This window comes from Wyeomyia smithii, chromosome 3 (genome assembly GCF_029784165.1).
Source record: "Wyeomyia smithii strain HCP4-BCI-WySm-NY-G18 chromosome 3, ASM2978416v1, whole genome shotgun sequence".
Taxonomy (NCBI): Eukaryota; Metazoa; Arthropoda; class Insecta; order Diptera; family Culicidae; genus Wyeomyia; species Wyeomyia smithii.
The window spans coordinates 218,420,920-218,565,098 of NC_073696.1; the positions used below are offsets into that span (position 1 = coordinate 218,420,920).

A 144,179-nucleotide genomic window follows, 5' to 3' on the forward strand; every position below is an offset into this window, starting at 1 on the left:
GAATCTGAAATATAGGGCCCAACGTTTATTTTACTTTTAAGTTTATTTTATAATGTTAGATATAGTTTTTTACCACCCAAATATTATTAAATTATCTTGAATCGAAAAAATCGATTTCTATTTGTTTACATTTGGCACCATTATCCTTTTCCACGTGCTGCTTGATTAAAGCTCAAGACAATACTGAATATATCCCTGGCTAAAGAAATATGCCAGAATTTCCAAAAACTCTTATTACAAATGAAAACACATAATGGTTTCTACCACATAAAGGTTTGGGTTTAAATGTTCTCTTTATGTGCATGTAAAGAAATGTAAATTTAAACGCGATTGTTTAACTGCATGGCAATGCTATATGTTTAAAATTATGGCACATTTGAGAGATATAGTGTGGTCATAGGCTAAGAGGCGCAGCAACGGGGGCCGGGTATCAGCTAGTTGCTTATAAAAACAAACGAAAAAGGTTACTTTTGAATTTTGAGTGCTATTTACACCGTGTCCAATATATTCTCATACATTTTTTTGTATCATTGTTATGATAAATTGGTAGCACATATGCACAAATATGTATTGGTGTAATTCTGTACCATGTTCACACAGACAGTTCGTTAAGTGTCCATTGTTTATCGACGATGAAACGATTTCGTGCCGAAGCGATAAACAGGTTTTTGGAAGGTGAGCGCCCAGGCCATATTTTCAAAAGCTTGAAAAACCTGGGAGTAAAGCGTGATTATGTCTATCGGACCATTAGAAGGTACCGAGACACTTCCTCACTGGATGACCGGAAAAGATCCGGTCGGCCACGTTCAGCTAGGACTAAGCGAGTGGTTAAGATCGTAAGAGAACGAATTCGACGAAAATCGCACCGCTCTGTACGTAAAATGGCCGCTGATCTTAATGTGTCCAAATCAACCATACACAACGTGCTGAAACAAGACCTGAGATGCCAAGCTTTCAAAAAACGTAAAGTTCACGGAGTAGCAGCAGCTTCGAAGACAAAAAGGTACGAAAGAACTACTCTCCTACTATCGCGGCGCGCCGGAAAAGAATTCATCTTTTCGGATGAAAAATTATTAATTCTGCAACAGTCTCACAATGTCCAAAATGAAAGACTGTGGGCCTACTCTTCGCAGAATATCCCGGACAGTGACAGAAACGTGCCTCGGTTCTAAAGTGCCGCTTCAGTGATGGTTTGGGAAGGTATTTGCAAGCGAGGGAAGCTACCGCTTGTTTTCATTGGGAAAGGCGTTAAAATTAACACTATTTTTTACAAAATGGAAATTTTGGAGAAAGTTGTAAAGCCAAGCGTATATAGAATGTACGGAGAAGATCATTATGTGTTTCAACAGGATGGAGCACCCTCTCACACAGTGAATCTGGTTCAGAACTAGCGTCAGGAAAATTTGACCGACTTTTTGGCCAAGAATGAATGGCCTCACAGTTCACCAGATCTGAATCCCTTGGATTACTTCGTATGGTCATACATGTTGTCGAAGATAAACGAGCACAGGATACCTACATTGGCCCGATTCAAAGCCGTAATCCTTCGTATATGGGACGAAATGCCCATGGAAGTCGTTCGTGCCGCCTGCGACGGATTTCAGAAACGTTTAAGGCTCGTCAAAAGAGTTAAAAGTGGAGTTATTCCCAAACACTTGTTGTAATTTATTAATAATATAGTACCTTTCAAATCGAACAATAATTAATAAATTCGGAACAGCTGTTGTAAAATAAATGTAGTTTCAATTTGTATGAGAATATATAAAGAATATATAAATTCACAAAACGGTGTTCATACCTGAGGATTTTATAAAAAAAATCACAGGAGGGTTGTGTGCAATGCAAAGCCACGACCGCAAGGTTGAAGTAGAATACTTTCACAAGAAAGAACCCGTCTGTTCACGTGTCAGTCATTTTTTCTAGCAAATAACCGTTGACTAATCACACAAGGATTGATCATTTTTAATATCATAGTAAGGTGCTTGTCATGATTGGGGATTGATAGTTTTTAAATTTTGATTATGTGAAAAATTGATTTTTATGCAGATAATGAAAGTTTTTCGGCTGTCGTGCTCGTGACTGAAAGAAAAGATAATTCAGTACGTTCTGAGACATGGAGGTAAAGTAAAATTTATAACTTTTATAAATTTAAAAATGTAAATTAACTCATTAGGAAATAATAATGCTTCAATCAGGGTTTTATTTCATCCTGAAAAGGACAATTTGTTGTTCAATTCGAGGGGTAAGACAATGAGTAAATTTGAGGTTTTCCGAGTTTTTCTGAGAAAACCTGAAAAATAAAGAGCAAATTTGAGTAATTCGAGGAGACGTATTATCAGTGGAAATCGTGCCTACTATGGTAGGGTGGGGCTTATTTTCAAAAATGTTCGCGGGACCTGTTTTCCCAGGCAAAAAGACCTCCTTGGGGTTCAATAAGCAACATATAAAAAATTGGTTGAATTTCATTAAGGTCTAGAGGTTGCGCAAAGGGCCTTAAGGTCAAATTTTAAACGAAAGCAATTTTATAACAAAACATATGGTAAACAGGTGATTTTGTGACCCTCTTGGGCGTAAATTTCGTCCGTTTTGCGTTAAATTCAACCGTTTTTGAGATATTCGCAATTTCAGTGTAAACTCTTGCAATCTCGAGGTATGTGATTATAAGGAAATGCACAAGGTGCCTGTATAAGTTAACATGTCATGTTCTCGAATATATTCTTGCAATAGACATCATTATTCCTCCGAAAAGAGTGCAAAAGAGAAAGAAAAAGAATAGGAAAAGCAAAAATATGGAACGGCACAAACTTGAAATTTACTAGTTTCTAAAGATTAAATACGAGCAATACACGCATCTGACTTTTCTTAGTTTCCCTTTTTCCATTCTCTTTCTTTCTCTTTTGCACTCTTTACGGAGGAATAATGATGTCTATTGCAAGAATATATTCGAGAACATGACATGTTATTGCGAATATCTCAAAAACGGTTGAATTTAACGCAAAACGGACGAAATTTAAGCCCAAAAGGGTCACAAAATCACCTGTTTACCTATATAGACATATGTTTTGTTATAAAATTGCTTTCGTTTAAAATTTGACCCTAAGGCCCTTTGCGCAACCTCTAGACCTTAATGAAATTCAACCAATTTTTTATATGTTGCTTATTGAACCCCAAGGAGGTCTTTTTGCCTGGGAAAACAGGTCCCGCGAACATTTTTGAAAATAAGCCCCACCCTACCATAGTAGGCACGACTTCCACTGATAATACGTCTCCTCGAATAACTCAAATTTGCTCTTTATTTTTCAGGTTTTCTCAGAAAAACTCGGAAAAACTCAAATTTACTCACTGTATTACTCCTCGGTATCTGCTTCGGATTCCTGCTATTAATTTTAAGTTTAAGCACGATTTACCATCAGAGAGGGTTCGGTGCTTTGAAAACCAAACTGTAAGAACAGTATCGTCCGCACAGTAACGAACGTGAATCTGGGTATACGAAAAATAAGTACTTTTAGGAGTTTACTTTTATAAAAACTCAATTTTCAGCTGAATCGAAAAAGTAGAACCTAAGTTGTCATAATTTCAAGCCCGTTGTCATTACAGAAGTTTTTGGTGTTTAATCTAGATCACCTGTGTTTTTTTTTTATTCACATTTATTTGACACGGCCCAATCACCTGTGGGTTGTAAATACAAAAACAGGTACCCCATTCTAGGGTAAAAAGACTGACTTGCACTTGTATCGTAAAAAGGAGAATTCTGTACAATTGAGACAATTTAACAGTGTTTAAACGGAATATACGACCCAAAAGTAACTTTCGCAGTAATAGAGTATGTTCATTATTCGAAGCAATATGTACGCCATCAGCAACTCGCAGTTTTTGTAAATAGTTTTATTGCTGCTCCTCTACAAAATTTAGCGAATTAGCGGTTAACGTTTCAAAAGCAAAATTTAAGCGACGCTAACAGTTCGCTAACCAGCTCAAAAATAAGCGATATCGCTAAAACGCTAACTGAGTTTTAGCGTCGCTAATTCGCTAATTAACGACGCTAATATTCAGTTAGCGATTTCGCTATTATTCAGTTAGCTGATTAGCGAACTTTGCGCGTCGCTAAAATTTTGGCATTCGTAACGCTAATCGCTAACTTTTGTGAGAAGCGGCACGCCAAAAACTTCTGTAAATCGCAATGCACTTGAGATTATGGCAACATCGGTTCCAGTTTCCGATACAGGTAATAATTGAGTTTATATAAAAATATTCCTAAAAGTATTAAATTTACATTCAAGCAGAATCACTTTTGTTGCTTCTTCTTGAAGTAGAATACTTTTCTCAGGAAGTTCGGCAACATAGGGTTGTGAAATGAAAATCTAAAACCGGAAAAGTGAAAAATATGTCCAATTTCAAATGCTAATAAATCGGTTAGTATTCTATTTCCTTCGTTCTTGCAGCAATAGATTGGAAAATCTACTAAGATTCTTCACAAATAAAGATAATTGTAATTATATTATTCAAACTATTGTATTATTGAAAATAATCAAGCCTTGTCAAAACGGAGAATTCGACCTCTGAATGGTTGTTATATGATTGCTTCCCAAGCACGGTCGACAGAATCATATACCTTGCAATTTAAAATATGCTATTTGGCCTATATAAGAGCCTGTTTCAGCCGAAGCCGCTTATATCATTATCATTATTTTCTGCTAGCGTGTTCAGCAGTAAAGTAGTTAATTTTGCTCCGTTCGCTTTATACGTTCGTTCGTAAGTTTGTGTGTTCGCTTTGGAAACCGACGCTACAGTGAACCCTGATATGGGTAAATCAAACACCAGTTCCAGTACGTGGAAACGGCTTCGGCCTGACAATACGCCTGATCCCGCGGTTAAAAAGCTTCTGGCCAACAACAGATTCGCTGTCCTGGAAAACGCCACGGATCCCGAAGTAGTGAAGAAGGAGAAAATCCCGCCTTTCTATGTGAAAGGTTTCCCGGAAGGCCTACGTGAAGCAATAGTGTTTTATATCGAAAAAGGACTGAAATGCACCATCCTCATGTGCACTAAGGGATACAACCTGATGGTTCCGTCGTTGAATCATTACAAGGCGGTGCAAGTGATACTGCAGAAACACGAGGTGGAATATTTCTCCCATGACATCGAAGCAGAAAAACCTCTCAAGGTTGTTCTCTGCGGTCTTCCTGACATGGAAGTTGACACCCTGTTGAAGAAACTGGAGGCAAAAGGACTCAAACCAATCCAGATCCATAAGATGACGCGGCACAACAAAACTCGGAAGTACCGTGATCAATTATATCTCGTAAACCTGGAGAAAAATTCAACGTACCTGGCGGACCTGCAGTCCATCCGAGCACAGTTTCACATCATCGTAGCCTGGGAGCGCTACAAACCAGTGCATCGTGACGTCACCCAATGCTCTAACTGTCTGCTGTTTGGAAACGCGACTAAAAATGGCGTACCGTTGCATCAAGTGTGGCCGAACGCACGCCCCCAATGCCTGCCAGCTGATGGAGACCGCCGATCCGGTCTGCGCCAACTGTGGGACTGCCCACAAAGCAGAAGTAGAACGTGCCCGAAACGCGCAGATTTCATCGAGATTCGTAAGTGGGTCTCCACCAACAATCAACCAGGTAACCGAAAGGTTCCCCCAAACATCACAAAGGAGTTCCCTGCCATTGGCTGCTGGCACCCCATACCTTTGTTCGCCCCGCTACCGCTGAATCCAACCACCAAACCAGTCACAGCTGCCTCTACGTATGCTGAAGCAACGGGAACTCGTCCGCAATGATTTTCTCCCAAGCTGCAACTGGCACAACTGACAACAAACCCATGCTGACCATGGAGCAAAACGTTTCACTGGTCGTGAATTGCATCAACACTTTTCGCACTTGCAAAAGTAGAGCTGAACAACTGCAGTCTGCGGTGATGATCGCTTCCAAATATGGACCGTGAAATCATTAAGATTGCTAACTGGAACGCTTGCTCCATCAGGAACAAGAATTACGAGCTTGTTGACTTCCTCAAGGTACACAAAACAGACATTGCAATCATCACGGAGACGCATCTCAAACCTGAGGTGAACATTTTTCTTCCCGATTTCCGATTTGTACGGTTGGATCGAGCATATTCTTCTGGAGGAGGTGTGGCTATTGCTCTTCGGCGTGAAATAAGCTGTCATCTGCTACCGAGTTTCCAACTCAAAGTCATCGAGGCCGTGGGATTGGAAATAACCACTGGAGTCGGTCCCATTATCATCATAGCAGCCTACTGTCCCAAGCAAGTCAACGTAAGGGACGGGTCGGCAACGAACCTAAGAAGCGACATCATCAAATTGACTCGGAGGCAGGGGGTGACCTCAACGCAAAACACCAAATCTGGGGCAACTGTCGACGCAACCAAAACGGACTGATCCTCTTTAACGTAGGCCACTACAACATCCTAGGTCCAGCCGCTCCCACCCGGTTGAGCAGATCCAGAGTACACACAACAATCGACCTGTTCATCTCCAATATGGGCGTCCAGCTAGAATCCTCAGAAAACGTCGATTAGTGTCTTCAGTCCACCGATGAGGCATTATCCCTGGCACGGGATCTACATGTACCGGCTTCTAGTCTGGTGAGTGACTCTCTGAACTCTGAACCTGAAAAACTTGAGTCGTGAATTTTTCGAACACCTGGCAGCGAACTTTAATAAGTGTCTGGAGCTCAGCTATTATCCGTCTCGCTGAAAGTTAGCTAAAGGGATCCCTATCCACAAACCCGGTAAGGACCCTACCAACGCTAAAAACTATCGTCCCATCAGCCTGTTATCGTGCATCTCGAAGTTGTTCGAAAAGTTGATCCTTAGTCGTTTACTGGAATTCGTAAACCAAAATAATATTTTCCTCCCAGAACAGTTCGGTTTTGGGCAGGGTCCCTCTACCGTTCACCAACTCACTAGAGTTACTCAGATCCTAAGGCGGAACAAGTCCGTTAGTAAAACATCTGCCATGGTATTGTTGGACAACGAAAAGGCGTTCGATAATGTCTGGCATGATGGCCTGGTGTTCAAGCTGCAGCGATTCAACTCCCCGATCTTCCTCGTAAAGATTATCAAAAATTATCTTTCGAACAGATCATTCCAGGTCTTCCTCAACAACATTACCTCTGATACGTTTAAAGTAGATGATGGGGTTCCACAGAGTAGCCTTCTTGGTTTCATCCTGTTCAACATATTTACCTCAGATGCTCCTCCCCTTCCGCGTGGTGGCATCCTGTCTATGTTTGCAGATTACACTTCCATTATCTACAAAGGTCGAGTGATTAGAGCTTTGACGTGTAGACTACAGGAGGGTCTGGATGTTTTGTCCGACTATTTCAACAGCTGGAAGATCTGCACCAGTGCAGCTAAGACCCAGGCTATTATATTCCCGCATTCAAAATCAACTCGACTTGTTCCGCCTGCCAATGTGAGAGTCCATCTCAATAACACTCCCATCGAATGGTCGAATGAGGTTGTCTCTTTTGGTCTCTCTCTGGACCAAAAGCTTCTATTTCGTTCACACGTAGAGAAAACAGTTACCAAGTACAACATACTGACCAAATCCCTCTATCCTCTCATCAATAGGAAATCCACCGTTTCCCTCACCAACAAGCTTGCCGTTCACAAGCAAATAATTTTACCGGTCATAGAGTACGCTTTGCCTGTCTGGGAGGGCTGCGCTAAAACCCACCATCTTATCTTCAGTTTGTTCAGAATAAAATATTACGTATGATCCTAAACACCCCTCCGAGGACACGAAACTCTGAGATCCATCGCCTGGCTGGTCTTCAAGTGCTGGAGGAACGGAGAACAACATCGTTGACTAGGTTCAGAGAGTCCTGCGCCAGGTCACCTCACCAGATCATTCGTGAGTTGGTACCTTAGTTTTAAGTTATTTTAAGTTAGTTATTCGTAGTTAAGCAGGTTATAAAAATTTAATTTTCAATTTAAAACAAGTCCTATAAAGGACGAACTGTAAAATTCTACACAAATAATGTAAATCTATAGAATTAAGTAACCGGTAAACCTCAAGAACAAAGACGCAGGGCCTTAAAAGGCTAAACAATTATAATGTAAACCATATGTAACCATATAAAAATATAAATAAATATACTTTGAGTTAAAAATCACAAGAAGGTTGTATGCAAAGCCACGACCACAAGGTTGAAGTAGAATACTTTTACAAGAAAGATAACCTGGCTGCTTGCGTGTCAGTCATTTTTTCTAGTAAATAAATGTTGACCGTTCATTGGCAGTATTGTTATTTCTTTTTGTCTGATATTTTGAATGAAGTTCATTGGATATTTTTAAATTTTGTGCAAATGAGACGTTGAAGTGCTGCCGAATTGTAATATGCACATTTAATACGACATCATTAAACGGGAACGGAACAAAGGCTACGGTTATGCAGAACGCGAATGCCGGCGCGATGCGATTCGCCTTACCGTGGTGAAATGTACAGCTCTTTTTAAGGCGAAGTAGAGCTATACATTTCAACAGATTTCGTCTTGCCGAATCGCATCGCGCCGTTATTTGCGTTCTGCATGACCGTAGCCAAACACTAAGCGACGCAAACACGTAATAATAGTCAGAGTATGCATGTAGATGAAGATAATTAACTTTGGATTATAGCGCAAAACGAGAAAATATTAACTCTTCAGATAATCATTTGTATTCTTCAAATTTCAGTTGTTCAATTTAGTATCCGATGAAATGTTTGTTTATTATCTGATGAAGCTCTTATTTAGGCCAAATGATGCATTCCCAATTTACTAGGTCCATAACTCTGCCGACCGTGCTTGGGAAAGCGCGTTATAACGACCAATCAGAGGTCGAATTTTGTGTTTTGACAAGGCTTAAGAGTTTTCAATAGTACAATAGTTCGAATGATAAAATTGCAATTTCATGTATTTGGTAGGAATCTTAGAAGATTTTCTAATCAATTGCTGCAAAAAACGAAGGAAATCCATCGAAAACTAACCGATTTATTAGCATTTGAAATTTTTCTCACTTTTTTCAGTTTTAGATTTTCATTTCACATCCCTATGTAGCCGAACTTCCTGAGAGAAGTATTCCAATTCAAAATTATATCTTCATTAATTCATTTGTTGTCCTTATAAGGACGATTGTTCAATTTATTATAGGATGTAGTGTTTATCTTTCATCTCTGTGTTACCTTGATAGTGAGGACTAAGGCGCACGGTCAACACAATGAGAAAGGTGTTTTCACATTGAAAACTAGACACGGCTTTACTGGAGGAAGTGTTGACAAATGCATCTACCGCTATCATACGAAAGCGCGTCGTTTCATGTGGGGAATATCAACAACGAAAAATGACGCGCGTCTAAGCATAACCCGAACTGTTTCGCCGTGCTGCTCCCATTTACCTTTACATCGGCCTCAGGGAAGTACCGGCTGCATCTGCATCTACCGCTGAGGCTGTCACTATACTGCTGTTGGTACCAAAAGCTATTAACTCTTCAAATAAGTGTGTCATTTGTTCTCAAAAGAACAATTGTTCAATTCAAAATCGGATTTACGCAATCGCATCTCTGTAATATTACCGACAATAATATTCTTCTGAACAAACTGATACAACTTTCCCATTAGGCCTCTGCCATAATAGACGCGAAAAGCGACGCGAACCGATTCGCTTAGCTGTAGGTTAATGTACAGCCATCAGTAGAGCTGTACATCAACCTACGGCCGAGCGAATCGGTTCGCGCCGCTTTTCGCGTCTACTATGGCAGAGGCCTTAGAGAAAGTTGCTGACTGATGTATTCACTTCATGCAAGCCTGCTGCTGATGCTTCCCGCTACCACACTGAAACAGCATTTTAGTGAAAGGAGTGTCGTTGCATCAGCTGACCCTGCTACTATCGATGCTGATATACCCGCTGCAACAGCTACGCTATGCATAGCCATGCCACAGTTGTGGCTGCTATACGCTGGCCCAACTGCTGAGCACCTGCAACGCTATCCGTAGCCATGCCACAGTTGTGGTCGCCATTGGTATCCGCTGTACCTGCATCTGCTGGCCCTGCTGCTATCGATGGTGAGATCCGCTGAAACTGCTACATTTATTCGCAGCCATGCCACAGTTGTGGCCGCTATCCGCTATCGATGGTACCCACTGCTCGCTCCCGCTGCTGCTAAGGGAGGACTGCTGCTGAACAGCGACGTTCAGAACTACTATGAGCGGCTTCGACTAAAACAGGCTCTTATATAGGGATGAAAATAGGAATGAATTATTTTACTTACGTGGTGGAATGATATAACTTGAAAAATATGTGTGACTTCATTCTGGTTCAGAGCGATCATTTGATAATCTCCACCTCTTTTTTCAGTTTCTAAAGTTTTTCCTCAGTTTGGTAGCACGGATGCACATAAATGATTTCTTGTGAACATTCTGTCGAGCCGGACCGATAGCACTCTCATTGAAGCAACAGAATAACATGTTTTGTGTCGTGTTGTGCAGCTTGGTTGAAGAAAATGTTCCCGTCCCCGTGTCGCATGTAAGCAGATTATTGCGTTCAGTAGACAGTAGATAGTGTATCCAGCGAATAAACACCGATGGTGCTCTAACACGCAACGGTTTTAACCCGTATCTTATTGCGGTTTGTAACATCAAGCGATTTCGTTTGCTCGCTGTTGCGTGTTGCATCATGTTGCAACTTGGCAGCTGGCAGACGACGAAATTCTGTTTATGCTGATTGATTGAATCGACTTCATATTAGCTCTGCATAGGCGTACTAACTGCTTTTGTGAATGCGTACTAACAGGGCAGTTAATTATTCAATGTCGGTTATGCTGATCGCAGCCTTTGCGCTGCCCCTACAGTGGGGGGTTTACTAAATAAAGTGAAAATTAGACAACTACAGCAGAATTTGATTGCATCCCGCACAGAATGTCTGCTTGTGTTGATGCCAGAAAATTATTAACCTTCAATTATTTTTTTATTTGCCTTCGAAAAAGCATTTTGCTGTTCAAAATCGGTTGCTAATTACAACCTTTGAGCTGCCCTAACATTGGGGGAATTAAGATACACGGACAACATGAACTGTGGAAGCTATTTCACATTCAGTAAATTAGACGGGTGCGACAAATTTAAACTGCTAGGATGCAACACAGAATACTTGCTTGCGTTGACAAAAATTATTAACTTCCAATGACTTGTTTATTTGCCTTCAAAAAGGCATTTTGATTCCCAAAATTGGATTTCCTGATGGCAATCATCATGCTGCCCCAACACGGGGGGAATAATGGCTGTTTGGCGACACACGCTGAGAAAAACCGCGCTGCTCCTGAGACGTTGTGACCAACCACAGAGCAAGTGCTGCTGCTAAGGAAGGACGACTGCTGTTGTCGCTGTCTAGAACTATTATGAGCGGCTTCGGCTGAAACAGGCTCTTATATAGGCCAAATAGCATGTTTTCAATTGCAAGGTATATGATCCTGTCGACGGTGCTTGGGAAGCAAGCATATAACGACCAATCAGAGGTCGAATTTTTCGTTTTGACAAGGCTTGACTATTTTCAATAGTACAATAGTGTGAATAAAAAAATTACAATTATCTTATTTTGGGAAGAATCTTAGAAGATTTTCCAATCTATTGCTGCAAGAACGAAGGAAATCCATCGAATACTAACCGATTTATTAGCATTTGAAATTGGACATATTTTTCACTTTTTTCGGTTTTAGATTTTCATTTCACATCCCTATGTAGCCGAACTTCCTGAGAGAAGTATTCTACTTCAAAAAAGAGTTAAAACGAAGCCGCTTATAATAGTTCTAGACAGCGACAACAGCAGTCCTTCCTAAGCAACAGCAGTAGCAGTGCAGTGGATACCAGCGATAGCGGATAGAGACTACAGCTGTGGCATAGCAATGGATAGCGCACTAGTTGCAGCGGATCTCAGCATCGATAGCAGCTGGGCCAGCTGATGCAGGAACAGCGGATACCAATGGCAGCGTATAGCGGTCACAGCTGTGGCATGACTACAGATAGCGTAGCAGTTGCAGCGGGTATGAGCATCGATAGCAGCTGATGCAGTGAGGCACTTTAGTGAAATATCTCTGTGCGATAGCGGGCACTAGTAAATGCATTCAATGAAAAGTTGACTTATTTTGACAACATGTGAGCCGTCTAGTTTTGAGTGTTAAATCAGCTTTTCACTGTTTATTTTATCACAAGGAATAGTTCATTCGCACTGTCAGTAGTAACGCAAAGATGTGATCGGCATATTATCCGATATTGTATTGAACCGAGGGGCGAGACAGCTTTAATCTGAGTTACTCTTATGCTTGGGAATAACTCTAATTTACTCAATATTACTCCGAAATTTTCAGATGATTCACATCTTCGATTACCTTGAAAACAAGTAAAATATATGAGCGGTGAGACCGAGTAACATTCATATTTATATTCGCGGTGGCAAAAAGGTTTAAGGATGGATTTTCAGAGACACGAGAGTTACTCAGATTTGCTCTTTATTTTTCAGTTTTCCTCAGAAAAACTCGGAAAACCTCAAATTTACTCATTGTCTTACCCCTCGAATTGAACAACAAATTGTCCTTTTCAGGATGAAATAAAACCCTGATTGAAGCATTAATATTTCCTAATGAGTTAATTTACATTTTTAAATTTATAAAAGTTATAAATTTTACTTTACCTCCATGTCTCAGAACGTACTGAATTATCTTTTCCTTCAGTCACGAGCACGACAGCCGAAAAACTTTCATTATCTGCATAAAAATCAATTTTTCACATAATCAAAATTTAAAAACTATCAATCCCCAATCATGACAAGCACCTTACTATGATATTAAAAATGATCAATCCTTGTGTGATTAGTCAACGGTTATTTGCTAGAAAAAATGACTGACACGTGAGCAGACGGGTTCTTTCTTGTGAAAGTATTCTACTTCAACCTTGCGGTCGTGGCTTTGCACACAACCCTCCTGTGATTTTTTTTTATAAAATCCTCAGGTATGAACACCGTTTTGTGAATTTATATATTCTTTATATATTCTCATACAAATTGAAACTACATTTATTTTACAACAGCTGTTCCGAATTTATTAATTATTGTTCGATTTGAAAGGTACTATATTATTAATAAATTACAACAAGTGTTTGGGAATTACTCCACTTTTAACTCTTTTGACGAGCCTTAAACGTTTCTGAAATCCGTCGCAGGCGGCACGAACGACTTCCATGGGCATTTCGTCCCATATACGAAGGATTACGGCTTTGAATCGGGCCAATGTAGGTATCCTGTGCTCGTTTATCTTCGACAACATGTATGACCATACGAAGTAATCCAAGGGATTCAGATCTGGTGAACTGTGAGGCCATTCATTCTTGGCCAAAAAGTCGGTCAAATTTTCCTGACGCTAGTTCTGAACCAGATTCACTGTGTGAGAGGGTGCTCCATCCTGTTGAAACACATAATGATCTTCTCCGTACATTCTATATACGCTTGGCTTTACAACTTTCTCCAAAATTTCCATTTTGTAAAAAATAGTGCTAATTTTAACGCCTTTCCCAATGAAAACAAGCGGTAGCTTCCCTCGCTTGCAAATACCTTCCCAAACCATCACTGAAGCGGCACTTTAGAACCGAGGCACGTTTCTGTCACTGTCCGGGATATTCTGCGAAGAGTAGGCCCACAGTCTTTCATTTTGGACATTGTGAGACTGTTGCAGAATTAATAATTTTTCATCCGAAAAGATGAATTCTTTTCCGGCGCGCCGCGATAGTAGGAGAGTAGTTCTTTCGTACCTTTTTGTCTTCGAAGCTGCTGATACTCCGTGAACTTTACGTTTTTTGAAAGCTTGGCATCTCAGGTCTTGTTTCAGCACGTTGTGTATGGTTGATTTGGACACATTAAGATCAGCGGCCATTTTACGTACAGAGCGGTCCGATTATCGTCGAATTCGTTCTCTTACGATCTTAACCACTCGCTTAGTCCTAGCTGAACGTGGCCGACCGGATCTTTTCCGGTCATCCAGTGAGGAAGTGTCTCGGTACCTTCTAATGGTCCGATAGACATAATCACGCTTTACTCCCAGGTTTTTCAAGCTTTTGAAAATATGGCCTGGGCGCTCACCTTCCAAAAACCTGTTTATCACTTCGGCACGAAATCGTTTCATCGTCGATAAACAATGGACACTTAACGAACTGTCAGTGTGAACATGGTACAGAATTACACCAATACATATTTGTGCATATGTGCTACCAATTTATCATAACAATGATACAAAAAAATGTATGAGAATATATTGGACACGGTGTAAATAGCACTCAAAATTCAAAAGTAACCTTTTTCGTTTGTTTTTATAAGCAACTAGCTGATACCCGGCCCCCGTTGCTGCGCCTCTTAGCCTATGACCACACTATATCTCTCAAATGTGCCATAATTTTAAACATATAGCATTGCCATGCAGTTAAACAATCATTAATCATAAATTTACATTTCTTTACATGCACATAAAGAGAACATTTAAGCCCAAACCTTTATGTGGTAGAAACCATTATGTGTTTTCATTTGTAATAAAAGTTTTCGGAAATTCTGGCATATTTCTTTAGCGAGGGATATATTCAGTATTGTTTTGAGCTTTAATCAAGCAGCACGTGGAAAAGGATAATGGTGCCAAATGTAAACAAATAGAAATCGATTTTTTCGATTCAAGATAATTTAATAATATTTGGGTGGTAAAAAACTATATCTAACATTATAAAATAAACTTAAAAGTAAAATAAACGTTGGGCCCTATATTTCAGATTCAGCTAAATCAATAGTATCCGTAAAAGTCATTAATTTGAATTTGAATGAGGTATAACTGCATAAGGCTGTTTGTTACATGGCTTACATTATTGTATGTGAGAACGATTGCAAGGGATAAATTCGAAATAAACTGCTCCTTTTTAATAATTTTTGGAATGATAGTCGATAAGATTTCGATGGATTCTCTTGTATCAATATGTTTATGTCAATAACTTCCACAAATCATCGTTGGCTGTTATCCAGAAACCGGAAATTGCCATCTTGGATTTGGCGTCAAAAACAACCAATAAACCACCGAAGTATTCGGTCATTTTCAGAAACCGGATATCGCCATTTTAGATTTGAAAAAGGCGGCTGGATTTGATTTCCGATCTCTGGGTATCATAGCGATTCCGGAATAATCTTTTTGGCTATTTTCTAGCAATTTGACGTTGCAACTCCAGATTTTAAGTTGCCACTTCGGATTGAAGAATGTCGTCAGGGATCTATTTCTGGCATATATGCATCATTTCGATTTCTGAAAACTGGAAGTCACCGTATTGGATTTAAAAATAGTATCCAGAGTTGATTGAAATTACCCAAAATGAAATTCTTTCAACTCAACTCGATATTATTGAGTACTTAAATGTAATCTGGTGTGAGCTACAAACTGGGTGAAAAGTATTGTCGCTAAAGCACTTCTTCTTCTTCAACACTTCTTCCATCTGATAGCTTATCTGATCAGAAGAGCATAGCTAAAGAATTACAAAATTCTGTTAATAGGAGATACAAATAACATAAATTGATACGATCTTGTATTTTCCCATAGGCTTTTGATAACTTAATTGAATCTGAAAGGGTTAATAAACAAATCCTGAAATGAAATTGTTCTGAAACAAGTAACAAATTTGCTGTGTTGGGCCGCTTTGATATTCTTCTTTAGTTTTTCTAGTTATCTGCCCGTAGGCGATATCACTTTCCGCGCGGTTGGTTTTGCTTCGCAAAGAGTGCTACAAAAAACAGAATTTGCATTAGACTATGGAGATTTTCGAATTCAAAAATCACAAACCTTACTATTCGCTAATCATTTAAGATGCTTCATTCACTATGAGTGTTTCAAAGCAAACCAAATTCTACCCAAAAACTTTTTGTACTAGTACATGAAAACACTGGTGATTTCATCACTGTTTCTTTCTTGATAGCGCTGGTAAGGTCATAACGAACATTCTTGATGAAAGGGATCGAAGGAAACTACCAATTTCATAATGAACGCAACCTAGAATATTTCACTCAGATAGGTAAGCCGTATTATTCCATCATAGGTTTTTTTTTACCAATTTCAACTCAACTCAAAAGCAGGTAGTTTTCGTACTCATAATTAGGTAACTTCAATTCAATTAAAAAATGGGTAAAATTTTATCCATTAATGGGTTTTGACCCTAACCGTGTATGCGGTGGCGCTGTGGCGCTTACTCCGACTCTACAGCTGAAAACGAACAGTCAAAATATGCTACACTCAACTAACTTTTTCTGTTGCTGGTGCTTTCGTTTTCGTTTGCGTGCTACACGGGACAGAAAAGAAAGTAAAGCTGGTGTTGTGCGAAAACCAAAAAAATCAGTTGTAATGCCAAAGTGTAGCTCTAGTTCAGCGATACAGCAGAATCGAATTTGACATTAGGAGGCATTCGTTTGTTTGTAAACTTTAACATTGGATCAATAATTTTCACCTTCAGCGATAGTAAGTTATATTCAGACGCGAATTAAAATTAATTTGACGCAAAATCTTTCAATTGCAGTAGGTCTCGAGTGGTGATTTGCTAGCAGTATCGCCGATACAACGGATATAATTCTAGCGATACGGTTTACGATGGATGTGGTGAAAATGCGTGCCAACGTTACTGTTACAAGGATTGACGAGAGATTCGTCGCTCACGAGTGGACAACAATAGTTATGGAACGGTTAAGAACAAACTTCATTCTCCCGCAAATACGGAACTCTGGCTATTTCTGTAACATGAGCAGTAGTACAGAGAAAATGCTGCAATTTCAACAACACATTTTAAAATTCATTATTCGTACATTTGTGTTTCGCTTTTCTCCTCACGCTAGCTAATAGGTATGTTTGTAAAGCATTTTATACTAAATAGAATATTTATATAGCAACATTCAGTTGAAAGTTCCTCTTACAATAAAATTAATTGGCGCAAATAACATTCAAAATCGCTTCAAGATAAGAAGAAAAGCAAACATTTAACGAATCAAAACTGATTAGATTAATGTCATTAATGAAATAGTATAGTTGACTCTTAAGTTATGAATAAAATCGATTTAAAACTATGCACTCTTAATTAGATGATGGTAACAAATCGCGTTGAGCAGTGGTGCACAACTGGGAGTCCGCGGCCGACAAACAAGGGATAGGAAGGTTAAGCTTCAGGGACGTAAATGAAACTCAGCTGTGGTGCCAACGGTTTTTTTATTAGTGTCCGTCGTTTTTTTTTTTTTTTTGAACTTTAAACAGTGGCCGCATCCCCAGCTCTGACAGCCTTGTTCTTCCTCTTTTCCTTCGCAAATCCGCTTCCTTGTTGGGTGCCGTTAGTTGGAGGGGCACTAACAGCGCTAGTCACTGCTGATCTGCTACTAGCGGCTAAAGTCACTTTAGTAAGATCAACTGCTACAGGTGGCTCAACAAGTTTGCGGGCTACACACTTGTTCCTCCCATTTTGGCTTCGGCTTCTTCCTCAAACCAACGCAAGTTCAAAGGCATTGTGTCGTATTTTTTGCGCTTTTTTAACTTAAGCATGATACGCAAACTCGGAAACTCTACTCGGTTTTCTTAAACATTGAAACTGGGCATTTCCTTGCTCAAACATTTTCTGGTGGTAACAAGTTGTACTGCTTAAAATCATGGCTCAGCATATCCTCAATTGGTTTCACGGCATAGTTATTAGCGCCGTCCTTCAGCAGCCGGAGTGCCGCTCAGCTGCCATGGTACGCGGGTAATACGACATTGGCGGCACATCCTGGGCATTTGTTTGTCGCGTTCGCTACAACCACGATTGTGTGTGCTGCCACAGCGATGAAACCGATGAAAAGTATGCTCCAATATCGATCTTCATTATATCACCTCCAATTAAGCCTATTTTTGACAAACACTGAAGTCACTAGTTGCGCAAACGACAACGACGATAATGATCAAAACAAAACAAATTGACAGTTTTTTAAGCTAACGACTGTCGATATTTTCTAGAGCCACACACAAGCGCTACGGTTGGTAGAGATCAGTACTACCATCTACCAACGCCACTGACGGTCGGTGTGAACAAAGGAGATAAACAAAGTCGAAACATTAAAATGATTGTTTTTCAATATTTTACTATGAAATATACCTACAAAAAGTACATTTTCGTGAACCACAAATTGAAAGCTTTCGATTGATGTATATATCATCGTTGTACGATTCATTTGAAGAAAAATCATGTCTCAAGATGGCTTGACTCAGTTTTTTTAAAAATTTTCGGAAACCACTTAACCACAAATTACCACAAATTGGATTTCGAACTCACAAATTAATCACTAAATATTGGTGATAAAAGAATTAAAAAAAAATATCTTGTCAAGCCATCTTGATATATGCAACTTTTCCGGTAATTATAACGTGAAAATTATTTTGAGTGTACCATTCGAGTAGTTCATTTTGTACCAACTTGTTTGTAAGATTTCTTCCTGAGTGTTTCGTATGTCTTATGTATGTGATACCACCCTCTGAATAAAATCACTGTTTGAGTTGTTTTTTAAGGCAGTGTACCTGCGCAGCCCCGTATTTGTCTCGTTCCTACTCGAAAAATGCTGCATTAATTTTGTAAACAACTTCTTGACAGTTCCTTATGGGATTATCTTTGGGGCCGGGAAAAAGAAAATTCATTTGGTTCATTATTTGTCGAGCAGTTGGACAGGACGAGGTACGGAGTACTTTGGAGCAACGTGTACCAGAAAAAACGTCAGTGTTACGTATGTCTTATGTATGTGGTATAACCCAGGGAATTAGTGTGGCTATCAAACTGCTTAAATTTCCCATCTACCTCATTGATTCTGGTACCAGCGATTCGAATAAATATGTTTATAAATGGAAAAACCAAGACTTAACGTTTGTTTTCAGTACAATGTGCGTTTTCAATGAATATCTTATATTGTGTGTGAGCATTTTTAATGAAATTTCGATTCCATGATAAATTTATGATTGGTGGGCAAATTTTTTTTGCACCTGAGCAGTCCTGCATTTGTCTCGTTCCCACTCGAAAAATGCTGCATTGATTTTGTAAAGAACTTTTCGACAGTTCCTTATGGGATTATCTTTGCGCGAACACTCTGACAAAAATCTTCAAAAATTGTGGAAAACTGCAAACTGCGAATCGATAAAAATCTGCATTTTGCAGGGAAATTTACACATTTGGTATCCCTGGATTTATGTATGTGGTTCCCATAACTGTGAGCTCCTTCACATTTTTCTATATATACAGTGTTCTCTGCATGATTCTTTTTCCAGTGTAAAATTTGCTCGATTACTTCGATTATTTCACGCATTTCACGTTTATTTTCAACTGGCAGCTCTGTATTGAATCGATTATTGGGCGAAAAAGAGAAAAATGCAAGCAGTTAAAAAGAGAAATAACATTACGCGCGGGCTTTTGTTTATTGTTGTTCTATCGATTTGAAGTCTACCAAACCGACAAAACGAAACTTGACAGCTAAGGAAAACGGTAACGAACGATCGTGTTCTTGTGGTATATTGATGCCATCGTTTAACGTGAATTTTCTTGTGCAAATCCCTGCAACAAATGGGTTTTGAGAATTATTTCATTATAATAAAATAAAGAAAAATTGCACAACAGCAATGAGTCGACGTAAACGGGAAAGTTCTCCGGAAGCGCCGTCGAAAAAGCGTCGAAGCCGGATTCGTGAGAATAGTCCCAGTGATAACGAAGAAGTAAATCTACGTTGCTCATATGCAATTTAAGTGGAAAATACTTAGCTGCTTCTTTATTTTAGGTATCACCGAGCTTGGAAAATGTCTCGTCGGTGGCTTCGCAGATGTGTTCGGATATTGAGCGTGCTATTATTTTCGACATCAAGCAGAACATCCGGAGCGGTAAGATTTTAATGATGCAGTTGAAAAACTTCATGTGCCATCGGAATATGATAATCGATTTTAACAAAAGAGCGAACTTGTTAGTCGGTAATAACGGTAGTGGTAAAAGTGCTATCTTGGCTGCATTAGCCGTTGGACTCGGGTGCAGCGCAAACGCTACAAACCGAAGCAGCAGTATAAAACGTAAATAAATCTGATTCAGCATAGTATCAAACAGTTTTTTAATTCTATTATTTTACAGAACTGATCAAGCATGGTGAAACGCAGGCCACTATTGAAATTCATTTGGAGAACGATAGTTTCGATGCATATGAAAGAGACGTCTATGGTAACAAAATAATTGTTGTACGTACTATTAATGCTTCCGGAGCAACAAACTATAAATTGAAAAGCGAGAATGGTACTATCATTTCAACGAGCCGGAGTGAGTTGCATAAGCTGATCCTGTATCTAAACATTCAAGTTGATAATCCGGTATGCGTGCTTAATCAAGATTTGGCTCGATCTTTTCTCAAAGATTCTGATGAAAAGAAGCAGTACAGCCTTTTTCTGAAAGCTACGCAAATCGATGCCATCACCAGTAAACTTAATGGTTGCACACCACAGCTTGAAAATGCGAAACACAATTTGGAATGCAATGAGAAAAGTTTGCGATATTTGGAACGAGAAATTCAAGATATGACAGAAAAGTATACCAACCTTCAATCAGTGGAGAAATTGAAAAACAATATTAAAGAAGCGCAGCTCAAGATGGGTTGGCGAATTGTGGTGGATAAAAATGCTGAATTTTCTCAGCTCGAGGAACAATTGCGCGTCAAGCTGGACACTATGAAGGACCACTTGAACTCGATTCAGAACCGAGAAGCTATCGAACAACAGATAGATCGTACGATCCAACGCTTTCGAAACGACATCGACGGTAAGAAGGTTGGTTTTGGTGAGGTACAAGAGAAATACAATCAAGCCCGGAAAGTTGGTCACCAACTGCAGGAACAGCTTGCCGACAAGAAACGCCAGCTTGCAAAGGCTACAGATCGGCTGCAGCGACAGGCTAACGATATTCGTGGCTTAGAGGCGGATTTGAAGCAGCGCAGTGAATCGTAAGATTTTTGTTCGGTCATTCTAGATGTGTGATGTTTGATACCTCTCTTTTTTCCTAGTGGCTACAATCGGGTTATCGAAGAGAAAAGACGTAATGAGGAAATGATAGAACAACTGGGTGGAAAAAGAGACGATCTGCAGGTCATGATCGAAAACACAAAACGCGATGTAGACTCTCTCCATAACACTCTTGGTCAGATAACGGAGGCAAAGGAAGAATTACTGCACAGACGTGTGGCTAAGCAGCATGAAAAATGTGAGTATAATTTGGGCTTTTGTAATGTAAAAAGGCACAATAAAATTGTTTCTTATATCACAGCTCGTACCGAATCACAGCTGCAGCAATTCGATTCAACATCGCGCGATAGTCTGTCGGTTTATGGGAATAACATGCCTGCTCTCGCAGCTAGAATTCGACAGCTGCACGAGCAACGGCGGTTCTCAGAATTGCCCCGTGGCCCACTAGGTCAATACATTAAGGTCAAGGACAAGAAGTGGACTGCTATGATCGAAGTGTTGATTGGGCCCGGAATATTGACCGCTTTCTACGTTAACTCGGATGCCGACCGTAACGCTCTGAATCAGCTCATCCAGCGTGAGTTTCCCGATTTACGAGGGCGAACCATTATCACGGGACGCTTTCACAAGCAAGTCTACGATATTCGCGCCGGACGAGTTGCTGAAATTCCCAACGCCCACGCACTGATGAATTTGATCAGTGTGAACGATCCCATCGTAATGAATTGCTTGATTGATCAGGTTAAAATTGAAACAATTCTTGCTGTGGTTGATCAGGAATTAGCAATGCATCATACCAGCCAGCAGGAAAATGTGCCAACAAATTTACAGAAAATTGTGGTAATGGAGCCGTTTGCAGAGTTTTACCCGATGCCAAATTATCGAAGCTACGGTTTAAAAAAACGACCAGCACGATATCTTCAGGTAATTTAATTATAGTAACACTTATTATATGTTGTGCTTTAATTTAGTTGACATTTTGAAATAGGTCAACATGACTGAATTGAAAAGGCAAACCGAACGACAGATGCAGCAAATAAACGAAGAATTGATAGCATTGAATCATCAAATTGATGAGGAAACTCAGAGGCAAAATGAAAAACAGAGGGCTTTGAAGGAAAAGCAACTGCTACTATCAAAGCAGCAACGTGAGCTGGCCAATGTGGAGGCCAAAATAAACGATCTGAAAGTGATCGAATACCCGGCAGAGTCTGAGGACATCACTCTTCAAACCGAACTGGATGAACTGAAACTTGCTCAAGTCAAGCTGAATGAAACGATCAGTAAAATTAAAGAGGATCTTGATGCTTGTTTACAGGAAATAGCTGCCCAAGAGCGCAACATTCAGGAAAAGAGAGACCTCTTGAAGCAGATCGAGGGTGAGGTTCAGAAAATTCAGGACAATATTGATGCTGAGCAACAGAAGAGGCACGATATGCAGGCTAATTCCAAGACGAAACAGCAGCAGCTAGATAGACTTCGTCATGAAGTTAAAAATTTACAGGCCACACGAACCGAAATGAAACAATCGCTTGAAGCGGCAACCCAAGACGCCCAAACACGTGGTGACCAAATTGAGGTAACCGAAACACAAGATCAGCTGAAAAGAACAATTTCTTCAATGGAGAAGCGAATCCAGTAAGTAAATGAAGTTTATTGCAGTACAAAAATGTTGTTCGATTTCTACTTTTAGACACATCAATTCCAAAAATGACAATATTGTCGATGTTAAGGCCATCCTTGACAATAAGCTTATGAAACAGGACACTTCCTTGCGGTACACGGACTCATTGAAGAAGGTGATCAGAGCACTGCAGAATTCCCGCTCGGCTCGCTACGCGTATCTGCATAAGCTAAAATCACACATGTCGCTTCGAGTGAAGCATAAATTTAACGTATGTTTGCTTAAAGTTATTTAAGTTGCACACTCACAAAGGTTTTTATTCTTTAAGACTGTCATGCAGCTACGTGGATTTGTTGGAGAAATAGCAATGGATGTTAAAAACTACACGCTAACCTTATCGGTTGTCCCACGCGACAGGAACGTTTCGAATGCGGTTTCGAATACCAAATCACTCTCCGGTGGCGAGAGGTCCTATTCCACTGTTGCCTTTCTAATCGCGCTGTGGTCCTGCGTAGACACGCCATTCTATTTTCTAGATGAGTATGACGTTTTTACCGATCAGGTTAATAGACACATGATGACAATGTTGCTACTGAACGAGACCAAGAAGAAGGCAGACCGGCAGTTCTGCTTTCTCACGCCACAAGATATGAGTAATATACAAGCTACGGATGATCTCACCATCCACCGGTGAGTGAAGTTAGATTATAACGCTGGCAAAGTAATTATTTTCTGCTTTTTTACAGGATGGCTGATCCGGAGCGATGCTAGGAACGTTTGAAATGACCAGGGTATTAAGATCGTTAAGATACTTGTTACGACGCATTCGACTGTTATAAAAACATTGTTTTTCCTTCTTGTTGACAAATTTGGCGCTGTCTTTTTATAAGTTAATAAAAACTCATTTTCCTTTGTATTAACTATCGAATCATCACCGAACACTTATTTCATTTCCGAAAATTATGATAGCATGAAGCTCTTGTATGCGATAATACGTTCTAAAGCACATTTTTGTTATATTCTACATATTCCTAAACAAGTTAAAAATCTGTCTGAGGATGAAACATGTACCTATACTGAATGCAAAAGTTCTTCTTGTTCAAAAATATTTTGTTCACAATAACCTCAACTAATTCATATTCAGGGTGGCGAAAAAGTTTTCAAAATCAAATTCCCTGATTTTCCCTGAAGTTTAACAATAATTTCCCTGATATTTTTCAGCATTCGGCACAAAAAAGTACAACGTGGATCAACGCAAATCTAAAATCTCAGTGAATAAAGTATTCAATTGGATATGAAACCGATCAGTAGATGGCCCGAATTAGCGTTTTGTTTTGTGCTGAAAAAACAGTTTTTGCGCTAAAGAGTTGTTTGAAAAAACGCGTTTTGGTTTTAAAAATTTTTCCTGAATATTTTTCAGTTTTCCCCTATATTCCCTGAACTCTTCCAGCTGGTCTCGAGGTACGATGCTGGCCTAACAAGCCAGTCGTCGTGGGTTCGGGTCACGGCTCGGGAGAGACTGTTAGTGTCAGTAGGATCGTAGCGCTAGCCCCGCAATTGTCCTGTACACTTAACAGTTGGCTGCGAAGTCTGTGTATAATAAACAGAAGGTCGAGTTCCGATACGGAATGTAGCACCAAGGCTTTGCTTTGCTATATTCCCTGATCGGAAAATGAATTCCCTGACATTCCGATTTTCCAGGTTTTTGATACCCTGCATATTCAATGCATTTTGACAGATCTCAAGGACTAGAACATCTCTGAAGGTTTTAGCTTTATAGCGAATTTCTTTATTCCACCAGCTCACCTCGTTTTGATCTGGAAGCGCACTAACTACTGTCAAAACCCTTCTTTATTCGCTTGATATTGACCCAGTTTTGACCTGGCGTGCTGCCCGAAGCGCACTGTAAAATTTGTCAGCTTCAACCCACCACCGCACGTGCTAAGTTCGTAAACTTTTATCTAAACTGTTATCTGGCATCTCTTTCTTACTTGTGTCCTAAATGGCGATGACGTTTCATTATTCCTCGGCAGTTTTGCCCGCACACAGTGGAATAAAGAAAATCACTATTAGGCATTGCTTTGCCTTTATGCTTAGAATTTGCTCAAAACGGATGCCTTGAAGAAAAACGTGCTTTTAAAAAACAGTATAACTTGTGCATCTTAAGACTTCTTTTGCTTCCGATAGCGTTTTTGTAAGAGAAGAATTATCTTAACTGCTAATTAGTTTTAATAAAATGCAAACCTAACTTTGAGTTTAAATCCAATTTTATGAACCTAAATTGATTTGTTTTATAAGGGAAAAAGAATAACAAACTTACATGTTTGTTTTTATAATCTGTTTTTACCGGTTAAGTCTACCCCGTTATGTAATTTCGGTTGCATGGTAAATTTTCTGTAATTCTGTCGCAAAGATATTCTTTTTTTTAAATCAAGACTAAAATGGCATGTACAAGCAACAATGCGCCTGCAATTATACTCTAAATTCGTTCACTACCTTGAGGTTGTGAAGTAACCAAGAAGATTGCTACAACAACACTGGAACTGACACGCGAGAAATAGTCAGTTCCAAAATTTACCTTGTCTTATGTTGGTTCCGTCAATCGACATAAGTCTATTATTCCATTAACCACCAAAAAAATAACACTTCCAAACGACTTACCTTAACATTATTTTTCTCCGGCATGAAAATTCGGAATTGGAAAAATGCTTGGGATAGATTATTTTATAAAAAGCTTCTCGTTTAGTTTCTTCTCTAAATTTCATTACTTTTTTTCATTCTAAACGTGTGTTTGATACATGGTTTGAGTTATTGTAGATTTTTCTGTTTTCAATTTGCATATAATTTATAATTACAATAAGTGTTGTCAAACTAAACCCAATAGTACACTTACCTTTTTACTTAAGATATTTTTTCTCTCTCTTTTTTTTACTGGTAAGTCTGCAGATTATACATATATATATATATTTAGCATTTCACACTATTTCCTAATATGTATATATAGGTATATACTTTCTCGGTTCATCGCAGTTTACGAGTGCGAATTGGTTTTGCGTCGGTAGCTTGTTAAATTTGTTTAAAGTTTACATTTTTACTTCTCTGCTTCCTGTCACTAATTATATTACGCATGCGTGTATGTACCATAAATACAGAATGTTAATAAATTGCAATCATTGATTAGATTTAGATTTAGGCGCTGATTTTGGTAGATGTAGAATTAATCCGCTCTGATGTTTGCTTATCCGCTGTACCGTACTGTTGCGTACCACTCAACCTCGTAGATATGCCGCTTTGATGATCTGTGACGGCTTGTTAGGCTCTCGATTCACTCGGCGCCAGGTACCAATGTTGGCATCGAATGACGCGATTTTTTGCGTAATTTTCAATTCGTTCACTGAGAGATAGAAAAAGAAAACTTGCTCTAGCTAGTAGCAGATAAGTTGTACGAATTTAACCATAAAACTAGAAACTAAACTGATTAACCTCTGCATTCGTCATCCTGCAGACTTCATTTTTAGAATACCACGATTTATAACGACTATCAATTTATTGACTTATTGGCGCACCGTGTTGGAATTGAGGGATTTGCTATTTGCCAATGACTGGGAGACAAGCACCTTAGGTAGATTTTAGCTCAAAAATTATGTTTCTTACATCAGGTAACCAAGCAAGCAATTGGTTGATAATTTTTAGAGCCGCTAAGAGCCGGTCTGAAAAATAAATTTTCCGGGGACACATGTTAAACACTTTGTTAGATGTAAATATGCAATTTTATTATTTTTTCAGTTTGGCTATGGCTTTTCAGTGATTTCCCAGGCAAACGATTCCTCTTTAATTTCTGTGCAACTCATACTATAAATTAACTGGAGAGCACAAGTAAATGCTATGGTTAAAAGTTTCATTGAGGACAGCGCAATATCTGTTCACGTGCAGTTTTGTGGGCTTCAGATTTAATTTTTTTTTTTTGGCTGCCTTATTTGATTAATTCTACGAATATTTGTAAATGCAGTATGAATAAAACTAGAAACTCATGCATGAGTATTTCTGAACAACGAAGTTTTAGTTGAGGTGAAAACGAGGATTAGCCTGAATTCAGTTTAAAAATTCATAACGGGACTAACGATGAGTTAAGCTAAATAAGCCTCCATATATTTGGATTTTTTTCAAGAAGCTTATCGTGTTAGAAAACGATGCGAAACTTATGCAACGTATTGCAACAGGTGTAAAAAGAAGTAAATCGTATTGTGTCCTGGCTTGACTTGTGATCTGTTGCATATTACCACAATAAAACGATCGATAAGCAATCGGTTAGTACGTAGCGGTGTTAGCAATAGTAACTAGATACTAGCGCAAAACTGTTAACATAAAGCAGAAGATTCAGTTCATTAGTGATTAATACTTAGACTTTTTTTTTTGTTTCTCAATCAAACAACGAAAACAGCAAATTTTTCGTCAATGCCTCTGAAACAAGCTCACATTTAAACAGTGGGTAAATTATCCAAACTATGTTTTGCTTGCTGATTGTGGCTTATAGTTTAATATTCTGCGGACACATACACTTGGTGCAGGCACTTCGCGTTTTTTGTTTGGTTTGTTATTTAATTAAGTTGAATTGCGTTTCTTGTTTTACTTTTTTTCTTCCATTTGCTGTATGTATTTGAGCGTACTTGAACTTGCTTCCCCTCGGCTGGCTGTACACACTATCTGGCTCCTTAACAAGTACTCAGTCTCTTGACCATCCTCGCATGCCGGAGGGATGACCAAAACTCAATGCAAAAACTGGTGGTTTTGCTGTTTACCTGATTCCTTAACGCCTGTATTCTATATTTACATTTCCTGCACAATTGTTTCACACCACAATTAACCGCACTGCTGAATGTTACTATGATTTTCACCGCTTGATTCCACCTCGATTTCTTTTCAAAAGTTCTCTAGCACTGCTTTCTCGCTCTCTCTGTTATTGTTCCGCATAGGAAGAACACACTTCCGTTGTAACAACTATCTTAGACTTTGCTTCTTAATTGTAACATGTTTTAAATATAGTACTTGCAATAGTTCATTAGTTATCTTACATGCCTAAAATTGGTTGACTTAATCGCTCGCGCTCGTTCTCATCGTAATATTCGCTCTACACTTTTCATTCTTTAAGCGACTTGCCCCTACGCGTACATTACGATCCACAAGAGTATTGACTTCTTGGGTCCACTCATATCTATACTGTTGCAGTAGCTCATATCACACGTATACACACGTTACATCCATACAACTCGATTTGAATTTTAGGAAACGATTGCTGCTTCCTTAACTTCGGGATCGCCATCCTTGGTGCTGGTGTTGGCCTCGTTTCAGTGTCCCTTGGTTGCTTCCTTAGCTGCCATAATCAGCGGTGTCAGGCTTGCCAGTGGCCGGGCAAGTTTCAGGAATGGGTGCTGCAAGATAGATTGTTTATTGGTTCTAACTTTTAAGAGCAGAATTGTAATCATATTACCCGCAGCAGCTCGAAAGCAGTGGCGCGCTGATCGACGTCCACTTCTAGGCACTGGTCGAGGAAATCCTGGAACACCGGGCTGAGTCGCTCTTTTTCCTTGATTTCCGGTTTACCGTGGGTGGCAATAAGATAAAGTGCCCGAAGTGGGTTTTCATTCAGGTAGGGCGGCTCACCTTCGATCATCTCGATTGCCATGATCCCGAGTGACCAGAGATCGACCTGTTGGTTAGTGTTGAGAAAAACGAAAGCAGGGAATTTAAATAAAATCATAAAAACATCGTGATATTGATCTCACCTTGGGTCCGTACTGCTTCCGTGTGACCACCTCCGGTGCCATCCAATACGGAGTGCCCACCATCGTCGTTCGCTTCGACTGCTCCGGGGAAATTTGCGCACAGAAGCCGAAATCGGTGAGCTTCACGCTGCCATCCAAACCGAGCAGAATGTTATCACTTTTGATGTCTCGATGGATCACCTGATTGCTGTGCAAGAACTCGAGTGCCTGCAGTACCTCGCGGCACACCGCCGCTATTTGACCCTCGTCCATGCAAGTCTCTGTCACAACGTCCGTCAGCGAGCCTCCCGGTAGATACTCCATCACTACCCACAGTTCTTCGGACACGAGATAGCTGTCCAAATAGTTGACCACGTTCGGATGTTTGTTCTCTCGCATCACCAGTATCTCGTTGATGATCAGCTCCTTCTTGGGCTGCTGGCTGAGGTTCATTTGCTTTATGGCTACCTCCATACCAGTTGAGCTTTCGATGGCCGTATACACGGTTCCCGATGCACCTTGACCGATCTTTTCCATCTTGTTATACTTCCGCTTCGGATCCCCCACGCTGACAATAGTTCGCAGTTTCTCCAGAATTTCCTCGTCGGACATTTTCTTCTTCTTAAGGTTAGCGCGTTGCTGTGTGCTGGGCTCATTGTTCGCCGTAGGTGTCGTGGTGGTCACTCCAACCCCTCCTCCTGCTGGCGGCACTGCCGTCGTGCTGGTCGTCGTTGTGCCTGTTGGTGTCGCTGTTGGTGAGGATGGATGACATGTTGTAGATGTAGTAGTTGGGGTTGTTGTCGTAGTTGCTGTTATCGTTGGAGTCGATATGGTAGTCGGAGAGACCGTTGTCGTGGCCGTTTCCGTTATTAGTGAGTCGGTTCTATTGCTAGTTGTTGTTACTACTGTTAGTATTGTATTATCTTCGTTACCTTGCTGTGGCTGATTGTTGGCGTTATTTAGATTGCAGGCGGAGACCGGCGTTTGGGCCTGTGCTGCCGTCGTCGAGTTCGTGTTCACCGTCGATGTGAGAATCGTCGTCGAGTTCTTGTTCTTGTCGTACGTGGGACTGCGGACGCCGGTCGTCGCGTTACTGCTGAGATGCGGAGGTATTGGCGGTGAGATCGGCGTCGGTTCATCGATAGGCCTCGTGTACTAAGATTGAGAGAAAGATAATGTTATCAATTCGATTTAAAAGTAATGGTTGTTTAATCTCTTTTAGAACATGTTCGAGTTTCGTCTTGTGCTAGCCTTCTCGTTGTTTAAGAGAAACATAAAAATTACGCCGTAGTTTTTATGAACATGAGATATAAAACAAAAAATAAAAAGCTAGAAATTATTCGATGAAAGACGCACTAAAATATGTCATAGCTTTTCGGTAACGACAATTTTTGTAAACAGAAAATTGTTGATAAATTGCATAGCAACCATCCGCAATTTTTTCACGAAAATAGTAAAGCCCAATCGTCGTGTGTTCCATGACTCGCACACTATTTACATTACCTATCTCAACAACTTTACACTGTTAATTTCAGTCTTCTCACAAAATTAGTTACGAATAACGTATTGAAGGGATCTCAAAATCTACACAGAACACTTGCGCTCTCTTTGCGTACAAACTTCATACGTACCAGCAGCAGTAACGATAACCGGTCGATCAAACTGGACACATGGCGGTGCAGGGCATTAGTGACGGTAAATATTTCCTGAAACATTAGTCCGATTTCGCAAAACAAATAACCTGAGCTAGAAACACACCTCTAACATCTTCAAATGCCTATTCAATACTAACCATCGCAGTACGAAGCGAAAGGGTCACCCGAATTCCTCCTAAGGGAATTAAGAACCTCCAACAAATCTTTAGTTGTTTTGGTTTTTCTCTTTCCACAGCACCTTTTTCGTAACCTTTAGAAGGTGCCCATGTGCAAATGACAAAGGGCAAGGCCGTGGGAAGAGTGAAGGAAATTACAGAAAAGTGCAGCAACAACAAAAAAAAGTTCTCAGTGTCTACGGTTGTTATTAATACATTTCGAAGCCAAGGCAAAACAAATCAGGTAAAGAATGTTACAAAATTTCTTACAAGAAACGGAAGTGCGTGCATTGTGGGCAACAGGAACCCCCGACCGGGGCAGACCCTTGCGAGCGCGGCAGGGACAAAACCAGAATAGAAGTGGGAACCGAAACGATTAGAGAAGAAAATCGTGGAATGAAAGAATGCTCTCTCGCCACTGTGACTGTGCCGGTATGCATGTCCATTACGTGCCAGTTACGGAGTTTCATTTTTGGGTGAGTTCTACTTTCTGTACAAAGAAACAAAGCTACGAAATGCACGAATTGCATTATCTGAACTAACCAAATAATCTGTGGTATTTTTTTTATGGAAAATCTACTTAACATTTTCAAAAAACATGTCATAGGAAGCTCAGACTTCTCAGATAACATCTATCTAAGTAAGTATTTTACATCACCCTGAACGTTCACCCAATTGCAGGCTGGCAGAGTACTGCTTAGAATCAATTAGTTAAACAATAAAGATATAAAATGGCTAGGAAGCAAACAAACAAATCTCTATTTCCGAACGATGACCCCAGACTGGCTGTAAAACTGTTCGATTTATGCTAGTTTTCGACATTCCGCTCAATTAGCAGCCACCGGGGTTCAAGCAGCCGGAGAGGTAAAAGAACCGACGGGAAAAAGGTCGCCTGAAAGATTTTATTTTTTCATAGTCCGTTTTGTAGAATTTCATGGACAATTGCAATCGATTGTGAACTTCAAACGATGACTGACCGATGATGATGAGTATGCGAAGATAGGGGGGAACGGAAATAACGGACTCTCGATACTCACGATTGACTTGGTCCTCTCGGGTCGGCTGGCGATCGGCGGCGGGATGCCATTGCCACTGATGCTACCACCGCTGCTGAGGGCTCCGAGTTCGTCGCTGTCGTGGTCGCCGGTCGAGTTGTGGTGCGACGACAGTGGCCCTAAGCTGTAGGCCTGCGAGTGGGAACTGGAGAGGTGTACCTGATTGACGCCACCGGGGCCGTGCGATTCCGAGTCCGTCGGTGTGCTGCTCGGGCTACTGCTGCTGACTCGGCTCAGCGAGGAACCTATGGACGATGCTAGAGTTGAGCATTAATATTGCACTTGCTGTGTGTCGTTTTGAGTGTTAAAATAGAAATAAACAACAATTGATAGACGTCATGGCACTGCAAGCCACTGTTATATGGTAAATTGACAATAAGGCTATAAAGATAAAGAAGTAATTCAAATCTGCAGTTGCATGAAAAAAATATTGATTAAGCCTATTTTATTTATCCTCAATTTTAAAATGTCAGCTCTTGTGAAGATCAAAGTGAATCGACGCGGTTTTTTTCCTGATCAAATCAGGGAGAAACTAAAAAATAATGCCTCTGAAAGCTTCTGAAGCCTTCCTCAAAAGATCTTGAAGTGGCCATCAGGAGAACTTTCCACAACAGGAGCCAAGGATACTGAATGTTCAACGAATTTTTCTAACTATTTCCAAGTCGAGTGATACTAGACAGATGAATATGATCGGTAAAGGATACAAAAAAAGGATTGAATGAAAAGGATCTGGATCGCATTACAACTGGTAGGAGCGTTCTTTTTTAGTTTAGTATTTCACTTAGTTTATTGTTTGAATTCCTGCAGATCTGTATCGCGTAGTTTGTAGAACTTATTAATACCGACATTCAGATAGGTAAATAACAAATTGAACAAATTTTTCCTAAAATACCGGGTACCGCAAATCAAGCTAACTTGACCAAAATCATCAGTTTAGTATTCGGCTTTGCTTTTACATATATTCAGGGCCAGGCAACAGATTCAGATTCATCGTACGGTTCGAGACATCCGCGCGCGAAATTCGCGACCGCATTACCTGCCACGGCCTGATATTATTTTACCTAATCTTACTCAAACAAAAATCGATTTTTATCGCGCAATAGGCTTCTTTTTTTTAATTTTTATTTCGGGTAATATCATTCACTAAAAGTGACCAGAGCTGTGCCCTTTCGTATTAATACAATTCCTATACTGTGATATTTATTATTACAAAAGTTCACATCAATGGACAACGTAATCCTAATTCCCTAACAAAAAAAAAAAAAAATCCTGTGATACTCGTAGAGGTGCAGTGGTCCCAGCGGTCTCTGAACCAAACGAGTATCATCATCCCTTTCTTTTCCAAGTAGTATCGCATTTTGGGCGTGGCCGGTGTCGTTATTAGTCAGTGGTAAAAGTGTTGTGAACCAGTGAAAATTGCACAATGAGAATGTAATGCTAGTCCCAAGCACCATTCGTCTGGTTCATTTTGTAATTTTGTTGATTCGACCAATCACGGAGTGCAACTATGGGCAGTAGGCAGGCTATGCCAAGCTAACTTTAAAATGTCAGCTCTTGTAAATCAAGCCAGCTTTGCTAAATTTTTTATTGCTATAGTAATTATTTGTTGTGCTGTATGCGACCTCAAACGCAATCGCACTGTCGTTAGAAAATTATGAATAATTTTCAATTTTAAATAATAAAATATTTAAATTATAATATTAAAATTAAATTAAAATTAAAACTAAATCACTAACTATAAAATCTTTAGCTGCTTGATTGAATTGAACCGGATTTCCATTACATTATTAATAAATGCGGTTTTGAAAAATTTCACAATGATAAAAGAAAAATGTTCCATGACTGTAACATTAACTAAGAAAGTTACAACAAACTTGAGAAATAAGACGTAATAATCGAGAAACGTAAAATTGTAAGGTAATTTAAATTCCTGTGAATCTCTGAAGACTTTGCGCACTTCCGAGTTGACTGAGGGTACCACAATTCACAGTAACGGTTAGTAAGTTTCATAGTTGTTTTTTTTCGATAATAAGTCATTTTATGAGATCAATTGTTGGTGTTGACTGATTTAAAAGACATCCCAAAATGTAACTGGTGAATAAAATTTAAAAGATATATCCCAAAATGTAACTGGTGAATCTATATCAGAAAAAATAGTGACTTCGGCAAAGTAATAGGCAATAAAACTGCGACTCTAAAAATATATACACTACAGAGAAAATCTGTGAAAAATTTTACAAATTGTCACAAAATATTAAATATCTCAAAACTATTTGGAAATTTTTTTTTTTATTTGACCCAAAATGGTTTGTTTGATTTATGTCATGTCTTCAGCAAAGTTGTAGATAGTACTTATTTGTTTTGAAAAAATATACACCGTAAGAAAAAAAACGGTACGTAAGTGTCCACGCTTGTCCTCGGAAGGGGAGAGGAGGGGGAGGGGGGAGGTAATGATAATGTCCACATGGACATAAAAAAGGCAAAGCAAAGCCTTGGTGCTATATTCCGATTTGGAACTCGACCTTCTGTTTATTATACACAGACTTCGCAGTCGACTGTTAAGTGTACAGGACAATTGCGGAGCTAGCGCTACGATCCTACTGACACAAACAGTCGACGACTGCCTTGTTAGGCCAGCATCGTACCTCGAGACCAGCTGGGAGGGTTGGACACCTTTTTTTCAAAAATAGGGAAACTACCAAAAAATATACCTAGGCTTATCATAGAAACTCTTCAGATTTTCTGGTTTTTAGAGTCGTTATTCGCTATATTTGATTTAAATTTGAGATCAATTCGAGATCATTTTATTTGTGCCCTCTTCTTTTTTTGGGAAAGATTCTCAAGAATTTCGTCTTTTTAGGCTAATTTAAAATTATTTTTCATAAACATTGTTCAACTCTTTGAAGCACTTCCAATTAGGCTGTGAGCTAAGTTTGGATTAAGTTTTGTCACTAATCTCATCCGTTTTTGGAACCACTTTTAGCTGGATTTGGAACTAATTCCTGCTTTGGTCCTTTTTTATTTAAGCGGTTATCCTTTTTGTTCGAGAAAAAAGAGCAAAGTTTGGAATTTTTTGAAGCGTGTAGCACTTTTTTTATTGCATAAAAATAGTAACTTTCTGAAAGTTCAGTTAATCAACAAAAAAAAATAACTCGTTTGTTAATAAGAAATATCGATTATTTGTGGAGTAATGGCCGCTTCCCCGAAACGTTGTTTTTTTGCAGAGGTTTGCGGTGTTTACGATAGATACCCAGCAGATCAACTAAAATCGAAAAACTTATATTATTGCATTAGTTTAGAAGTGTGCCGGGTATCTGAACGATATTTTGTATTAGTATTTTGTTAAGTGCAAACGGGATTTTTTTCCCGAAGAAATTTTGAGCACTAAAAATTGCATAGAACTTTTTTTCCGACAAAGTTAAACTTCGTGTTTTAAAAAACGATCGTTCAACGACCGGGGAATTTAATAACGAACATTAAAAAAAAAGATGAAGAAAATCGGTTAAGTAGTTTTATCGCAATCGTCATCAGTCAATCAGTCATTTTTTTTTTTTTGATAAACACCATTCTGAGATAAACGCGTATAAAGTTTCAAGTTTAGCTTATGCGGCCGTGAAGAGGCGCGCTTCAAATCGCTCTATCTTTCTCCCTATTGCTCAGATCTTTATTAAAATTTGTGAAAATGTTCTCAAGAAGTTGTACTTCAAGATAATGCAATAAAAAATTTTCGTTTTTTTTAATTTAAAAAGGGATATAACCCCTTTAAAGCATCCTTCAACCATCAGGCTGAGTTTAAATAATTCTCTTTTTGACCTATTCCCCTAATTAGCATTTTACCTACTTTAATAATTTGAACCAAATTTGAGATCATTTTCATTTTTGGTTTCAACAGAAATATTTTTTTTTTGGGCTAAATTTGGAGCTTTGTTTTTGTTTAGAAAAGGTTTGAATGGTTTCACGTAAAGGTTTTTGGTTTCACGTAAAGTTATATTTATAATTATTTTGTGTCGACATCTCCTGGATTTTAAGTAAGCTTTTCAACATAAACGTTTGTATGGTTTCTTCCTACTTTAAACGTTTCAAAGTTTTTTGAGGTAAATTTGGGATAAATTTTTGATAGTAGATTTTGGCCATTTCCTGATGCTTGATATTTTGGGTTTTCTTGTTTTCCTGTGAACTTGTTGAACTTTCCGCCATACTAGACTTACCGTTAATTTTTTTTTGTTTTTGATTTTTTTTATTATTTATTTTATTTTTTGTTTTGCTAGAAGTCATTTTAAAAAAGATTTTGGAGTCTATTGTGTTGATTTTCTTCGCGTTTAGAAGTGTTCTCAATCATTCAAAGCATAACTTGTGATTATATTTCTTTTCGTTTCTTCTAGACTATAAAGGCGTTTCAAGTATCTGGATTTCCTTGCTGGTTTGACAAGAAGTTTTTATTTCTTTTGAATCAACCAACCCGAGATCAACATTTCAGCACTTTAATCAAAAAAAAAAAATTATCAAAAATTTTTAGCATCACTGGAAATTATTTTAGTTTTTAGTCTCTTGCAACTTTGAAATCATTTACAGTTAAAATTTTTTCTTCTTTTTTCTGATTTTTTTTATATGTTTCTGAGCCTTTCAAAACATTGATGGGATTCTTTCCTTTTACGGCTTTTCTGGTCTGGAGGGTTTTAAGCTGAATCAGAATTTATTTTCGTTATTCAACACGTTTTGCCTTTCTCCTAGAAAGGTATAGCAATCACTGAAAAAACCAAAGGTATAAAAGTGGTCCCAATGGCCGAATGGCATATACCACTCGACCCCTTTCGACGAACTGAGCATTTTCTGTATGTATGTATGTGTGTGTGTATGTGCAACTTTTTTTCTCACTCACTTTTCTCAGAGATGGCTGGACCGATTTTCATAGAATTAATTGCAAATGAAAGGTCTAGTTGCACCATAGATTGCTATTGAATTTCATTGTAATCGGATTTTTAGTTTAGAGGTTATGTATCAAAATGTAAAAATCACGAAATATCTCCAGAACCCTTAACTTTTAAATTTATGATTGAACATATAGTTCAAAAGTTATGTAAAGAAAAGTTATCCTGAGATTGTTTAAACTCACTCATTTTTCTCAGAGATGGCTGAACCGATTTTCACAAAATTAGTGTCAAATGAAAGGTCTAGTTGCCCCATAGGTTGCTATTGAATTTCATTGCAATCTGATTGTAACTTTGTCCGTTGTTCTTAAAAATGTGAAATCACATAATGAAAGTAAAAATATTGACTTTCTCCTAACGATCACTGGCTAATTAAAAGGTAGAAAAGCGATCCAAATGGCCGAATGTTATATACTAATCGACTCAGTTCGACGAATCAAGCATTTTCTGCATATTTGCATGTATCAGTGTATATGTTTGTGTGTGGGTGTGTACGTGTGTATGTGCACCTTTTTTTCGCACTCACTTTTCTCAGAGATGGTCTGACCGATTCTTTCTATCTTGGTGTCAAATTAAGGGTCTATTTGCCACTTAGGTTGCTATTGAATTTCATTGTAATCAAACTTCTAGTTTTGGCGCTGCGTCAGAATGTGAAAAACGCTCTTATATCTCAGAAGCTATGAACATAGTTGAATCAAAATTAATGGGCTTTTAAACCCTTAAACAATGAGTTTCATAATGTTTAAACATGTGGTTTGAAAGTTATAGAAAGAAACGTAACCCGCAGGCTGTTTAAAACTATAGCTACGATCAAAATATGTGGCCTCAACATCATTTAAATTTGATATTGTACTATTTCAATGTTTGCGGCCTTGCTCGGGATTGAAGTTGAAATTAAAAGTCATTTCTATCATTTCACTTTTTACCTTTCTTCTAGAAAGATATAGCAATCACTGCAAAAACTAAAGCTATAAAAGTGCTCAAAAGGGCCGAATGTCGTATATCATTCGACTCAGTTCGACGAGCTGAGCATTTTCTGCATGTGTGTGTGTATGTGTATGTGTGTGTGTAACGCTCTTCCAATCTCACTCGATTTTCTCAGAGATGGCTGAACCTATTTAAATGAAATTAATTGCAATTGAAAGGTCTAGTTGCCCTATAAGACCCTATTGAATTTTATTGTAATCTGATTTCTAGTTTAGAGGTTATGTATCAAAATGTAAAAATCACGAAACATCAATATCTCAGAAACTACACAACCGATTTGAACAAAATTGGTTTCAAATGAACGGGCGACCTAAAAAACCTTTAACTTTCGAATTTTATGAAGATTGAACTTGTGGTTCATAAGTTATGGAAAGAAACGTGTTTTGGAGACTATTTCATCTCACTCATGTTTCTCAGAGATGGCTGGACCGATTCTCATAAAATCAGTGTCATATGGAAGGTCTTGTTGCCCCATAAGACACTAATTTTTTTTTTGCATACGGGTTATTACTCTGCCTGTTATGTTTAAAAATGTGAAATCCAGCTATGAAAAGAAACATATTCCGAAGACTACTTGGACTCACTAACTTTTCTCAGAGATGGTTGACCCGATTTCCACAGAATTAGTATCAAATGAAAGGTCTAGCGTCTCCCAGCTGGTCTTGAGTACGATGCTGGCCTAACAAGCCAGCCGTCGTAGGTTCGAGTCTCGTCTCGGGAGAGACTGTTAGTGTCAGTAGGATCGTAGCGCTAGCCCCGCAATTGTCCTGTACACTTAACAGTTGGCTGTGAAGTCTGTGTATAATAAACAGAAGGTCGAGTTCCGATACGGAATGTAGCACCAAGGCTTTGCTTTTGCTTTGAAAGGTCTAGCTGCCTCATAACACCCTATTGAATTTTGTTGTAATCGGACTGTAACTTCGTCTCTAATGTATCGAAATGTGAAAATCACGAAACTTCATTATCTTAGAAACTACACAACCGATTTGAAAAATATTGATTCCAGATGAACGGGCTAGTTAAGGGTTAACTGATGAATTATGAATTATGAAGACTAGTCAACACTATACCTGCTTTGATCAATATGGCCTCAACATGATTTAAATGTGGTATCGTACTATCTGAACGTTCCCGGTATCGCTCGTGATTAAATTGTTCGAAATTAAGAGTCATTTCTTTTATTTCGCTATTTCTTAAGCACTAACATTACGTCAAATTTCATATTTTATACTTTAATAACAACATCAATATTTCAAAACTCAAACAGTGAATATACCTTTATTGGATTTAAGCATTCATGTAAATCTATTTTTACAAATAATAAGTTTGAATGAGAAAGGCTGAGTCTGACCGCTAGGTGGATTAATTTGGGTTTTTATGTTCATTTAGGCCGTTACAAATTTTATTTTCATTTTATGTCACCCCCCCCCCCCCCCTTCAAAAAAAAAAAGCTCGAACCTTTTTGTTGATTTCATTGGTTTTCTGACAGCATAAATGCTTAATTTAGCAACAAACAAGTCATGTGACAGCGAGAGTGTCGTCGAAAGGCAAGCGAAATAAACTCTTATAATAATAAAGTGTTATTTTTCAACATTTATTTGAGTGCAAGTTACAAACGTCATAACTTGCACACAAACTTTGATCAAAGATATTTCTTTTTTTCGTCTCGGTGTTATTTATTTTTTGCCACCCCCTTTGCTAACTTACTAAACCTTACTAAACAAACCACAGAGACAAACGTTTTTCTTTTTTTTTTGTAAAAAATGACCACGTGGGCAAAAAAGGAGGAGGCGCTTGAAGGTGTGTTTTTTAGTGTCCACGAGGAGGGAGGGAAGGATTTTTCTGTCCATGTGGAATGTGGACGGACGCTAACTCGATGTTCCGTGTTTTGAGCTGACAAATCAAACTCTGGGATAATCCCCTGCACCAAGCGCTATTCATCCAATTTCTTAATATATTTACTATTAAAATCATATTGCTTCATAGAAATTTGATTATTCACGTAAATGTTGAAATTGAAAAAAATCTTTGAAAGTTAACTTTTAAGTAATAATTCATCTTACATTTCTCCATCTAGAAATTTTCATCAAAAGTTTGGGAATAATGTCAAATTGTAATAAAAAGTAATTCTTAAATCAAATTCAAAATAACTTGAAAACGGATGCATTTACGAAGTTAGTTATTATAAGCTTTGAAATATGAAATGGCTTTTTTAATTGTTTCAAATAATTGGAACATACAAGTTTCTTAAAAAAAACAACTTTTTTTTTGTAAATTAAAATTTCGTATTCATTAAGAACTTTTTTTTGGGGAAAAATGTTTTCATTATGTAGGTATATTTTTTATAACGCATCATCAGTTCTTGAATCCGAAAATTTTTCATCTATTTATGATATATACTCAATTTGCTTAGCCAAACACGTGTGCAAAGTTTCATTCAAATCAAAAATGATCGATTAAATTTTTGCGAATATCCAAATCATTTGGCATGGAAACGCTCAATAACCTTATTTGACAGTTTTATCTAATAAAAACCGAATACTTATTGGCTGGAAAGATTGAGAAATGAGGTGAATTATTTTATTTTCTGATCCGCCCAAATGATCTATGGTTTACTGTTTATCATTTTGGTTGCCCGAGTCTCTCACATTTCTTTGTTATTTTAGCTCTACAGGTGCCAACAAATAACAGCCGCAAGGGTAGTTTACTTTTTGTTGAAAACTGTGCACTGGACTGAAAAGGTGGTTGATTGCAAAAACAAAAAAATATAAATACCGTAAAAAGAAACCATTTTAGGGAGCACGGGCCAATAAACGCCATTAATTTAAAATCATCAAACTAACTAACTAACGGATGACAACTAAAAATTTGGATTTATCTTAGGCACTCTTATTCCTCAACAAACACAATCAGAGAAAAATGAATGCTGCTGCTAGTATTTTTTGTTTAGTTATCTATGCCCAGTTCTGGTCAATATGGTGTCGAAACAAAGAACATTTTGCAAGCGCATTGTACAGTTCGTTATGCACTCATCCACTTTTTTTTGACAGCTGTAGAAAAAAATCCCAAAATTTTAATTGTCACTCGTTATACAAAATTATTAGCCGAAGTTTATCCATTGCATACAAATTTAATCTATGCAAACGGACTTTTTCAAATACATCGAAAGGAATAAAATATTAGTTTTTAATATTAAAAGAATAAATGTTTATTCTGATCAATTCATTATATTTTTTTGGAATTTATTTATTCATGCAATTGATTTATATTTGCACTTTCCAATCCCCACTAAAAATTATCATACTAACTGATTTCATATAGCAACGTGATTCAAATCTTAGAAACAGCGCAAATTGAGGCGTTCTCGAATGTTTAGAATATATTATTTGAAGCAGTCGTAGATGCACAATAAAAATGCATAATGTTCCGCCGTCTATATTTCTAATGTTCGAGCCTCTAGTTTAAATATCGATTCACACATAAACATGCAGTCTCAAAAGCGAGATCAGCCCCCATTCAGCTATAATCCTTTCATTTGTCAATCTGAGACTGGGAAAAAGAGGGCTGGGTATTGAGACTTCGGTGTGTCATTGTTTCCTCATGCATCGACTTTGGAGGGCAGGTCTTATGATATGTGTGAACAGGCCGTGAAGCATGAAGCCGCCAGACAGGCAATCCAGACTCCGGCGCTGCTGTCAGTGGCGGTGGTGCTCAATCATGCATTATCTGTCCGGAAATATAATGCTTGACGCGCTTCAGAGTCTACACGTTTTCAAATGTTGACCTTTGCGTTATTTTATTGCTTCATTGTTGCCGGTATTTATTGGATGAGCCTTAACCGATCTCGTACAGTTATTAGGCTTTATTTACTATCCGCGCCCGAATATGTTGCACCCCGAGTGAATCAGAGTGTGCAGAAGGGCTTTGGATGTAGATTTATCGCTGCTACTTTCCCTCTTAGTAAGTTCAGTTAGCAGAGTGTCAGGAAATTAAGATAGAATAAACATTTTTGAGCTATTGTGGTTCGTCATGTAAATGTCGTCATCTTATTGTAACGTTGAACTTATACAGTGGTGGCCGTTTACCCAGAGATTTTAATCAGGTAATTGTAGTGGTATCAGATTAGATCACTAAAAACGATAAGTAACGCACAGTGAAAAACAATCATTTCTACTATGCAACAATTTTCGTTTTTCTGTTAAATCAAGAAACGTCTCGTTTAAGACTAAATTGGACATGGAATTTTAATAGCAGCAGTGCAAAATTCATTTTTGGCTAACATCCATCTTATTGCCACGTTTCAAGCTTTGATTACTTTTGTGTTGCGCATTAAGTCACCCAGCCAAATGGGATTAATTCAATTCGCCTCTACGTAACACTGGAAATGGATTAGCAGAGGCATTTCGGGTACTTACCAGAGTGCGTTGTGGTGTGCAAACCATGGGTCATATACTTGGAGCTGGGCCGTTGCTTGCTGCTATTGTCGAACCAGTTGAGCACGTCTAATACCGCCTGCGGATTCTTCTTCTGTTCCTGTTTGCTAATGTTGGAGTTCTTCAGCATGAGCGCCCATTGCTCCGGCATACCCTGCAAAGTCGAAAGAGGAAATACGAACGAAATTAGCATACTACTTAATACACGGCAGCGTTTCTCCAGTACAAAATGTATATCACAATCAATAAATAGCAATCAATGTTCTGCTAGGGGATCAACGGACTGCAACAGAATAAAGCACAAGTGTCAGCAGCGCGCTGCAGTACGATGTGGAGGAAATAATTTCGGAGCAAGCTGAAATAGTACACAGAAAACATCGATAAAGCAAACTGCAGCATTCAACTGTACCATTATTTCACCACTTAATTCAAAAGGTGAATAGATCGAACAAACGTTCTCTGGGGATACTATGGGATAATCGTGAGAAAGAGATTTATAGTCAAATAAATCGGCGCAATACCGGGCTATTATAATGCAAGGTAGCTTGTACGCGGTGGGCAACACTGGACGACTTAATTCCTTTCCTATTAAAATTCCAACCAAAACAAAAAAAGCTAGCGAAACTGCAATTTAGCCGTTTTGCACAGCGGCCTCCTGCCTGGGTTCACTCGGTCGGTTGGTTACGATGTTGGCTTTTTACCAATCAGATCGGTGCTCCAGGCGGTTTTGCTTCTCTGTTTATACTGCATGAAATGCAATCCAAGTTTTTTTTCGTTTTGATGTGTGTTTTGTTGCAGGTTTTTTTCAGTCGGTTTTCTTTTGTGAGCGCGAGAGAATGAGAGTGGTAGGTGTTCGTGTAGCTCATAAGCGATGAGTGGATTATGCTGAATTGCACACGAAGGCCTGAACAGAGCGTTGTGATTGTTAGCTTCGACCCGTTCAAGGTGTTATAAGATTAAGTACAGTATTGAGAACGTAAATTAGTTCTAATTTAGTTTTAAATTTATCTCTGCTTCGTAATTAATATTATTCTGTCACACAATTGCGTTTAGATGAGGATGTGAGAATCAGTGACAGAGGATTGTTTTTGAATGGTGCGCTGTATTCATTTTTATTGCTACTTGGTGTCTTAGAACAAATATCCGTATGGGTCATTCCATACGAAGTGTATATGTCACTTGGACACGACCATCACAGATTTCGCTCAAAGTTGGGGGAATTATTCATCTACTGTCACTTTGAAAAAAATCCCAATTTTGGTGTCGATTGGATTACCCCCCGCTCTGTAGAACCCTCCTCTATATTGCAAAGTCACGCGTTTTCTGTTCAAAATCTCTTTTCTCTTTTTCTTACAATTCATAGACGTAAGATGTCCAAAAAATAATGATGAATGATTTTTGAAGAAAATAAGCCAAGGAATCCAAAAAAATATGACTTTTGACCGCAAGTGTTGCCAGATAAATTATTTTTGTATTTGAAAACAAAATTTACATTTTTCGGTAAATGCAGCCATTTTTATATTAAATTTGATAATTTCATCGTGTTCTTTGGAAAATTTCACGTAAGAAACAACTATCATCCCGAGGTAATATGAGCCAATCTCGAGATATAACATTTTTACGAAAATATTTGTAAATTTCGTAATTAATTTATCAATGTAAGACACCCGGAGAATAGTGATAGGTGAATTTTGAAAATAATATACCAAGGAATCCAGAAAAAATATTGTTTTTGACCGGGAGTGTTGCCAGATAGATTATTTTTGTATTTTAAAACTAAATTAGCATTTTTCCGCAAATGCAGCTAAATTTATTTTAAATTTGATGGTTTCATCGTATTTCTCGGAAAATTTTACGTAAGAAACACTTATCACCCCGTGGTAATATGAGCCAATCTCGAGATACTACATTTTTACGAAAAATAGATTAGGAAATTTAAAACTATTTTTGGAAAAATGCTATATATCGAGATTGGCTCATGTTACCACGGGGTGATAAGTGTTTCTTACGTAAAATTTTCCGAGAAATACGATGAAACCATCAAATTTAAAATAAATTTAGTTATTTAGTAATTTAGTTTTAAGATACAAAGGTAATCTATCTGGCAACACTTCCGGTCAAAAACAATATTTTTTCTGGATTCCTTGGTTTATTTTTTTCAAAATTCACCTATCACTATTTTTCGGGTGTCTTACATCAATAATTTATAAAATAAATTAATTACGGAGTTTACAACTATTTTCGTAAAAATGTTATATCTCAAGATTGGCTCATATTACCTCGGGATGATAGTTGTTTCTTACGTTAAATTTTCCAAGGAACACGATGAAATTATCAAATTCAAAATAAAAATGGCTGCATTTGCTGAAAAATGTAAATTTTGTTTTCAAATACAAAAATAATTTATCTGGCAACACTTCCGGTCAAAAGTTATATTTTTTTTGGATTCCTTGGCTTATTTTCTTCAATAATCATCTATCAGTATTTTTTGGACATCTTACGTCTATGAATTGTAAGCAAATAGAAAAGAGATTTTGAACAGAAAACGCGTGACTTTGCAATAAAGAGGGGGGTTCTACAGAGCGGGGGGTAATCCAATCGATACCAAAATTGGGATTTTTCCAAAGTGACAGTAGATGAATAATTCCCCTAACTTTGAGCAAAATCTGTGATGGTCGTGTCCAAGTTTGTGCTTTTTCGTGGTATGGAATGACCCGTATAACAAATGTTCTCCAGTTATTAATCTTAATATTTTACCACGAAATACTATTTATTATTTATCATGCATCGTTTTTTTCTGTTGGAATTGTTCGTCAATACAATAATCATTGTGCGTGTTATATTCGTTTGCGCTATTCGATGTTCGCCTTCGAAGTGACGTTACATATGTTATGTTGGTTACCATGAAAAAAGTGAATTTTGTGTTTTGATGACCAAGCGTTGCTTACTGACAGAAAAAATACTGTTCAAACAAAGCGGGGCCTCGATAAGTGCTACGGAACATCTGCTAATTCAGCTAATTCAATCCTAAAGTATTAATTTGCTTCATCGTGACCACCACGTTCGGAAGGTCAAATTATTGGATTGATTCAATGTTGAGACCAAGGCAAAGCAAAAAGTGCTCTTTCACCAAGACAATGCTCCCACTCATTCTGCCTGTGACGCGATCGATAAATTGAAGAAATTACGCTACAAACTACTTTCCCACGCTGCGTATTCACTAGCTTTAGCTCCGAGCGATTGTTTCCCGTCTGTAAATGTAGCTCTCTGGCAAGCGATTCTACTCAAATGAAGAAGTACAGTTGAAAACAAACAACTATTCTGAAAGAAATAATGTAGTACTACAAAATCGGCAATAAGTTCATACCTTTTAACGAAGACTATGTCGAAAATTTTTTTTTATTAAAAATAGTGTGGCATTTCAAGACAAGTAGACAAAATATTAAACATTTGGCAATAGCCATTGAAAATGAGTTTTTTTCTCCAATTTAGAAAGTGTCAATTCAAATATTTAATTTTGGTAACATCTCATCGTTTAGCCTATCTCAGTTTCACAATATTATCTCATAAGACAAGGTTTTAAAAAAAATTCCACACAAAGATATGATATAATCGAAAAAATTGATTAGCTCGTACCAAAAAAAACTATCAAAATGAGGCTCTTATTGCCTCGAACCCCGAAAACCTGAGAGATGATGAAACCGAACAATAGCTTTCATTTTAATAAATAAAAATAAATCTGCAGCCATCCACCTTAAACGCCACAACGGGGACTAGGTAGTGCTAGTAGTCAATCAGTCATTTTCTTTCCGACATGAAGACTTTTTTTTTACAATACATAGCAAAATCTTCATGGGAGAGGCAAAAACGTTTTCACGCTCGCTTTACGTCACCGATCAGCACGGATCAACAACGACGGTTCCCGTCCGTCGAAGCATCATTGTCGGCGGTCGTGCCGGGCCAAAAATTATGTTGTGATAAATTGATCGCATGACATAATTTTTCCACCCGTTTTGCAGCGGTTTTTTACCTTAACTTTATCTCGGACAGTTTTTGGAGAGTGCATTCACGCACAGTCGCTGTGCTACAACAGAAGTCAAAAATGGAATGAAACCCGCAAAAAAGTACCTAGGATTTGTCGCCACTGCGTGCCGCACCATCAAGTGGAAAAACGGGAGGCCCGGCAGCCGATGCCGGCGGAAGGGATGAATGGCGGTAGCTGACGCGGTAATGTCGTGCTTGATTGCTCGTTACGAGCGTTCAGTTCTCTCCCCCCGCCGCGGTGGGAGGTCTCGCTATAAACTATTAGTGTTAAAATCCGGTTGATCGTGATTTGGCAGCTATTGTTCGATGGAAATTGGCTTTCATGAGGCGAAAGCAAAAATAATAGATCATTTAAGTTGGCAAAGACCTAAATTTTGCAGGTAAAGTCATCGAAAGCAATTGAAATGTTTTTTGAGTTGAATTAGTGTCAGACTTAACGACGTTAGATTTTGCAAATCAACGTTTGTGTGCCTCAGGGCTACTAAAAACAGTTGCAATGTAAAAATGGTTTTGAAAGTTTTCGCCATAAGTTGTAGCGAAAATTACGTTCCACTTTTCCACAGTACCTCGTCTATGCTGGCAGTTAATGTTACATAGTTTGTTTAGCAACCAGAACAATCCTCAACAAAATAATTTTCTGAAAGTAACATAAACCGACAAGCACGTTGTTACTATTTTAACTAACACAATTATTGATGAACAAAATGATATGAAAATTCCTATTTAACTAGCATTAAGCTTCTGCGTTTTACTGTTGAGTTATGGTCAACACTTATCTGGTAGTTCGATTACATAATATTTACTTCTTTGCTCGTGGCACGATTCCCTCAAAACAACATAATGACGATCGATTTATCGCAGTAAAGTGTAAGACGTTTTTGCTTCTTTGATTTTAGCTGATCTGAAATGCAAATGCGTTTTACTGCTCTGTGGTCTGGAAAACGTCACCAACAAAACTCCTGTGATTGTACGTAATCATGAGATTGTTTTTTTGCTCTCTCTCTCACTCTATCTAGGCTTCAGTCTTGTGAAAGCATTTGTGCAATTTGCGGACGCAATCTCAATCCGTATGTATCCGTAGGTGATGCGTGCAAGCAAACACAAGTCTTTTCATTGCGCTTTTTCCCGTCAACTCCGGCCGGTCGGAGGAAAACAGATCAAGTGATGAAGAATTTAAATAAATACAGGCTCGTTACAGTATCACTTACCATTGCCTGTAACCAGAAGGACGTAAGAGGGCCAGACGGTGCAATCTGTTCGGCCACTGTACGAAAGAGATCGTGCGACACAAGCAGGTTGTTAGATGTATCGATAAACCATTCAGGCGTACGAGATAGTTCCGGGAAAAGGACAAACAAAAGTGTTGTAATTCAATATTAGATATCTTAATCGCACAGCCTCTTCCGTATATTTGAGAGTCGAGTTACAAAACTTATGAAACATCCATGTTACCGAAGAATGGCGACTCTTTAGTTTGTATATACCTATAACATACGAATTTATTCAAACATTTCACTCTTCCATTTTTAAAAACGAAAACTAAAAGATTTATCTTAAACTCGTGGTCATTAAGATGGCGGGTGAGGGTCAATAAAAATACTACGCAGACAGTGTGTGTTATTTACGAAATGTAAATATGAACGAGAACTGGAGGATGTTACTTAGGCTAAGAAAAAATACCTCTTCCAGATGGGATTAAAACCCCCAATCTCCGATGTCTCCGGCATGGTTTGGCATGTTTTTTTATCCATTAAACTACTGTGATCATATCATACATATCATTTAAGACCAATTTCGTCCGATGTCTCCAGCCCATCCTCCAGTTCTCGTTCATTTTCGCATTTCAAAATAACACACACTGTTTGAGTTGCAAGAACTTAAAGATGTAGTCGTAAGCATGGTGTATAGAGACATGGTGAAACGATATGTCAAAAGCATCGACAAAGTTGCCACAGACTAAGTTTATTTACAAAAAAGTATGTTTATAAACATCTAATGCGTAATAAATATCTCATTTTATAATAAATCATTTGTGTGGATTTAATTTATAAAAATGGCAACGGAAGGTATGTAGCTACCAATATTCATTCAAGACAGCGGTTCTCAGCTTTTTTTTTTGTCTGCATACCCCTTTGCAATATTTTACAAATGAATTGGACCCCCCATTTTTTTTGAATGATTTTTCATACGGTAATTATTGAAAACAACATAATTAATCTGTAATAAAGTTAGTAGTACTCTCCAATTCAACAACAGAAAATATATTTTTGGACATTTTATCTCAAACATTGTGTAATTTGCCTTGTCCGCAATTACTGATGTTTTTTCGGGTACCCCCCGAAGGTTTTCAAGTATCCCCGAGGGGTACGCGTACCCCAGGTTGAGAAACGCTGATTTAAGAAGCAATTTCGAACTTATAACACACGATTTTTTGACTTAAGGATTCCTGCCATTCCTCTACATCCTCTGTTGTCCTAGGAACTGGTGCTTCAGCTTTGCAGTCGAGGTCCTCAAGTAACCCCGTTTGATGTTCCATATAAGGTGATCGAAACCACATGTGGAGTAGGGTATCTGTTTCTATACAAATGGGTCAAAAATAGGATCCAACACTGGCTCCGGAGTCTACGGACACAGTGTTAAGGAAACTATTTCAATGGGTGTATGGCCCACTGTTTTTTCGAGCAGAAGTATATGCCATACTCGTCTGCGCCAAGATATGTCTTACACGTAATTACAGGCACACGAAAATCGGCATCTTCTCGGACAGCCAAGCTGCACTATTGGCACTAAGGTTCGCCAAATTCGCGTCCATATTAGTTTGGGAGTGCAGCGCAGCACTACGAGAGCTATCTCGACAGAATAAAGTTCTACAACTGTACTGGGTACCTGGACACTGTGGTATCGAGGGCTGACTACCTCGCAAAACAAGGATTAGCACAGCAATTCATTGGACCTGAGCTATTTTCGACTCAGTTGGAGACCCTTCTCCATGGGTCTTCGCGGGGTTGCGTCCTAACATATCAAATTTTGTTAGAATTAAGCGTTGATTATCTGTGATAACTTCACCTTTTTGGTCTGTTGATGGTTATATAACTGCATACCCAGGAGATGTTTAACGGTACCGCAGTCGGACATCTCATATTCAGCAGACATCTCTCGTTCCAGCAAGGTGGCGATTGCTTCAGCTTATACATCGACTTCTGCAGTTTGCGAACGGTATTGAATCCAGCAACCACATCTTCAGGAACTTCGATGTGAAGGTCCTTTCTCAGGTCACCGTGAGAAAAGGCGTTTTTCTTCCATTTTGTGCAGATGGAAGCCATAGTGGACACCAGTAGCAAGTAAAACACGAACAGTGCCCAGCCGTGCCACTGGAGTAAACGTTTCCTCGTAGCCGATCCCTACAGGAGGCTTTTCACCACTGGTTAGACTACAGGAGGTTAGAATCCACTGGTCAGAATTGCTGCAGGCTGTTTTATCGTCAAAACAGTTTGGAATATCTGGGAAAAGGGGTTAACAGCAGGTGCCTCGAAGCCGGGAATATTGAGTAACTTACCCGGAAATCAGCGCTTCCGTTCGCTGCGGCTTGTGGATAGGTCGGAATCGTCGCCACGTTCAAGTTGCGAAGGAAACGCTACGGACTCGTGGTCGTTGTTGTCAACTTAGTTTTCGATCTACGGCTTAGGTGTCACGACTGCTTCACTCTTATGATCAGCGGGGCAACGGTCTGCTAATCATCTTCTATCTATTCATCGTTATCTTCTCTTTACTCGTTCGATGTAGACATCACCAATCTTTTATCATTTTGGTTGCTGTTTTGTTTAGCGTATGGGAAGCAATCTTCATTGAACTTGACGTTACGAGCAACCTCTCTGTCACCTCTGGTGTTCCGCAAGGCTCAGTACTTGGGCCCTTGCTATTCTCTACATATATCGATGACCTACCCGGAACACTAAGACATTGTCGCGTTCAGATGTTCGCAGATTACGTGAAACTCTACCGCTCTCACCCTGACGCTTCAACTGCAGGGTGGCCACTCATTTTACATTTTCGAGTTCCCGCATTTTTCCCGACTTTTTCCTGCATGATTGCAGGAAGTTCCCGATTGTCAGAAACGGTAACTAGGTTATGTTCTGTCGACGGCTGAACGTCAATTTTTGAACACTGAATTGGAAGTAATAGCTCATATCACTTCTACCGAATTTGCTCGGGACATTCTACACAAACAGTTGATTAGTTACATAAAATGCAACCTCTGCCTTCCCATGGTAGACAGGTTAAATACAATTTTTGCGGTTTTCTCAAATTTGCAAATCTTCCATTAGGCAGTCAATAATCGTGTTAGCTATTTTGTGCATTCATTATGTTTGTCTATCTGTCTTCTAAAAAATATGATATAAGCGCCCTTTTTTTCAACGCAAAACAAGGGGAACAACAACAAACAAAACAGCACTTTTCGTACAAACTTTTTTTTTCGTTGCTCAAATCATTGGGAAAAGTCGTGGGAAGTTAAGGGTGAACATAGAACTACTTAACCTAAGAGTAATGAATATGTTGATTGAATTGATTATTAGAGAACAAAACTTGTGACATGGATTTGCGTTTTTTTCTCAAATTAAAGATAATGTCATTTTACGTTCAGGAAAAATACTACGATTTAACTATATTTCGTTTATCACGCGTTACATAGATTCTGAAAACTTTTCAGAAGTGAATTCACAACTTTTTCAGTATTATGATTTGCTAGTCCATCAAAGTTGCATCTCTCTGGTTATCTGCCAACATCTTCAACTTGTTTGCATACAGCGCTCAAAATGGCCAAGCCGATGAAAAAAATGATATTGGGGGCCAACATTTCAAAATAAGTGATTTCGAAACTTAAAAAAAATAACCTGGAACTGTCTTGCAGAAACCGTTGAAAAGGAAACAATTTTATTTTTAACTTCTTGCAAACTTTTCAAGAAAAAAAAATGTTTCCCGAAATTTTCCCAAATCCTTATTAGGATTTTTTCTGAAGAATTTTTAGTTTTTGTTGCTCCATGATCATCAATTGAATATTTTTAATACTCAACTACTGCCAACAACTTTGCCGAAAACATCGCGCCAATCAAACAAATCGTTCTAGTTTCAAAAAATAAGCTTTTTGAGATATTCAATAATTTTTTTTTAATAGAACTACTATCTAAAGCTTTGCCGGAAACATCACACCAATCAAGCTAATTATTTTAGCTAATATTAAAAGCATTTTTGTTTATTGGCCACAGATTTAGCAGCGGTTCACAGGGCGATTACAGGGATAGCACTACGATCCTGCAGACACTAACAGTCTCTCTCGAGCCGAGACACGAACCTACGACGACTGACTAGTTAGGCCAGCATAGTATTAGGGCCAGTTACAAAACGAAAAGCATGCAAAAAGTCGTATGCAGGAACAAATAAAATAAATAAAAGGTTTTCTTGAAAAATCTCGAAAACGATAATATTGTTTTCTAAGAGCATTTCTGGTTGTATTTACTTATAAAAAAAGTTTTTTTACAGTCAAATTGTATAATTTACAGAAAAAAAACTAATTTGAAAAATGTACATAAATTAGTATTTAAAAAAATTCCAAAATAATGTTTGCTCTATTTTGTGGCAAGTTTTAAATGTTTTTTCAATTAACTGCTCCGCATAGCAAGTTCGTCCCAAACCCAAATTTTCACCAGCAGTTTCTAAGCGGAAATGGTAGTTAGTTTCGCTAGAGTTCGCCAAATATTTCATCTAAAAGACTAGCTGAAATAAAAATCTATTTGAAAAACTGGAGAATCAGAACTGTGTGCCACTTAGTTTATCCTCAATTCGTTCATTCAAACAACTCATAATAACTGGTAATGTTAGTAAGATTGTACAGTGAAACTTATTTTGCATTGTTCTTAGGAATTGAAACAGTTTCTATTGTACATATGAGAATTTATGATTGATTCTCTCACTAAAAACGTTTTCTCGACAAACTGGCAACTTTCATTCCCAAACTCCGGACCGATTTTCGACCCCGGTTTCAATTCGCTTTACCATCTTGAGAAGTCCCACAGAGTCCATTCAATTTTTTTAGAAAACACCAGATTTCGACGTTTAATGCTATTCTAAGATATTTGGTGTCAACATTTATTTCATTTGAAAAGCAGGACAGATAAAAGTAGTCAGCTGGTCAGCGGGTCAAAATAAGTAAGTTTAGTGACTTTTTGGTCAAAAAATTGACTGTTGAAGAAAAATGTGACTTTTGAGGGACCAAATTGCAGTCCTGCACTTCCAACTTCTCCATCATTTGTAATTGCATCATACACAATATTTGAAAAAATCTTGGTAATAAAATCCCGATTAAATACAAAAATTCCCGACTTTTTCCCGCATTTTTCCCGATGTAATTTAATTCCCGACTTTTTCCCGCATTTCCCGTTTTCCCGATTAAGTGGCCACCCTGCAACTGTAGTGGCACGTCTAAATGAAGATCTTCTAAGAGTAGTCTTGCCGTTGAAGCGAGTCACATCCACTCTGTAGATCACGTGAACAACTTGGGCATTATCTTTCAAAAAAACCTCAGCTGGGATAAAGCTATATCCACTCAATGCGGTAAAGTATATGCTGTGCTTCGTTCGTTACGCCCAACCACGTCGGAGTCTACCTCAGCGTACAAAACTCCAACTTTTCAAATCCTTGATACTGCGGCATTTCAACTTAGGTGACGTCATCCACCTTGAAATGAGTATGGCTTTGATGTCTAAACTGGAAGCTGCCCTAACGGATTGTTGCCGCTACATGTATAATCTGAATCACTTCACATCGGTTCGAAATCTACAGAGGTAACTTCTCGGATGTCCCTTCCGTCGTTTCTTTGAGATGAGAGCATGTCTGTAGTTGTGGAGAATTAGTCATCGAAATTGACCCTTATATCTTATCCGGAAGATAAGGCTGCTCCAAGGACGTCAATCACTCAATTTTGTGGTTCCATCACTTCGTTTAGATTCAGTTTTGTCTCTTTCCACTTCTCAACTGGATTTTACTCATTTGACAAGCCAGAGGAAGGACTACGATTCATGATGACAACGCTGTTACACTATCGCAAAGCGAGAAAGGTCGCCGGCCTTTTCTCCAAGTTTAGGGGCCGTTCGTTCGGTTTGGATTCCTCGTCAATTAATAGCGTCTTCATTACGTCGTAAGTTTTCGCAGACCGTATCCAACGAGTCGTATGATTCGGGTAGCGTGAGACTGAGCAATGAGCATACATCATCCTCCTCCAGTTTTGAACGGGTCGTACGAAGTTGTTGTGTCAGGTTTTCAAACTCCAGTAGGTGCGGACGCATGGATCCTCCTGCCTTCAAGTGCAGCCTCGCGATTTGCTTTCCGGATCAGCGATTGAGGTCCTGTCGATTTCTTCGCTAAAATGTTCTCTAGACTCTTCCACATCTGCTTTGCAGTGTCCTTGTCAAGGACACATCCGAGATACTCGTCCGCTATGAACCTCACCAGGAGTGACTTGACTTCACCTCCACTTCTTCAAATTTCTCTCTGTCCGCTTCAGCCGTCAGTGGATCGTGGGTGATCACATTCCAAACCTTCGCAGTTTGTAGAAACATCTTGACGCGGAACTACCAGGTGTCGTAACTTACTAGTTGAAATCTACGTCTTGTTTGGACGGGAGCTCAAATAGGCAGATAGGCACTGGTTCCTGAAAATAAACAACAGTTTTCTGAGCACCCCAAAACTGATCGTACCCAAAACCGAAGTTCACTGCAACATCGCGATTTTCGTGTATCTGATATATATTCTGATTCTAAGCTATGTCTATGTATCCATTTTACAATCCATCTATACAAAAATTCAAGATTTCTTGGGACCCAGAATTTATCTTAGACACCAAGCAAACTGTTGCAGAGCTACAGTTTTCTATCATTAGCAGAACAAATAGTATGCTGACCACCATTTTCATTCACTACCAGTTTATTATATGTTGGATATGTAAGATCTATCTTGAAATATTTTAATCTAATATGGAATGCTTATGCTGCCGTACACGAAGAACGCATAAAATCTGGCCGAAAACAATTCCTTCGATACGTGCTATGCAACTTGAATTGGACAGCATTTTCTCCTTCATCGTATAAGAAGCATGCTATTTGCTAATTAGTTTGCAAACACCTAAGTAGTGTTCGTCATAGGACCGGGTAATGCTTTCCGGACCCCGGAAAATTTCGTTGAAAAAACTCAATTTAAGTGAGGCAGCAAACTGTTTATTACTTTGGTTACCGTCGTCGCTTTTGTTTTTCGCTCACTTGAAACACCTTCTCGGCATATGGGTGGATTTTTAATTTGAAATATATGCTTCAATTGATCACATGTACAACAATATAGCACGCTTAGCCTTGGGGCTAATGCGGTCTCGATCAACTAGATTAGTTGAGAGAATTCGTTATCGATATTGTTTTTGGCACATTTTGTATGTGTAGGATAAGTACAACGATACACCGTGTCCTAGTGCTGAGTCGAGAAAATTTCCAGCTCGAAAAGATCCTCGACTCGATCGGGAATTGAACCCGATATCACAACCGTGTCGGAGAGCTAGCCGACCGACATCGCTAACCACAGAGCCGATTGATCACATAGTTCTTATAAAATTAGAGCGAGATTTAATTAATAGGTACCTATATCTAATGTCAACGGTCCATACAATTTTTTTAGAATTTATATGAACAGTTGTCCACGGAGGGCGAGGGGGGAGGTCAAAATCGTTAAAAATTTGTCCACGTGGTATGTGGATGGCCCCTAACTCTTGTTAATTATGTTGAAAATGGTAAAACATAAATTTTCTTGGAAGTGTATTCTGAACACTTACCGTTTTTTTTCAAAATGTTTATTGAAGTGTAAAATTATGACAAAATACTACAAGGTATACAGCCCTAGGGGTTGTATGAAATGGTGACGTAGGACTAAATGTATATATTATATGCTGCGATAAACTGTTCATAGGCAACACTACCGTTTATCCCTTTCCGACCGGGCCTATATCATTGCGTAGGTAGAAGGTGACTTAAACAAAACCTCATCTCTCACTTTTTGAACGTCCTATTAGTTGTTTTATTTTTCACACCGCTAGTGTCAACATCGCAGCTGCTACGAAAAATAAAAAACCGGAGCAAGCAAGTGTTTTTATATAGGACTTGCTTCGATTTAGGTTTTGTTATCAGTCATTTCTTACCTACACAATTGTGTGGGCTCGGTCGGAAAGGGTTATATTTGATGGTCGTTATTGTAAAACTAACGATGCATGAATAGATGAAAATTTTAATTTTTTTTTTAATTTAGTAGTAGTAGTAGTAGTGAAAATTCTCATAACTCTTATCTTCAAGCATCTATAGTTCTGAAAAGAACCGATTCCATAATCTTCAGTATGAAATTCGTGCTACAGAACGCTGATGATCGCACCACCACCGGTAGTATTGAATATTTTGTTGGCCGCGCATAAAATTTGCTCTTCGCTGTGCCCTCCAGTAGCTGTGCCAGCAAAATATCCTGCAGCGTACGATGATAACTGTTGCTGCCGTATGAAAAATAAAGGTAACATGCTCCGCACTGCCTGGAAGTTGACTCGTATGCAGCTCTCGTTTCTCAATGTCGCGTACCTCTATACTCTATACTATACTCCACTCGCTGTTGTGTGACAAACTAGACTGAAGCTGAATTTTCTACACGCAGTCTTTTGTATCGAGTTCAGAGTAGATTGTTGCCATTGCACAATGGTCCAGAAACCAAATTTAGGAGGAAATTTGGGTCTAGAGCTCTATAGCAATGTTTTAGAGAAAAACTTTCTTCTACAAAGTTGTTACATATGATAATGCGCTTATTGAAAATTATCAAAAATTAGGGTGACCAAAATTTTCGAAGCAATCAACTATCTAACTTTTTCATCTTTGAAGATAGAAGAAAAACTTGTTCTACAATGTTATTGCTCCAATAATTTTAAGTAACTTTGTAAAAAAAAATTTTTTTTTTCTATCTTTGAAAACAACCGATTTATATTGAAAAAACACATTTTGCGCTCTAACTTCTTTATTTCAAGTTTCACATTTAAACTGCCTTTGAACGACTTTTAAAACTTTTTAAAAGAAGCAATTTGCAATTCTGATATCGCCAATATCTCTATTCTACTTGAAGTTATTGATGTTTTTCATCAAAAAACATGCGTTTTTCATTTGTTCATTCATTTTTGGGCAAACATAAAAAATATCTCTTGATCTTATTTTGAAGGGCATACTTGATTCTATAAATGAAGGAACTTTTAGAGTTATGTTATTTTGTAAATTTGAGTAAATTCAATTTAAAAACAAGACGAAAATTTCAATAATTTTATACATTATGCATATAAATGCACACAGATTTATGTTTTGGTATTTTTTCTTATAACTAGACGTAATTACCTTCAATTTGACCCAAAAACATCGAAAATCGATCAACTTATGAATTTTTTTAAAATTAAATACATCGAACACAGTCATTTTTTATGGTCACCCTATTTCGAAGTTGGTCACGCAAAGTGCTTCAATTGTGCTCAAAATCGCAGGGATGCATCTATGTTGAAAATAATCAAACCCGTATTGTTTCGTTGGGTTGTTAAGGGGACCAGCTCCGAAATAGGGTGACCATAAAAAACGGCTATATTCGATGTATTTTATTTAAAAAAATTCATAACTTTTGAACCAGTTGATCGATTTTCGATCTTTTTGGGTCAAATTAAAGGTAATTACGTCTAGTTATAAGAAAAAATACCAAAACATAAATCTTGGTGCTTTTATATGCATAATGTATAAAATTATAGAAATTTTCGTCTTGTTTTTAAATTGAATTTACTCAAATTTAAAAAATAACATATCTCTAAAAGTTCCTCCATTTATAGAGTCAAGCATGCCCTTCAAAATGAGACCAAGAGATATTTTTTATGTTTGCCCCAAAATGCATGACATACAAATGAAAAACGCATGTTTTTTGATGAAAAACATCAATAACTTTGAGTAGAATAGAGATATTTACGATATCAGAATTGCAAATTGCTTCTCTTAAAAAGCTTTAAAAGTCGTTCAAAGGCAGTTTAAGGGTGAAACTTGAAATAAAGAAGTTAGAGCGCAAAATATGTTTTTTCAATAAAAATCGGTTGTTTTCAAGGATAGAAAAAAACTTTTTTTACAAAGTTACTTAAAATTATTGAAGCTATAACATTGTAGAACAATTTTTTCTTCTATCTCCAAAGATAAAAAAGTTAGATAGTTGATTGCTTCGAAAATTTTGGTCACCCTAATTTTTGATAATTTTTCAATAAGCGCATTATCATATGTAACAACTTTGTAGAAGAAAGTTTTTCTCTAAAACATTGCTATAGAGCTCTGGACCCAAATTTCCCCCTAAATTTGGTTTCTGGACCATTGTGCATTGCGGCGTGGCCACACAGCTTAGAGAAAAACAAACAAACCAAAACACTTTGTTGAGTCAAAATATGTAGGCAGTGGAATTTATTTCGTCCATGTTATTGTTATTTGTGCTTGGGAAGCAAGCCAATAACGAGGGAAATGTATGGGAATACTTGACCTTGGAACTTTTCACCTTTTTCCACTACTAAGCAGAAAAGCAACAATGTTGAACATTATATCAAAAAAAATGTTACACATTTTATCTATCCACCGACATATAAAAGACTAAGATGCATTAAGTCGTTCGCTTGCTTTAATCGTTTGAAATCTGACGCAACATTTGCCAGTTTCATTTTCAATTTCACAAAGTGTATTCTAGTAAAGAAAACAAAGACGTAGTCCTACGTCAAAAGATTCTACGAAATATTCCCACATATGTTACTTGTTCAATATATATTATTGACTTCTTTATGATAATATTTCATTAGAAAGACACAACTCAGGGATTGTCACATTAACTGATATGCATCTACGTTGGATCATATTTCTAGTCAGACCTCACTATTGCGATTAGGACACAAATAGTTGTTGTGCATAGCTTGATTAACCGTGTGCAATGTGTGTGCCGCCCCTCCATCCAATAGCGTCGTCTACGAATGCAAGAAGAGTGAATGCACCTATTTCCTTGTGGGATCTGGCTACAAAGTAAGACAACGTGCATCGTACTGCATACAGCATATTTTCCCTTTCGTTAATCTGAACCACGCGTTGTGTTCGGTTCTTTCCTTTGGGATCTGCATGAGCATAACTAGTTGAACGCCGGTCTTGCCGGTGGTCTAGTTGACAAAAAGTGCACCTATAATGAGCTGGGTTTGCCGCTAGCAGTAAATTGAATATTTACGGCAAATGCAAAAATGTAGATACATGTTTTTGTGCCCCGGGTCCGTATGCACTGAGTCAATTCTGGAGTTTGAACGGGACTGATCGAAATTACTTTAGCCCAGGTGTATACGAACCTTTTCGCGGGCAACCTTTACTTCATGATCAACGATCTGTTATTAGCTCAGTGCTATATTTTAGCACCTATCGCGTAACTATCGCAGGCTTCGCAATCACTATTTATCCCAATAACCCGCCTTTTCTCAAACAGATGGCAATTTTCATAATGTTTCTATAAATATTTTATAACCAGGTATGAAACCTAGCGCGGCGATACTTTACACCGTCGATTGTGAACGCTCTACTTCCTAGCCCGGTCGGTGTATCTGTAGTTACTCCTTCGCAATCCACGCTGTGGATAGACAGTCCTGCCTCGTTAGCCGAGGTGCCAAGGTGAGGCAAAATTTATTCAGCTTGAGTAACGACGGTTTGAATTGATGGCGATGGCATCTTTCGATTCAGTTTCCTAACTTTTGTAGGATACGTAACCTTCAACCTTTATTGGATTGGGAGGAGTTTAGTGGGTAGAATAAATCGATGCTGTTGACAAAAATATTTGTTTTTCTGGATTCATATCTGTGCTTACAAAATCTGATTTAAATTTTCTGAATGATACCCGATGCGATAATGGCTTTTTTAAATTTGTCGAGCATTACATAGTTCTCTACATACCTAGGAAGATAAAAATGACAAATTTCTTAACGAACATTGAGTAAGGTCAAATCGACTTTAAAACGTTGAACTGCATAAAACCAACGTTTTATGCATGCCGCTGATACTCGTTGAGATGAAAGCCTGCCGTTGAACAGCTGGCGATCAGGGCAACACTGAACAACGTCTAGATTTCATCAGGATGATGCTGCAATGTTTCGTCCGATCGTGGGCCGTGTTAAAAAGTGCAACCCGAAAGCAAAATACATACCATGATTTACTACATGGTACACACTGTTGGTTCGTTCGCTCCCATGGCAGACCTCAACTAGAGCGCGAATGAAATCAATCTGGACAGAAAATCATTAGTTAACGTATAATTTTTAGCGCTCGCTTTTACGTTGCCCTTCGAACCGGAGTGTGCCAAATAGGCCAAGGTCGCTCCATCATCATTATTTTCGGTTCAACACCGTACTGCTCCATTGCTGTTGATCGTCCCGTTGTGGTTTTTTGCGGTCTCAGAGGAACCTACCAAAGCTCTGCTTGCTTGAACGGCAGCGGGCGGGCCAGAAGACTCTACATTTTGTACGGGTATTGTGGTTTCTTTAAAGTAAAACCTTGCATTTTGATGGTATTTTACACAAACGCTGACATCAACCGGTTCAACTAAGATAGGACACAGTGCAAAGAGTAGCGAGTGGTTGATTTTGGCTGCTTTAGAAACCCAACCTATGGATTTTTGCTCCGAACCTAGCGTTTAATCTAACCTTCACTCAGCTGTCAATCAATATTTTTGCGCATACGAATTTAAATCTGCACCACATGTAAACACTGCATTTCGAACGCTAGGAATATAATTGTAGGCCGAAATTGTGTATGACATTGATCACAGGAGTATGCATTGTAGTTGCGAGCGGATACCATTAACTGTGTTGCATTTTCACAGGTGTTCATCCTCAATACGAAGAAAGCATTCGGCATATTTTTAATATAAATGGGAGCTAACGTATTTCTAGATAATAGGAATTACTGTAATATTAGTTCTGGTGCTCCAATGAAATGAAATGTAGAGAAAAACGTTTTTGAGTGAGTTATTTTCTTTTATTTGTTTGTGGCCGATTTAGAATTCGTACGTATATTTAATTGTATTTCTATCTTGTTTGAAACTAATTATTTTAGAGTAGTTATGTAACCTTCTTTATTTCCAATTATAGGGCGATTTTATATCTTTAATTTTTCAATGTTTATTCTCTCATGGTTAATTATTGGTTGTGAAAATTGGGTATTCGTTTTTTTACAACATTTATTTAGATTTAGGTTTATTTAGAAACTATGTCATACGTTTTTACCGATTAAGGGCCAATCTCGTGAAAGTCATATTAGGGAAATTTTTTTTCCGATCGGTTAAAAAGTTTTCCCTGGTATTCCCTGATCGAAATATGAATCATCAATTTTCAAGATTGCAATGAATCCGAATTTTGCTTGCATTTTATTCGTCGCACTTACGTTGAGCTGACAGATTGGTACCAGTGTACAAGATTGATCAATATTAAGAGGTCTTTTCTTTTTACTAAATATGCAGCATTCAGGTTGCTGTATTCGATGCCGTGCATCAGGTTCAAATATTTGAACGGCCGCTAGCCGAATACCTATGATGGCGGAGTCGGTGGTTATGGAGGCAAGAAATGAGCCTACGAAAATAAGGTTTAAGCCGGACATTTTGGACCCACCAAGAACAAAAAACTTTATTGTATTTTTGAGTAGTTTTGTAATAAATTAAAGCTAAGCAAAAATGACAAAAATGGCCAAAATAGGACACTTCCTCTAGCTTGTTACGGTAATGTTTGTCCGACAGAGATGTCGAGAAGCCTGGATGCAGAAAATCATGTTTGATTGGAGTGTTGTATGTACGACTCGATGCCTGGCAAATATCCATACAACAAGAGCAGCGCAATCTGGACAATCTAAATGTTGCAGCGGGCAGAATCGTGCCTAGTGCAAAACGAGTTCACTTTTTATCGCATTGCCCAAGCACCCGCTGAAGGACTCCAGCTGGCTGCGAACCTACCTGTTGTAGCATTGGCCGATATCGTATCGATACTTACGGTATCGATACCTTGAGGCCTAAATATCGTTATTTTTTATCGATGCAAGCGACTTTGATATCAAGCTGGATCGATACTTTCACCCCGATATTTTTTCGATACTGAAGAGAAACTATAAAATCGGGAAATATTGTTGATTGCTACAAATTGTCTTACGTGAAAGCCTTGTAGAGGTGCGCGGATATGATCCATCGCGTTAAAGTCTTCTACAAACAGTGCAGAAATTTGGTTTGTGCTCTTTTTGTAAAAGACACCAACAGGATTGAATATACCCGCTCATTTCTAAGGCGGTTTTTCATGCCTCTTGCGAGAAAAATGCTGCCGCATTTGGTAATACTGTCTGTGCAGAGCAAAATCGTAAGTGCCGAGTTTTTGCAAAAGGCAGGCAATAAAGAATAAGAACCCAGGGTTATCGTGCTGCCCTATATTTCAAATAAGGACACAGACGCGCGTATGCTATTGCATTGATTTGTGTGTGTGACATATAATTCTGTCATCACTGTCCCATTCTGGTACCATTAGTCTATTGACCGCAGGGATACAAAATATGCAGATTTTCTTCAAAACACAGATTTTTAGAGTCGGTGTGCAGATTTTTATTGATTCGCAGATAATTATATTATTTCCAGAGTCTCTGCAGATTTTTGTCAGAGTTTCTTAATATTTACGCAGACTTTCTCAACATCTGTGAAAATTTTTGCAGACTTTTGCCTGCGCGAACGTATTTTTCAAATCACAGACAAATTTTTCAGACTTTAAGCAAATTTTGTCTGTTTTTCAAATAGTTGCTTACATTTTTCAAAAACACCTGACATCTCTGGTTTTTCGTAATAATGATCAAGAAAATATGGTAATTTTCCATAGACCTGTTTCAAGTAGCAGGCAGAGTATCGATACAGCTGGTATCGATGCTCCTCCCTTGATATCGACCAGGCATCGATACCGGCAGGGAAAAATTATCGATACTTGAGTATCGATACTTCTACAATTTTTGGCCAATGCTAACCTGTTGAGTATTGGAAGTGTTCTGGTTTGCGAGATATCGTGTTCGACTTTACAGTGTTGCGTAATGTTCGGATGTGATAATACTAGCGATTATCAGTGCACAACAGGCATGTGTCCAATTGATCGATTTGTGGAATATATAGCGCTCGCTAGGTAAGTAAGAAACAAACGAATAGCCCGGCCAAAGGTTTAGAACTGCTTGAGATATATTGGAAGTAACCTGAGCTCAAACAGGTTAAAAATCTGTTAAACGGTTTAATTTAAATTTTAACTCTAAACAACGTTCTAAAAAGTGATGCGCATCATTCAATCATAGTTTATCCAAATATGTTCAAATTTGTTTTAGTATGTTTTTGTATATTCTTTCTTTCAGAAACAATTCTGCAACTATTTTTAGACAACTGAAGTTTCTACGCATGTTGTATATAAAATGGAAAATAATTTTTAATTTTCAAATCTTTTTCCAATTTATTTTTTGTTTATTTATTTGCTTTTGTTGTTTTCTATGAGCGATTTTAAATTTTTTCAAACTCATTGATTTTATTTGTCGAGTAAATATATTTATTTATGTTTAATGTCTTTAACAAATTGACTCCATCCAAATTGACATTTTTTTTATTTGTGACTTGTTTGTTCTTCTTGTTAGTTTTTTTTTGCATTTGCGGTATTATTATCTATTTTTTCATAGTTAGGGCCATGCTTGGTAGTCTCCTCAATATGTGCAGATTTATATGAGCAGATTTGAATATTCACCGTTTACTTGTCCAGCATGAGCGCTGCGTGGAGCAATTTTTTGCACTACTCTTTTCTTTCTGTTTGTGCTGTGGCTCTGTTTCTCGCTGAATAACTAACACACTTACTGCTTACACCACAGTGAGTGAAACAAGAGTGATTAAACACTGTAGAGAAAATATACAGAAGTGCGGTGTACACTGCTGAGATAAATTCGATAGAATTCGGAAAGCATACATGTATGATGAGCGGCTGGATTTTTTTTTCAGTTTCGAGATGCAAAGCAAACAACGCAAAAACACTCTCCTACCTATATTTTCCCTTGTTTGATGTTAAATTGAGAAACAGACAGTAAAAGCACTGCAGTGAGCTGTATTGTGTATTTATTGAGCGTATTGTCCTTTCGTGTGAGAAAGATTTATTTTCTCCTCATTATCATTTATTATCTCTCTGAGAAAATATTCCGGATTTCACAGCGGTGTTTTTTACGAGCTTCTCAGATACACATGATTCTTTGCTCTTTTCAAGCGAGCGCGTCGCTTTGCCCATCGGTGTGAGAACAGTTGTTTTCGCAGTGAGAAATAATCTCCTACAGGGTAGTGTTTCTCTGAGACAAAAAGACAAGTCTGGTTATGGCCTCCAATCTCGAATTTTTCGGCACATGCCATTTGCCGTTTTCTTTTTCAAAGTTCAGGGTGGCCAGTGGAATTTTAAATTCCCGCTTTTCCAGGTTAACTATTAATGTTTTTCCCGGTTTTGAAATAAAAAAAATAAGTTCAACAACGTTTATTTATTGATAAAATACATTTGTGAAATAATTTTAATATTTTATGACCTTATTTTAGAATTAGAAAAGACACAAAGGGCACACTTGAAACTTTTCGAAACCGATGAAGGCCACGGAACCTATTCAATGTAACGTGCAGAAAAATTTTGTGTCATTCCAGATATTTAGAAGTTAAATAGAAGAAGTTTCTAAGCTCCGGAAACGACAATTCTTTGAAATCAAATCAGGCCTTGAAAAATGTTATTAATTGTTTTCAAGCGTAATTGTTTAACAATGAAATATGAAAATTCAAAATTATTTCCACTAATTTGAAAATAAATTTTAAATATTCATTGTGGATTTTTTAGAGTTCAATTTGGAATCGTTCCTGGAATTTCTTTTTTTGATTTCTCGGCAAACTGGAATTCAGTATCCTCTAGTTAAATTTATATTTTTCCCATTGCTGAGTCCACTTGCCTTTCGCCAACCCCAAACTAAATTTCAGTTGATTTAACGTTAAAGTGTTTTCACTTCAAAATATTTACTTTTCCTGTTTTGTGGTAACTTGTTTAATGTCATTTCTCTCTGCATAAAGGAAACACTCTGGTCTTGGTAAATGGCTGGGTACGTGTCACTTGAGACCCCATTGTGGTCATTCACCTCTGTCCAGCAACTCCTATCCCAACCTCCACGAGGTGCCGACCGGGATACGAGTAACCTTAGCGGAGATCGGGTAACCAACCCCCGGTGGAAACTATGGTCGTATGCTGACTGGGAAGGGGGATCGTACGAGGCTGTATCCCCATGTTAGGGGCGGCGTAAAACAGCGTCTGACCCGGAGCGGGCTGCTGAATTACGAAACGCGGTGCCTCGCTAGCTATATCTTAGACGGCAGCCTCGTCTAGAGACTAGGTATCGCAGCCCACCGAAGGTAAAATACTATGAACAATCCAGATATAAATACGGAACGGAATGACAAAAAGGAAACATTCTAGTTAGTTATTTCTCGGAGTTTTTAAAATAATACAAAAACATTGTATTCCTCAAGATATAGTTTTTCGCCTTCCTTGGAATGATGGCCGTTTGTGGATGGCCGTTTGTGGAAATTTCAAATTAGTTTGAGAAAATTTTGCATTCCATAGCCTAATTGCCCATTTCCTGGTATTTAAATGCTTTTACAGTCGCCGTTTTATTAATTTTTTTCTAGTGATATTGTTAATCTCAGCCCGGCTCTTATATAATTTTATTGCTTACTTTGAAACAATTTTTACCTCTCCGGTCTCAATGAGAAACTTATTTTGTTTTTTTGATATCGCTTTCCGGATTTCAGAAGTAGTTGCATTTTGTTGTGGTTTTAAAAGGATTTCATAGGTTTGTATTTTTTTCAAAGTTTTATCTATTATAAAGTTTTTTAGCCTCAAAATTTTTAATGGATCTTTTCTTAGCTCAAGATGGATCTTAAAATTTATATTTTTATTTACAATAATATCTTTTTCTTTTTTTCGACAATTGCGGAACAAGCGCTAAGATGCTAATGACTCTAACGTCTCTCCCAGCCGAGATTTGAACATATGACGACTGGTTTGTTAATCCAGCATCTTACCTCGAGACCAACTGCCTGATTGGCGCATTGAACTAATACAAGATTTTTTAGATGCAGTTATTTTTTAGCAGAAGGTATTAGTTCTTCGACAGAGGGTTACTGGAACCCTGGAGAACAAATCCCAGTACGCTTCATACGAAGTGTAATACCGGACTGGACTAACGCTATGTCAGATTATAACGACCACTTCCAATAGTGATACGTTATCCTGATTTAGCAACATTGAAAAGGGGGAATATGTCACAAAATATCAAAAAATTGGTTGTAGTGACGAAAATACCCAACACAAAAAAAAGATGCAGTAAACAATGCAAAATGTTCAAATTTAACATAACAAATTTTCCGGATTTATATCAAAATTCCCTTTTTTTCTCGGTTCTCACGGTTCGCCCTGTAAGATATACTTATATATATTCGTCGAAATTGGTCCAATTTTAATAATAAATACATACATTTGTTTTTTTTTATCAACTTCCATAGTTTTAAAACGTTGTTGTGAATTTTATATGTTTTTATGCTATTTTGTTGCCAGTATTTCCATTATTTTTTCTTGTTTATATTTCGTAAATATTTAAATATTTCACGCAGTTTTTTATCATTTTCAATATATATTTTATCAATTTTTTATTGTTTTCAGCATGAATTTTATGTATAGTAACCTCGATTTTATCATGTTTTCATCAACGCTTTCTGTAGATTGATAACCTCTCTTGATTTTTTCACTGTACTTTTCCTCTAAAACTGAAGAATAAGTTTTATAGAGATTATTATTTTGGTTAAACTTCCGAATATTTATCTGCTTTTTTAATTTTTACATAGTCATAAACAAAATGAGGCCTTTTTCTTGAAATTGTGTCCTAATAGTGACCAATCTCACTATTCAGTCACTGTGACTCTTGTTAGGAAATATATGTCAAATGTTCATTTCAAAGAATATGTGAAAGAATATCTTTTCAATAATCGATATGTTATTAAAATTATCACAAGATTTTTAGTAATTATCCTTTTTCATCCACATTAGTTAAATTTAATAAGGTCACACATTCCCTCAAACTAACGTTCGATTAGTTATGGTCAATTAATGTTAATTGGAGAATTTAGATATGATCTATGATCATTATCAAGAAGAACGCATCTTTTTCACGAAAGTCATCAAAAATAATTGGTGATGAATACCTATAGTTTTTTGGTTCACCAAGATGGGGGCGATGATTGATAGATGCGGTAAAAGTATATAATATAAAGCATTACTGACCGTGTACAGAAAATATTCTTCGTACGAATATGAATCTTCTCTTAAAGGTCACCAACATTTCGTTTGTGCGGACTGGGTATTCGTTGTTTCAATTTTTGCGATCATTAAATTTTTAGTTATTTTCACCTGCTGTTTTCATATTTTCATTTATTCATCTCTTTGTTAAAAAAAAAATTATTCATTATTGCCTGCTTATTGTATTTCAGCTTTTGTATATTTTGTTATCACAGTGTTGTATGCTTCATATTCCTACACTAATTTGATTTTTGTTACAATTTTTTACACCAATTATGAACAGTACAAGCTTTTTTAAAGAAAATTTTAACTTTTATCATTTTTATACGCACGCGGGGAAAATTTAACACTTTTTACATAAAATGATTGAGTATAACAGCAGTAGAACACTTTGCGGATTACTCTCCAAATTCATTTCATCAACAATAAAACGACGCCATGCATATCATTCTGTTTGGTTCAATCGATATTATTCATTGCAGAGGTCACATCAATAATGTAATATTAATCCCTTACCTGGTAAAAGTCTCTCGTAAAACCTGTATTAATAATCCCATGTTTTACGACACGTGAACCCACTAGCAAGCCATCCCTAATAACCTTCTTTTCTTGTAGGTTTACGTTAAAATCTGCGCCGCAATCAATCTTGGTGGACGGAATTCACGATGGCGGAACCTTTCCGAGAAGTTGATGGTTGGTAATGAACGGTTGGACTAAAAGCGGTTGCGAGATGTTGCTTCCATTCAGGGTTTCATCAATACCTACTGCCCTGCGTTCGTTCGGTTCGTTCGGAGGAAATCGACACCAATAGCAAAAGCTCACAATTCACGTAACACGTCATACAGCATCATAGCTCACCCGGGCTTTACGATGCACTTATCTCGCTTCATCGCACGACGGTTTCCACGGTTATTGACACACTTGAGGGCTACTTCGATTTCTTCTCCACGTGATTCCGCACACCACCTGCTTGGGAACCAATCGTTGTTAAGTTACCCCTCGTAGGGCACCTCGTGATAGCTCACGGTTGAAATAAAAACGAACAAACAAACCGATTTTTCGTTGGCACGCACCCTGTGGTTTATTGGAAAATCGGACACCTCCGGTCCGCGACGCACCGCAATCGAAACTAACCGTGACACGACCGAGAGTGTTTATGGCTTGGCCTCTCGGGCGTGATTTCCACCGCCAACCAACATAACTTAAGAAATAAAAAAGACTGCGAGTAAACTTACAACAAACGGAGCCTCGCGTTGAAGAGACGGTGGGTGACCCAAACCGTTCGATTGAGCATGAGACGCACTACCACCCGTCGCCACCGCCACCGTTAGCCAGTCGCAGATTTCATTGAACTTTGGGCGGTTGCGCTCCCTAAGCTTGAACGTTTTCGAGAGGAAGTGAAGAGTATAAGTAAGAGAGCGAGAGTGCTATAAAATACGGCGTTTAGGGATTCATTCACTTTGCTTTGGTAGCACGGCTCAGCTAGGCGGGTTGGTATTAATCCAGCGAGAATTGAAGGTAGATACGACGAGACATCTGCATCAGCGGTGCTTTGGGATTAGGTTGAGCTTACTATGCTGGGAAGCCGGTTGGAGCTCTATTCGCTTATGAATGAAAACACTACCGACGGAAAGGTGCGGAACATGTGCAATTTATAGGGCTTATCTCTCTGAAAAATGGAACGTATCTTTCGAAACTTTAATGTAGATGTAACTTACCGTTAACAAAAATTATTGAAAAATTATTTCTTGGACAAGGCTTTCGCTGGGTTCATTTTTTATTAATCGAACAATACTTTTCATCACGAATGTACTTATTTCAACACTTTTTCGCCACCACTAGCAGTTTTTTATTGCAAGAGGAAAATATCTCTATGCCGTTGGTGGTGTCGATCGGTAATTCGGTTCGCCCCGTTCCGGGCGGGCGACTTGGCGTGCAAACAACATAACTAATCTTTGTCCCGTGTATGATACTCGTGAAGCATACCACCCTGGGAGTATGATAGCTGGGAATGAAAACCCCCCTGGAGAACCAACAGGACAAGCACAGGCACAGGCACCGCAGATTGGGTAAGGTTATGGTTAAAGTGCCATGACATCCAGCTAAGAGCTGGTTCTGGTGTTAGGAAGCAATTCCAGTTTGCGCCCGCCGTCTCAGTGCAGTGGGCATAGCGAAGGCCATAAATCATAGGATCGGCTGCTGGACGTGCAGCAGGCACCACGACTGTCAACTTGCCTTTTTTCCTGTTGGGAGGCTGGCTGCGACAAAAAGAGAAATTATGTATACTTCGAACTTTTCCGCTGTCGGGGTGATAGACTTGGCAGAAAAAAGTGCCAAGGCAGCCCGCCCGAACGTGCTTTCGCGAGACTCCAGCCAAGTGTGATCTATGGCCCGCTCCAGCCCGAATACTGCGGGAAGACTACCACGGTAAGCAGTCTTACGGAACGTGAGGTGGAATATTACGTGTGCATTAGAAGCGTAGTCAAGTCCTCAGCTGACCGACACGATAAGCTTCACTTAACCCGGATAATGGGTAGGCCGTACGGTCAGGAGGGGCAACGTTTTATCTTTAAAGTGCTATATAACAAAGATGTATAAATTGGGTGAAAAACATGAAATCTATCCGAAGCCCGATCGGTGGGTCAGAGTTGCCTTTCAACTTAATTCATTGAATTGGACAATGAGTGTGTATTGCACGTTTCTCAGTCACAGTCATTCCACAATGATGGGTTTTACGAAAATGCATCTATCCGAACGCCCGAAACTGAACCATTTTCATTAGCTGGGGTATTTTTTCTTAACTCAGTTTTAACCTTATTTACACGATTAAAATGATTCAAATTTTGCAAATGTCACATTGTAGAGTGACTGTATTTCAACTTTCAGGGCTCAAAAGGAAATGAAAGCAGTGCTGAGTTTATGTCAAAAATACTAATTAAAACTAAAAATTCAATGAAAACTAAATATTATTTTTTGATTGATTATTGAAATAAAATTTAAAAGAATTATAATAAAACGCGAATTTCAAACTTTGAGCCCTACGTAAAGTTTTTGGCAGTGATAGGTTTGTTTAATGAGCGCTACTTAGCGTTAAAATACTACGGTAGTCCAAACCCATATATTTTCCATTGCCCCAGTCAATCATTTGAAAGCAATCGTTAAACCGCTTGTTCTGTTATACTCCCAGCGCTGTTTGTAAACTAAAGTTTAACACGGGAACACTTTCGCTGTTTGTATACAAATCTTAACAAAAACAAAGTGAAATCAACAGCGGGATACTTTTCCTTTGCCGCATTCTCGATCTGTAGGTAGTAACTGGAATAGCAGCACTTCGAATCGGATTCCAATTTGTTTATTTTGATTGAATGTTACTTTGTGTACATGTTCATTTACGAAGGGCCAAACGCCAACAACCTGTTGCACGAGAGGTTATAATAGCTTCCGTTCCATAAATACATCGATAATAATCAAAACACACCATGGGTGAATGGTACAATTGTACAGTTTGTTGAGATTACAATGATTATTAATCTAATACTCATATCAAAATTTTCATGCAATCCTATCTACTGGATTATAAAACACATAAAAAGATGTACATAAATCAGGAAGAACTATAAATAATGTTTCGCCGAATCTAGTCGAGTGAAAAAGAGAAAAATGAAAAAACGTAAGAAATAACAAGCAGTAACAGCAAAAACTCTAAAAAGAACTAAGCAAAGTGTAGTTGAAGAGAATTCTGAATGTAAGTACTATACTATTTGATTACTGTTGTAATGTCACTGGAAGAAAGAGGAAAAGAAGCACATACCAGAGTTGTTTGTAAGGTAGTTGCTTTTAGGATACAGCGAATGGAAACAACCACAGATAAACGAAACAAAGCGCCAAATATACTTACTTTTAAAGGCAGCTTGTAAGTAAAACAAGAGAAAAAGAACTTAAAATAGAAACTTTTTCTTTTTCCTTACGGAAGTATGCTTTTTTCAGCTTCTCTCTTTCAACGCCAATGATGCAATTATACGTTCCGCGTTGGTTTCTAATTGTGCACCCAGCGGCAGGGGCTGGACGGAAATTTGTTGATACTATAGAGATAAGTTTCATCAACGAATAAAGTCGGCGGCAGTCTTGAAGGAATTAACGGAAGTCGAGAGTGCGCTAGGGATACTCAAAATGTTGTTGATGGTTTGGGAGTTGAAAATCAAGATGATGGCACAAAAAAAACACAAAAGATGCAGATGCGAATTATTTCAGATATGATACAAAGTGGAAGAGTATTTACGAAGTTTTACTCAGTTCTGGATATAGTTATTTAGAATAAGAATCAAAGAGTGAAAAATATTCCGTACCTATCAGGAAATATTTTTGAGGTCTCAAGTTGATAATTTCGTTTATCTGATTCGTTATGTGATTCCTTTCTAGTCCAGGCTTTAAAAAGATCTGGTCTACTATTTTCTTCAGTCGAAGAAAAAATACCTCAAACTCCTGAATTTTGATCAATATAGACAATTTCAATTACAGGAACGAAAAGTTTTATGACCTAGCTGTCTCACATCACAGAAAAATCACTGAATAAACATCAATCGAAAAAAAATCAACCAAAATTGTAACAATTTTGTGCTGAAAAAAACCGCTATGCTAACTGCCTCAAATATACTCGGCGGGAGTCAAACAGGCTTCCTCATTTGGGAACTTTAATTGATTATTGTAAAAATTTGCTAAATCAGTTTTCCTTACCTTAATACATTTCGATATTTTTTTAAGCTTGATAAAACTATGGTTTTTCAGCATTGGAAGTGTGTTTTCCTAAACCTAGACACCTTTAGTTAGGCGAACAATCGTAAACATTCCAAGGCGAACAATTATAGACACAGTATGTACGCATGACAAGGGTGACGAAATGTCACCCCAAAAGCAGTGAGAAGCAAAACTCCAGAAGCTGCTGGTGCAGCAATATTTGTTCGTTAGACACTAATGAATTATTATTTTCCAAACCTTGTTCATCAGTATTCATGGAAACGTGTCCTGAAGGCTTCGCAATGGTTTCGACGTTCCGGCACAACACAACGCTAAAGTGGATGTAGCCACAACGCGTCAAGAACCGCGAGAAAGGGGAGCTTAACAAAGATGCCTCTCTATAACAATTAAGGAAGCGAACCGCGGTAAAACGTAGGAAACTTTGCATCGTACTGCTATTTTCCGAATGACAATTATGGCGTCCCCATCGAGCGACAGCGTGCAATACTAGCCTATGGCGCCGGTGTAGTGCTAGGGTAGACTGTCGTATTTGCTTTCATAGATACGAAATTTGAGATTTCCGAAGCAGCTAATAAGGAAGTAAACTCCATCCTGTGAAAATTGTGAATTGGCTTATTTTAGTCAGAAGTGCAAGGCCATGGCTAAAATTCAGGATCAGGGTACAGAATGTCCTCTAGAATGAATTGTATTGTTGAGCTTGATTTTCTGGAACATAACCCAGTTGTGGATGGAACGCAAACGAAGGAGTAAATTGTGTCACACGAGAATCGTCAGCGTTGCTTCTTTTCAACGCTAAGTAAAATCTATTTTATGTGAGACACCGTTCCAGATATTTATTGCCGGCACCAGCAGCACATGATGATGAGCATTAAGCCCTTGTCAGAAACTTTCAATCAGATTATACACGGTTATAATTCCACGATATGCCATAATAAATGTACAACCATTCTACAAATGTGACAAATGAGCTCATTGGCTATGCAATTTACCGAATGCAGCATGCAACTCATTGAAACCCACACGCTCATAACAGTGACCTATAGCAGGGCGACCGCGTGCAGCGTCGCGTAGGCGACAACATGAATGAGGAAGCCCGCCAGCTTTGCGAAGCTAGACAATCCGTGAGGTCCAAGCATCAGGTACTACTGCTAGCAGCCCTAAAAACATATCGCTGCTGCGCCTCGGGTTGAGGCGATCAGTAACCGTAGAGAAAAAGATTAACTGTAATCGTCATTACGTTGAGGACGATCCCAACATACGAGCAGGTAACGTACCGTTTTGGATTATGGGTTGACGAAAGAAGAGGAATGCATCGAAACAGGGGTCGGCTAATTTGCATACGGAGAATAATATATGTTAGTTAAATCACGGAGACTTCGTGTTTTTTTTGCATCCACATTCGCTCGTAGCTGGTTTGCCTATTGAACGAGTTAGTAAAGAACGGAGCCGGAAAAGTGGCATTCTCGTACAACCGGTGCAATTGAATGAACAGCAATATTTTCTTTTGCGAGAATCAACCAGGTAAGTGTCGTTTACGGTTTTTGCTATTATGGTCTATAAATTTGCAAATTTGAAATAAAATATTATTGATGGCAGTAATAGCCAAAGCTGATTTTTATGGAATTGATCAAGTGGTAACAGTTGTTTTATTTTACCTCATGTAAAACCTGGAACCCGTCTGATTTGTTTTGTTTTGAAAATATGTTCATAGTTATGATGCATTATCGAAGAATGATTGTGTTTGGATGATACAAGAAAAAAAAAACATATTTATGTTTGCACTTTGAAATATAAACAAACGTTTTCCGTGATTTTGAACACTTTTCTAAGGTATTTAAACAATCACATATTTCTTATATAACTAAACCTTTTGTGTTGTTTAACACTGACATATTGGTCTCAATTTTTATACAAACATTCATTCATAAAAGTGCAAATATATGCCTTAAACATCCTCAACTTTAATGAAAATTTTGGATGTTGCTATAAACAACATCCAAAATTTTCATTAAGGTTATAAAGACAATCAAATAGAAAATCTGTAAAAACCTGCACCAATGAAGAAACGTGGATAAACCCACTCTGCATTAATCGACTTAAAACGTAGATCATTAGGGAGGGAGGGGTCTGGTAATAAAAAAAGATGCCCTCAAGCTCAAAATAGTTGCCCTAGATAGATTATAGCTTTTTAACCCTTTCTGTGAATTTTGGTACCTCTAGTGTACTGCCGGTACCCGGATAACTGTTCCATAATGAGAAACAACATGTTGAGAAAACGGCGATTTAATATTATCCGTGAATTTTCGGATTTCCAGCAATTACATCCAGAGCCAATGACCATAACAGTTTCATGGCACCACAAGTTTATCGTTGAGAACAAAAAACCATGGATGGAATTGGTTTTACGTTATATAACTTGAAAAAAAGACAAAATGGGACAAATTATGCGGGTACATTTCGAAAGTACTCGCATATTTTGTCCCATCACATATAAATTAAACCAGCAACCGGCAGTATCATTGGCAACGTAGATTGTACTACAGAAAAACAACATTAGTCTAGTTAATTAAATGACATACTTCTATATGCCTAAATAATCCGATATACACTAATCTGAAGCAAAATTATATGTTTGCAGTTTGTACCACTATGCAGTGGGACTGTAATGCGGGTACTTTCAATATGGGACAAAAACAACTTGGTATTTCTTCCATATTTTTCCATACACAAGTATCAATTTTAATTTTTTTTAGAAATTATGATAACAATTAAGTCGATTCCCGATGATAACTCAAAAGTGACCAAAATCAGTATGGGACAGTTATGCAGGTACCGGCAGTGTAGCCCTTTAACGGAATTTTATCTCAATACATTCCAAAATGCATAGAAAATTAAAACTTTTGTACATTCTCCATTATTATTTCAGCACTATCAAAGTTATCCGCAAACAAAAAACTAGGCACTGGTTGCAGAAAAAAATCATTAGCCTAGTTCAGCGGTCCTCAACCTTTTTTTGTTCGCGTACCCCTTGGCGATTTTTTTCACATCGATTGTACCCCCTGGCTTGGAATGTTTTCGCAGAGTGGGAGAGAGTAGTGGTAGATCATGTTGTGGTAGTCTTGTTAAGGTTTCAAATTGAACTATGGTTTGTTTGTTCGCCACAGTCATGTTTCAAGAGCAAGATTAAAAAACAAATGAAGTATTTTAAAACAAAATTGCTTTGTCCGCCATTACTGATTTTTCTTTCGCGTACCCCCTGAAGGCTTTTGAGTACCCCCAGGGGTATGCGTACCCCAGGTTGAGAATCGCTGGCCTAGTTGAAACGATACTAATAAATTTTGTTGTTGTACTTGCATTGTTTTAAAAAAGCAAAAGTTGAAGATATTATTTATAAGACACGACCGCAAGGTTAATGTAGAATTACGGCACCATGTCTTATGTCAACGTATTTCTTGCGATAGGTTTGAAAATATGATCGTTATGTTCTTATGTTGAAAGAAAGATGTAAAGAAATTGTGTTAAACATTGTCTGGTGCTGGAGCGTTCGCCTGTCTACTAGCTGTTATGGAATACTTAGTTGCTGATGAAGTTCTGAAAATGATAGGAAATTCTTCGGTTATAGGGTAAACACCTCGGTTCATTTTCTCGGAAATATGCAAATAATAAAAAAGTAGACTATTGGGAGTCTCTAGCATTTCATGGGACTCTTTCTGAGCAGCTTCAGATCTAATTTTCGGTAACACTTTCGCCAAAGGTTGTTACTAGTTCATGAAGTTTATTAATCGGTACTTGTGTTTATATGCCTTGGGTGAGCCGATAAGCAGCTGTACCAAGTGAAGAATTACTTAATTTGTATAAATATTTTAATATTTTCGGTTACACTACAGCTCCATGCAATATGTTCCATTGCTTTTGATTTTACTACTGAGACTTCAAGTGCTTCTTGCTTCGCATGGTGTTTTTCTGCTAGGACCATATTAACCTTCTGCATAAGGAAATATGGGTCTTTTGCATGTTGGCGTGTTGTGATTTGAAAATATTTATTTTTTAAATTGTAAAATTTTCTATGACAGCCATTACAAAACAATTTAGTTGCGATGCATTGATAAATACAAATTAATAATATACTACCAAAATTCAGAAAATATTTGTTGTTGGTAATAAGCCTAACTAGAGACAGTGGTAATTCGCGGTAACCTTTTTCTTTAGAAAACTCTAAACAGTGATTATTTTTTTAGTAAAAAAGAAACAACCGTTTAATTTAATTTGATATACGGTAATTTACCCGCACGATTACTGATTTCTTTGCATTCCTGACTAAAAGTACACACTGTGTCAAATTGTCTTCAGTCATATTTTGATGTTGGCAGGCACGTATTATTCAAGTCATACTGGCTCACGCTGCGTTCCATATCTACCGAGTTTCCAGGAATCGTAAAATATTCATTTGCCGACCGTTAAAGTTTAATTAAAGTTCGATTTTACGGCTGCACACTGTGGAGTTCTGTCATGCAGGTCACTAATCACCAAAATCTTTTTCTCGAAGAGGATCTAGTAATCGAACCGTCCGAAGACAATTCAATTTTCGCAGGTTTCAATTCGTAACTTTTCATGATTGCCAAAATGTTGCTTTTTTTTTATTAATTTCACGGCATTTCGCGGGTTTTTGTAAATTTCGCAGCCGATGCTGAATTTCGTGGAATTCGCGACTTTCGCGAAATCGCAATTTTCCACTATACCTAAGCATAGCTAATATATTGACGTTCTTCCTTAGGGCGGTTTATACCTGTTTACTCTACAATGAAGATTAAATTTCCGCATGCTAGGCTTTTATACGTGACTACTGAGAGTTATACTTCCGGTAGACGTTTCGTTGTGCACTCGAGCGAGCAAAGCAACAATAACGAACCTTTTAGAAAGTCAAATCATTGTTTTTATCCTGGTTGGTCGAAATATGTGTTTTTTGTAAGATTTGGACCACTGCGACCATTATTTTGATCTTGTGATAAAAAAATGCGATTACAAGGTTCTATATTTTTCAATAGTACAATAATTGGCGCCACATAATTATAATTTTCTCCAATATAACTAATTTTCCATTCAATTGCTGTAAGAATGAAGGAAATTAACTAAATTCAAGCACATTCTAAAAGGTGGTTCAACTGTTTGGCTTTGCCGACGATATCAACAATGTGGATTGGACTGGTCATCAATGCATCGAAGACGAAGTACACGAAAAGGAGTACATGAGGACGCTCCGATCGAGTATAATTCGTCGCCGTACCAAGTTAACCATCTACAAGACGCTGATCAGATCGGTAGTCCTCTACGGGCATGAGACATGGACTATGCTTGTGGCGAACCAACGCACCCTTGCGGACTACGCGCGGAAGGTGTTGCGTAACATCTTCGGTGGAGCTGCTTGGGGAGACATCTATCGTCCACACCGCCAAAATTAGTAGGTTGCGGTAGGCATGTCATAAGGATTGCGGACGACAGTCCGGTAAAGATGGTTCTTTAAACCAATCCGTTAGGGACGAGACGGAGAGATGCACAGCGGGTAAGGTGGATCGATCAGGTGGAAGACGACCTACAGAACATAAGCAGACTGCAGAGCTGGCGAGCTGCAGCCATGGACCGAGTGCAATGGAGACGACTCTTATGCACAGCAAAGGCCACACCACGGCCTGGGATTGTTTGGTAAGGTAAGAATTTTAAGCATTTGAAAGTGGACAAAGTTTTAAGCATTCACCAATACCTTTATGTTACCATGAGACGTAATTCAAGAAAGCAATCGTTTTCAGCATATGGGTCATTCCATACGAAGTGACCACGAAAAAGCACAAACTTGGACACGACCATCACAGATTTTGCTCAAAGTTGGGAGAATTATTAATCTACTGTCACTTTCAAAAAATCCCAATTTTGATGTCGATTGGAATACCCCCCGCTCTCCAGGACCCCCCTCTTTATTGCAAAGTCGCGCAATTTTTGTCAAAAATCTCTTTTTCCTTTTTCTTACAATTCATAGACGTAAAATGTCCGAAAAATACTGATAGATGATTTTTGAATAGAATAAACCAAGGAATTCAGAAAAAATATAAGTTTTGACCGGAAGTGTTGCCAGATAGATTATTTTTGTATTTGAAAACTAAATTTACATTTTTCGGCAAACGCAGCCATTTTTATTTTAAATTTGATAATTTCATCGTGTTCCTTGGAGAATTTCACATAAGAAACAACTATCATCCCGAGGTAATATGAGCCAATCTCGAGATAAAACATTTTTACGAAAAAATTTGTAAATTTCGTAATTATTTTATTTTATAATTTATAGACGTAAGACACCCTATTGGTATTGCTGCAGTGAACAGACGTTGCAGAACACCCGGTTACCGCACGCGCTATCATCCCGAGGTAATATGAGCCAATCTCGAGATATAGCATTTTTACGAAAAAATTTGTAAATTTCGTAATTATTTTATTTTATAATTCAGTCTTCAGCAAAGTTGTATGAAACTATGTTTAGAACATATAAGGCCTCTAAAATCACTTCAAAAAAAGTTATTTGATATTTTTCGATTTTTAGAAATTTTAAGATTGTCTGTCAATAAAACAACCTGTATGTGGTCGATTTTCAAGAGATAGATCCAAAGTGTCTTCAGCAAAGTTTCCTACATAAGATTGTCTACAACTTTGCTGAAGACTTCGTTTTGATTTGATAAATACTTAAAAAATAAAATTTTTATCTCACTTTTAGGTGAATTAATCAAAAATTTATTTGCATTACAAGACGCCTCTTAAGATCTACAAAAACTTTGTCGAATATACTCTAGCATTTAAGTGACATCTTGACACTCAACAGCCTGACGATCACGTTTTTCGCGTTTTAAACCACTGTGCAGCGGTGGCGGCGGTTACGAAATCGGAATGAAGTTAAACATTCTGCTTCTCATCAGCACCAAAGTCGCAGTGCAGCAGCAGAGCAAGAATAAGCTGTGAATCAATTAAATTTTGAACCAATTACAAAGCCCCAAAACTTTTTTATGTCTTCATCTGTATAAAATAAATGAATACAAGTTATATTGATCACTTGTTTGTATCTTCCATTAAACATGCATTGCTAACCTTGAATAAATGCACGCATCTGGCGGTAGGCTGATGAGCACGCATAGAAACAATTTAAACTATGATTTCGTATGTAGTCCTTCAGCAGATTTGATTGTTTCGAATTGCCCCCTCCCCCCCATAAACTGTTTAGCTTGCGGCAAAAACGCTTGCTGTAGACCATCACTCTGTTTTACCTTTTCGCTGTCTGTCGGTAGGTGTCGATCAGCGGTAGGGAAAAACAATTACATTCAACTGCTTCGCCCGTCTAGCAATTGTGTTTTGCAATTTAATTCCCAGGATAGCACCTCACTTCTTGCGCTGTCCACACTCTATTTGAACTGTAAATAGTCTCAGATGCAGCATGATGTTAAAGGTTGCCGTCAAATCGTGAGCGCGCTATCTAGTAGGATGTGATGAATATCATCATCAAGGAACCATCCGAAGTTTACGTCACGTTTTCGGGCAACCAAATAGCCAACGCTGAACAAAACAACCTATATATGTATTTGCAAGAGATTCAAATGCAGCAAAACGACCAAGGGAAGAATAAAAATTCGGGAAAGTTTTGCATTCATTTCAGCATGAACGGATGGTTTTTCCGTCAGCGCGCGCGGTAACCGGGTGTTCTGCAACGTCTGTTCACTGCAGCAATACCAGCAACACCAAGCTCAGTTTTGCGAAAAACACAATCGATGCACCGCTGCTTCTCTACTGCGAAGCGATTATTAATGGCCGTCACTGTTTGCAACTATATAGTAAGCAACAAAAAAAAATCCTTTGTAAAAGGGAAATTAGTGCAGCAAATGTGAGTTTTGAGAATGAAAATGTTGAAACAGGAGATTGTGACGACAGCGTCTGAATTAAAGATACTGGTGCCATAATCAAAGAACGGAATGATAATACGAATGTACATTTGAAAAAAGTTAGTGATGAGCAGATGACAGATCCAAAATTGGTTGAAAATTTGTTTAAAGTAAAAGTTGGGCACATCAAAAATAAATTAAAAGCTTCTTTCTGAGAAAAGGTACTGCCAAAGAAAAACCAATTCATAAGCATCTGCTTTTCAGGTAATGTTATATGAGATATGTTAATCATGAAGTAATTTGAATAATCTGCATGAAATATGTCGAAAAAGGACACGATGAAGGCAGACTGGTAGAGGTACTTTAATGTTGCACAATGATTGTTTTAGGTGTTTGCGTGACAAACGGAAAAATACGATTATTCCTGACCTTGTAAACTTAAAACTTAAAATCGATCTTTACGTCTCGGATCATGCACTTTGTTTTGGGGATAGTGCTGGTACATTGTGTATATTTACAAACGATTTTTTTAACAAATAGCTTGAGTTTCTTCTAATATAAAAAACGCTATAAGAAATTTTCAGGACAAACTTACGTTGATAGTAGAACTAAAACTGGATAATTGTTGTACTATGGAAAAATTAACTACCCAATGCAACTTTGTAGAAGTACTTGTTTTTAAAATTTAGAATTGTAATTAGTTGCAACTTAAATTTCTTCTTATTGGTGGTGCCGTTTGTAATTGCGTCAATCTAATGACTTTACCTTGTCTATTGAAAAGAGAGAGTGTGCCAAATACTTTTATCAAAACAAATAAATTGATCCATACTCCATTGCACTGTCGTTCAAAATATGAGTGATTCCATATCCTCTAAGGCAAACTTAGTGCTAATGATATCATTTTTGCCTTTCTCCTAGAAAGGTATAGCAATCACTGGAAAAACCAAAGAATAAAAGTGGTCCCAATGGCCGAATGTCATATACCACTCGACCCCTTTCGACGAACTGAGCATTTTCTGTATGTATGTGTGTATGTGTGTGTGTGTGTGTGTGTGTGTGTGTGTATGTGCAACTTTTTTTTCTCACTCACTTTTCTCAGAGATGGCTGGACCGATTTTCAAAAAATTAATTCCAAATGAAAGGTCTAGTTGCGCCATAGGTTGCTATTGAATTTCATTGTAATCGGATTTTTAGTTTAGAGGTTATGTATCAAAATGTAAAAATCACGAAACATCAATATCTCAGAAACCACAAAACCGATTTCAATAAAACTGGTTTCAAACGATTGGGCTGTCTCCAGAACCCTTAACTTCTAAATTTCGTTATGATTGAACCTATGATTCAAAAGTTATGTAAAGAAAAGTTATCCTCATTTTTCTCAGAGATGGCTGAACCGATTTTCACAAAATTAGTGTCAAATGAAAGGTCTAGTTTCCCCATAGGTTGCTATTGAATTTCATTGCAATCGGATTGTAACTTTGTCCGTTGTTCATAAAAATGTGAAATCACATAATGAAAGTAAACATATTGACTTTCTCCTAACGATCACTGGCTAATTAAAAGGTAGAAAAGTGATCCAAATGGCTGAATGTCATATACTCGACTCAGTTCGAGCATTTTCTGCATGTATGCATGTATAGGTGTATATGCCTGTGTGTGGGTGTGTACGTGTGTGTGCACCTTTTTTTCCCACTCACTTTTCGCAGAGATGGTCTGATGGATTCTTTCTAACTTGGTGTCAAATGAAGGGTCTATTTGCCGCTTAGGTTGCTATTCAATTTGATTGTTATAAAACTTTTAGTTTTGGCGCTGCGTCAGAATGTGAAAATCGCTCTTATATCTTAGAAGCTCAAATTGGTTTCAAATGAACGGGCTACCTGAAATACCCTTAACTTTTGAGTTTTATAAAGATTGAACTTGTGGTTCAAAAATTATGAAAAGAAACGTGTTCTGAAGACTGTTTAATCTCACTCATGTTTTTAAAAGATGGCTGGACCGATTTTCATAAAATCAGTGTCATATGGAATGTCTTGTTGCCCCATAAGATCCTATTGATTTTTTTTGCAAACGGATTATTACTTTGCCTGTTATGTTTAAAAATGTGAAATCCAGCTATGAAAAGAAACATATTCCGAAGACTACTTGGACTCACTCACTTTCCTCAGAGATGGTTGAACCGATTTTCACAAAATTAGGGTCAAATGAAAGGTCTAGCTGCCTCATAACACCCTATTGAATTTTATTTCATTATTTCAGAAACTACACAACCGTTTTGAACAATATTGATATCAGATAAACGGGCTAGTTAAGAGTTAACTGATAAATTATGATTGAACACGTGGTTTCAAAGTTTGGCTGCCCTATACGTTCCCTTTTCATTTGATTGTAATCAAACTTCAGCAACCGTTATGTATTAAATCGTTAAAACAACGAAATTCTATTATCTCATGTATTACACGACTTATTTGAACATAACTAGTGTCATACAAACGACTCATCTCTCAAACTTACAAATAACAAACTTCATAACAATTTGATATGCTGTTCAAAAGTTTTGGAAAGAAAAGAAATTTAAAGACTATTCAACACTATACCTGCTTTGATAAATATATATGGCCTCAACATGATTTAAATGTGGTATCGTACTATTTGAACGTTCCCCGTATCGCTCGTGAATAAATTGTTCGAAATTAAGAGTCATTTCTTTAATTTCGCTTTTTCTTAAGCACTAACATCACGTCAAATTTCATATTTGTACTTCAATTACAACATCAATATTTTAGAACCCAAAGAGTGAATATACCTTTATTAGATTCAAGCATTCATGTAAATCTATTTTTACAAATAGTAAGTTTGAATGAGAAAGTCCGCTAGGTGGATTAATTTAGATTTTTAATTAGGAAAAGCGGTAGTAAAAAAAGAAGCGCCCAAATACCAACTGAAACAGGTTTTACAATTTAAATTTATGATGCGTTATGAGTTTTTTTTTACCGGTGGTCGGATACCCAGAGGCTCTAAGGTATATCTTGCGCGAATTTGTTTATAAAAGAGGATTCAGTCACTAATACTGGCATGACTTTGCACTACGCAGTGAGAATATACGATGCGAAACCGTGTTTTGAAAATTGAGTGCGAAAATTGTTTAAATAGAACAGATGTTTCATTGAATTCTAAAAGAGCGCTACCAACTCCTGATCGACATTGATTGTTATAGAAATGACTTTCCCTATAAAAGAAACCGTAAGATTGAACAATTGCATCAAAATCACTTGATTAATATATTGCTCCTATGAACATAACTTCAACTATAAAATATTCATCTCAAAGCCATTCATGCAGGTGCAATAAAAAATTTTGCTGCCTCGCCCTAACGCTTGAGTGATTTGGTCGGCGTGGTCAAAAGCGGCTTATCTTCGATCGCAGATGATCTTCGCGCCCCTTTCGCTGTAGGTCTGCGTTTAACATCTTGAATAGCACTACTGCAACATATTAACGAGCCTTTTTGGACAAAATTAATAGTGTTTCTTTGTTTCATTTTTATTGATGCGATTCGGCTAACCGTAAAGGTTGTTGACGCATAATTATTTTCGAATTGCTCGGACCTCTTCACAGTTATGAGCAGAATCATTTCAAATTGCCTGGAAATACGCGAAAATTTAATCGACCATTTCTGATTTGAATGAAACTTTGCACACGTATTTGGCTTAGCAAACTGAGCATTTTTCACAGGTGCAGAGATTTTTTACACCCATGAGTTACATTCTAAAAGGGCGTATGCCTTTTGGCATAGGTTTAATTCGAAGCATTGTAGCCCAGAAACCGTTGGTTGTATAGAAAAACTGTCTGAGAATGAGTTGTAGGGAATTAAAAATGCATCATAAAAAAAATATACACTGTACAAAAATTTTTTTTTTGACCAAAAAAAATTAAAAATAAACATTAAATTTCAATTTAAAAAAAAAGAGTTGAATTTTTTTTTCTTATTTTTTTTTAAGAAACTTGAAGTTAATTCGCAACTTTTAAAAAAAAAGTCCAGGATGGAGAAATGAAAAATAATTTTTTTATGGTAGGATAATTTTTTTATGAAAATTCTAATTTAAACATTTTTCAAAATATTTATATTCTGATGATTTTAAAAGACGCAGAGAGTCATTTTAAATCAAAAAGCTCTTGGTAGTTAACATTCTAAAGGCATTGGTTTTCGAGTTATTTCTAATTTAAGCTCGAAAAATTATAATTATTTGGGAAAATACACGTTTTTCTTAATTTGTCCATGGTTCTCCAGCAAAAACCATACGTTCATTGGAATGCTTGATCAAAAATATACAATTCATTCTTTGACAACAAAACGATTGGGCGAACGGTTCTCAAGAAAAGAGTTAAATGTTCTAAGTGATATAAATATATATAAGAATCAAATATTTATTTTCGAGTTTTATTATCTTAAGAACATATTTTTTCATGACATAGACACTTTACAGAACTAGTTTCACCTTATATTTCATATACATCATAAGTAAATGATTCGTCATCTTTTGAAAACAGCTTCGTTTGTATCTTATTTTCTGAAATCGAAACAAAAGAGTAATACTTTTGTGTGGCAGCTATTATTATAGATTTTTTGAAAATATTGCTCCATTCTGTTACTCCTTGTTCATATTCTTCATATGATACCCAACTAAATGACATTTTTGATGATTTTTTTTACTTTTCTGATTAGACCAATCATACAATTCTTTTGCACTTGTAATGGGATTTTTTTTTTCTTCACCTATCGTTTATTTGACACGGCACAAATACAATTTAATGTTTAACGGCGCCAATTATATCTGATGACTTAAAATCTTTAAGCAAATTTTTTATCCTCGCTGCCGACTACGAGCTGAAATTAAGTCTCTCTTAAAACTAGCATATATTTTTCAATTAATGTTTTGTAGTTGAATGGTCGTCTGATGATCGTCGAATGGCCATGAATATGCAGCATGTATGGATTTGTTCTGCTAAGCCACGATGTTATGAGCTGGGACAGGGGCTTGTAATCTTCGGGTCCTGGAAGTATTGTGCGGGGTTCAGTAGCTGGTTATGGTTCGTTGTTGTTGTTCGCTGTTGTTCAAGCCAAGATATCACGAAAGGCCTCGGGTTCTCAGGTCCTGGCGGATTCGTGTGGGGTTCAGTTGATGATTCCAAAATCGAGGTCTATGACGTGTTCTTGCCGTTTTGTTGAATGTGGATGGAAAGGAATGGGACTAGACTGGGGCGTGGATGGATTTCAGGAAAATGTATATAAGGGACATGTAGGGTAGGTCACGACTCGCCAAGACATCACGAACAGGAACAGCTGGTCCTCTACCCTCGGCCCGGAGGGAAGTTATTAATTTAGACCTGGCGTCACGGTGTACAGGGCATGACCAAACAACGTGCTCTATGTCGTGATAACCTTCACCACAGGCACAGATACCACATTCCCCGAGCCCAACACGACGGAGATGCGTATCAAATCTATAGTGATTGGACATAAGCCGCGACATCACGCAAATGAAATCTCGACCTACATCCAACCCCTTGAACCACGGGCTCGTCGATACCTTGGGGATAATGGAATGTAACCACCTTCCCAGTTCCCCTCTAGTCCAAGAATTTTGCCAACTGATGATCGTATTCTGACGTACAAGTGCGAAAAACTCATTAAAAGCAATTGGTCTATAAATTTCACCGTTTGTTGCGCCCACCTTATCCAAAGAGTCCGCTTTCTCATTACCCGGTATCGAGCAGTGAGAAGGGACCCACGCTAAGGTAATCTGATACGATTTTTCGGATAAAGCACTCAGATGTTCCCGTATTTTCCCCAGGAAAAACGGAGCGTGCTTAACATCTTTCATCGATCGGAGAGCCTCAATGGAACTGAGACTGTCCGTAAAGATGAAATAATGGTCCGTGGGCATTTTTTCGATAATCCCTAGGGTGTACTGAATTGCAGCTAATTCTGCGACGTAAACAGAAGCAGGATTATCGAGCTTATGGGAGACGGTTAAATTGTTATTGAAGATACCGAAGCCAGTGGACCCATCAAGAAGTGATTCGTCAGTGTAGAACATATTGTCGCAGTTGATGTTTCGATATTTATTGGAAAAAATTTTGGGGATCTGCTGCACGCGTAAATGATCCGGGATTCCACGAGTTTCTTCTATCATGGATGTATCGAAAAACACAGTAGAATCAGAAGTATTTGATAAGTCGACACGATTTGGAATATTCGAAGAAGGGTTAATATTATGGGACATGTGATTGAAATACAATGTCATAAAACGGGTTTGAGAATTAAGTTCGATTAACCTTTCAAAATTTTCAATCACAGAACGGTTCAAGACCTCACATTTGATAAGAAAGCGAGAAGACAGGCTCCAGAAGCGGTTTTTCAATGGTAGTACTCCAGCTAAGACCTCCAAACTCATCGTATGGGTCGACTGCATGCAACCCAAGGCGATACGTAAACAACGATATTGTATTCGCTCCAGTTTGATCAAATGTGTGTTTGCTGCGGAGCGGAAGCAGAAACACCCGTACTCAATGACAGACAATATCGTTGTTTGGTAAAGCCTTATAAGGTCTCCTGGGTGGGCTCCCCACCATTGTCCGGTTATTGTACGATGAAAATTCACTCTTTGTTGACATTTTTTCATCAGATACCTAACGTGATAACCCCAGGTGCCTTTAGAGTCGAACCAGACACCAAGATATTTGTGTACCAAAACCTGAGAAATCGTTTTACCCATTAATTGTGTTTGAAGCTGAGCAGGTTCATGCTTCCTAGAAAAAACGACTATCTCAGTCTTCTCCGGAGAGAATTCGATACCTAGCTGTAAAGCCCAAGCAGACAAATTGTCCAAGGTATCTTGCAATGGTCCTTGCAAATCGGCAGCTTTGGCTCCTGTAACAGAGATTACACTGTCGTCTGCAAGTTGTCTTATCGTGCATGAATTTGCCAGACATTCGTCGATGTCATTTACATAAAAGTTGTAAAGAAGGGGGCTTAAACATGAGCCCTGGGGAAGACCCATGTAGCTAATGCGAAAAGTTGCCAAATCGCCGTGCGTAAAATGCATGTGCTTTTCGGACAGCAAATTGTGCAAAATATGTTCAAAATTGGAGAAAATCCTTGTCGGTGAAGTTTACCCGAAAGAATGTCAATAGAAACGGAATCAAAAGCCCCCTCAATGTCCAAGAACGCAGACGCCATTTGTTCTTTGCGAGCATACGCCAGCTGAATATCTGTTGAAAGCAACGCAAGACAATCATTCGTCCCTTTGGCACGGCGGAAGCCAAATTGAGTATCTGATAGTAGACCATTTGATTCGACCCAATGGTCTAAACGACGGAGTATCATTTTTTCCATCAATTTCCGGATACAGGATAGCATTGCAATCGGCCTATAAGAGTTGTGGTCAGAAGCTGGTTTTCGCGGTTTTTGGATGGCGATCACCTTCACCTGCCTCCAATCCTGCGGTACAATGTTTTGCTCCAGGAACTTATTGAACAAGTTCAACAAGCGCCTCTTGGCATTGCCGGGTAGATTCATCAACAAGTTGAATTTGATTCTATCTAACCCAGGCGCGTTATTGTTACAGGACAGGAGGGCAACCGAAAATTCTGCCATCGTAAAAGGTGATTCTATCGCGTCGTGGCCCGGAGACATACTCCGGACATACTTTCCTGGCAAAATCAAATATCCACCGACTTAAAGACTCCTTGCTTTCGTTGACCGTTACGCGATTCCGCATTCTTCGGGCTGTGTTCCAAAGAGTGCTCATCGATGCCTCCCTCGACGTCTCGTTCACGAACCGACGCCAATATCCGCGTTTCTTTGCTTTAGCCAAGCTTTTAAGCTTGGTATCAAGCTCCGAATACCGTATATAGTCGCCAGGTATACCTCCCTTCTGGAAGGCCAAAAACGCCTCGGATCTTTGCGTGTAGACATCGGAGCACTCTTGGTCCCACCACGGAGTGGGAGGCCGTTCTTTGATCGTTACGCCGGGATATTCCTCCGTTGGGGCTTGCAACGCGGCGTCGATAATCAAGCCCGCGAGGAGGTTGTATTCTTCAAGTGGTGGATGATGTTGAATCGACTCGACCGCTTTTGAAATCATTTCCTCGTATAACTTCCAATCGACATTCCGTGTGAGGTCATACGGAATGTCAATTGGTCGCATGCGAGTTGACCCGTTAGTAATTGAATTAAGAATAGGCAAATGGTCGCTACCGTGAGGATCGAGGATTACCTTCCATGTGCAATCCAACCGTAGCATCGTTGAACATAATGATAGATCCAAAGCGCTTGGGCGCGCTGGAGGTTTCGGGATACGTGTCATTTCACCGTTGTTCAAAATAGTCATGTCGAAGTCATCGCAAAGGTTATAGATTAAAGAGGAGCGGTTATCATTGTAAGGGGAACCCCAAGCCACACCATGAGAGTTGAAGTCTCCCAAAATCAAACGTGGCGAGGGAAGAAGTTCTATTAAATCAAAGAGCAACCGTTGCCCAACCTGTGCTCTGGGAGGAATATATATTGAGGCAATACAAAGCTCTTTACCTTGTATTGTCATTTGACATGCGACAACTTCGATGCCTGGAATCGAGGGGAGGTTAATACGATAGAAAGAATAGCACTTTTTAATACCTAAAAGTACTCCTCCATACGGGGTGTCTCGATCAAGGCGAATAATATTAAAATCATGGAAGTTGAGATCAATATTTGAAGTAAGCCAAGTTTCACAAAGGGGAAATGCATCGCATTTGTTTTTATTTATCAAAACTTTAAATGAATCCATTTTTGGTGAAATACTTCTACAATTCCACTGTAAGACAGAGATAGAATCCTTCATATACGCAGTTGAATTAGGCATCGAAGGATACAATCGCTGCAAGGAGGTGCAATTAGGCAGTCAACTGCTTCAAAAATGTTCTAACTGTTGGGAGAAATGCTGTGAGAAAAATTTTAATTGGATTGGGTATATTGAAAGTTTCAAAAATCCAGTCCACAATGTCAGAAAAATTGACCAGTCCAGCATTTGATTTATCAACTGGATGTGCAAAAGGAACAACTGGGGTTTTAGATGTTCCAGGAAGTGCTGGGAACTCCTTCTGAGACTTTAAATTTGCAAGCCCAGGAGGAGTTTACTTCGGCTTTTCCGCAGCACTTTTAGATTTGTTCGTATTATTCATTCCATCTTGAGAAACCTTAGGGCCTTTCCTGGGAAGCTTAGGAGAGGAAATATTTTTCCTCTTTCTAGATTCTCCAGGATTGGCGTAGGACGTTTCTGCTGGTGGATCGTCAGAGTCCGTTTCATCCGAAGACAGCAGATCAAAGGGGTTCGATGTTATGGTAGAAGTGGTCACGGTCTTCTTAAGAATTTCAGCGTAAGAACGCTTTGAGCGCTCCTTAAGAGACCGTTTAATTTTATCTCTGCGTTGTATGTACACCGGGCATGTGGAAAGCTCATGCAGATTTTCCCCGCAGCGAATACACTTCTCAGCGTTTACGCTGCAAGAATCTTCCGCATTTGTCTCCCCACACTTGCCACACCGTGCCTTATTGCAGCAGTAGGCAGCTGTATGACCTAACTGCTTGCAATTGGTGCAATTCATAACACGGGGCACATACAAACGCACAGGCAGACGAACCCGGTTAATCGAGACGTGGCTAGGGAGAGCAGATCCGGCAAACGTAACGCGAAACGAGTCTGACGGAGTGTATACTTTTTTACCGCTGACGAGCGACATAGACCGTAATGGCTTACAGTCCAATATGTTCGCCTCAGTATTGGAATTCTTGAAGCAACCGGTTGCACTCAGGATACACTCGACAGACAGACTCGAATCGGTTATCACACCGTCGATCTCCACGTCTCGTGCGGGTACATACACGCGATACTCGCGTGTGAAGAGCTCAGAGCAAGCTATATCGTTGGCCTGATCCAGATCATTCACCACAACACGGAGCTTGTTTGGTCTGACTTTTGATATTTCAGTCACGGCCTGGTATCGTGACGTCAGATCCTTCGCGATTTGCAACGTGTTAAGCGATTTACCTCCTGGTTTGGGCCTCATGTAAAGGACCAGTGGACCCGTTGATCCGTCTGGGTAAAGCCTGGGACGAGGATTGATTAAAGCAGGGACAGACGGAGACTGAACAGGAAGGACAGGGTCGGGTGAGTTCGGAGACGGGGGATCGGGGGCTAAGGGATCCACATCCATTGCGCTTAAACTAGCGCAACAGTACAGTGGCAAAGAAACACGTACCTCTTCTTCTTTGTTGTCTTCAATAAACAAACACCGAGTCTTTCGGTGCTGGAACGGGCAGCTGCGCAGCGACACCACTAAAGCACAATAGCAGAATGACCTTCACTGCGGATTATCAGATTATCTTCACACCGCACTTCGCACTCTTTGAAACGCGACTGGGTAAGCAATGCCTTTTTCGATTTTTTCTACACAATATCGGTTTTATAGCGAGACAACCACTTAATGCGTCCGTTATTGCCGAGCGTTCGGGACGGAATGACTTGTAATGGAATGTTCATGTCCTTTAGCTAAACTTGCATTTCCTGCCATTCGTTTTAATATGCCACCAATTGCATCGCATGGGCCTTTAACATGAGAAGTCGCAAAAAAATGCCACTCTGCATCGACGTTATATTTTGTTTTGAACTTGCAAAGTTTTTTCTATTTTTATATTGTGAGGCAGCTTCATCAGACATTAATATCGCTTTTTTCAACTCTATTGTTGTTTTCAAAAAACTCATTAATTTGACAATGAACACCTGAACCGCAACAGTATCATGATGGAGTACTTCCGATATTATGATGAAGCTGGTATTCTTGAGTGTTCCAGATTCTGAATAGTAAACAACGAAGGGACGAATGGTGGCTTGACTATCATTCAAATAACTAAACGAATCACAAATTGATAAAGACGTATTAAAATGAGCTTGACTGTTCAATGTTTTTAATTTTGCAATAACGTTTTCGTTTAATTTGCGTAAGCTTGATGAGCACCGATGACCAGGAAAGGGTTTACAGCATTTGGGCTTGGTGTATTCCATTTTCACCTTATTCATCTTCACAAAATGCAAACTGTTACTAACACATCTGGAGTAGTGCAATCGTACTTATATACGAAAACATATATTATAGGTAACCCAGTAGTTGTTGGTTGCGTACTTTACAAACATTTATTATTAGTAAACAAGTAAGTAGTGTTGCACGACAAACATATTTTTTTATAAAACATTCGGCAAGGGGGAACGTGTAGGTAGGCTAAGTTTTAGCACTTGAGTTATTTATCCAATCGTTTTGTTGTCAAAGAATGAATTGTATATTTTTGATCAAGCATTCCAATGAACGTAAGGTTTTTGCTGGAGAACCATGGACAAATTAAGAAAAACGTGTATTTTCCGAAATATAATTAATTTATCGAGCTTAAATTTAAAATAACTCGAAAACCAATGCGTTTAGAATGTTTACTACCAAGAGCCTTTTGATTCAAAATGACTCTCTGCATCTTTTAAAATCATCAGAATACAAAGATTTTGAAAAATGTTTGAATTAGAATTTTTGTAAAAAAAAATAATCTTCCATAAAAAAATTATTTTTCATTTCTCCGTCCTGGACTTTTTTTTTAAAGTTGCGTATTAACGTCAAGTTTCTTTAAAAAAAAATAAGAAAAACAAATCAACTCTTTTTTTTTGAATTGAAATTTAATGTTTATTTTTAATTTTTTTTGGTCAAAAAAAATTTTTTTTGTACAGTGTATATTTTTTTTATGGTGCATTTTCAATTCTCTACAACTCATTCTCAGACAGTTTTTCTATACAACCAACGGTTTCTGGGCTACAATGCTTCGAATAAAACCTATGCCAAAAGGCATACGTCCTTTTAAAATGTGACTCATGGGTGTAAAAAATCGCTCCATCTGTGGAAAATGCTCAGTTTGCTGAGCCAAATACGTGTGCAAAGTTTCATTCAAATCAAAAATGGTCGATAATCGACCATCGGTGATTTGGCGCGATCTTGCTCTTATACAAAAAGTGGGTTGAATTTAAACCCATGTTAGATAAAACTCGATTGAAGTAGAGCGTAAAATCACTGCTATGGTTGCAGATGATTGTATTTTACATTAGAACTTCGTAAAAGACAACGATGTTTATATATAAATGTTGTCACCTTTGACATTATATTTCGTCTCAACATATCAGTAACATTTTCGCATTCGCTGCCATAAAAATCACCAATGTAGTGCATAAACCAACTCAGACGACGAACGATTATACGGTGTGCAAGAGACCAGCCATCATGATAAATCAATCAATAGCCATCGGCTGGCACGTAATTTTCAAATCCTTTAGTAAAACTTTTCGCTTTGCACTACATGTTGGGTGTTGAAAGAGGGGAAAAAATATACACAGTAAGCTTGATGTGGCGTAGAACGATTAATGGCCGAAAATAGGACAATGTAGTGATTGTAACTTGGATCATCAATGATTGCCAAAAGGGAGAAAACATTTATAAACAAACTGAACATAAACGGTAAAATTGAAAACAGCGAATTTTAATGAGCTTCGAAATTTAGGAACAACAATGACCGAAAGTGAAAGTGTTAGTCACCCGTTGGGAATGAGATTTACTGTAAACGGTTGGGTGTTTGTCTTGTATGGGAAAAATACGGGGTAACTGCATCTTGTCCCAGTGCCAGTGAGCATGGAAAAGAGGGTCGTATAGTTTCGTTAGACGAACCAACTGCCTCCAAGTGGGGGGAAAAACTACGTAACCTAACGCAAAACAAGAGAAGCCTTAACGCATGCGTAAAAATATATTTAGTGTAGCACCACACCGTTACAGCGCAGTCATCAAGTTGGCTTACCGTGAATTCGCCGGTGATTGCGTCAAATCCTACGTGAACCGTGTGCTCGAAATTGGTCGGATAGGAAATGTTTGGTTTCGAGTCATTGTGGGATGCTTTGGAGACCTTGATTTTGTTTTTGAGCGTTTTCTTTTTCCGATCGACGTCGTCCGGTTCTGTGAAAAGGTAGAAGAAGAAATGCCAAAAATAAGTAGTTGTAATGTTCGCTGTATTATTCGCAATAATGGTACTTGGGACTAATTTACGATAAAACAATCTTCAATTGCTACGATTGGCTTACTTAATAGCCAATAAGTTAGGAATTAAGTTAGTTGTAGCATTATCTCTCCTTTGTTGACAAGTAGGTTTAAATCTCAACGATTGATAACTTCTAATTGTGATTGGTCACACAAAGATATAGTTTATTATAAATATTTAAGCTTCAAACAAAAAAACTTCAAAAAACTTCAAAAAACAGATAATGCTGGACGACTGTAGCAGTTTTATATTCAATTTCATTCGAAAACCATCTTGCTATAAAACTCTTTTTTGAATCCAAAATGGTTCCAACAATAATGAAGTTATAAATGTGGGAGCTGAAATTTTCTAATGAGTGATTTTATCGGAGATCATGCCGATTCTTGTTATTGATGAATTTGGTCACTGGTAAAACCTTTACCAATTCGCAGAACAACTCGTTGATATTCACAGTGAACAATAATGCCGAACAATGTCAAAAGAGTCAAAATAAATTCTAAAGAGTATTCTATTCGAACGTACCGATACCAAAACGTTAATCTTCATGCTTTGTACTCGTCGTCCACTATTAGTACGAAGTAAGCAATAGATTGGTATTCTCAGCTTGAGCGTTGATCACTGTGCTTCACTCTTCTCACTTTTATTCTTATGAAAAAGCAATGGTACAGTGGTTCAGAAATTCTTCAGATTAAGATCGATCAAAGAAGATTGCGTGATTTTGGTTTACTGGTGTATGTTTCTTTGAGTTTCTTTGGGGCCAAAAATGCCTTTCGAAGGAGAAAAACACTACAGCCCATTTAGTGCACGAGTTTCAGGAGTTTAGCTCCTTCTACAAAAAACATAACATCTCAAAATCCAAATCGTTTAGAAAATTGACTCATGAACTGAGGCACAAGTCCAACATACCAAACAAGTCCTTTTCAAGTCTCGTTTCTATATAAAATTAAATTGATCTATAAACATTGGTTACTCTACTACTACCGAAACATGATTGTACCAGAAAAACCAGTTTTTGGTTAGATTTGCTTCATTTTTTTTATTCACTAAATGTCAAAAATCATAATCTTTTTCTCCGCTCTCTTCATATATTACGACGAAAAATCCTATCCTTTTTTTCCTGTACGGACTTATCACTATAACCAGATCAACAGGCTGTTCAAAAAATTCGAATACAATGTTTCATCGATGTGTAGGTGCACACCATGTACATTCTGTGTATTGGTATTGGTGCGTGCGAGAAGAGCCTCGTACTTCTCAGGCTAAATCAGAAAGACCTGAGATCATTTACAGGCCTAATTGCAGGGCACTGTCGAAAGCGTCGAAAGCGAAACATCAGAATAACTACTCTGCGAATATTGAGGATTGATACAACGCAGATTGCGTATCTTCGGTAAGGGACACATAGAACCAGTGTTGTTAGTCTCACTCATAAACAGCATGCAACTGCAACACCTCAAGTGAGGTTCTCGTAGCTGCCGATACACACACTGGAGCATTCTCCATTCAAGCTATTTTTCGTTCTTTCTCTCTGTCTTCCTTGCTCGAATTCTCTTCCGTGATCATATGCGCACTCGCGCGCCTACTCTTTCACTCGCGTGTCGTTCCCTTCTCGCGAGCACAACCAGCCGAGTACAATTGTTTCATGATGCATTACGATTGTTACGGAGGGTAAAAAAAATATTTCAAATAGGGTAACGGACTACTTCGGTAGTAGTTTGCTCCGGCTGGTTTTGCATTAGACTACTACTATGGCGCATGGTTGGACACGTGTCACTTGAGATCCTATTGTGGTCATTCACCTCTGTCCAGCAACTCTTATCCCAACCTTCACGTGGTGCCGACCGGGATACGAGTAACCTTAGCGGAGATCGGGTAACCAACCCCGGTGGAAACTATGGTCGTATGCTGACTGGGAAGGGGGAACGTACGCGGCTGTTTCCCCATGTTAGGGGCGGCGTACAACAGCGTCTGATCCGGAGCGGGCGGCTGAATCATGAAACGCGGTGTCTCGCCAACTATATCAAAGACGGCAGCCCCGTCGCGAGACTAGGTATCGCAGCCCTAGTAAGGCAGCATACTAAATATGAAATACTACGAACAATCCAAATATAAATACGGAACGGAATAATCGGCATGGACCTAGGCGAACAAAAAAGGACAACGATTATTGGAAACTCGGTACTTGGACTGTAAGGACTCTACTCGAACCGGCACGCGCAAGTATCCTGGCTAGAGAGCTGCGGAAGGTGAATGTGGAGGTTGCAGCTATCTAAGAGGTGCGGTGGCCGAAATCGGGAGAACGCGAATTCCGAGCAGTAGATCCTATTGCGGACACTTCATTTAAGTACCACATCTACTATAGCGGCGGCGTGAAAGCAGAAAGAGGAGTCGGTTTCGTGCTAATTGGAAAACAGATGAAGCGTGTCATTAGATGGAGGCCGATCAGTGACCGTATATGCGTGTTGAGAATTAAGGGCAAATTCTTCAACTACAGCCTAATAAATGTGTACGCACCGACCAACGCGAAACCCGATGACGAAAAGGAGGAGTTCTATGAGCTCCTGGAAAAGACATACAATGAGTGCCCAGGACACGATATAAAGATTGTCATCGGAGATGCAAATGCACAGGTCAGGCAGGAAGACTTCTTTCGCCCCGTAACTAGTAGGGAAAGCTTCTACTCTACTACGAACGACAATGGCCTTAGGCTTGTTAATTTCGCTGCAGCTAGGGGGATGGCTATCTGTAGCACTTATTTTGCACGCCGGAACATACGTAAGCACACCTGGATGCACCCGAATGGAGAGCTTTGCTCTCAAATTGACCACGTTCTGATTGATGGACGGCGTTACAGACGTGAGGTCGTTCAGAGGACCGAACGTTGACTCGGATCACTATCTCGTAGTAGCCAAAATCCACGCTCGGCTGTCCAACGTGCTGAAATCCAAGGCAACGAGGAGGATGCAATTGAACATCCAGCGGCTATCAACTGAAGGAGTGGCTGCAGAGTACTCGCAGAAAGTTGATGAACGGATTGAGGAAAGAGTTGAAGGGAACCTGAATGAATAGTGAAGGCACATCCACAGTTCGATCAGTACTACAGCGCGAGAAGTGTTGGGTACAACTGCGGCAGCTGCGCCCAATGAGTGGTTTGACGCTGAGTGCCAGCGAGTAACGGAGGAGAAGAACCGCGCCAGGGGTCACATGTTGGCCACGGCCGTGACTCGTCAGAGCATGGGTAGATATCGAGATGCAAGAGCCGCTGAAAAGAGACTCCATCGCCGGAAGAAACGACAGCATTGGGAGCGTATTCTTGCGGAGGCGGAAGGTTGTTTCTCCAGGCACGATGCGAGGAGCTTCTACAATAAGGTCAACGGAGTCAGGAATCGAAACGTGTCAGCCCCTGTCATGTGCAACGATAGGGAGGGGAACCTGATAACCGATAAAACAGAGGTGGCCAGGCGTTGGAAGGAACACTTCAGTGTGCTGTTGAACGGTGAGGGAAACAGTGGAGTCGAAAGGAGCAGGATGACTATTGAGAATGATGGTCAAGCTGTGGATCCACCATCCATCCGGTGAGATATCGGACTCGTTCGTGACGTTAGATGGTTTGAAGCAGGGTGACGGGCTGTCGAACTTATTGTTCAACATCGCATTGGAAGGTGCTATACGGAGGGCTGGTGTGCAGAGAAGCGGCACCACCATTACGAAGTCGCACATGCTTCTCGGTTTTGCGGACGTTATCGACATCATTGGTATCAACCGTAGAGCTGTGGAAGAGGCCTTCGGACCTCTCAGGAGGGAAGCTGCGAGATTAGGGCTTGTCATAAACTCTGCCAAAACGAAATACATGGTGGCTGGCAGAGTGCGTGGTAGTCCGTCGGAGGTTGATGCTGCGGTGGTGCTAGATGGGGAAACATTTGAAGTAGTCGACGAATTTATTTACCTGGGACATTAGTGACATGTGACAACGAGATTAGCCGTGAGATAAAGAGGCGGATAGCAGCCGCAAACAGGGCCTTTTACGGACTACGTAACCAGCTAAGGTCCCGCAGTCTGCAAATCCGTACTAAACTTGCACTCTATAAAACACTGATTCTTTCGGTGGCTCTTCACGGCCATGAATCATGGACGCTGAAAGAGGCTGATCGGCGAGCTCTTGGTGTTTTTGAGCGTAGGATTTTGCGTTCAATCCTTGGCGGGAAACTAGAAAATGGTGTTTGGCGAAGACGCATGAGCCATGAAGTGTACCAGGCATACAAATCGGCGGATATAGTCAAGCGGATAAAACACGGCAGGCTTCAGTGGGCTGGGCATGTAGCGAGAATGCCGGATGAGCGTCAAGCGAAGGCTATATTTAGCAGGAATTCCGATAGAGGTCGTCGACTTCGAGGTAGACCCCGCACTCGTTGGATGTGTGCTGTCGACGAGGATGCACGCGAAATAAATGTTAGGGGCGATTGGAGGATAGCAGCCCAAGACCGAGGGACATGGCGACGTATTCTGGAATCGGCACTGGATCGATAATCGGTCTGTCGCCTTAAAAGTAAAAGTAAGTACTATAAAAAACTTACCAAAGCAGTCCGATACTAGGCTGTCCCAAAAAAAATCGATGTTGAAAAAGTCAAGGTGCTCAGCCCTAAATTAAAAGATAGTGTTATTTATAAAATTTTTGTAGAACATTTCGACTTTCTAAAAAATTGTTTTCAGGTTGCCCAAACGTGATTTATAAAAAAATGACTTTTTCGAGCTACAAAATTACTCTTTTGCATTACGAACTAATTTCATTTTTTGTCATATTGACTTATATTTTAAGTTTAGTAAAGCGGGCAATGTATGTAGTTTCGCGGGAATGCGAAGATGAACGAGAATAGAAGGTGTGACTAGACTTAGAAAAAATATCCCTCGTCCAGACGGGACTCGAACCCGCAATCTCCGTTGTTTTTTTCTAAGTCTAGTCACACCTTCTATTCCCGTTCATCTTCGCATTCCCGCGAAACTACATACATTGCCCGCTTTACTAAACTTAAAATACTCTTTTGCACTTTTTTTTCAATTCTGTTCAATTCCCACATTTTTCCTTATATTTTTTTATTTTTGTGGGATTATTTTTGAATATTTTTCATGGTTTAGTTTAGCATCGCATTCAATTATTTGACTCACAGAGCCAATTGAACATAAAACCCCTCAAAATACATATAAAAAATACATGTGTTAGTAAACTGAGCATTTTTACAAAAATGCCGCAAAAGCTCAATACCTCCACAGTGTTTTATTTTGCCTTTTTTGTGCGAATAATTGAACAGTAATTCATCTGTCGATTATAGCCATAAGGTATGTTCGAAGAAGTTTCAGGGTATTCAAAAATGCATCTTTTAATGTAGAACTATGGGTTATCATTCCAATTGGTGGGATAAAAAATTTACTTTTTAATCGAATAACGCAAGGTGTCTTCGACAAAATTTTAGGTTATCTTAAACCTAACAAACTTAGTCGAAGACATCATGTTTCTATCTCTTACATATTACATATTTTTACGTATCGGTGCGCAGTGATGGAAACGAAACGAATATGATGCAATCATCGTTTAATTTTCACATGTACACATCATGAAGTGTACAGACCGCGACTAAACTTGAATCCTCTCAACACATAATAAAATGATGATATGGTGCGTAGGTTTCTGGGAGAAAACAACCACATGACTAAACTACATCTGCTCTGAGAAGCGATTCGCTCGTTGCGTTTGTCTCTCCATATGCCGGTCGTTAGGGGAACAAAGAATAGCAGCAGAAGAATATCATGTTGCCTGAGCAGCATCAGAGGTGTGGTGCGGTGAGAGAGAAAGTGTGGGGGAAGGGACTACTTCGGCAGCGGTTGACTTGAGCGAGAGTAGGAGAGCATACATTGTCATTTTCTTCCTTTTCCTGACAAAAAATCATATTCATGAGGAAGAACATAACAAGATCTGATCGCTCTGTATAACAGAGACGAATAACTTCATATACCGAGTTGTGCACATTGAGAACCATATGTTGTGGTGTACACTAACGACAAGCAATATATCGTAAAAAGGAAAGCAAAGAGAATGAACCAACACCGATACTTTGTTTTTCGCATACTGACGACGATGTCAACGCATCTTAGGCTTACTTTATATGTATTCAAAATCGCTAGAGGTGATTTTTTTTCTATCGCTGTCGGTGCGTGCTTGCTGCTACTTAGGGGAATGCATGAAGAAGAAAAAGTATCTCGAAACCGTGTGTGCAAAAGACTTGAGAAGTGTTGCATACGTCTCGTTCTCAAGCAGAAAGGAGGAGGCTTTGCAACGATGCATTAAACCCACCGATATTTGGAGGGAAAGTCCGGTGCGGTGTGGCAATAAACTCCATAGGAAGTACGTTGTCAAACTGGGATAATGTGCATTGTAGCAAGGACATCAACTCGCCAAAGGGTGATGAACCTGCTCATACGCACTTAGAGTAAGTTAGAGCATACCACAATAGATCAAATAATGGTCGCAGTCAGCGTTGCCAACCCTCCAGTTTTTCCTGGATATCTCCAGTTTTTTTGGCACGCCAGCGAAACAGCTTAAGGTTGAATATCTCCAGTTTTTGAAAAAATGTTCCAGTTTTATCCAGTTTTCTTTCCGTCACCTTATTTATTGAATTCATTCCTCTTTAATGTATGGTCTTTTCAATATTTGTGCAATCATGCTCTTCAGTTTTCTGGTTTAAATCGAATTCCAGTCGTATCTTAAAAATTTCGAGTACGCCAGACTTTATATCTAGTGACTATAATCTCCATCCGTAAAAAATCAAAACAGTAATGCATTGTCTCTTTCACCCTTTTTGTTTACATAAAATAATACGGTGCAATATATGTATATAATTGTAATTTACGCAATATTTTTAAACCGGAAATCAAACAAATTCCTGCAGAAGCTTTAAATTTGTATATCCAATTTTCTCCAGATTTTGATTTGGAATTTTTCCCGTTTTTCTTGAAAAAAGATTGGCATCGCTGGTCGCAGTGGTTCAGTCTAGGAGAAAGGAAAAAAAATGGTATTGGTGTCAGCTTTAGCCTCATATATACGCTAACCGACGCGCTAGGTGTCGGCTTGCTGTCATTTGTTGTTTGTTTACCCCGTAGCATGGAATAATACCGCGACATCGTAATAAAGTACTTTCGCGGAACGCAGGTCAGGAGTTCGTGTTTCCTGATGAGAAACTCTTTGTCTTGCAACAGCCGCACAATGTCTAAAATGATCGTATGTGAGCGCCGACGTTGGCCAGCATCATTCCGTCCCACATAGACATTCCGCGCTTTCAGAGAACAGCGTCGCCAGGCGTTGGAAGCTTCCACTGGTGTCTATAGGGAAAAACATGGAAGACAACACCGCGTAATATAAGACCGAGGGTCTGAAGAAGATTGTGGTCTCTACGGAAACGATCATTACGTCTTTCAACAGGACGGCGCACCGTCCCACACGGCTAATATCGTCCAAGGGTGGATAGTTAGTGACATGATTGTTTTTTATAATTGTGTTTTGTAAACTCTTCAACTCTTCTTTTCAACCCTGGAAAGATAGTCTGCGTAAATTTGACTCCTCGCTATCAGCAATATTACGCTCTTTTTTTCTAATAGTGCGTCAATTTTTTCTCGTTTTTTTCCTAATCATTAAAGAAATATTGAAACTTTAATTCAGGTTTTTGTTATTCACCGATGTGTTTACTCCGTTATCGAACCATATATCGATAATTTATAAAGAGAAAGTTGCATTTTCAATCATTTGAAAGTCGGAAGTGAATTTAACGCATGATTATCCTTTAACGGACATCAAAATATGATTATCTGCTCAGGGTTAAGCTTACTGTTATATTATACCGAGCCTCGCTCATTCAACCAAGTATAGCAAATTATAATGTCATTATGGCCAGCTTTACTATAAGATGGACTTATTTTATCAAGACGAAATCATCGATTTCAGAATTCAGCGTTCAGGAAGAGTAATTAAGAAGCCTAAGAATAACTACTTTGTCCTTTGATATCGCCTGATTCTGCTAAAATTCGAAACCACGACCAGTCTCTTGACTAAAAAGCAAAAGTCCGCTTTGACGAGCGGGTGGTAATAGGTTTGAATCTTATTTATAACTAAGCCACTCGTTGTCAAAAGGACTTCGAGTATGGATTTATTCCCTGACTCTTCCACAAAAAAATACTCTCCAGACCTGAAAAACCTCTCTGGTCTATACCTACGTACATATCATCGAATATAGCATGTTATGCGTTGTTAGAGCGATTGCTTGCAGGAGGAGATGATAAGGTCGATAAAGAAGATAGGAGATTGGTAAGTCTGAGGAAGAAGACAAGCACTATAATACGTGGCAGGTTACTTCTCAATAAGTGACACTGCAAAAAAGTTAGAAAGTGCAATAAGCAAAAACGTTGGAGCAATGCCACAAAAAATCAAAATAACTGGTACCAGTGGGCTTCATACAATAAAAAACGTGGTCTCTGCTCTCTTTGAAGCAGTCATATGTATTTTAATCCAGATCGCGGATTTCTTAGCAACATATCAGCAATTAAAAAAAATGTTCCAATTTTTAATATTATTTTTAATTGTTATTCTTGATTTGGCTGAAGCTTTGCAGAGATGTTCCTACGGGCTAAAAGTGTCGTTTTGTGCTATTAGTATTTTTATTCACGAAAAACTATTTAAAAAGATTGAGTATTACGAATTTTTAAGATCTGGAACGGTATGTTTGTTCAGTGTGACATCTTCGACAAAGAAAATAAAATATACAAGGTGCGGCGAAAAAAATGCGAAAATTATGGTGTTTCTTTCGAAAATTAACATTTTCGAATTTAGTTATCTGTATAAGGTCCTATCCAACAAATTCACTCGATGTGTCTCCATTCTTAACAATGACATCTTCCAGGCGACGCCGAAAGCTAGAACACGAACGCAATACTCTGGCATCGACCGCCATGTGCGTGCTATGTTAGACTTTAAGGTGTTCACACTAAGGCGAGATGTTTTGCAGGCTCGTGCTACGCCCAAATCGAATAATCCAATGGGTTAAGGTCGGGGGTGCTAGGGGACCTCGGCAATCTCTTTCGGCGTCTTTTTGGCGAACAGTAAACTCGTAATCACTTCTTTGGGGCTTCGTTCTGTACACAGTAAAAGTTTTATTTAAAAAAAAAAAAGTATTGATGAACACAGAATAACACTTTTAGCCTATAGGTTCCAGCCAGATCGAAAATGGTCACGTACGTATAGTTTTCGAATAGGTGAATTGTAACTCCCTTGGCTACGAAAATTAGAATAAAATATCTCAAAAAACAATCCACTTGGTTAATCCGCACCATTTACTTGTAAAATCTGTATAATTTATGAAAAATTCATCTGAAAAAGTATTTGTTTTAATGAATAACATACACTGGATTCTCTTTTTACGCGATTGACGCTTCCGCGCAAAAAAAGATTCGCGTAAAAAAAATGGCGCGTAATTTTTAACAAATCGTGTAAAAAAAAGTCGCGTCGTTTTGATAAAATTATCTGCTACGTGTAAAAAAATCATGTATAATAAAATCACGTAAAAAACAATCGCGTAAACAAAGAATTCAGTGTAAAACTAACACAAAGTCGATAAACGATCACAGAAATCTATCTACGAACACGAAGTCTATTTTCTAAAAACCATCCCAGTAGCATTGGGGCAAGTTCAGCAGAGCCTTGGTCTGAGATATGGTTCGAGAGCAGAATTTCCAGGGCAATAACATCACCTAGAGTCGCTTTACCTATAAATAAAGCTTGAGCCTCGAAGCGTCTTTGTCTTTGGGTTTGCGTTCCTAGGACCTGACAGCGTTCAGTGTAGGCTGGCAGGGGAGGAATCTCAGGGCGTATCGTACAAATTTTCGTTACACGGATTCATTCTAGTAATCCAGGAGTTGTAGAATGGACACCATACAATGGAGCAGAATTCCAAGATAGATCGCACTAAAGAGTAGTACAGCGATCTAAGACAAAACGGATCATGGATTTCGCTGGTTATCTGGAACATAATCCTGAGTGTCGATCAGCTTTGAAGATAATTTTGTTGTAGCGCAGTTTAAAAGAGAGCGTAGTATTAAGAATCCTGACAAACTCCCAGATCTCGAATTTGTGTCACTCACTCTCTCTAATTAGAGGCTGACCCGATAGAAGGAGATGACGCTACGATGCTTATAGAAAGAATGTTTTTGGAATACCATTATTGGCTGAAAACATCTACTAGTCGCTGAAGCTCAACGCAGTCACAATTTACGACAACTATTCGAAAGTAGTAGAGAAATATTGTTGATGAAACTGTCCTGAAAACTGAGTCCTTATCTTCACACAGAGTATTCGATATCGCAAAAAGGATGCAAAGTATTGCACATTGGTCTACTCAACACTCATGTTTCGCAAGTGATTCGATAAAAACTCGACTAAATTTATAGTTATCGATCGTTCCGGATGAAAACCATGTTATTCCGACAAGATCTATTGAAATACTTCGTGTTAACATGTGTGATCAGCCAACTTTATAATACTGCGAATCTTTTTTTTTCGAACTAAATTTCTATTTTTAACAACGGCTTTCACCCGTTAACATTCAAGTTCATTAAGCAGACAATGTGTGCAGCAGGGAAAGCGAGAAATTAGCGAACTGGAAATATGATACAGATTTGGAAAAATATACCGCATCCCGACGGGACTTGAACCCGCAATCTCCCTGTCTCCGGCATGGTGTTTTGACCAATTAAACAACGGGGGACGGTGGTACTGTTCCACAATCTATATGCGTTTCACATTCCACTGCCGACTTATTCTATTGCTCACAGCAATGTGTGTAGTTAGGGATGAGCAATAGAAGAAGTCGGCAGTGGAATGTGGAACGCATATAGATTGTGGAACAGTACCACCGTCCCCCGTAGTTGCTGCACACATTGTCTGCTTAATGAATGCGAATCTATTCAGTGTTGCCAGATTAGCCTACCTTTATGTTTCAAAAAGGCCAATGTGGACTTTTGACCTGTACGATTTTTCATCAACTTATAACTAACGAAAACACACGTGCTCAGAAAAGCCGGTTGATAAATTGTTTATTGCGAAAACGATAATTTCACAATGATTAAGGATAATAACAATGAAAAAACCGCAAAATCCCCGTTAAGCCATACATTACTCAGACAAAATTGGTTCAATTATGTTTTTTTTGTTTGTTATGCGTCAACGTTATCCACAAACAAAAAATCAACCTCGTAACCTTACTTGAACAAAAACAACCAGTTAAACACAATAAATCTGAGCAACTACAGAATAAATTACTTTCACCTAGAGATAAGCTGTCTTACCCTTCAGTCCGTATCGATAAACCGAAAGTGGACTGAACTGCGTGAAATGTTAAGTGAGTTTGTGCTACACAACAACGCTCGCTAAAATCGGAGATTATCCAAGCATTCCCCGTACGTGCGTTACACAATCGGGCGAAAACAGAAAACTTACCTTTCGGCAGGGGTTTCATGTCAACTGGTGCGGTGCTGTCGATCCGATCGCCGCCACCACGATTGCTGGTGAGTCGAACCGGCGGTGCCGGCGGCTTGTCCTCTTCGCTGGACATTCTCCTGCTGCTTTTGCTATCACTGCTGGCTGTAGCAGATGGACCGTTATCGAAAGGTCAATCCTTACCGTGCCACTGTCTCACCGGTCGACGATTAGGCCAAACCGAGCTGCCTTAAACACGGCAACTTTTCTTCTTTGGAGTTGTATGAAAACAGCGATAATTACAGTATAGCACTCAGATGGCTTTTTCACGCTCGTCTTTATCTTTAGCTCTTGCTTTTCTTCCGGACACAACGAATAGAGACACCTTCACTTAACCACGCGGTGTTAGTACTAGGGGACACTAACTCAAGTGAGTCAAAACTTCTGCAGGGCCAATAAACCGAATCCAAACAACAGGCGCAAACAAAATGATTTTTCAAACACAACTTTTCGCAACTTTGAATGCAGATGATTACTCAACTGGATAGGTTGTTAGTGACGTGGCCAGCTGACACAATCCAGTGATTAATGAACGATCATGAGTCGAAAGACGAACCCGTCTTACAGCAACACGCAGGCACGCTCTGCAAGTAAACAAAAAAGAAAGAAAGAAATGAATCAATTAGATTGTAACGTCACTGCATTGGTAATTGTTTTGATAAGCGTTTCTATTGAACTAATTCATACTTATCATCAATATTTTTTCGTGGATTCCGAAAGAGGGTGGGATAATGACAAACAAAAGATTACATTATAACATTACAGACGAGACTATAAGGTCGAGGAATGCTAACATCTTCATCAACACCTTTGTTGGGAATTAAATACAGTGAAAGTAGCTTGATAAAAAGTGTAAGCCAGTTATTGGCCGCAGTAAAACAGAGTTCTAAGAGCCATTCGTGCGAACCAAGTACACTTGTTATGTTAATATAAACATTATTACAGTATTTTCCAGTGCAAGTTTACTTAATAAAACTCAAAAGGGTCGCAACTATCGATGGAAAATTAGGCAAGTAAATGTTCACCTAAAAGGAGCAAGAAGAAAGATAACATATTAAATCAAAGCAACAAAAAATGGACATTTTGCCTAAATTCGGAGCTAATTTTTTTATCTCGTGTACCTCTTGTCGCTGGCTAATGCATTGCAAAAATGCAAAAAAAAAAACTGATAACGATAGCTACCTAGCGATTATTCGAGTGCATTCGTAAAAATGACTTTATCGTCCGATTCAAAGAACTGACGCAACCTCGAACATGTACCCAATCGTCATCCTCATGATGTAAGTTGAGTAACAGAAAGCAGGTATAAACGGTAGATAGACTTCCGTCTGTTCTGTGCGTTTTACTAGAACATAAAAATAATGACATGCGACTGTCAAGTTTGATTTACGCATTGGCGGGGAGAAATTTGTTAGTACTGGTTGAAAAGCACCGAGCCTGAGTTTGTTCTAAACACTAACGGTTACCTATACGAAGTCTGCCCAATACTAGAAGGTCAAGTTACGAAAACGGAATGTAGCACTTTGTTTACAGCGTAGTCGTGTGCAAGGGGTGTAAAACATTCACAAAAATACTAACGAACTAACAATCAAAAATCAGGAACAAAAAAAAATTGGACTAAGTGTACACTCACAGTTTGTAGACTGTCGAATCTATGAACATTTAACAAAAGGTATGTAGCAGGTTCTGAGTATAGAATTCACATTCTCCTAAGGGCAGTGCCATGAATTATCATATGACATTCAAAATGCTGGAGTTTATTCAATGCTGCGACATCAAATGATTAGTCTAAAAAAAGGTGTGACTGCTGTCATCTCTGAGCTAACAGTAAACTTGCAGGTCGTCGTTAGAAAGTAACTCCGAAACGTGACCATTCATTGATGATACACCACACAAGCGCAACATAAGTCGTAGGCGAGAATTTTAGGGTTTCAGTGCTCTCAGCAAATGTAGGCAGCCTGGACTGGACCAAACTCGCGCCTGCCTGAGACAACTGTGTCATTAAGGTGTCTCGTCCACACAGGCTAGTCCACGAGAAAACGATCGGCACACACAGGCTAGTGTCAAACGTCATTTGCTGTAACATGCCTTACCGGCCGTAAAGTTCAGCACGAGCGACTCGGCGGCGGTCAGATTGGACATGCACGCTAAGTAAACTTTACCGAAAAATGGAGGAATTTAAAAAAGTATTACATACAGAAATAAATATACGTTTTTTAAATCCCAGTTTTTGGAATGTGTATCAACACTCAATTTTACGATCAATGCTGTAAAGGTAGAAAATTCTATTTAGCATTCAATAGTTATCTTATTTTCACGTAAAATAACACGCACGTGATTAGTGTGTACATGTGTGACTAATCATCGTCTCGCGTTGTGGGAATCTCGCATTGATGCACATAATTACATCGAGAAAAGCGCACAGCTCACAGCGTCACTCCAGTCGCCCGTCGGTGACAAAAGCAATAATGTACGGCGACGCAGTCAGCAGACTAAGCCTATTACGAGGATGACTTCGGAGGTGGAACATCGAATGCGTCTGTCGACCAAGCACTTAGAAGATTTATTTATATTTATGAATATCCCGCTTGTTTTCTTTAGACTGCTACACACATCTTTCATATGATGCATACTAGATATATGCCGCTTCTTGTGACCTGGCTCCACCGAGGGACAAGTATAGAGGGTACAGAACGAATCGAAAATTTTACATGCTGGAAGTTTGTGTTGTTGTAACATTAGTATTGTCTATCGATCATCTCTATAAAATTTTAGCAAAAATTTCATCCTGTTTTTGGCAATAAAATTTATTAAAAATTAGTAAAAAAACATACGTGCATAAATTTGTATGATAGGAATTAACATAAGTCATTGAACTGCGATTCCTGTAGGAATTGTGTCCCGTTGAGATCCTGGCACAAAAGCAAACTCTTGTCAGTCTGATGATAAGCGCCTGTTGGCAGTGCGCTCGTGTGGCTGCGATGACTCAGACACTTACCGTTCGCCAATTGCCCCTTCTGCATGCTCACTGCCCTCTGACGCCTTTGCTGCTGTTGGCTAGTCCTGAAGCTCGGGAATATCCAAGCATGGAGAACCGGAATGTGGCAGCCAGCCAGTTGGCAAAGGCAGAACGAAGAAGAAACAGACTCGCAGCAGCAAAAATCAATCAAATAAGAATCTCACTGCCGTTGTCGGTGTGTGCGTGCGCTGTTGATGACAGTTCTCCAGCAATCAATTGGAGAATTTTTCGACAGCCTGTCCCTGATTTTAACTTGACCTTATCAATGGTCCACAATAGCAGTTACTAATCCTTCAGCTTATTTCGATCCAACATTCGCTAACGATCCGTTTCAGTTGTTAAATACTGGATGCAATTTTTCAACTCACTAACACAAACTACCACTGGATACCACTTTTTCTTCTTTCCCTATGCGGTGCATGCGTCGCACTCTTTTTTCGCTAGCCTTTAGATTGCTTTTCCTCGTTCACACTTTCTATCGGTGATTTACATTTTTGTAAAAGAAAAATGCTACCATGCTTTCATCAAACCGAATTCTCACACTTGGATAAATACTGCAAACATAAACCACGAACCATTGACGATAAGATTGAAAAGAACAAACACTCCGGGAAAGTAAAACTAAGGAAAAAATACTAATGTTTCACATCGAAAAATCTATTCACAATTTATACAGGAGAAAATCTTCACCATGAACATTGATTTTCGGGGTCACACGCAGTTCACCAGTATCATCTCGATGAAAATACTGGCCCCGGAACAACTACCGAACGGTATAACACTGACCGGAACAGGAAATTCGTTGAATTCGATAGGAGCTCTCCAGATTTTCCTCTTCAACGATAGAGCACCACAGAGATGGCTGCGATTCTCGTTCCGATGGCTGTGTGTTCTGGTTGGCTATCCTCAATCTCGTAGCCGAAAGTTCCACACACCACAGTCACAGTGTGTGAGACGATTCTTGCTGATTCTTTCTCCCTGTCTCTGTCTTGAGTTGGGTATTGGCCTTCGTGCATGCAAAAGATGGTTGCGCTGAATGTCATGGCCCACCAGCGACATCTTGACAGTTTAAAGCGGCCGCAGTGTTGTACTATATATGTCAGTGGTGAATGTGGTGAAAATAAAAGTTATCGTTTCGAACGAGGTGCCCATAAGGGTACCTACATACACGAAATAATTGACTGAAGGCAACTTTTAAAGTAATCGTTAAATAAGTGTTGGAATATTTGTAGCGAAATGTCATGGCTGCAAGATTAAAATACAATGTTTTGTTTACCTGAACTAGTAGATTGTGTATCTGTGGAAATGTACGTGACTTTAAAATACATGAGGCATATCTAATATGTTGGTTTCAAGTGATATTTTCTGTTCAAGTGCCCAATATTAGCGTAGTTTTATGAAAACATTATACAGTAGAACTAGAACTAAAGATTTTTTCGAAGGTAAGTTTGAGATTTTTGATTATTTACCTACTTAAGCATTGTTTAGATTTCCAAGCGAAGTAAAAATCTCGTACAAAATGTTCAATTTTTCACGCACGTGAAAAATGCAATTTGTAAAAATTTCACTTTGATCCAGCGAAAACGAAGTTTGTGGATCTCATCTTTTTCTCTTGGGCTAGTGAAAAAAGAAGCAGCAAGCGAAAACTTGACTTTTCTGTGCGTTTATATTCTGTCAGTTCCTGCCAATTTTCACTTCGCTCGGAGCGTAAACTCTTGAATTTCGCTTCATTTACCCGAAAAAAAAACATAAAAAAAACCTTAAAAGCCGCTGTAATTGTCAACCCGGTGGCATCACTGACGTTTATGTACAACATAAGTGAAGCCAGCATTAGCTGGATCACTGGATCAATTTTACATGCAATTTGACAGCTGATCCATCGAAACACGAAAAAAAGCAGTATTCATACGTGCATACAGTATCGGTGTTCAGCGGCAGTGTGTTTATGTGTTGTTTTCGGGTGATGTATTTATTGCACATAACGTCGAGTGCTTTGCTTGATGAAACAAAAAATGAACGCGTTGCATTATTATAGAATGTACACAACATTTATTCTTGCCGATTTCGAACGGCGATGTTTCTTGCAGGCAGCTGACATCGCGCGATGATTTAATGATTAACATCTCAACGTATGTGTAAATGAGATAAAATATCAACGCTACTTTTGAACATTTACAAAGCTAAGCTGACCTTTTTTTTAAATGATTGAATTGATTCGAGCGCATAACTCTGTACAACATATATTATGCTTCGTTCGTCATGCTTACACTTCTGTGTGAACAAACCTTCAAAAACATAGATGAGACTAGCGCCACTGTCTTTCACGGCAGCTTCAGGAAACAAGGCCGATGCCACCGGGTTGGTAATTGTACATGGTTTTACCATAATTTAACTATGGTTTTCATTGCAAATACATAATTTTTCATTAAATATCATTGTCCAGAACAATGAAAAACATTGTTTTTGCCATGAAAAAGGGGGGTTGTTATGTATCTTAACAGCATTTTTCCAGGCACTTTTCTCATACATTTAGAAGTCAATGACAATGTTTTTCATGGTAAAATTATTGTCGGTGGTATATTCAACAACAAAAAACATTGTTAAAACATAGTAATAACAGAAAACGTTCGCAAGCTTACAGTAAAAATACCATGTTTTTTTATGGTTACAATAAAAAATATTGTCCACTCACTGTTCTCACCACAAAATACATCGTAAATTTCTTTTTCGGGTAAACTGTAAACTGCAGACTGGTAAAATACCTGCGTGTTCCACAAACGGGTTTTCACGGCAGATTTCGCTAGCGAAAATATACGCTTTTTCGCTTGTCAAATTTATCACTTCGCTTGGAACTGTAAACTATGCTTTAAAAATTAATGAGTGATTTCAAAGTTTGTATTCAAAACATGTATCGTGTATCGAACTGTTTTATTGTATACTAATTGAACATTCCCGACGATACACGGGATCAAAGGTTTCAAAATTAAGAATTATTTTTCATATTTCATTGCAACGATTTATCATATTAGACGTTGTTTGTTTAGTGATTACCGTACACCTCAGAACGTTACACCTCGTGTACACCACGACGTTACGGAATTCCTTTTTTTATTTTTTTGAGAGACTATATAGGGGCTATACAACATATATATTTTCATATATATTTTCATGAAAAATATTGTAATTTCGATAGTTATCGTCTGATCTTTATCTTACCGCACCCGGGTACACGATTTTGATGGTGCGAAATAAACAGAAAAAGAATGAGTCAAACATTTCTGAAGAGGTTGTTCTCAATCGGAGTTCCTGTGATATAGGGGAGAACCGTACAAGACACACCAGTTGGGTAAGATGGCCTATGCTATTAATTCCTTAAAATATTTACACATGTGGCTTTTTATGACGAAATTCTTCGCTTTTCTCATAAAAACCCAGCTTCTCCACAGTTCTCATATAAAAAAGTGTGCCATAATGACTAAAATACTCAAAAAACTGTGCAATTGGCTGTGGCTCTGTTAAACATGTAATTATTCATGTATTTTATTTAAGCTTTTATGATTAACTGACTAGTAAATAATACAAAAAACTATGGTTCCCCAAACCTTTACACTTTGGGAGTTTATAATACTATGAGTATTTCATATTATTTCACTAACTTTCGTCAACTTTTACTTAAAAACAATCAAAACAAAAATTGGGGCAGAATGCACTATGAAGAGCTTGCAGGGGATTGCTTGACAACTTAGAGCATGTTCCATTATTTTTTATTTTACTTTCGAGACTTCAAGCGCTTCTCACTTCGCGTGCTGATTTCTGCTAGTGGCATATTAGCCACCTGCTTTGGAGCATACTGGCCTTTGTTGTGGTGCGTTTTGGGCACAGGCTTGTTTGGCGGCAATTGAAATTTTTACCAAAAAAGACATTGAAGTCGAGTATTATATAATAAACTTCGTCATAAACATACAATAAATAGATCCTACAATCATCCTACACGTTCAATGTCGCTTTGAAATGATTTGAAGCGCTGTAAATCGCGAAAATGCTTAACTGGTGCGTTTTGTACAATCCTCCCCTACTTGCATTTTAGACGTTCTTTTGTTTTGTTTTGTAGTTTTTTTCTGTCTTACGGTGTACATTTTCTTTGGAAGAACAAAGTTACTATCTACAACTTTGGCGAAGACAAAATATCAATCAAGCAAACCGTTCTAGTTTCAAATTTTAATTTATTTTTGAGAATTTTAATTTATTTTTTCGAAAATCATTGCTCTATTATCAGACAATTATCAATGTCAAACTAACCTTTTGTAATTTTTATGGCTGGCAAATAGCTGGAAATACCATTAGCGGTGCACCTACAGGAATATAATAGACCCCACACATGGTCCTTAGCCTCTTACCCAGCCACTCCTATCACGACCTCCACGCGGTGTACGCTGGGATGAGAGCAACCAAGGAAGAAGAAGGGTAACCAACCTGGATGGGAACTTGCTCGTATGCTGACGGGGAAGAAGGGCTCTTTTGAGTTTCCGAGCGTATGTCAGCTCAAAACGGTGTCTGTATATCAGGTTATGGGCGGCCGATTACCGTCCCGTGCCAACGTGGGACTCTAAACAGTGTGGTGCACGATGGTCTTGTGGCGAGACAGGGAGTTGGTGCACAGGCTTCACAAGCCGCTACATCATAAACGTGCACAGCCCTCACTTCGGAAGTACCTAACACGACAAGGATGAATTCTACGCGAGCGTGAGTACGATCATTGCCCAAAACATGATAACATGAATCGGGGATTTCTACTAAGACTCATCGACTTTGCCACCTCCATGAACATGGCCGTGCGTAGTACCTGCTTCCAGCAAAACCTCTTACACAAGTACACCTGGAAGTCACCAAATCAGACAGAAACACAGATCGACCACGTTCTAATTGATTGTCGGTACTTCTCAGACATCATCAACGTCAGATCCTATAGGAGCGCTAAAGTTGACTTCGACCACTACCTGGTGATGGTTGAGATGCGCCCAAAACTCTTCTTTGGTAACAACATTCGGTACCAACGCCCGCCACGGTTAGATCTCGCGCGACTCAAGCAGCCTAATGTCGCTGAAAACTACGTGTATTCGCTCGAAGCTGTGCTGCCGGCAAAGGACCAGCTGTAGAAAGCTCCTCTCGAGGACTGTTGGAACGTTATCAAAACAGCCATTAACAGTTTGGAGGAGAACGTTATCGGGCACGTGGGCCGAACCCAACGAAACGAGTGGTTCGACGACGAATGTAGGAGGGTGAACGGAGGAGAACGTTGCGCGAGCGGCTAAGTTGCGCAGTGCCATTTGTCAGGATGTAGAAAGACATCGGCAGAAGAAGATGCAGAGAACCCAAATCTCCCGGGAGAAACAGCGCCCCCTGGATGAGAAGGTGTATGCAGAGCTGGAACAGCTGCAGCATTCTCATGAAACGCAAGAGTTCTACCAGAAACTCGACGCATCCTACAGAGGCTGGGGATGGGTCAAATAACATGTTTTTTACTACTAGATTATTTGAAGTTGTTGGGTTAGTAACGAAAGGCTGAAACTCAAAAGGCTGAAACCCGGAAGGCTGAAACTCGAAAGGCTGAAAAGTATGTTTCATAACGAAAGGCTGAATGCACAAAAGGCTGAAACCACAAAAGGCTTAATGAACGAAAGGCTGAAACATGAAAGGCTGAAACTTTTGTAACTTGAATCATAATCGTTGAAAAATTCGGACACATGGATAACAAACCTTTATAAAGTGACAGAGTTCAATGTTTGAGTATTAATTGGTTTGTGCAATGGAAAATTAATTTTTGGCAACATTTGAATCTATACACACTTGACTCTTGTACACGTTTCCTAGATGATTCAGGGCGAGACGGCCGAAGGTCGCGAGTGTGCGCCGGCGACCCGCCGTCGGAAGCGCCGGCCACTGCGGGGGGGCAGCCCCCCCGCAGAAATCACCTCTGTATAGGTTCGTTCGTTTTCCTAGGTCTACTGACTCGTAGGGGTGATCCCCTAGTTTAGTCCGAACGAGCGATAGCGAGTAAGGACAGCATACATCTCGGACAATCGAGTCGGCCGTGGGCCGCGAGTGTTCTTTTAGAAATGAACTTTATGAATTTCAGCTTTATGATTTCCAGCTTTTCGTAATTCAGCCTTTCGTGTTTTCAGCCTTATGTAGTTTTCAGCCTTTCGTGATTTCAGCCTTTCGAATTTCAGCCTTTCGTGTTTCAGCCTTTTGAGTTTCAGCCTTTCGTAGTAGACCCGAAGTTGTTTGATGTAACATGCTGCATGTTTGAATTTTTTTTTATTAAATAACGCAGGAATTTCGCATATGAAAAATTATTTCGATCATGGCACATTTTCGAACAGTTCCGATCATGATACCTTAATAGATTTACTTAGCTTTTATAATCGGATTTCCGGAAGCCGTGCCTTGAAGCGGTCAAAGTTTTATATTTTAGACCAATGAAAACAGAGCAAGGAATTTTCGATATCGACTATATTTTTTGATGCGAAATGTCTTAGAAATAAATCGTCGAGATCCGATGTTGTCTCTAATTTTTTTATGTCGGCTTTCTGGAAGTCAGAAAGTTTTCGAGCTGGAAGACTCTCCTAGAATGTAAATTTTTTTTTCAATAAACAGTACAATAAACGAGACAACACTTGATCTCGAAGTTTCTGTCCTGTCCTTTTGAGACATTTGAATTTAAAAAACAAATTCAATGTCGTGTATGTATTTTTGATTGGTAAAAAACATAAACTTTGCCGTTTTTAGGCTCCACATCCAGAAGCCCGTTTGAGTCGAAATTTCACATGAGGATGAAACCACAGACCAACCGACGTGCCTTTTCGAAGAATAATCTTGAAAAATCATTGTTCTTGTTTGAAATGTCACGCACCACGATGTGAGCTTATTGCATTCTAGCTAATTTTTGTAAAACCGGTTTTTGTCTTTGCTTACCGCGACACCAGCCTACTAAACCAAATTTCAAAATAATCGTTATTTTTCTGGACGATGAAATCGTCATCTGATGATGCGTCTGTTTATCTGTGATGGAATGATTTTCCAAAAAACTTTTGCCTCTTTCATGCATTTTCGATGCAACTTCGCAAGGATGACAATAAATTCTTGAAACAATAAATATAATTAAATTGCAAAGAAATATGTTTCCATTCTCATCAGTCTCTCTCATTAAAATAAGTTTCATTGACAAAAATGAGCAGGCCTTTTCTGGAAAAACTACTCGGGGCGCTCCATTCCCACAAAATTTTTAATTCTAGCCTGTGGTAAAGTTAAGTAAATTAATATATTTCCAAACAATTCCAACTATGACATTTTGTTATTAATCAATGTACAACTTTGCAAACATTCGTTTAATTTTTAACTAATCAACTCGTAGTTGAAATATTTGTTCGTTAATAGAAATGCGGAACCAAAATAAACATGAGAAAATGAGGTTCACAAAAAGATGAATTTATTTTTCATTTCAGGGTATAAAATTGGTCTACGATTATTAAAGTAAACATGAGTTGAACTGTTGAGATTAGTGATTATAGTCTATTTCGACGAGGATATTCTATCAAATTTTTCACTAATACAGTAGTCGGTTGGTATCTACTCGTGATATCGTTAGATTCTGGAACAGTTATTGAAGTTTAAGACCTTATATGAAATGGTAGATAAGATACGAGAGAAGTTCCAATAAGCACCCTCAAATTAAACACAGGCCTGCATCAAAACGCGTGTTGAATACAATATCCACAAAACGTCTAAACCGAGTTACAACTAGATGAGAAACAAACCAACCAATCCTTAAGATTTGTTGCTACGATTCACAAAAGCCGCGATTGGGCATACAATTCTATCAAATTCTAATTCCATTGTTTAGCTAAGTAATGTGATTAATGGAAAACATTTCAAGCGAATCTTTCAATTAGACTTGCAACCCGCGGGAATTGCATCAAATATGTCTGGCCCCAAAACAAAGCGTGCAGCTACATTCTGCATCTCACTACACGGTGCACTTACGAATGAGTGGGCCGAGTTTTTAACCTACTGAACATGCCTCAACATACCGAACCGGCTTGAGATAGTAGATCCAGTCATGTGTGAATCGAATAAAACACGAAAAGATCCCAATCAGCTCGAATGGCGTGTAAGAATACCCGTTGAAGTTGAGATTATCTCGTGTAGTTGCGTACGCGCAGTCAAAGGGTTGAAGCTATCATACTGAAAGCTCATGTAGTTACAAATATCTGACTTCAGTTTAGTTCAAACTGTGATTATCTTGATGTTTAGTCCACAAGTTTCGAACATAAGCTTCGTTTCAAAATAGAATAGGTTGCACTATTTCCAATGTTTATTGTTTGCTGGGTTGACGGACAGATAATTCAAACTAAACGTTCGATTATTATATTAGTTTACACTTATAAGACTACTTTAATACTAAACGACTAATCTAAAAATTAATCATTGCAGGCCATGAAGTTATTCGCTGCAACCCTGACACCACTGAAAACTCAATCTGTGCCGTGCAGCTTCACCCGAGTAAAACTCTCAATTTTAGCCGTACCAGTATCATTCGTGTTGGTCTCAGCTGTTCCGGAGTATCGCCCGATGTGTACAGACTTGAAAGGAAGAGTTCAGTTATTGGTTCAGTTTCAAGTAATCTATACAATGTGACCATAAAGACCTCGCTGAGCCGTCACCATATTACAGTAATCGAGCGACTGCGAAGCTGGTTTGACGTGTTTCTGCAAGACAAACATAACCTCGAGAGTAAAGTGGGTTTTCCCAATAAACGCGCGCGCAGGTTCAACCACTTCAACGGACAAGAATCCGCCAGCAATGGAGCAAACTAATTCTTTTCTTTTAGTTTTGGCAGTCGTTGTGGCTGCTAATGTAGCTTTGCTAAGTGCGGACACAACTCGAGTAAGTGAATTAAACAATGACCGCATTGATTTGGCTACCGTAAAAGCCAGTAGGCACAGCTAAAGTTAAAATTGTATGTGCTGACGAACATTGCTGTCAGTTGTGTTGAACATTTACGCAGAAATATAAGTGCTTAGCAGTGAACATTGAAAATTCTTTTGACACCTTTCCAGGTGAAGGTGGATGTGTACTATGAGCACCTGTGTCCGGATAGTATCCGTTGGATAAGCGATCAGCTGGGGCCGAGTTATGATGCTCTGCGGGATATCATTGACATCGATTTCATTCCATTTGGCAAATCAGTGGTAAGTTAGAACTGTGCGTTATAATGATAAATTTTAGTCAATTGTAACAAACGGTCTTCATGTGATTTCAAGAGAGGTGTTGGTATAACAATCTAGAACTCAATGTTTTTTTTAATTACACTAAATTTGCTGTCTAAGCGGCGTTCATTTATAGAGTATTTTTTGAATAAATACCAACATCTTTTGATGTATTATTTAATCCTGATTTTGATCTTGATTCACATTTAAAAGATTGAAAAGAGATCTTCAACAGTGTTAGATGTTAGTTTTCTCTGCTTTTCAGTCTTTTTTGAAAATGGTTGGTTGACATAATTAAAATTACTTTGCCAGGAATGTTTTTCTACGCGGATTTCAGAATTTTCAATGCGACACGTATCCCTCGCGGAAAAACGACTTTTACGCTGTTGGACGCCCTGTGGTCCAGAAATGGAAAACGTTACGTTTTAGAGCAATACTGTCTTCGGGAAAGTTTTAAAGTAAAAAAAGACCCTTCTTTGGACACTAACAAATTCGTGATGAATCTTCCTACAAGTGAGATAAAAAAATATTTTCTCTAAAAATCAATATTTTTGATCGCTGTCTTTGGCAAAATTTTCCAAAATAACATAACAAAAAACTTTGTTGAAGACACTAGGTAGCTATTTCTCAATATTACTGAGCTATCTGATTATGTTCAGTTATGTTAAAAAAAAAGGTTTCTGCCGTTAAAACTAATATTTTACACCACTATACCTCTGATATTCTTACTGAACTATTAAAACAACATCAGACCTTTATTTTTTATATGTTACAACAGATTTTATTTTATGATAATTAGGTTTATATAAATTTTTCCTGCCAAAAAATTAACTTTTGACAAGTAATTCTCGATTCGCCTCCGTTTCCCAACACATCCCTTCCACATTTTGCAGAAATTCGCAGAAACTTATGGAACAAAACAAATTTATTGCAAGTTCATTCATGTCATGTTGATCAATATCGGATCTAAGTTGAAAAAAACATAACAAGCTTTGAATTTTTTTCGTTTTGATGCATCTTTTGAAATATTATCGATGCATGTAAACACGTGGTTTTTCGGATAATTTTATATTATGTTCTGAAGTATGAATGCAGTATGATAAAAAGTTCATTTCCTTAGTTTTAAACTCTTGTAATCAAGCCAATGCCAGCCAGCCTCTCCCGCTCTCTACTTTGAAAATCTCCGGACGAGACATCCATGTCAGGTGGCAACCCTACACAGATTACACCTCATTATTTCCTCTAATCTCCCACGTTTTCGATTTATGATTTCTGCTGGCTGACTGATAAAAAGCTTTTGCAACACCTGAAAGTACTTTTGTGCAACAATGATTTTAATCCCAGCGTAAAATTCCAAGGAACAATTCGAAAGTGTCTACTGATCAAATGAAACTTAAACTAAATTATCCGACAGAAATTTTCATAGAAAGGTGCTCAGTTTTCACCTTTTGCATGTATGATGTAGTAAGTTGACTGTATTTATTAATAGTTCTAGATTATTTTATGCAATTTTTGTAATGTTTTTCGTAATTTTTTATTCTATGCGGTACTTAGTAAATTTCATTCGTTTCAAAGTTCACTTCAACATATAAGCTATTTTACCATTCACCCCTTTTTTGTTTTCTAACATCCAGAAAGTTGTAAATCAAAAAATCTCATGCATTTTTTTAGAATTTTTGTTTCAAATGTTTTGCTTTGTAAAACATCTACTAAGGCTAAGTACTATAGTTTTGCTTTTTTGGAGGGTAAACTAAAAACAAGTTAATTTACGAAAAAATATTTTGTCTCCGTTAAATATGTATTCTTGGACACACCTTCGCTATAAAACTCCCGGATGTTATGTTTTTTCAAGGATCAAGTATATTGCCAAAGCTGGTGTGATGACTAAGTCTCATATTCCTCTCAGTTTTCAATGCGTCTATTCCTACAAACAATTGGTAAAGATGTCAAAAGTGACACAGATATTATGTTATCATTCAAAACGCGGTTTTGTACTGGTTAAGACTTTGATGTCTGCTTTCAAATTGAGATAACTTTCTCTCACTCATCAATCAAAATTGAAACAGACATATTACGGGAATGTCATGAATGATAGTATTAAAATTTGGTCTTGGACTATTCTGGAGACCCGCAAAGTGTGAATAGTTTACTTCCAATGACTAGCGACACAAAACATTTCGTGACACTTGAAAAAAAAACTTAAACTTAAAGTGAACTGACACAATCCTTCTATTACTTAAATTTTTGTATGACATGATGACATTTTGACAACTGAAAAGGAACCCCACATGTTACTTGGCCCTGGGCCCCCACTAGCCTCAATCCGGCCCTGGTTATACTAAATAGATGTGTTGATTAGTTGAGTTGCAAACCTTCAAGATTTGTGTGCAGGTGTGTTTAAATTTTTTTCTATTTTCAACACAGCGTTTTTAAAATTTATCGACCTTGGCAAAAACCTACATTTCGGTTATTACTTTTAGCGAATTTCTTCATTCCACTGCGTCCGGGCAAATCACAGTGCGTTGAATGTATGGGAACGAGGGACAAAAAGTAAAACAGCCATTCTAGTATTTGTTTTCAATTGGTGTGTCACAAAATGTGTTTACTATCGATGAGAGCTACTATTTGCATAATTGGCGAATAATAAATACGTAATCGCAAAAATGTCTCAAACGCCATTTTTTGTACACAAGCATAAAATGATAATTTTTCAAGAATATTATCCATTTCGAGATGAAAGGCTTGAAAAGCATATTCAAATAATTTCTGAGCGATAAAATAATGACCTAAACGCCATCAAATTCAGTATTCATTATTGTTTTCATTTATTTCCTATTTAATAATGTTTATATACGGTTTACTGCTACAAATCATTTTTTTTTCCGTGTTGGGTATTTTCGTCACTGCGACCAATTTTTTGATATTTTGTGACATTTGATACAAATCATTTAGACATCATTAATCCAGGAATCTTTCATGTGTTTTACACATAAATAACGTGTTATACATGAAAATAAGGGACAGATGTACGATAAATGGCTAACTCTTGGTTTTAGAGGTATCATTCGAAAACGCGAATTCCGGTTGAAAGAGCAAACTTGAGCAATGACAATCACTTCCAAAGTTTGAAGGATATTCCAAATAAGGGCATAAAGTGAAATTCAGAGAGGTTCTTTGGGGTACTTTTTTTGACGATCGATTTTAAATTGAAAGTGTCTTTTTTCTCTAAGCATAAAGAAGCACGACCAAAAAGCCTTCAACTACCAAATGCGCTACGTTATGTCTCTATAGTAACATTTAGAATTAGTAGTTACATGCCTCTACCGTTGCCATTTGGGTTTTAACTTGAAAAGATATAGAGTTTATTGAAAAATTAATTTGAAAACTAAGAAATTTTTTGAAAAATAACGTGTCTCTTAGATAGTTGGAACCACTTCACAGTAGATGCGTTTCATAATCGTATGGGTGAACTTACGAGGTTGATAATATCACCACAGTATGTCTCAAACATGTAAAAAACATATCAGCATATAGAGTTGGTTCAATAAGAAATCCACTTTTTTGATTTTTGTCTATGGTACGTTGCACTGTGCAAATGCCGAGCAATAAAAAACGGCGTCGCGATTTACGACGCAAGTAAGAAAGAGATTTTTTTTTTTAAATAGTTTATTTGACACGGCACGATACAATTTATGTTTAACTGAGCCAAGTACATTTTTTTTTAAATTCTAAATCAGTAGGGAAAAGAGGGAGGCCTTTTTTTTATTCTCGCGGCCGACTACGAGCTAGTGGGGATTTAAGGTGAGAGGAGGGGTGTTACAATTTTGTTTTTAACTATTTTATATTACAGAATGTATTCGTTTGTACGTGGCTAACCAGTGATGTTCTATTTGAGCAGTTTTGGCCTGAGGTGTCTGCGTAAACATAGAGATGCCGAGTCTTCGTTTTAGTGTCTCTAGCCGGGTGTATCATTCTCTTTCAGTTTGTGACAGAAATTGTATTCTAGCAAATAGATAGAAGAAATCAAATTTTAATGCCAGCATTTTTTATAAACCCGTATAGCTGTGTCATGTACTGGAGATCACCGCTTCCCAGAATGTCTCTAACGGGTACGTTCGGTTGTTTTCCTCGGGCCCGAAGGGAATCTATAAGCTCAGACCTAACACCACAGTATTCGGTACACGACCAAACAACATGCTCGATGTCATGGTAGCCATCGCCACAAACGCAATGATTACTGTCTACAAGCCCTATACGAAAGAGATGCGTGTTTAACGTATAGTGATTGGACATAAGTCTGGACATCACGCGAATGAAGTCCCGACCTACATCCAACCCCTTGAACCATGCTTTCGTCGATACCTTAAGAAAAATGGAATGTAGCCACCGGCCCAGTTCATCTGAGTTCCATGATGATTGCCAATTGTTGAGTGTTCTATGACGCAAAATGCTATAAAATTCATCATAAGCAATTGGTCTTACATAAATATCGCCATCAATAGTACCCACCTTAGCTAAAGCGTCAGTCTTTTCATTGCCCGGAATGGAACAATGAGAAGGGACCCACGCTAAGGTAACCCGGTAATTTTTATCTGTTAAAGCACTTAAAAACCGCCGTATTTTCCCCAGGAAATACGGGGTGTGCTTCACAGTCTTCATCGATCGCAGAGCCTCAATGGCACTGAGACTGTCTGTGAAGATGAAATAGTGGTCTATGGGCAGGGTTTTGATGAACCCAAGAGAGTACTGAATGGCAGCAAGCTCTGCGACGTACACGGAAGCAGGAGCATCGAGTTTGTAGGAGGCGGTAAAATTTTCGTGGAAAACACCGAAGCCAGTGGACTCATCTAGATTAGATCCGTCAGTGTAAAACCTTTTATCATAACTAACATGTTTAAACTTATTGGAAAAAATTTTAGGGATCTCTTGGGGTCGCAATTGATCCGGGATACCAGAAATGTCTTGTTTCATGGTGGTGTCGAAGAATATAGCATTATTAGGAGTATCTAAAAGTGCGACATTGGAGGAATCGTATGAAGAAGGATTAATATCTTTAGCCATATAGTCAAAATATAAAGTCATAAATCTGGATTGAGATTGAAGGTCGACCAACCTCTCGAAATTTTCAATTACTAATGGGTTCATAACTGTGCATCGAATTAGCAACCGGTAAGAGAGATTCCAAAAACGATGTTTCAACGGAAGAATACCCGCTAGCACTTCAAGACTCATCGTATGGGTCGACTGCATGCAACCTAAGGCAATACGCAAACAACGATATTGTATTCGTTCCAGTTTGATCAAATGTGTGTTTGCTGCGGAGCGGAAGCAGAAACACACGTACTCAATTACAGACAATATCGTTGTTTGGTAAAGCCTTAGAAGGTCTCCTGGGTGGGCTCCCCACCAGGTTCCGGTAATCGTACGAAGAAAATTAATCCTCTGTTGGCATTTTCGTGTCAGATACCTAATATGGCAAGCCCAGGTGCATTTAGAGTCGAACCAGACCCCGAGATATTTAGCGACTAAAACCTGAGTGATTGTTTTACCCGTTAGTAGGAGCTGCAGCTGAGCTGGGTTATGCTTCCTAGAAAAAACGACCAGCTCAGTTTTCTCCGGAGAGAATTCGATACCCAGCTTAAGAGCCCATTCAGACAAATTGTCTAAGGTATCTTGCAATGGTCCTTGCAGATCGTTAGCCTCGCTTTCAGTAATGGATACAACGCTATCGTCTGCAAGTTGCCGTAGCGTGCATGAATTTGCAAGACATTTATCGATGTCATTGACGTAAAAATTATATAAGAGAGGGCTTAAACATGAGCCCTGGGGAAGACCCATGTAACTAATTCGGGAAGTTGTCGAATCACCATGTGCGAAATACATAAGCTTTTCTGACAACAAATTGAGCAAAAAGTTATTCAAATTTGGTGAAAGTCCCTGCGAATGAAGTTTCGCGCTTAAAACTTCTACAGAGACAGAGTCAAAAGCCCCCTTAATATCCATGAACGCAGAAGCCATTTGCTCTTTTCGAGCAAAGGCGAGTTGAATTTCGGTAGAAAGCAACGCTAGGCAATCGTTCGTTCCTTTGCCCCGGCGAAAGCCAAATTGAGTATCTAAAAGTAAACCATTTGTTTCGACCCATTTGTCTAACCGTAAGAGGATCATTTTCTCCATTAATTTCCGGAGGCAAGAGAGCATAGCAATCGGCCTATAAGAATTGTGATCAGAGGCGGGTTTTCCGGGTTTTTGAATAGCAATGACTTTTACCTCCCTCCAGTCGTGCGGAACAATGTTTAGCTCAAGGAACTTGTTGAACAAGTTCAACAAGCGTCTTTTTGCAGAGTCGGGTAGATTCTTCAACAAGTTGAATTTAATTCTATCCAACCCTGGAGCTTTATTGTTGCACGAGAGGAGAGCCATTGAAAATTCCATCATTGAAAATGGAGGCTCTTCCGTAGCTACTAAAAACGCGTCGCGAAAGGTCTTCTGTTCGGGGACAGAGTCCGGACAGACCTGAATACTCCTCGGACTCATTCGAAACGTTACGATTCCGCATGCGCCTGGCGGTATCCCAAAGAGTGCTCATCGCTGTTTCCCTCGACAACGCGTTCACAAACCGCCGCCAGTATCCGCGTTTTTTTGCTTTTATCAAGCTCTTCATTTGTCTATCCAGTACATCGTACTTTCGGAGCAAATCGATAGTGCTTTGTTCTCGGAAGGCCAAATACACCGAGGACCTCCGCGCGTACAGGTCTGAGCACTCTTTGTCCCACCACTTGGAGGGAGGGCGCCGTCTAATCGTTACCCCGGGTATCGGTTTCGTCTGAGCTTGAGTCGCGACGTCGATGATCAAGCCAGAAACGAACGCGTATTCTTTCTCCGGAGGAAACAAGGCATAGGTCTTTTCCATTCATATTCGTTTGAATGGCAACGACTTCAATATTCGAGATCGAGGGGAGGTCGATTCGGAAGAAGGAACAGCACTTTTTAATCCCTAAAAGTACCCCTCCACCGTGTGAGTCTCGATCTCGACGAATAATGTTAAAATCGTGGAAATTGAGTTGATGCGTCACAATTGTATGTATTTATTAAATGAGAAAATAGATCGAATTTGGGGATGATACTTCTGCAATTCCACTGTAAAAAAAAGTGATAAAATTCCTAACCTCTTTCGCCGTATTAGTCATCGAAAGATATGATAGCTGAAATGAGGGGCCAAGTTGCTGCTAGTTGCTTCAAAAAGGTTTTCACTGTATGAAGAAGGGCAAGAAGAATATTTTGTAGAGGATCTGGTATGTTGAATGTTTTAAATATCCAGTCCACAATATCAGAGAATTTTATGAACCCTGTTTCTTTTTTATCTTCTGATCGAGAAATGGGTGCACGAGGGGTTTTTGGTGCCCCAGGAAGTGGTGGGTACTCCTGGTTTGATTTAAATTTAAAACCGGGAGGTACTTGCTTCGGTTTTTCTTCATCGCTTCCTTTTTGTGTTGGCTTATTGGTCATTCCGCTAGGGGTTATCTTGCGACCTTTGCGAGAAAGATTAGGAGAGTTGATCATTCTCCTCTTCCTAGATCCTTCTAGCATGGCATAAGAACACCCTTCGACGGGATCGTCAGATGTACCCTCATCGGTTGGCAAAAAAGAGAAGATGTTTCCTGTCGAGGGTGGCTCAGCACTCTTCAGCATTTCCGCGAAAGAGCGCTTTGATAGTTCCTTGAGGGAACGCTTAATTTTTTCCTCGCGCTGTTTGTACGCGGGACACGCCGAAAGGTCATGCCGAGTTCCCTCGCAGTAAAGGCACTTTTCAGTATTCTCACTGCAAGCGGTCTCAGCATGATTGCCTCCGCACTTGCTGCAGCGTGCCTTGTTGCAGCAGTAGGTGGCTGTATGACCTAACTGCTTGCAGTTTTGGCAATGCATGACCCGCGGTACGAACAGGCGTACAGGCATACGAACCCTGTCCAAAGAGATGTAGTTCGGCAGTGCGGATCCGGCGAATGTTACACGGAAGGAATCCGAAGAGAAGAATTTCTTCTTCCCTTCTTCGATGGATACTGAATGCAATTGCTTGACATCCAGTATCTTTACATCTTGAATCAGGGGGTTCTTGAAGCAGCCAACCCCGTGACGCAAAATGTCATCGACCGTGAGGCTTCCTTCGGTAACCACACCGTCGATCTCCACGTCCTTGGCAGGGATGTACACGCGGTACTCTCTCGTGAAGAGCTCGTAGCTAGCAATTGCATTTGCTTGCTTCAAGCTACTTACAACAACTCGCAGTTTGTTCGGTCTAACCTTTGTAATTTCGGTTACGTCCGAAAACTGTTTTGCCAGGTCCTTGCCGATTTGAATAATATTTAGAGGCTTCTTTATGGGCCTGAAGTAAACTACGAACGGACCTTTCGAAGCATCTGGGTAAGCTTTCACCCGTGTTGCCGGTACCCTTGCTACGGGGCTAGGTAGCGGGGAAGGTAGAGGGGAATTGATGGGGGAGATCTCAATCTCTTCCCCATTTGTTTCCACATCCAGGAATAGTTGCACCTGCATGTCGTCCATTTTGCGGGAGCGTTACGCTCTACCGCACACAAGTAAGAAAGAGATGCCAAATAATTGTTCACGAACTAAGCACGCGCGGCAGTGGGTTGAAGCTGACAAATTTTACAGTGCGCTTCGGGCAGCAAGTCTGGGTCAAAATCGAGCGAATAAAGAAGGGTTTTGACAGCAGTTAGTGCGCTTCCAGGTCAAAACGAAGTGAGCTGGTGGAATAAAGAAATTCGCTTTTTGACTTGTGGGCAGCGTTGCCACTAAGATTTAAATAAAATCTTTCAAAACAAAAATAGAAAGTCTGGAAAAAATCTGGCACTCATTGTCGAATAAAATTCTCGACAAAATATAAAGTGAAGACCTTTTTTTTTTTGCTCTCGCCGGGTGTAGGTAGGTAAAGGCCGACCACGGTCCGTCTCGCAATGATGACCTTTTTGCGAGACGACGCGGATGAAATCTGGCAACAATCTGTCTCATTTTCAAATATCTGGCAGATTCTGAGGTTTATCTGTTTGTCTGACGCGCAAACGAAAATCTGGCAAAATGCAGATTTATCTGGCATACTGGCAACGTTGCTTATAGGTAGTTGCGGACATCTATTCCTATTAATCTTAATTAATATGTTAGGTTTAAGTGATCAGCTGTTTTTGAGAAAAACGGTTGGTTTATAAAAAATACCTGTAGGTATACTAATTTCACTTGTTCATGGGTTGCATAAGAAACGTCATCTTAAAATGTACCGATAAATGAATAACCAAAACGAATTGGCTGATTAGTGTTAATAGCCTACTGTTTTAAAATCTTATCGTACTGCACTTTTTAGCGTTTGCGATAAGGTATACTGAACCGAAACCGCTTGACCGAAGAACGCAATTACCCTAAATTGTTTTTTTTTTTTTATTCATAGAGCATCAACAATGGCGAATCCTTCGAGTGCCAGCATGGTCCGCTGGAGTGTGAGGGTAACCGGATTCAATCATGCGTTCTGAACTACATTCCGGAGCAAGATCGACAGGTTTCGTATGTGGTTTGTCAGATGAACTTCAATGCAGATCCGCGCGGTTATGAGGTGAGATAATTTTATCAAGTACAGTTAAATTTGATAGCTAATTTCCTAATCTAAATCCGATGATAAGACGCTTTAAAAGATAATAAAATGGCGTCATCATGATTGTGTTTTTTTACTTCTCATGTTTTTTTTTCAATATTACAGTGTGCTTTCCGATCTGGAGTCAATCTAATTTCTGCGCAAGCCTGCGTGGAAGGTGATCTTGGCCGGCAACTTCAGCTTCAAGCAGAACGTCGTACTCAGCTGATTGCTCCTAGCTTTGTGCCAACTATTGTGTTCAATGGAGTAAGGCGAATATTGTTTATTATTTATATTGATATAAACAATAATCTTACCTTTTTCAGCAATTCGATCAATCGCTGCAAGATCGCTCGTTGAATGATTTCCTTGGAGTTATGTGTGAGCTTAGTAATAATGCAATTGCTGCCTGTTAGTACTTCTATCAACCTAGTTGTTTTGGACCACTGTGATTCACCAGGACGCGACAGTATACAGCTTTGAATAAATTTTATGTATGAAACTCTCAACTAAAGATTTCCGTTTGATTATGTACACAAAAATGCCGAAAATTCATTCGACAGCTAATCGCGAAGAGAACAAAGATCGTAGCTTATTCTGATCTGGATAGTTGACTAAAGTTAACGTTCAATTTACTGCAGGGATGTTGTTTTATAAATTGTTGACCATCTTTTTCTCAATGGAAAGTTTCCCGGCAATTTTTTTTGCATAAGCAATGGCTTTGTATGCCACTTCTGTGGCTTTCACTGTGTCTCTGGAGCATAAATTAAATAGGGGAAGCATCTAGGTAAGAAAGTAGATTGCAATAAACGAGTCTGTGGAGTTTGTTTTGAGTCTCAAAACTGAAAAAAATCTATATTTTTTTCACCGCAAATGGTTTGTTGGGAAGTACACTTCACATATTTTATAATGTGAAAAAAATCATTTATAATAAATTACACCAATGTTTCGAGTGAATTTAACATATTTCAAATTGAAAATCAAAAAAGCATCACTCACCTAATCTGTATCACATTTTTCTCCGAGAAAACTCAGGTTGTTTCTGTTGTATTGTTGATTGCGACAAATTTCCTCACGAAAAATTCTTGTAGAAGTGCGCGGGTACGTCCAATCGCGGTGATATCTTCTACAAAAAGTGCGGAAATTGGATTTGCGCACTTTTTGTAGAAGACACTAACATGATTGGTTATAACCGCGCACTTCTACGGCGTTTTTATGCATCTTGCGAGATAAATTCTAACTTCTATGTATTCTCACTAGAGTGATTCACCAATCTTGTTTCGCTCAGCTCTGGGGTGAGCAGCAAGCGTGTTATTTTTTTCTGTGATTGGCAGAAGCACAGCTTAAAGCAGAAAAAGAAGTGCGAAGCTAAAAATTGCTACACACAATGCCTTTCTCATTCGCACTTTATTATTTGTTGAAACAAATTTGCCAAAAACTTCAAATTTTGGAAAAAAAATACATCTTGATTATTCCTATTGGGTTCATAGTTCAAACTTTAAATAATAAAATTTAGTAGCCAACAGCACAATTATACCGAACATTTCAAACTAAACATTCATACGCATGCGAACATATATTCACATACATACACAAACACACACACACATACACACACACACACACACACACACACACACACACACACACAAACACACACGCACAGTGATTTTCACATTTCGATACGTTACCTTAAAATCCAATAATAATGAAATTCAAAAAATAAATGTTAGCTCCCATGCACTTTTCGTGGTTCTTATGGGTCCCATAACAACTGTGTAATAGGGTGGGGAATCGTTATATGGGAAAAACGAAAACTTCAGTTCGTGCTCATCTTCCAGCCAGAACAGACGCAAGTCCTCTTGATCGCGAGAACAATACGCATTCGATACCCTTTTGTTCGATTAAGATTGCCGTACGTTGCTATATTTGCTATTATTTCGCAGTGGTTTGCTCGCCGCGTGTGACTTATGGAAGTGAACAATAGTCAAAAAATGCGCGGGGATACTGTCTGTGTCGATTTCAGAGTATGCCCAATACGACCGCCAATTAAAGAGGTAGAAAAACTCCTCAGAGACAGAATGAAGTTGGATTTTAGTCTGTGCAAGGCGATACAGATGCACCATGTACGGCACTGTATTCTGATAACGTTCCACGGGGGACGTGAAATAGCCGAACAGTTCGTGAAGCAGAATAGCTTTAAACACGCTATCTCCCATCAACAAACTCGATACACCATCCCAGTGCACATTGAAGACGATGCCATAGAAGTTCGAGTGCACGATTTGCCGATTCATGTCGAATCAAACGCGATTTGTAAGCAAATGGCGGCATACGGAGAAGTTGTATCTACTAGATACGATAAGTGGAAAAACTTTTTTGGTGGTGTTTACAGCGGTGTACGTATTTTACGAATGCGCTTACACCGACCAATACCGAGTAGGGTTGTCGATATTGAAAATAAAATACCGATATTCGTCTTATCGATATTAAGAACGGCATCGATATCGAAATCGATATTACGATCCGGTATCGATATTTTATCGATATTTTCCTTTATATATTTTTTGTTTGGCTTTCAGTTAGGTTTGAAACAAATGAACGCCAACGTGCGCGATCGGGCGAGATTTTTGCCGAAGGTTAATAAACAGCCGTTAGTAGAGTTGTTCATTAACCTACGGCGAGAATCTCACCCGATCGGTCGCGTTGGCGTTCAGCATGTTTCATGCCTTAGTATTGCATATTCCGGCGAAGTGTTTGCTATTTCATCTCGTCCGTTAGGACAGCGGGCCGATTGCTGATCGCTTTACGCAAGGTCCATTTTCCAATCAGATTAAACCGACGTTTCGTGAGCCGCGTCTCCTAATCGTCACTGATTCATTGACTAATCACCAGCCAGTTACTGAAGCATCCTACCTGAACATTCATGTTATCGCTCATGTAACACCGATTCTTTACTGAAATTCATCGATTCTCCCAATGCAACACCAAGGCATCGCATTTGATCGGTTTAATGTGGTGGTTATTTCCCCGAGAAGTTCCACACCCAAATTTCTGGAAATTCGCTCTATACATGCTGTCAATAAAAATGGAAATATGGCAACCATATTTCTGTCCAACTGCTTACATTTTCCATCTACCACCTATTGATTCTAATACCAACAATTATGGTACCTACTTTTTAGTTGGTTTGCCCTAAAATAGCTGAAATAGAGTAAACATCCTTTAATTGCTATTGATCTATTTTCGAATAAATATATTTTTAAATGGAGAAACCAAGTCTTAACCGGGAAACCTGAGAGAACCGACAAAAAACCTGGAATTGTTTGGAACCGGGAAAAACCGGGAGTTTCACTGAATATTACAAGCCGGGGTGAGATTGTCAGCTATCTCATGGCGATCACTAAAATTTCTTGAATAAGTTTTCTCGAAAACGACCAAGAAAGACTGGTCTTCTGACCCGGAAGAGATGGCTGACAGGTCACGGGCTGGATGGCACAATCTCACCCCGGCTGCCAGTATATTCGACTCATTTCTCACAGTGCTTATATCAGTTTTGTTTTTATTCATCTTTCTCTTGGAAGCTAACTTGACCACGGTAAGTAGCTGTCAAACGGCTCGAATTTTGCCTAGAGCAAATGGTTCACAAAGATAATCTCGCGGGAGCTGTAGTTGACAGATTTCGCCAAGAATACTCACAACTGTTGAGTATGCATTCGACGGAGACTTCCTACCGCCGTAGTGAAAAACGCCTTGATACTTTCTGTAGAGATCTGATAGCTGGTTTAGGCAAGAAACGTCCTAACTTGACCGTGTTTATTAAGGAGATTTTGATCCAGCGGTTAATGTACGATGCAGTACAGTATGCCGGTGGTGAAGACGAAATTGATATCACCAAGTTGTTAATCTATTACGCTCGCGTTTCACATAGCCGATATGTTGAATTGTTGAAGACAAAGAAGAAGGAGAATTCAGATCAAGATGAAGAAGCCAGAAAGAAGAATGCCACGGCCCGTGCTCTTGAAGCTAATGTGTTTAAGTGTGATTCTCTTATATATTGAATCTTAGGTGGTTTATGTAAAAACGGTTCCTACAAACTTAATTTGGCCTAGGAGTCCCCGGTAATGAGTATTATATGCGTTGTTTATAAATTTTAGAAATTCTACGCCCTTGCGAGCGTCATTCCGGCAGTTAACCGGAACATTCGCCATGGCGGACGAAAACATGCGTGCAGGTATGTTTTCAAGCTTTTTCTGTGTTTTTTTATTAATTCCTCCTCCGTTTTCGCGACAAAATTGTTGGAATAGATCTTGCACTTCAAGTTTGCCCAGAAATTCTCGATGGGACGCAGCTGGGGGACGTTGGGCGGATTCGCCGACTTCGGTACCACATCGATATTTAGCCGCTCCATCTCCTCCAACGATCGCTTCGAGTAGTGAGCCGACGCCAAATCTGGCCAGAACACCGTGTCTTCGCCCTTATGGTATTTCTTGATAAACGACGCAACTTCTGGCAGGCACTTCGTACTATAAATTTCCTGGTTCACGGCCAGCCCGAAGCAAAAGAAGAGCAACTTTGACATCCCTTTCTCGCTGATTGTCAACCACAGCCGCACCTTCTTGGGGAACTTGGTCTGTGAAATATACTTCACCTCGGTGCTCACTTTCTTCGTAGGGGAGGTAAAATACGAAGTGCCCTACTAATCGTTGTCATCTAGGGTTAGATAGGTCTCGTCGTCCATCACCACTGCCACATCGCGATTTGCCGGCGAAATCGACTTGACCATCTTAAACCGTTGTCGCTGCGTCATTGCCTGCAGCTCCGAGACTAGCACCAGTGGACGGGACTGCCGCTTCCTGACATGTATGCCCATGTTTTCTAAAAACTTTTTCACTGTTTTACCGCATGCACCAACCTCCCGGCCAAGTGCACGCAGCGATTTAACCACTTTTCCCTCGGTCTTCCTCTTCAGCATTCTTTGAAGCTTCTTGTCGTTCAGGGTCGTTGGCCGTTTGGAACTGGGCTTTCTTTCGATGCTTTGATCGTTGTCTAATTGTGTCAAGATATTGTAGATGCCGGAACGGGCATACCCGGCGTCTACAAAGTGCCGCACTATGTCCGTTTTTGACGTGGCGGGGTACCATTTTTTTACCGCAAACGTTATCCTCTTGGAAAAGATGACGTCCGTCACATTTTTCGAATTTCTGCAACAATATCTCTGGATTATAATTAGCCTGAACACGCTTAAAAGGGACTATATTAGAATGTAATTCGATAATGGGATGTAAATCGACTGTCACGCTTTTTTTTTAATCCTTAACGGTATGAAAAAATGCAGAATTCTTAAGTACAAATAACCGGGAAAAATATTTGAACGTACCGGGAAAAACCAGGAAAAAAAACAGGAATTTAATATCGAGTTTTGAGTGGCCACCCTGCCTAAAGTTTGTTTTCAGTATAATGTGCACTTTCAATGAATATCTTATATTGTGTGTAAGCAATTTAAATTTAATTTTGATGCCATGATGAATTTATGATCGGTAGGCAAATTTTGCCGGCAGCACTCCCCTGATGGCAAGCAAGAATATCGGCCAGCAATATCGAGTCGCAATATCGAAATATCGATAATATCAAATGCGCCAATATCGGTCAAGAATATCGATATTTTGACAAGCAAATATCGATAATATCAAATATCGATAAAATATCAACAACCCTAATACCGAGCTATGTTGGCTTTGTATTGAATGATTTCTCGGAGCCATTTCTGAGTCGAGTTTCCTACGAAAATCAGATAGCAACTTGCCAATATTGCACTAAGGAGGTGCATTTTGGAAAATCCTGCACTGAAGCAGTGAAAGGCAATTCACCACTACCATCCAATGTGCAACCGCACACCACTTCAACCGCTCCCATTCAACTAGCCGGTACCAACAACGAAGCCGAGGCTCCAACCGCGAAGTCATCAGCAAAGACACCACCACTAGCGGAGACACCAACAATGACGAACGTAGCAGAAGCAGCAGCTGGAACGAGCCCGTTACAGCTAACCGACAAATTCACCACCGGGGACAAAAAACACAACAGACCAAAGAAGACACAAGGGCAAGAGCAGAAACCACCGCAAATCGTACCAGAGAGCAGTGAAGATGAAAGCGTGAACTCGGATATCCTATTTTCTGAGGTAGTAAGGGCAGAGGCTGCCTCGCCACCCCGGAAAAAAATTTTAGCCCGTTCGAATAAACAGCAGCATTCTTTATAATTTTGTATCTGGCACCGTTAAGCCGAGTTGCATTGTGCCGTGTCAAATAAACAATTTATTAAAAAAAAAAAAACGAAAACTGATAGCAGAAAGTCAGAACCAAGTTTTTTTTTGTTCTATTTGGAGCCCCAAACAATCCTTAATTTATCGGAAGTCGATTGGTTTAGTCTCCGCTTGGCGCATTGCATTTCAAATTTATATGGAGATTTGTATGGAAAAGCCAACGTTTTTGCATTTTCCATTCTAAAGAGCTGAAAGTGGCTCAAACCATAGGTTTCATGACTTCAAATGGTAGGTTTTTCGATGCCTAACAACTTAGCCGAAGACATCGAAGAGCTAGGGTTTCCCAAAAAAATTCTGGAGCTGTTCAAAGTTGAGTATGTCGAAATTTATGCTACAAATCATTTTTTCTGCCAACACTGCCAGTGTACTGGCGTTAATCAGATTTCCATCAGAAGTAACCTTTAAAACACGTTGTAGATTCTACCTATGCCTAGAATATTGACCTGACTTTGTTTGTTTGATCCAGCTGAGTGTATAAACTCGTTACGACAGGTTATTTCTGATGGGAATCCTACTGACGCCGGTACATTGGTAATTGGCAGAAAACAAGATTTTCTGCATTTAAATCGACATACTCAACTTTGAACAGCTGTAGCTCTTTTTAGGGACATCCTAGCTCTTCAGTGCCTTCTGCAAAGTTGTTAGGCATCTGAAATACTATACTTTTACATAACGTAGTGCATTATTTGATTATTTTTGAGCTCTCTAGAAAGGTAAATGCAAAAAAGTAGGTTTTGCCATATAAATTTTCATACAAATTTGAAATGCAATGCGCCAAGCGGAGACAAAACCAATCGACTTCCGGTAAGTTTACACACTCAATCAGATAATAAAAGTTCGGTAATTATTATTAAAATTTCGATCGGTAAGTTCGAGAAAATACAGAGTAGTTTGTAAAATTGATATAACTTTACATATTTTCTGTATTCAACAAATAATTTTACTGAATACTGCTATACTTTCTGCTGAACTCTTCGGTAAATTAAACTTTTACCGAATATAGGTGAAAAACTACCGGACCACTTATAGCGCTGTCAAATTTTATCTATTCCTTGTTCTCCTTCTGGTTGTCAAGTCACATTCTCGGTTCGTTTGAACATTGAGGTTCCTGCGAAAGAAAAAAAAATGGAGGACGTTTTCCAACAACTTCAGCAAGAAGATGATCGCATAGAACAAATTTTTCGTAAGTATATGATGATGAAATTTGTAAATATTTTAGGCATCAAACCATCACATTATTTGCTTCTACTTCCTAGTATCTGTTGCATGCTACGTAAATAGTTTACACCGCCATGTTAATGGACACATCCGGAAGATCCTCGGCTTTGAAACTTTAGCACAACTGGCATGAAGTTCATGCACAGTCCACAGCAGTAAAAAACGTTTAATTGATTTTCACTCATGCAAATTTGGTGCGGCGAACGTCGATTTTTGATTTTTTTTAGTTTTCAATAGTTAAAATTTTTAATAACATTTGAATAAAAATAATCATATAAATTTACGTCATATATCTGGTTTTCTTAAATAATTAAAAGTGAACAAAAACAAACATCACAGATCTTCCGGTACTGTCTAACCCAACTTACAGATTTGATCGGTGGTTTTGGCATCTAATGGCATTCGCCGTTTTCACAAATTAGGTCGGTAATAATGACAGAAAGCAACAACAATTTGATTACTGATCGGTCGGTAGTGGTTTATATTACCGAACGTTTTACCGAGCGCTCAGCTGTTGAAAAGTCGGTGAAAAAAAAACGAATTCGGTGATTAAATGTAAGTGTGTAGGGTTGTTTGGGGCCCCAAAAGGAACCAAAAAAACTTGGTTCTGGAAAATCGATCATTTTTCCCCACCCTACTGTGTAACTTTTCCGATCGGTCGGTGAAACGCCCGATTTGCGCCCGATTTTTAAAGTTTCCATACACACTTAGTTTCTTTTACCGAACTCAGCCATCTTTCCAACGAGTTCTCATCAGCTGAGCCATCAACAATCTGTTCAGTAATTTATTTGCTTGACGAGTGTTTCATTCTCGCTGAACGTCAAACATACACGCAAAAGTTGGATGGTGCGAAACCAATATAAAATTGTGCGTTTTTAGCACAATTGTTGATGTGGTTTGGAACCAGTACAATGATTGCGTGTTGGGCATAACGCAATTAATGCTCTAGCCTTTTTTTCAATGTATTTGTCAGCTCCAAACTACTACACCTAAACAGTTTCAGCTGGTATCTAGCAGCATTGCGAAACGTGCGAGAAGCAAAACCTTTCTCCTCCTTTCTGCTTGAGAACGAGGCATATGCTACGCTTCTCAAGTCTTTTGCACACATGCTTTCCCCTGAGTAGCAGCAAGCACGCACCGACAGTATGAGTGAGACTAACAACACTGGCATCAAGTATGTACAGCACGGGTGTCTCGCTCATTTCGTAAAGCGACGAGACGTCTCTTACGCGTCGCAATCCGAATCGAAAAAGAAGCAAAAGAGCAACCTGCAAATTATATGTGACGTATCTAGTCTCGTCGCACGTGCATGGGAAATCTACGAGCATGAGAGAAAGAGCAGTCACTAATACACTCGATGTGAGAAATAAAGTGTCGGTATATGATACATATTCTGATTTCAATCTATGTCAATGTATTCGCAGTACAACTGCTGCGTTATCCTTTTCACACATTTATTGTGCGATTTTAGTGCAAAATTTGTGCGAATCGAGAAGTACAATGATTGTACAAGACTTGAACTTTTGCGTGTAGGAGATAGCTCAGTAAAAATTTACAAAGTGTTCATCAAAAATTGCTGCATGAGTCGGTATTTACAATGCTGACTATTCGTCATGAATTACCAAGCGTTTTGTAAATTTACAAAGCTGACGATTCGTCAAAAATTACCGAGTGTTCTGTAAACGTACAGCGAAAAAAGAAAAATGCATACGACCATTGTGAAAGCTGCTATCACAACCGTTGAATAATTTTAAAAAGGTGAAATCTTGGGTGAAATCATTGTTGCGGATGTGCCATGATATGAAACATTTAGCTAAAATACACAAATACGTACATATTTGATAAATAACAACTTACTGAATAGATCGTGTACTTACACGTCGTTTTCTTGTAGATTTGAAAGTACGATATCCATTTTAATTTTTTTTTGAAAATCACACGCGAAACACTTTAAAAACTCAGCTTCGAAACTCTTTGAATATTTACAAATGGCGGACTTTTGAAGTTTCGTTTTGACAGATGCACAAAAATTGCCGAACAGTATAGTAACAAACATCAAGAGTTCAGTTTACAGAAAAGGTCAGCAATGTTTTTTGCTGAGCTCGTCAAGTGCCTTTTGTATAACGGTAATTCGGTAAAAACTTTAACCGACATCAGTAATTTTTGAGTAAATTACAAAATGATCAGTATTTTTTCAAATTTACTGAACATGACCGTAATAAAAATTACTGAACAATTAAAACGAGAATAAGTTTGATACGATTTTATATGGGAAAATCCACTTTTTCAATACTTATTCTCTAGAGATGTCAAGTTTGCTCTTAAAAAAATATCAATACATGATATTTGTAGGAAATTTTCCTGGGAAAAACTCTTCTGAAGACCGCAAGGCGCTACGATGCTTGTATAAACAGCTATTCACCCTAAACTGATTGAATGTCTGACGGACGGCTCACCATTGAAATTTTCCAGCAACACTGCTTCAGCATGTTGCAATTGCAAACTCGCTTAAGTATGAGAAATAATTTCGCGTGGAATTAATTTTCAAAGTGTGATTTTTGCTCATAGTATCTTCGGGGAAGCCTCCAAGATAAATTTAAGCGATATTCTTTTTCATCACATGGTTGAATTTGCAACAGCAGCACGCTGCAGCAGTATTGCTAGTAAAATGCAATGGTGAGCCGTTCGTCAGATATTCAATCAGTCTGGGGTGAATATCTTTTTACACAAGCAAGGTAGCGCCTTGCGGTCTTCAGAAGAGTTTTTCCCAGGAAAATATCCTATAAATATCATGTATTGATATATTTTTAGGAGCCAACTGGACATCTCTATAGAAAAAGTTTTGAAAAAGTGGGTTTTCCCATATAAAATCGTATGGAAGCTTTAAGAATCGAACGCAAATTTGGCGTTTCACCGATCGATCTGAAAAGTTACACAGTTGTTATAGGACCCATTAGGAACACGAAAAGTGCATGAGAGCGAAAAAATAACACCATTGCTTTTTTCTCATATAACCGTGTCCCAGTCTATTGCACATACACACGAACACACACACACATACATACATACACACATACATATACATATACACACACACTTACATTTAATCACCGAATTCGTTTTTTTTTTCACCGACTTTTCAACAGCTGAGCGCTCGGTAAAACGTTCGGTAATATAAACCACTACCGACCGATCAGTAATCAAATTGTTGTTGCTTTCTGTCATTATTACCGACCTAATTTGTGAAAACGGCGAATGCCATTAGATGCCAAAACCACCGATCAAATCTGTAAGTTGGGTTAGACAGTACCGGAAGATCTGTGATGTTTGTTTTTTGTTCACATGTTAACATGGCGGTGTAAACTATTTACGTAGCATGTAACAGATGCTCGGAAGTAGAAGCAAATAATGTGATGGTTTGATGCCTAAAATATTTACAAATTTTATCATCATATACTTACGAAAAATTTGTTCTATGCGATCATCTTCTTGCTGAAGTTGTTGGAAAACGTCCTCCATTTTTTTTTTCTTTCGCAGGAACCTCAATGTTTAAACGAACCGAGAATGTGACTTGACAACCAGAAGGAGAACAACGAATAGAGAAAATTTGACAGCGCTATAGTTGGTCCGGTAGTTTTTCACCTATATTCGGTAAAAGTTTAATTTATCGAAGAGTTCAGCAGAAAGTATAGCAGTATTCAGTAAAATTATTTGTTGAATACAGAAAATATGAAAAATAGAAAATAGAAAAAAACAGAAAATATTTACAAACTACTCTGTATTTTCTCAAACTTACCGATCGAAATTGTAATAATAATTACCGAACTTTTATCATCTGATTGAGTGTGCATGTGCATACATACATACATACATACAGAAAATGTTCAGCTCGTCGAACTGAGTAAAGTGGTATATGACATTCGGCCTTTGAGACCTTTTTTATACCTTCGGTTTTGCCAGTGATTGCTATACCTTTCTAGGATAATGGCAAAAATGAGGGTTTTGTCAAATGGAAAACCTTTTTTTGATGTTGTAAGAATTTATTAAAAACTGATGTCTTGAATGAAAACGCGCTTTTGAAAAGTAGCACTCTAACGCAGACTCTAAGTTGGGTAAACGGTTAAAACCTTAATTAGGATGCCATTCAAATAGAAAAATTAAAAGCTTTTTCTCGTCAATCCAAACGCCAAATGTTATTTCCACAAATCGTAGTACTATGTCAAAGTTGAACACCATCTGCCAACTAAAATTAAAGTTTTCGAATAGACCATTTTACGAACTGACAGGTATCACGGATCCTGCTGATATTGATGTTGCTTTTACGTGCGTTATATCAGCGGTTCCGATCCGAGCTTTCTGTCAACATTTGATATTTTTTAATCTATTATTTTTTCAGTTTGATAAAAATTATTCAAATTTTTGATTACTCTTACTTTTGAATATGATGCAAATGGATGTTGATTTTTTCTTGTAAACCTGAAATTCTATGAATGATCGTGAAATTATAAATGACAGTTGAGGTTACTAAAAGCATTTTTCACGAGTAACAAAGAAATGTAAATTTAAAACTATGTACAATGAAATTACTAATAATAGCGAATTTCTTTATTCCACCAGCTCACCTCGTTTTGACCTGGAAGCGCACTAACTGCTGTCAAAACCCTTCTTTGTTCGCTCGATTTTGACCCAGTTTTGACCTGACTTGCTGCCTGAAGCGCACTGTACAATTTGTTAGCTTCAACCCACTACTGCACGTGCTAAGTTCGTAAACAATTATCTGGCATCTCTTTCTTACTTGCGTCTTAAATGGCGATGACGTTTTATTATCCCTCGGCAGTTTTGCCCGCACACAGTGGAATAAAGAAATTCGCTATAAATCTAAAATCTACTAGAGAATCTATTTTATTCTAAACATTGCCAGCAACAGCAACAGAGTATTGTATGCAAGATTAACCAAGAGCAAGGAACACAACTGCTCGTATCTTTTGTTGGTTATATTTTTTTATCGTTTTTCTCACCAGCGAAATCGTATAAGCGCTCATCAACCTGTTTATTTCAGAAACTCCTCCATTTCTCTTACTCCGCCGGATCTAGTGGTATCATTCTATCTCGCTTCGAAGGCCAATGAGAAGAATGAGGACTGCGTAGAGTAAATGTCGTAAATGTCAAATCGCTTATCAGGTTCTTCGGGTTCTTGCTCGCAAGTGTTGGTGAAAACGTGAACAAAACGAAACTGGCAGGATCTTCTCCGACACACAAAGTCGAATGGTTTGACGGATACTGAAGACAAAGTTCAGGAAAAAATTACCTCAATTTTTCGATTCGTTATTGGAAGAAGTTTTTAACAGGCATAAGTCGATCAGATCGGCAAAAGTCTACCGAAGGTTGCTGTGCAAGAATCATTAGATTCTATCTTGAGTCTTGCCCGTGGTTTGCATATTTTGTTGGACCTTTAATCCATTGAGATTGCAGAGGAAACACTGCGCAGAAGGCCAATAAGATGAAGAAGAAGGTAAGTGATATGGAATGTTTTTGTCTGATGAAACCGATTTAACCCTATTGGATGATAGGAAAAATTAAAGGGTTTCCTTCAAAAGTGTTCCATGCACTGAAATATATTTCGTGGGATGTGTTGGTGAGTAACCTGCAGTAATAATATTTACGCAGTTCAGAATACACTGCTCTGCTCAGTAGCTGTTGATTATTAGTAAAACGCGAAATGTTAAGGACACTAGATTTTAATACGTTATTCGCATGAATGATTCAGAATGATAATAGATATAGGTACTGACGAAATTTTTTTTCAGGTTTTACTGATGGGTAAAAGTGGCTCGGGGAAGACCAGCATGCGATCGATCATTTTTGCCAACTATATCGCAAGGGACACAAGACGGCTAGGAGCGACAAGTGAGTATTTATTTTGCTTTTATTTTTTGCATATTCTACGTTGGCAGAGAAATAAGAATAATATAAATTAGAAGCTTTTAAGTAATCTTTATTGTACTTGCTTTCGTTGCTCAGAAATTAATTTGTGTTAGCAGAACTACGTTTATAATGTGCAAAAACCAAAGCATGACATAAATGAGCGAGAATAATGCCGCAACTGGTACTATTCCTATCAATTTTAGTATCACCTCTGGCTCAACTCGCTGTCGGTTATTGCCCCCGAACAAGCTTCTTTCACCAGTTCTCAGCGGTTTTGAGATGGTTTGGAAATAATTCCACAGCAAGCTGTTAACCGTTTTCGTTGACTCCTTTATTGAGAGTAGCAATTTGACGCTCTGCTTTAACACCAGCTCTGTGATAATAAATCCCACTGCCACAAACAAAATAGTTACCAGATTCCATTGAAAATTTCCACACAGTCCACTTATCTTTGTTGTGGTTTCGGTTGCTTGATTAGTGGTCGCTACCGGTGGTACAGGACTTACAACTTCCGTTGCATCCAAAGTTTGTTGCTCTTTCGGCATTGCCTCCAGCTCGGTAGTGGCCTGGGTTGGTGTGCTTTTTTCATTTTGAATCAAATCAATCAGGCGATTGAGCTTTGTGCTACGTTTTGAAAAGCTACTCGTTTCGGAAAACACTTCTGATCCTACATCAGAACGCGTGTCGTCTATGTCCGAATCTGGATCAGCTCTGATGGGACTGGGTGTGCCTTTTGTAAGCATTCGGGTCGTACGGCGGTCGTTGATGTTTGAATCTTGCCGATGAAATAACTCTTCCAGTTCTGTGTTACGGTGAGCGTCATGAGTTTGGCCATTCATTCCATTCGGAGACGACAGAGGACGAAGTTTGGTAAATATCAATTTATTGTTACGACAACGTTCGTACATCGATTCCATACTGATTTTTTGAAAGATACTGTCAGCACATACTGTTTAGTTTCAGATTTGAAATGATTGCTTCGATCCGTTAAATTTCTATTGGTTTGATAAAATATTTAAATGAATTATCTATCGTAGCTAGTAGCTGCTAAGTAAAAACATTTAAAAAAAGCTAAAAAAGGCAACTGCGTTTTTTAAAGATTTTAAGTATGTCAAGTTATTTAAATTAGTGATGCCACCAAAAAATTTAATTAAATACTGGTTTTAACTGGTGAAGATATCTCACTGAGGGACATACAATTCAATCATAACTAGGAAAATCTATGTGTGTGAAATTGCTGCCATATTATCAATTGTTTTTCTAGCATTAAAAAAATATTTTCCTAAAAATACTTCTACTTTTAGTTGATGTGGAGCACTCACATGTGCGCTTCCTGGGCAACCTGGTGCTCAATCTGTGGGATTGTGGCGGCCAGGAGTCATTTATGGAGCAGTATTTTGCTTCCCAGAAGGATAACATTTTTCGCAATGTCGAAGTGTTGATCTACGTGTTCGACGTGGAAAGCCGCGAGCTAGATAGAGATATGCACTATTACCAGTCCTGTTTGGAGGCCATCCTGCAGAACTCCCCGGATGCCAAGATTTTCTGTCTGGTCCACAAGATGGATCTGGTGGCGGAGGAACAGCGTGATATTATTTTCAAAGAACGCGAAGAGGATCTAAAGCGGTTATCGAAACCGCTAGAATGCACGGCTTTTCGTACCAGTATCTGGGATGAAACATTATACAGAGCCTGGAGCAACATCGTTTATCAGCTGATTCCAAACGTAAAAGCATTGGAGCATTCACTGAATTATTTTGCCAGCGTGGTCGATGCTGATGAGGTGCTCCTTTTCGAACGGGCGACGTTTTTGGTAATTTCTCACTGTCAAAGACAGCAGCATAGGGATAGCCATCGGTTCGAGAAAGTCTCCAATATTATCAAGCAGTTCAAGCTATCGTGTTCAAAACTGGGGGCAAAGTTTTCTTCCATGGAAGTGCGAAACAGTATATTTGCTGCTTTCATTGACACGTTCACTAGTAACACATATGTTATGGTGATAATGTCAGATCCCTCCATTCCGTCGGAGGCAACGCTGATCAACATCCGCAACGCTAGGAAATATTTTGAGGAGCTGGAAAATCCCAACAACAGCTTAAGCTCGAGCAACCCCATTCACACAGCCGCCACACATGTTGGCCACGCAGGGCTGGTGGCCAATGGTGGATCTTCCCTCTACTACTCACATCACCAGCAGCACCAACAACTCCAGCAGCAGTTCCTTCAGCAGCAACAACAGCTGCAACAGCAGCCTCAGTACCATAATTTGAACAACCCGTACCACTGATATTTAATCAAAAAGAAGTACTTTTATTTCAAGTAACCCCTCTTCCATAAGCGTCGCACGAGCGTTGCTGTAAAAAAATACTTTCTATGATTGCTCCTATGATTTCCTATGCTGGTAGCTGATAAACCCGAACAACTAATCTGGTCGCCTTTCGTACATGATAGTAGAATCAAAACATAGTCTGTAAACAATTATGCGTTTTTAGTTAAACGAATTGTTATGCTTTAATCTGTACTAAGGAAAAACTTGTATAAAACCATAGAAATTTGTCCTTCGGTTCACCAACTCCTCGCGTTCGCTCGACGACTGTTGATTGTCTAAGCCATGTTGATTAAGGATCACTTTGTTGAATATTCAATCTTAACTAGCCTAGCTTAACCCCATTTGTTTTCGACTAGTGCCAATACTGTGAAGATAAAATCAACGGAAACGAACGAATAGAAAGTGCTGAAGAAAAAAAACCCCTTGGGAAAAAAGTTATTTGTAAAACATCAGAAAAAACCACTCTGAGAGATAATAAACGTGTTTTTATTAAGAAATGGTTTTTGTTTTCTTGAACAAAATTGTGTTTGAAACGGTTCAACATCGTAGTGGGTTACATTCTCCATTAGAGTTATTTGTTTAAAATAATTTTTAAAAGAATGCATCCAGAGTAAATTTGAGATCCAATATCCAGTGTTGATTATACACAATTTATTTTGAAAACCAGAGAAAGCATATAACTATTATATATTGGCACGAGGAACAAGGTTTTGATAAGTCTCCTTTCTCTTGACATAATGAGACCCTCTTAAAATAAAACTAAACAGAGGAACGATTGTTGAGGTCTCTCCAAGAAATTGCGATTTGGCAGGAAGGGAAAAGACTTGGGATAGTGGAGTTAATAGAATGAAGTGTGGAGTATAGAATATCACAATAGGTCAAAAGTTTCTGTTCGCAGTGATAAGTCCACCCACAGAAAAAAACCCACATTCTATCCGAACCCGCATTTAAACCCGTTAATTTGACGTGGAATGTCAAAGATATCGTGCAGCATGCAAAAACATAGTATTTTTAGTTTATGATTACTATGAACATTAAAGCTAGTCATGGTCAAGCTCGAACTTCTATATGCTACTTTATGTAGCTCATACATGGAAGAAGATAGGAAAAGTCAACTACAAGCGATAGCTGCGTCATGTTTAATTATGTGTTTTATTATGTGCTTGAATCAATCGAATGCATCGTTTTAGATCGATTATCGGTCGAGTTTAGGTGATAACGGTCCATGTATAATCAACAGTCGTAACCTGTTACAGCACTATTATTATTTTTGGTTATTTGAGTATGCATAAGCGAGATGATTCATGAAAGTGAAGTGTGTGTGAAAAATGAAATTAGTTCGTGAGAGTAACAGAGTTCTTATGTTGCAAAACACAAAATACCCGTGATTACATGGTGAAAGATGAAAGACGTCATTTGCCAAGTACACACTTAAAAAATTTCGCCGAATCTCGGCATTGTTTGTGCAGAGATTTGGACAGCCGAGTGCTCGGCAACCATCTCGGCTGAATCTCTTTTGCCGAGAATCTCCGAAAACCAATATTTGACAGATGTCATTTTATGCCGAGAATCGCGGTACACAATTGACTGTACTCTCGGCAAATCCAACCGAGAAGCGGCAAACCAGTCCAACGACCTTTCGGTTATATAAGCTGAATGTTCGGCACAGTAAAGAGCCGTTTTTTCAGTGGAATCCAATCGCAGAAAATAGTTTTGCTATGAATCAGGTAAGCAAAGTTCTTTCAAAAGATAAATTATAAGCTCGATGAGTTTTAGTAAGTAAAGAAATTTATTTATACTAAATCTTGAATACTTATCTTTATCTTGCTCGCCAGTAGGGCGTTGAGCTAAACATCTAATCTAAAATTACGTCTAATGCCTATCCCTAAAACAAATACAATATTGTATTCACACGATTTGAAACTACACTTTTTGAGTTCCAGCCACTTCCCCCCAAACTGTACTACATTTTTTTCGGCTACTGGATTGTAAACACTTGTAATTTGCACAAATTTCAGCCAAACTTGTATCCGATTCCTGTTTGCTCACCCGTAACACGCATAAATTTTCACTAAGAAAAATGGCGGCAACTCGTTCATGAGAATGACAGCTGTATTGCCGAAACATGGCAACGAGTGAAATTTGTGCCGAGACACCAGTAATGTTTTTGCTGACCTCGGCAACAACAGTGTTTAACGATAAATTCGGCAAAAAATAGAGACGAGATTCGTCAAGCTTAGTTTTTTGGACGAAGTCTCGGCAAAATGATCTGATAACTGTCGGCAACCGGCATTTTTTTGCTGAAATACCGGTTGAATCCAAAGTTGCCGAGTGAACTCGGATGTTTTTTTGCCGAGCTCGAGATCCAGTTTTAAGTGTGTACAAAGGGATTTTTTTTTAAATTTCGACCCTCTCTCCCCTCACAATAAGGCTGCGTAAGATTTTTCATCAACACTCTCCACCACAAATCTTTTTCATCATCATTATCATTAAAAAAATATGCATAAGGCGACATCCATAAATTACGTAACGCAAAAAACCCAATTTTTGGACCCCCACCCCCCATGTGTAACGAAACGTAACGCCAACACCTTCCCCCCATAAAAATTACGTAACGCTGCAGAAGGATTTCCTTGATAAAAGTGCTCGTTTTTGAGAGTCTCTCCAGAGATTTTTCGTCACGTAACGCTGAACTCACCTCCCCCCCCTCCCCTGTGTAACAAATCGTAACGCCCAAGCATACTCCCCCTCCCCCCTATGAGCGTTACGTAGTTTATGGATGCCGCCTAAGGGGATTTTCGGTGTTCACTACCATAGACTTAAGCCTGTAGTACACTCTTTGTCTAATGGTCAAGTAT

The 144,179-nt window shown here is 38.7% G+C and overlaps 4 protein-coding genes and 1 non-coding gene across 11 annotated transcripts; 4 read left to right on the plus strand and 1 right to left on the minus strand.

The window, feature by feature from the left end:
* The first annotated feature begins 19,503 nt into the window (after nt 1-19,503).
* Nucleotides 19,504-23,612, plus strand: LOC129730667 (structural maintenance of chromosomes protein 6). The gene is made up of 9 exons (XM_055690182.1): nt 19,504-19,779; nt 19,842-20,124; nt 20,183-21,041; nt 21,102-21,298; nt 21,362-21,984; nt 22,049-22,698; nt 22,754-22,955; nt 23,013-23,374; nt 23,431-23,612. Exons 1-9 carry the CDS (start codon nt 19,687-19,689, stop codon nt 23,453-23,455), a joined length of 3,294 nt encoding a protein of 1,097 aa, XP_055546157.1. The 5' UTR covers nt 19,504-19,686; the 3' UTR covers nt 23,456-23,612.
* A 1,539-nt stretch (nt 23,613-25,151) lies between these two features.
* Nucleotides 25,152-25,261, plus strand: LOC129733507 (small nucleolar RNA SNORA5). The gene has a single exon (XR_008729583.1). It is a non-coding gene; the product is annotated as a small nucleolar RNA SNORA5 (small nucleolar RNA).
* Nucleotides 25,262-25,401: 140 nt separating this feature from the next.
* Nucleotides 25,402-107,570, minus strand: LOC129730668 (serine/threonine-protein kinase Pak). 5 transcript variants are annotated; one of them, XM_055690186.1, is made up of 9 exons: nt 106,601-107,570; nt 103,564-104,186; nt 91,794-91,948; nt 41,642-41,813; nt 31,294-31,568; nt 29,379-29,601; nt 28,468-29,255; nt 28,173-28,391; nt 25,402-28,113 (listed from the first exon to the last, which is right to left on the minus strand). In XM_055690186.1, the coding sequence occupies exons 2-9, from the start codon at nt 103,676-103,678 to the stop codon at nt 28,030-28,032; spliced, it is 2,031 nt and encodes a 676-aa protein (XP_055546161.1). In that variant the 5' UTR covers nt 103,679-104,186; nt 106,601-107,570; the 3' UTR covers nt 25,402-28,029. The 5 variants fall into 5 exon arrangements, with proteins under 5 accessions (XP_055546161.1, XP_055546162.1, XP_055546160.1 ...); XM_055690187.1 differs by having other exon boundaries at nt 28,468-29,195; nt 106,601-107,568; XM_055690185.1 differs by having other exon boundaries at nt 28,468-29,601; nt 31,294-31,556.
* Nucleotides 107,571-115,162: 7,592 nt separating this feature from the next.
* Nucleotides 115,163-126,038, plus strand: LOC129730676 (GILT-like protein 1). 2 transcript variants are annotated; one of them, XM_055690202.1, is made up of 6 exons: nt 115,163-115,300; nt 115,355-115,567; nt 115,741-115,872; nt 125,345-125,506; nt 125,651-125,791; nt 125,851-126,038. In XM_055690202.1, the coding sequence occupies exons 2-6, from the start codon at nt 115,484-115,486 to the stop codon at nt 125,938-125,940; spliced, it is 609 nt and encodes a 202-aa protein (XP_055546177.1). In that variant the 5' UTR covers nt 115,163-115,300; nt 115,355-115,483; the 3' UTR covers nt 125,941-126,038. The 2 variants fall into 2 exon arrangements, with proteins under 2 accessions (XP_055546177.1, XP_055546176.1); XM_055690201.1 differs by having other exon boundaries at nt 115,194-115,567.
* A 12,161-nt stretch (nt 126,039-138,199) lies between these two features.
* Nucleotides 138,200-141,816, plus strand: LOC129730671 (ras-related GTP-binding protein A). Of its 2 annotated transcripts, none has more exons than XM_055690192.1 (3): nt 138,200-138,702; nt 138,875-138,974; nt 140,297-141,816. In XM_055690192.1, exons 1-3 carry the CDS (start codon nt 138,631-138,633, stop codon nt 141,277-141,279), a joined length of 1,155 nt encoding a protein of 384 aa, XP_055546167.1. In that variant the 5' UTR covers nt 138,200-138,630; the 3' UTR covers nt 141,280-141,816. The 2 variants fall into 2 exon arrangements, with proteins under 2 accessions (XP_055546167.1, XP_055546168.1); XM_055690193.1 differs by having other exon boundaries at nt 138,206-138,579.
* Nucleotides 141,817-144,179: the final 2,363 nt, after the last annotated feature.

Excerpts from the sequence above, each read along its gene's own strand:
- LOC129730667 (XM_055690182.1), top strand. The coding sequence starts at position 19,687 with ATGAGTCGACGTAAACGGGAAAGTTCTCCGGAAGCGCCGTCGAAAAAG. Across the intron at positions 22,699-22,753 it reads TCAATGGAGAAGCGAATCCA|ACACATCAATTCCAAAAATG; the intron begins GTAAGTAAATGA and ends TTCTACTTTTAG. Across the intron at positions 22,956-23,012 it reads GAGTGAAGCATAAATTTAAC|ACTGTCATGCAGCTACGTGG; the intron begins GTATGTTTGCTT and ends TTATTCTTTAAG.
- LOC129730668 (XM_055690183.1), bottom strand. The coding sequence starts at position 103,678 with ATGTCCAGCGAAGAGGACAAGCCGCCGGCACCGCCGGTTCGACTCACC. Across the intron at positions 41,814-91,793 it reads CAATCACCGGCGAATTCACG|GGTATGCCGGAGCAATGGGC; the intron begins GTAAGCCAACTT and ends TCGACTTTGCAG. Across the intron at positions 28,114-28,172 it reads CTGCTTTCGAGCTGCTGCGG|CACCCATTCCTGAAACTTGC; the intron begins GTAATATGATTA and ends TCTATCTTGCAG.
- LOC129730671 (XM_055690192.1), top strand. The coding sequence starts at position 138,631 with ATGATAGGAAAAATTAAAGGGTTTCCTTCAAAAGTGTTCCATGCACTG. Across the intron at positions 138,703-138,874 it reads ATATTTCGTGGGATGTGTTG|GTTTTACTGATGGGTAAAAG; the intron begins GTGAGTAACCTG and ends ATTTTTTTTCAG. Across the intron at positions 138,975-140,296 it reads AAGACGGCTAGGAGCGACAA|TTGATGTGGAGCACTCACAT; the intron begins GTGAGTATTTAT and ends TTCTACTTTTAG.
- LOC129730676 (XM_055690202.1), top strand. The coding sequence starts at position 115,484 with ATGGAGCAAACTAATTCTTTTCTTTTAGTTTTGGCAGTCGTTGTGGCT. Across the intron at positions 125,507-125,650 it reads CAGATCCGCGCGGTTATGAG|TGTGCTTTCCGATCTGGAGT; the intron begins GTGAGATAATTT and ends TCAATATTACAG. Across the intron at positions 125,792-125,850 it reads CAACTATTGTGTTCAATGGA|CAATTCGATCAATCGCTGCA; the intron begins GTAAGGCGAATA and ends TACCTTTTTCAG.